This window comes from Pleuronectes platessa, chromosome 19 (genome assembly GCF_947347685.1).
Source record: "Pleuronectes platessa chromosome 19, fPlePla1.1, whole genome shotgun sequence".
Classification (NCBI taxonomy): domain Eukaryota; kingdom Metazoa; phylum Chordata; class Actinopteri; order Pleuronectiformes; family Pleuronectidae; genus Pleuronectes; species Pleuronectes platessa.
The window spans coordinates 11086920-11231098 of NC_070644.1; the positions used below are offsets into that span (position 1 = coordinate 11086920).

General features: G+C 42.2%; 3 protein-coding genes across 8 annotated transcripts; all 3 read left to right on the top strand.

The window, feature by feature from the left end:
* The first annotated feature begins 1705 nt into the window (after positions 1-1705).
* Positions 1706-25657, top strand: gpsm1b (G protein signaling modulator 1b). Of its 3 annotated transcripts, none has more exons than XM_053411301.1 (14): positions 1706-2002; positions 10855-11076; positions 11964-12099; positions 12252-12394; positions 12853-12976; positions 14558-14673; positions 14870-15025; positions 15127-15235; positions 15333-15447; positions 17192-17262; positions 17387-17557; positions 22968-23112; positions 23401-23606; positions 23801-25657. In XM_053411301.1, the coding sequence occupies exons 1-14, from the start codon at positions 1941-1943 to the stop codon at positions 23999-24001; spliced, it is 1977 nt and encodes a 658-aa protein (XP_053267276.1). In that variant the 5' UTR covers positions 1706-1940; the 3' UTR covers positions 24002-25657. The 3 variants fall into 3 exon arrangements, with proteins under 3 accessions (XP_053267276.1, XP_053267275.1, XP_053267277.1); XM_053411300.1 differs by having other exon boundaries at positions 1707-2002; positions 22965-23112; XM_053411302.1 differs by lacking the exon at positions 1706-2002 and adding an exon at positions 4629-7635 and having other exon boundaries at positions 22965-23112.
* A 2429-nt stretch (positions 25658-28086) lies between these two features.
* Positions 28087-34309, top strand: ak1 (adenylate kinase 1). 3 transcript variants are annotated; one of them, XM_053411852.1, is made up of 7 exons: positions 28087-28208; positions 32087-32124; positions 32781-32816; positions 32912-33075; positions 33178-33294; positions 33388-33579; positions 33691-34309. In XM_053411852.1, exons 2-7 carry the CDS (start codon positions 32118-32120, stop codon positions 33754-33756), a joined length of 582 nt encoding a protein of 193 aa, XP_053267827.1. In that variant the 5' UTR covers positions 28087-28208; positions 32087-32117; the 3' UTR covers positions 33757-34309. The 3 variants fall into 3 exon arrangements, with proteins under 3 accessions (XP_053267827.1, XP_053267829.1, XP_053267828.1); XM_053411854.1 differs by lacking the exon at positions 28087-28208 and adding an exon at positions 30617-30784; XM_053411853.1 differs by lacking the exon at positions 28087-28208 and adding an exon at positions 31676-31805.
* Positions 34310-41956: 7647 nt separating this feature from the next.
* Positions 41957-84946, top strand: eng (endoglin). Of its 2 annotated transcripts, none has more exons than XM_053410662.1 (14): positions 41957-42107; positions 43629-43820; positions 59104-59240; positions 65649-65762; positions 69400-69583; positions 73962-74154; positions 74249-74351; positions 74908-75112; positions 75424-75575; positions 75877-76107; positions 76266-76326; positions 80850-80960; positions 81062-81109; positions 81205-84946. In XM_053410662.1, the coding sequence occupies exons 2-14, from the start codon at positions 43763-43765 to the stop codon at positions 81324-81326; spliced, it is 1719 nt and encodes a 572-aa protein (XP_053266637.1). In that variant the 5' UTR covers positions 41957-42107; positions 43629-43762; the 3' UTR covers positions 81327-84946. The 2 variants fall into 2 exon arrangements, with proteins under 2 accessions (XP_053266637.1, XP_053266638.1); XM_053410663.1 differs by having other exon boundaries at positions 41958-42107; positions 74908-75097.
* The last annotated feature ends 59233 nt before the right edge of the window (positions 84947-144179 follow it).

A 144179-nucleotide genomic window follows, 5' to 3' on the forward strand; every position in this document is an offset into this window, starting at 1 on the left:
GTCTTCCATCTCTTTTCTTAGAGCGTATCCTTGTTCAGCTTGCAGTGACAGCAGTAGAGTAAAGATGCACTTTTCCCTCCAGTCTATTACAAAGGAAGGACCTTGTGAGGAGCCTTGTTTCTCTTTTGCTTGTTATGTAACCAACCCTCAGGTAGATGTGGGTGAGTGTCAGCTCGCTGCCTCTCAGGGGGCTGGAGGGAAACGTAACCTGAGGGTGAGATGAACTCTGATAAAACCAGACTAACAACACATTGAGAGCTAAGTGGCTGGTGGGCTGATTCTCACTGGGATGAACCGTTCTGGCAACACATTGAATTCTCGTTTTTAAAGCTCTAAACAATGGTGAACTAAACTAACATGGTCACATACAAGGTTTGTTAGATGATAGATTTATGTTATTTTACCCATAACAGAAATATTACAACTCTATCTATGAACTTGAGTTTTTTTCAGTTTTTTTCCTGAACAGCCAAGTCAGCATTAGTTGCAACAGCTGCAACCCTGGTAAAAAGAGGTATAAACATAATGCCCAAAATGTAATGGTCGTCTATGATGATGTCAAGATTATGTTAAGAACATTGTTAAAAGTGCAATACAAATAAAATATATTACGATTATTATTATAGTTATTATTAGGTTTTGTCAAAACTGAATAACCAGAATATTTTCGTTGGATCGTCCTCAGATGGGACTTCCATCAGACAGTGTGAAGCTCCGGTTAAAACTGTTTTAAAACATGCAAATATACAGAGAGTGAGACGAGATGAGACAGACAATGTGCAAATGAGAGGGAACGTGCTCATCACATATTCACCAAGTATGAAAAACATGTGTCAAACTGCTTCTGACCACATAATATGTCTCACTCAGATTTTCAATAACAACTATGTAACTGCACTAAAATGTATTCAAACCATCCGTAAAAAATAAAACTGCAAAGGCCAATGCACATCTTAAAAAATACAGTGGAAAGGTGCGGAGGAGAAAAAACAGGGTGTGTTTACCTGATAAATTTGTTTACCTGATGAATTTGTTTACCTGATGAAGGGCCACAGGACCGAAAAAAGATGTTAAAGTTTTTCTGCAAGGATAGGAAAGTGTGAAGGGCTCCTCTTCTCTTTATACTATCTGTGCATTGTCAGTATCACATATGCAAAACCTTTACACTATATATATTCTGCATGTTACTTACTATTGTGTTTTTATTGTGTTTCATGCATTTTAATGAGTTGTATATTATCACTGGGCACTTTTGCACTATTCTGATTTGCACTACGCTTCTTCATCCTATCCATCATGTGCCTTAGGGCTGCATACTATGTCGTACTTTGTACTATGTTTGAGTACTTAATATGCTGCGTACTTATATTTTTTCTGTGTACTTATATATTTACACTGGCGATCAGAGAACATTTGAATCATGTCTATGTCCTGACCTGTACATATGGCCCGAATTAACAATAAAGTTTACTTTGACTTATCTTATCCTGTCTTGTCCTATTTTATCTTATCTTAAATGATCTTTTGTTTCGGACTCACAGAGCATCAGACTTGCAGCAGCATGACACCGTGTGTGTGTACATGAAGTGAGTTGATGAAAGTGTAAACACACTTTGGCCTCGTTCGACAACACGCACACACTCCTAAGCAGCGCCCTCTGTCCGTGACGTCACGCAGAGGGGGCGGGGCCTCGTGCTTTTCTGGTGTCTTCAGCCTGACACCTCACTTCCTCACTTCCTGAGCGGCTGCCATCGCTGCTGCTGAGTGAGGGAGAGGAAGAGAGAGGGAAGGAAGGAAGAGAAAGGTGAGGAGGAGGAAGAGGAAGAGACAGAGGGAGACACGCAGCAGAGGAGAAGGAGGAAAGTGGGAGCTGCCGGTGGAGGAAGTCGCCGTGAAGAGGAGGCTCCGCAGCGGGAGCAAGGCAGCTGAGCAGCCGGGCTATGGCTCAGTCGGCTGCTAACGGTGTGGACCAGGATCTGGCCAGTAAGAGGCTGCACTCCAGGTAAGAAGCGGAGGGGGACAGGGGGACAGGGGGACAGGATGACAGGGGGTTGGGGGACAGGGGGACAGGGTGGTGGGTCTGTTAGGTGGAGACACAACAACAGGGAGCGGCTGAATGGGAGGAAAAGAGGAGGGTTAGACCAGCCTGCTCCTGTTCTCGGAAGGAGGAGTCAGGCAGGGGGGGGGGGGGCGGGGGGGTTGACCAGCTCCCTGTGATTTTTATTTTTTTAATATTATGATTAAAGCCCAGGAGCCGGTCACAGCTGCAGCCAGAGCCCGGATCCAAGCCTCATTCCTGGCCCGGGTCATAGAGCTGCTGCGGCTGGAATGTGCCAGACTGAGAGGAGCCTCATAAGATGTGCACGTAGAGGGAAGATACACTGTGTGTGTCTGTGTGTGTCTGTGTGTGTGTTTAAGTGTGTGTGCGTGCGTGTGTGTGTGTGCATGCACAGGTTGGACAACCTTTGACACTGCACATGGCTCCGATTTGATTAAACAGAGCAGTGAACTCAGGATACTCTGAGTCTAAAAGATAAGATAATAGATGAAAAGATAAGATAAGATAATCCTTTCATTAGTCCCACTATTGGGAAATTTACCAGCAGCAAAAGTGCACAGCGACAATATGCACTCATTAAGTAGTATGTACAATGTCAACAGTATATATACAGTGTAAAAGTTTTACACACGTGATACTGACATTGCACGGATTGTATAAACACATTTTATTGCAGCTTCATAGTTCTATTGAAAACCTGAATGAGGCGTATTCGATGCTTGTAGCAGTTGACACATGTTTTTCATACTCTGTGAATATGTGATGACCACGTTCCCTCTCATTTGCACATTGTCTGTCTCATCTTGTCTCACTGTCTGTATATTTGCATGTTTTAAAACAGTTTTAACCTGAGCTTCACACTGTCTGTCGATGGAAGTCCCATCTGAGGACTTATCGGCATTATGTCTACTTGTTATTACCAGGTCTACAACTATTATTATCTACATTTTGTATCATTTACAAACAAATCAAAAGTTTCCCCATAACTTCAGGAATGACAATAAAGCTCAGAATAATCATATTATTCAACCAAATCATATTAATAACCCATAAATGGCAAGTGTCAAAGTCTCACTTTTGAAATGCTAAAATTTACAAGATCAAAAAGGTAAATTTTCTGTTGAGCGACTAATCGGTTGATCGATTTAATCTCATTTAAACTCTAACTGGTTTCCCCCGTCGTTTGCTCATGGGTCACCCTACCAATCATGTCATGTGTTACCTGGCAAATGGTAAAACTTGATGCGTCACTGCTTCTCTCTCTTATCTCTTATAACACTGAGCTTATCAAGGGCATCCACTTTTAAGTTTTCGATCAAGTGTTGTTGAATGAGTCATATCACAGATGGAATATGCAAAAACATTAAGGCAATTGTGTTAAAACTGTAATGTACTTTATTGTAATGTACTTACATATTTAACTGACAAACTTTCAGACCTTACAGACTGTCACTGTCTATTGAGCGGCCCCTTAATGAGCTGCTGGGGCGGGTTTTTAACTGTTGAGCTGCACAGTGACATTCATAAGCCCTGCAAGGTTGTCACGTCCCGGACACTTGCACACAAACACTCTCTCACACAAACACACACACACACACTTGAGCACACACAAAGATAAATACAAAGAGTGCGTCACAGTGCTGCTTACGGTCAGATGGTCGGATCTACCCTGTGTGATCGCGCTCCCTCTATTTTACAAACTGATAAAGTCAATACATGACCTTTTCCACCATGAGGGTTGTGGATATACAGTGGATATAAAACGTCTACACACCCCTGTTAAAATGCAAGGTTTTTGTGATGTAAACAAATGAGACAAAGATAAATCCTGTCTGAACTTTTTCCACCTTTAATGTGACCTTTTACGTGAACAATTCAATTGAAAAAACAAACTGAAGTCTTTTAGAGGGAAAAATACAAATAAAAAACTAAAATAATGTGGTTGCATAAGTGTACACACCCTCTTATAACTGGGGATGTGGCTGTATTCAAAGTTAACCAATCAAATTCAAACTCATGTTAAATAGTAGTCTGTACACACCTACCATCATTTACAGTGATTCTGATTAATCCTAAATAAAGTTCAGCTGTTCTAGTAGGATTTTCCTGACATTCTCTTAGTTGCAACTTACAGCAAGAGCCTTGGTTCGCAGAGAGCTTCCTAAGCATTAAAGGGATCTCATTATTGAAAGGTATCGGTCAGGAGAAGGGTACACAATAATTTCCAAGGTATTAGATATACCACGAAGCTCGTAATTTGACAGATATGGAGCCCTTCTGCAAAGAAGAGTGGGAAAATATTGCCAAGTCAAGATGTGCTATGCTATTAGACTCCTACCCCAAAAGACTGAGTGCTGTAATAAAATCAAAAGGTGCCTCAACAAAGTATTAGGTTAAGGGTGTGCACACTTATGCAACCAAGTTATGGTAAGTTTTATATTTTTTATTTTTCCTCCTAAAAGATTTCAGATTGTTTTTCAACTGAATTGTTCACCTTATAGGTCACATTAAAGGTGGAAAAAGTTTGGACAGGATTTATCTTTGTCTCATTTGTTTACATCACAAAAACCTTGAAATTGAACAGGGGTGTGTAGACTTTTTATATCCACTGTACTTATTACATGTGGGGTCTTTGTCACCAAACAGCTCCTGTAGTCATGTTGGGAGGACGCAACCTATGTGTTGGTCAGGCTCAGTGTGGCTAATGGAAATATTGATCTATCTAAAATACTTTTGTTTTGAAATTTGGTATTATGATTTGGTCGCATGATAAACCCATGGAACATAAATTATATGTGTCTGGGATCATAAAGAGAATCGGGGCTAACTAAGTTCGAACTTTTCGGGGGCCATATTGTCCTTATACATTATATGTCACATTGAAATGGTTCCATATCATTTTAAAGCTCTTATCCATATTTGTCTCAGCAGTATGATATTTTAAAGATTAAAAGCATTCAGAGTGATCACAAAAGTTAAGTTAAGTTGAATTTCAAATATATATCTATATATAGATATATATTTCTAGGTCCACAGTTGATGTTACTGCTCAGTTAATATCACACACTGACAGCAAGTTTGTGAGTTCAAGGAAACAGAATGAAAAAGCAGTTTTACAGCAGAATCAGACAAAAGAAGTAAGCTGGAGAAAGCTCTGGTCGAGCTGGAAGAGACGGGATCTGCAAGAGGAAAAAAACATTCCTAGAGAGTTTCTCTTTGGTTTCTGTGACAACCAGCCGTGGCACTCTGTAATTATGGCTGGATTAGAGCGCAGAGTTTCTTAGCTAAGCCAGGACTCATGGGAACAGAATTTGCAACAGGATCTATAGATCAAATAAAAGCTGCATCAATAAAAACTTAACTGAACTTATCTTATATAGAATTCAAATTCATGTTGTGTTTTCATATATGAGAATTCGCTAGTGCACCATATATTTTAGTTGCCATTATGGATTGTTCTTCTCCATATTCGACAGTAAATGTGAGTCGACATGTACTTGTTAACTTACACTTTCTGAGGTGAATACAAAGGACTGCTTCAAAAAAACTATGCTGACGCACTTTCATTGTGACATGTCGAAACACTGTGGTTTGATGGAGGGCGTGAAAAACCCTCAATTGTCTCCCAAGTATTCAAGCTCAAGTCGCAGAGGTACCCAGTCAAGTAGGGTATTCCAGACATCCTTCTCTCCCCAGCAAGGCTTTCCTGCTCTTCATGGGTAATCTCAAGGTGTTCCCAGGCCAGACGGGATATGTAATCCCTCCAGAGATTTCTGGGTCGACCTCCTGGGTCTTCTCCCAGTTGGGTGTACCTCAACTATCCCCTTTTGCTTGGAAGGAGGAGCGGGTTGACTTTGAGATTCCCCCAAGATGTCTAAGCTCCTCACCCTATCTCTAAGATGGCGAAAACTCTGTCTGGTCCATTTGTGATGGGGTGGAATGACTAACAGTTGCAGTAAATGCATTTTTGCAGAGGCTCAACTATGAAATACAGCTGGAAACATAAACTAGAGACTTATTCTATTCTGATTTTGTGCAGTTCCGGTCATGGGCATGTTATTGCTCGCTGAGACACAGTTTTGATCCCGTATGAATGAATATAGACCTAGAAAAAGGTTGTTTTAGACTGTTTGTGCAAATGCTGATTGTTTGAATATGATTCAACGTCGTTGCACTATCACGGTAAGAAGGGGAACAGAATGGATATGCATTCACGAAGACCAAAGAAAAGGGTGATACAAGGTAGAAGGTGCATTTTGAAATATCGTTCACCTTGTTCTTTTTCCCAGTGACAGGGCTAACCTGAGACTCTGCGTAGTTTGGATCACACACAAACCTCCGTTTCACCTCCGTAACTTCCTCCCTGAAACCTGACCAATACATTACATGTGCTCTCTGCTGCCATGGCAACAGCACTGGGAGACTGAATCTCTGAGACCACAGGCAGGCTATTATGGGATGAGTGTCTCTCAAACAGACCAATTAGAGTGGTAATCAGAGGAGAGAAAAGGCAGACCACACTGCACAGATCCATTCTTCTGCCAACCACAAAGATGAAAAAAATGAAAGGCACTTTGTGAAAACCATCTCTCAAAGACAAATCCCTTGTTGCTCTTTTATTTCTTGTCCTATTTTTTTCTGACAAGTCCGTGAAGGCCTCTGTGTCAGTTTGTTATCCTCGTTCCGCCTGTCGTTTAACCGTCAGCCTAGCCATCAAGCTGTTCTTTTCATTTACCGATTTTTGACCTAGATAAGGGATGATCTATTTGCCTCTGACTTTACAACTGCACAGCTGAAGTTCTTTAACCAAGTGGCCAGGCCTTTTTAAGGCTATACCCATTTCCCACAAACCATGAAAACTCAAGGTTTTACAACTTGGTGGTAGTTAACGTCACCGTCTGCACCTGGACATCTGCTGCCCTTGGTCTGGTAACAACAGCCCCGTAGCTACTTGCCTCAACTCTACCTGAAGACACTGCATTGATATATTTTCAAAGCCTCTGTGTCTACAGTTGACTGAAGTTTTCAGGCTTGTTGTGAGTGAACTATTTCATCTGCTTTTATAGTCTACCTCCATCCTGTATTCCCCCCCCCCCCCGTTTCATTCTGGCTGAGGGTTCTCAGAGCTGTGGAGTCTCCCTCCATAAAAACCCAGACTGCTGCTGTTAAATCCATTTATTTAATACAGAGGACACGACCTTGCACATTTTTATTGACTGTGTTCTACCTTGGTAACCACCTCTGTCCGCCTTTTAAAGAGTGATGTTATTGCCAAAAGATGTTTGGAGTGCCTTTGCCCGAGGGCCTGGATTTGTTTTCCCCCACAACAGCACTCATCACATTGCATCATTTGTTATGATGAAGGCAGTTGGGACATTTCATTTCACCTTTTGGAAACAGAACTTTTTATTTAGGATGTTTATTGCCCTGAAAGAGCCACTGGTTTAAAACTGAGCTGCTGTTGTAGTAGCAGTAGTTCTAAGGCTGATTATATTGTACCAGTGACGAGTGAGAGGGTGTTGGCGTAGAGTGAAATGACGGCAGCTTCTTCTCGTATCTGACCTTTTGTCATTCAGGTATGTTTCCTTTCTAAAATGTCTGTCTTACGTCTTTGTAGGCTGTATTAAATTTTAATGATTTGAACTGTTGGTAGTGTTTCTAATTATCATAATTTATACTCTATCACAATATATTTCTATACCACCATGTAACATTTCATACACATAGGAAGAGAAGGAAGAACTCTGTGTTGGATACTCCCTAGGTGAGTTACACAGGGTCAAACTATGTTTTGAGCTCAATGAGGGTATGCATGGATACTTCCTATGGTGTCAGTCTGTGGTTTCTTGGAGGGGTCTCTGCATTACCTTTGTTTCAAGGAGACCAGAAACCAAAGCACATCAATCATAAAATTAATGATGGCTGAATTCCATTTAGCCGCTTAGTTCCAAGGTCGCGGTAATGACACGGCTCACTGGGACACATGAATAGGACAAAAGCAGTTTTTGTTGATGTTATATTTAGCATATGGGATCTTCCTGTTCATTACAAGTTGAATGTCTGACATGGAAAAAAGTCCTGTCTCTGCTCTGAAGGCTAATTTATGCTGCCATAAACGAGACACATTTGTTTTTAAAACAACATAACCGTCATTGCCCATATATTTCCATGCGTCCTGTACGTTGTGATGGTTGTTAAGCAATGCATCCACCAGAGGGAAGAACATAGTCGAGAGTTTCTAACAAAACAAACATGGTGATGGTGGAGAAGGTTGTGATTATCTCTACCTCTTAGGAATGAGGCTAAAGCGTTGTACATGGCGGTGGTCTGTGAGAAAATTAAATTCTTGTGGATGGTGTATTTCTTCCTTGTGTCTTATGGTTGTCTTGCCGGAACTATCGGCGACACTGCCCCCCACGTTTTTATTGTTGTACAACTCCATTTCTTCTCTTTGGTCCATATCTGGTAACCTTCAAAAGACGTGCACAAACATATGCGAAAACAAACGTGTACAGACAGAGGTCGCCTGTTTCCACATACTTGTCTAAGGGTGTGTCTGAGGGTACTGAGTCATGTGTTTTATTATCTTAATTATATTGTATTGAAAAGAACAGTTTTTTTTAATCTTGTGTAAGTTTTTTTTCCAAATTCAGTTTTTCAGCTGAGAAAATGTCTCAAATATGTTGATTTGAGATTTTAGTTAAAACAATTGATAAACATCAGTACAAGTATAGTGTTTTCCTTCATATCCTCGCATCCCCTTCACTCACAGTCTTATTAGCCCTGCCCGGTGACCTACTGAAGTTTCCGCCGGTGTCAGCAGAGAGTTGGATTAGACTGGGCCGCTCACTGGGCTGTGTGGTCTCCAGCAACAAGTTGCCGCTCACTGGATTAGCGATCCACTCTTTCTGTCTCTCATCCTTCCTCTCTATCTCTCATTGGGGCACTGGTCAAGCTTAGATGAATGACACTGGCTTTGTCGTCACTGGTTTCCCCCCCCTCCTGGTTTTACCCAGTATGATCCCCTATAGTATACCTTCCCTCTTTTAAAGTGGAGCAAGACGAGACCGTGGATTCTGCTGTCACAGTTCAGGGCAGGTTGACGAGGGTCAAATGAGAGAACACTTCTTCTCGGGGGATAAGAACTGAACATCTGATCCTTTTGCATGAAATCCACTTGGATATGTGAAACATGCCCTTCGTAGACTCTTGACCAACATGTTTTTGCTTTGAAAAACATTTGTAACTGGATCTGGTCTTTTGTGGAATTCTCTACAATCCCCTCCTGACTCTCTCGGCTTGTAGAGCGGAGGGTCCAACATTTGGTTTTGTGAAACTTTCTCGAGGACTGGACTTGAAAAGCAGATGTGATTCTTGGCTGTTCTCGGACTGCGTGTAGAGCTTTCAGCTGGAATGTGTCCAGGTTTGCTTCAATGCTGCTGACATTGTAGATTCTACTGGAGTTATTCAGTGGACAATACTGACTTCATATGGACCTGTTTTTGTAGCTGGAAATCCCATCTATATATATCATATCACTCAGTCTCATTGAATTTTAAGTGGTAAGTGTACTACTTGAACGGACTGCAATCTCTGTGTGGAGTTTTTGACGTAGCTCTTGCCTGTAACCCTCATGGCATTTGCGCCCTGCCCTCTGACCGGGGCAGAGATTGCGACATGTCGACTTGTCCACCGGGGACCCCGACCTCAGGCCATGCTAAAGCCTTTACACTTGGAGCTTCAGGTGTATGTGGACAGAGTCCGAACCAAGCAAAAGCCCAGGTACGGCCCAGAACTGTATTCATCTTGTCGCATGGTTTTGCAAACCAAGTGACCAATGGTTACTAATCTTGTAAAATAATAATATTCATTACAATGAATCGCTCTGGTATTAGTGACAGTCCAATTTTTGGCAAGCTGTAAGCCAGAAGTACATTTCATTTTTACATGACTATAGAAAACCAACATTGTTGAGGTGAGCATCGGCTTGCTATTCCTTTTTAATGGTGACTTTTGTAAAAACTGATTAGATCGAGGATAATCCTTGCTTAGCTATACATTCTAGTACCTTATCTGGAATTTGGAGCTGCAACCAGATTGGCTGGTCTTTAGTTTATCCTGGATTATGCAATTAATCAGGGATGTACAGTATACTTTTGGATACAACTCACGGATGAAACCCCTTATTGCACTGGTTGTTACTGCAGTCACTTTGGGACAGATACATCCAATCCAGCTAGATGCATCAATATTTAGATTCATTAATATTTTGTACATGCTACACAATACCACACTTATCTTATAATAAAAATAATTTGATTGCTATAATTTGATTGAAAAGTCCTCAAAAAACAAGGATCTTCTCAATAGACACAAATTTGACATCTCTTTTACCATGTTGGTTTTGTCTTTTATCCAAATCATAGAAGGCATTTACCATATATAGTATAAAATATGACATGACTTTTAGTCCCTTACTCTCAGAAAGTGTTGACAGGCATCATCAGCTTTATACGGAAAGAAAAAAACTGTCTTTATAAAAGCGTCCTGTAAAAGATCAGGCTCATATGAGCAGTAATGAACATTTTTCAAGGTGCTCATCTCAGAGCTTAAACTCAGTTGCTAAGGCAACAGTCCACGGATATGGCTAGACCTTGTTGTCATGGTGATACAGCCAATTTGTGCCTTGGCCTGAGAAAAAGATGAGCTGCCTCAGTACTAAGGGGCCATATCACTGACATCACTGACCACGTTTGTGTGTTAATTATAGTTATGTTTGTTTTTGCAACATTTAGGATGGAGGCCTCTTGCTTGGAGTTGGCCTTGGAAGGAGAGCGACTTTGCAAGGCTGGAGACTTTAAAGGCGGGACAGTGTTCTTCGAGGCAGCCGTTCAGGTCGGCACAGAAGACCTGAAGACCCTCAGTGCCATCTACAGCCAGCTGGGCAATGCTTACTTCTACCTCAAGGAGTATGGCAAAGCCCTGGAGTACCACAGACATGACCTGACCTTGGCCAGGTAAGCTGTGCACCCTTTAATTGAGCCTGACTGGTGTTGAATTTTGGGGGCTGCTGCCAACCCTGCTATTATTAAAGACCAACATTTCGAATACTGATGCATCAGATGAGATATATTCATAAAAAAACAACCAGAAAATCATGTGTAATAGAGGCTTGAGTTTCTATTATTTGATCACCCTCTATAATATTTATCTCTTTTAAGTCCCAGGCTTGAAGGAATGATTATACCCTGTAATATGAAAGTGCTTTTTTGACCAGATTTTATATAGAAAATTATGGATTTTCAGTTTTTGAGTCATCAGCTAAAAAATGAACAAATTTGCTTCAGCAATTAAATTAACAAAAAGTCTTAGTTGTGATCTGATACAATAATCAATGATTAATAATAAGAGATAAATAGAAAGAGAGATTTGCCTTTGCCTGAATTATGTATTTATGACTCTTCTATTTGATATATAGACGTTGTCAGACGTGGAAGAACCAGGTCAATGTCTCCAACAGATTTGATGTAAAGTCTCAAATGCAAAAGGATCATCAGCTGATTTAATTTTGTTTTGATTCAGATGATGAATATTCTAAGAAAAGTGAGGGGACTTTCATACAGTAAGAGTAAACAAGGAGCAGCTGGGTATTAAGCTCATATGAGTAATCTGCTCCCCTGCAGTGAGTGCAGCTGGTGTTTCAGCAGGGAAGTGATTAAAGACCCGGGGGAGATTTATCTTGTTAAGTTATGGTCTCACCAGGGCCACTGGGACCTGGTCCTCGGAAGTGAGCCTCCAATTAAAAATAATGCTACACAGCATCTCTTCTTAATGGCTACTGTTTAACTAAACGACTGTGGTCTTTGTTACCTAACACCCAGTGGGTCTTCGTTTGCTTTCTCAGAACAATAGGAGACAGGATCGGAGAAGGCAAAGCCAGTGGGAACCTCGGGAACACGTTGAAAGTGTTGGGGCGCTACGATGAGGCTGTTGTTTGCTGTCAGAGACATTTGGATATTTCTCAAGAGCAGGGGGATAAGGTAACATGCTGATTTTTTTATTTTGTTTCAATAGCATGTCCTTAAAAGCTCTTCGGACGCACCAATACATTGAGACCTTTTGTATGTTTATCTGCTCCGACCCGACTAACCATAATCTTTCTTTTCCTTATCTCTATATTTTCCGGCTGTAGGTTGGAGAAGCCCGAGCTCTCTACAACATAGGAAATGTGTTTCATGCAAAGGGCAAACAACAGTTATGGGGCTGCACCCAGGAACCGGGGGACCTGCCTGCTGAAGTCAGAGACACACTGCAAAGGGCCACTGGATTTTATGAGTAAGTTAAGTTGACAGTGTGGACAATATGCAGAAAACAGAAAATGGCAGTCGCAGCATAGAAAATTGAGTTTTACTGCATTTTGTGAATTATCACTTAATTAGGCGAGGGTTACTACTTTAACTCTCCTTTAGTGGTTATTCATCTGTTATTCAATACGTCTGTGACTGCCCACCACATCTGGATTTGAGTTTTTCTCTTAATTTAACTGCTGATTTGCTCATGTTTTTACTCTTATTTTGGTACAAGCTTTGGCTGCAGCATTTTCACAATTCCACAACCTAAAATGAGCCCTTCTATTCTCTAACATCTTGCATTTTATATTTGCCATTTAAATCACTTTCCAATGACGGCATGATTATCTAAAGAACAAGTACATTGACTACATATCTTTAAGATCCTAAATGTACTTATCATTTACATTCAGCTACTTAAGTGGTGTGTCCATTCCTCTGCAGGATGAACTTGTGTCTGGTGAAGGAACTTGGAGACAGAGCTGCTCAGGGGAGGGCCTACGGGAACCTGGGAAACACCCACTACCTGCTGGGGAACTTTGTCGAAGCGATCAAGTTCCATCGGCAGGTGAGAAAACCCACACAATAGTCACCAGCATCGTATTCGTGTCAATGCAGCATCCCCATGTGATATATATCTGCCTTGTTAATGAGCCAAAACAGAACGGGGGACCCTGTGTCAGCAGAACAGCACCCTAACTTTTATAGGTGACACAAGGTTGTTCATCCTGCAGCTGTTCAGTGACTTTGTAGATGCTGTGTTATTATCTGCAGCAGATTGTGTATAAAATGGACTTGATCAGAGGGGAATTGTCTTTAGTGCATAGTATTCATCAAAATATAAATAAAAGATAATTGAATCTTAAACTTAATATCACAATGCTGACCAAGTTTATATAAACCTCTTGGCCATGAATGTTTTGAGTGTCGTCCCTGCAGCCTCAGCATCACATATTAATTTGCCTTGTGTCATTCATCAACCTGTCCCCTCTCTTCTTTCACTTCTGTCATATGCAGACCAGAAGTGGTTCCCACTGAATTTAATTAGTGATAACTACCACCAAGCAACAGAAGGTTATGACTTACTCAAATCAGTTTTTGATCAAAGATGGAGGATTGCGTTTGTGATCAAAAGTTGAGTTTTATCCTTTATGACAGACCAAGTCCTAAGTGTTTATCTGATGATGAAGATGAGCAGCATCAGCATTTCATAATGATAATAAAATAACCCCTTTTTATAAAGTTGACTGCTCTCCACTTTACACAGCCCACTTGTGATGAAGCTAAAGTCATATTAAACTGAAAAGGTTTCAGTGACGCAGCAGACTGAATGTATTTGCTCCATGTTGACAAAGCTGGATAAGATTCTACATGCAACATTTTCAGTTCCCAGAGAGAAGGAGGAACTGACCTCTTGTATAGAAAGTGTTAATTCCTTTCATTTCACTGAATCCATTTTTATGCAAACTACATAAGAGAATAACTGTCCTTGTGCTCGCTGCCAGCTATGCAGCGAATGCAAGAACAGGGATAGAGTGTGAATACAACATAGTGTTTCATCAAAATATGTGTCATTTCCTAGTGCTCTGCTAATATAAGATAGCAGGCGCCGCTACCCCTACCATGATTTTCACCCCCCGGGGTTGTAAGTGGATCCTGAGCCATCTCGTGCTGTACCATCACACTGTGTGCAGAGATTGATAGCCCCTGGTAGAAAGGACAAAAAAGGAGGAAATTGGTTTCTGGTGAATCATTGGTAAGACTGACTTCAGGCTTCCCTGCATGTGTTTCCTGTCACTCTGCTTTGTAAACCACTTGTTTGCTCGTGGGAGAAGGCGCTCTCGTTGCCCCATCACAGATCTATCAGTGTGCGACAGAGGAGAGCATACTGCTTCCCTAGCAGAGGGGCTGATTTGATGCACCACTGCTGCAGCAGCACCTCTGCTGATTTAAATGATGTGCTCCGCAGAGCTCACAGCATGAACTTACATAACAGCCTGTGCTTGTACATTGAGTCTACGAATTAGTCTTAAGAAGAGTCAAATGACGTGACTTGGTCGAACTTACCGGTTTTGTTTTTTTGCAGATTTAAGAAACAGAATGGATATATTGTGGTTTGACTTGACCCTCGCTGCTGTGTCGTTCACAGCGATTATCCATTGCCAAAGAATTTGGGGACAAGGCAGCAGAGCGGCGGGCATACAGTAACCTGGGCAATGCCCTGATCTTCCTGGGCCAGTTCAACACAGCCACAGAGTACTACAGGTGAGGGAAGAGGGCAGTGTGACCTCTAGTGGAGGTTGGAGGAAATGCAAAAAAGAAAAAGGGACTGACATTATATTGAACATGAAATATAATTGATTCTGATGCGTTATTTGAACTCTTAAAACACAAGAAATAAAAAGACTTTGAAGACTTCCTTTCATTTCACTCTTTACCATAATTCTTTATTTTTCTTCAGGAAAACTTTGCAGCTGTCCAGGCAGCTGAGGGACCAGGTGATGGAGGCTCAGGCCTGCTACAGCCTGGGAAACACCTACACTCTTCTGCAGGAGTATGAGAAGGCCATAGACTACCACCTGAAACACCTGTATATCGCCCAGGAGCTGACGGACAGGTAGAGTTTGTGTAAACTACATCTAATGCACTCATACACTAACACGCATAAGCGGTGGAATAGTTTTTTGAATGTGTATATGTGTGTTTGTGGTTCAATAGGGTCGGTGAAGGCCGTGCCTGCTGGAGTCTGGGAAATGCATACGTGTCTTTAGCGAACCACAAACAAGCTCTTCACTACGCACGAAAGCACCTGGACATCTCGAAGGAGGTGCGACACAGTATTCGTTAAAAGTTCAAAGTTAAGTCTTCTTGTGTTTGAGCTAGTTAGTTTAATCCTCGTCCCCGTCTTTGTATTTCTCCCTCAGATTGGAGACAGGAATGGGGAACTGACAGCCAGGATGAACGTGGAGCAGCTGATGGAGGTTCTGGGCGTCAATGAGAGCGACCTCTCGCCCTCCAGCTCCGAGTTTGAGATGCAAGGTAACACTTCAAGTTCTTTCTATCTTATTTGTATTTTATAAGTGAGGTGCTGCCAGATCAACTCTGGACAGAGCCAAGCTTTAACTATTCACAGTCATAATGCTAAGCTAGTGGGCAGTAGCTCCATATTTTAAGGATAGCCGTAAGAGTGGTATTAATATCCTAATTGAACTCTCTGCCAAACCGAGCATCTCTCTCAAAATGTGGAACTTTTCCTTTTAAACAGGAGTGTATACATATGAATATAATAAATCACAGAGAGTTTGATTTAAGAGAAACTTAAAAAATCTTTGTCATGTACACCTAGTGAATGCTATAAATGGAATGACTTAATACCACTTATTTAGTTTGTCATTGAGACTTTGCAATACTGTTCCCACTAATTTAAGTTGTTCAGATAATGAGATAATGAGATATGCAGACGTTCAGTTTAATTTACATGTATCAGTGTGAAGGTCCCTGTTCTTAAGTTGTATTAATTATAACTATTGTACAATTGAATTAAATAAGATTAGAATTAGCAGTTTAATCATGGTACAGTACAAATTATGTTTAGACCCTTATATGGGCATAATGTAAACTTGAATCTGTTCACAATCAGCATTAAAGGTTCCAACAATTTACTTTAGATTGAATTCTGTGATGACCTTTGTGGTTGTGTTTCTCCTTGTGACTTATTCAGCTGTAGATGTTTGCCCAATGAAAAATGTTCAGTCAAACAAGGAAACAAAAGAATCACATGCCGCTCTTACTCTGAAGGTGGAATTACCCATACACTCAGCCACTGTTGTCCTCTGCGTCAGTGTTTCATGTGACTTGATTTCTTAACCCCCATGAAAGCGAGTTACTCAGTTTCCTTAATCATAACGTGTGTGTGTGTGTGTGTGTGTGTGTGTGTGTGTGTGTGTGTGTGTGTGTGTGTGTGTGTGTGTGTGTGTGTGTGTGTGTGTGTGTGTGTGTGTGTGTGTGTGTGTGTGTGTGTGTGTGTGTGTGTGTGTGTGTGAGACAAAACAATGGCCAATGGCTAAATAAACTTAAAATGATTGACAATAATTGTCATTTTAAAACTATAGAGGATAAATAGTCATTTTAGATTCTGATCTATTGAACTCTGTATTTGGTGTGTTGTCTTGATTACTGAGAATACTGTTCGTATTCATAACTATAGGTCATGGAGGGCTGACATAAAGTGAGACTGACCTTTTGACTCTGTGTCACAGTGGACTCATTCAAAACACAAGGGGTTTTCACATTTTCAAAGCAACATAGAGACACATCCTACTTTCAACTATTCATCCCCAAATAAAGCAGATTATTATAAATCTACCTCAAGCGATCCACTCACTCACATAATTGAGAGAACTTGCACAATATAAGCATGGAGGAGCTGAACGGTCTTTATCTTTGCAGTCAGCTTGGCTTTTGTGTGATGTTTGCTTTCATGAACCCTGCTCCAGGCAGAAACTCACACCCATGGCTCACATTTCCCTCCCTGGTGCAAAGCTGGCAAACAGACTCTTATTCAGATTGTTTGCTCGCTTGTCTCCCTAAACCTCACAGTCTGCGTGCACGTCACGGGACCACTACTGACATTACAGACCACTGCAGAAAAAAAGGGAACAAACAAAGAGCCCCTTGCATGCTTGAATCAGCAAGTGGAATAATTTTAGAATAAACTCTATGACAGATTCTAAAGCTGTGCGATATTAAAACGTTTAATTACCCATCTATTTTTTTTCAATAGGAGCGAGACCCAAATTCACCAAGAGAAACAGCATGGACAGTGTAGAGCTGTGGAAGTACTCGTCAGACAAGGTGATTCCTCTGCCTCACATTTCAGTCCGGAGCGAGCTGTGTTTGTGTATTGTGTGATCCCCGCACCGCTCCACCAAACCGCCCTCGACCCCTCACGGAAAACAATGTGTCCTTTTTACTGCAGAACGGTGAGAACCACGACTTGGAGGGTATACCCAGGAGATCCAAGAGTCAGCTGTCACAGCCCGGCAAAAGGAAAGGCTACCCCGACAGTCAGTCGTCGGACGAAAGGCCGTGGTTCGACTCTCCGCTAGACTCTGACGACATCACTGTGCAAGTTCCGCCTCCAGTGCCAGTGAGTGGCTGTTCATGTTTTTACTGCGATGCATTGCAACGCTCTCATTCTCCGGTTGCTCTGATTCCCCCACCCCCACACAATCTTTATGCTAAGTTAAGCTAACCCACTTCTCACTGTAACTTCATATTAATCTAATTTGGGCTTTAGCGTTGTAGTTATTACATTTTATAAGCATAGTACAAGATCCACATTAACATGGATGATCGCCTCCTTGTGGCCAGCTGCGGTATAGGTCATAAACCCTACCGGGTTAGCCGATGGGACATGGACCAAAGTCAAAGTACGCGTTGACATTTCTTTTCTCAAAGATTGTTTCTGTAAATTTTTCTGGTAAGTTTGGTTTAAATCAGTTATTCGATGCTGTAACGATGGAGTGAAACTGACTTGGTTGAGCGCATGTATCTGTGGGACCTCGCCAACGAGATGGTAGCGTTTGTGGACAGTGGGAGGAAGTGGAGACGTGTCATCCCTCTTCATATACACCCATCTAATGAGCTATTGCCTATTATTTCAGATACACGGCACAGTGTTATTTGCTTATGACTGAAAAACACTCCACAAGCTCTGATTAAATTAAATCACGGGCCTCAAATATGAAGCAGCGCACCAACATCTGCAACAATAATAATTCATTTTAAATCGAACATATTCCAGCCATTTATCCTTCTGCCATGAGAGCCCACCTGAGAAAATACAGGAGATGGTATCGAGGGGATCTGACACGCTGACTGCTGAATTCCCTTTTCCACTTTCTCTGTTCTTCGTCCCCTCTCTGACTCGTCTTCAGGGCTTCTGCATTGAAGAAATTGCGAGGAAAAAAATCTGACATTAGAGTTTAAATTGGAACCGTTTCCTTTAATTTCCCATGAGCTTGTGTAAGATGTGGGCTATGTAGGTATCTTATTAAAAGCCCAACGGTGATCCATTCGCTGTGAACTAGATTCTTAATGAAGATGTGGTTTCACAGCTGTTATATCCCTGTATTCAGCGTTGCCCACAGCATCTTATGGCTGTTTCTGTGACAAAGCTAATTGTTGTAATCAGGAGGCTGACGTCCTAGAAGAGAGAGAGAACATTACTGGGCTGCATGATGATAGTTCATCACGGGGGACACAGGGGAAATTGAAGTATACCCTTTTTTTATCTGCCAATTTTCTAAAAGCAGCTGTGGGTCTGTGAACTTTGGCTGCTCTTCCCTGAAGCTATAAGTCAGAGAAATCCACCTTGGGATGACATCAAGATTTACTGTATCCTAATATAAATAGATGTAATCAAATTATATTTTTTCAAATAAATGGTAAACCAACTTTGTGGAGCCATCAAATGAGGATTAGGTTTGATCATGATTAAGTTAGGTTCACATTCTAGCATTTTTATTTTTTATTTACTTTATGTTGTCAAGTTTTGTCAACTTAAAAGTGAAGTTAGCTTGTTTTTTCCTAAGCCTCTGTTCCATTGGTTAAAAAACCACTAACACACTAATGTCTGGCTTTTGTCTGCTGTGGGAATGGAGACAATCACCGTTCGGTCCCTGGTCAAATTAGTTTTTTATCGGCTCTGGCTTCAATCAGCAGTGATGGAAACATGACACCTGGATGAAAATGCTAATTTCTTCTTTATCTTGGCAGTCTAGACTTTGTAGAATCCAACGATCTGACTAGCCTAGATTTGAAATGTTGTTTTTTTACATCTTGAGAGGAACAAACAACAGCGATTTCTTTTTATTTTCTTTCTTCTCTCTATCGTGCAAGATGCAACACTGGCAAGACAGCGGGGTGCTTTTCAATTCCAGACACATTTGTGATGTTGAACACGGCTCACGGGGGGAAAAAAGGCAAAGTCCTCCACTGGCATTGGGAAAAGAGGGGGTTTTATAAAACCTATATTTACCCGTTTATCTTTATGTTAAAGAGGTTACAGTTTTAGATTTCAGGAAAACGAGTGACTTAGATAAATAAAGGAAGCCCTACAAAGAGTGTTTGAATCACAAGACAATTTTTTTATTTCAAGGAATTGACATTTTAAGCAAGGACAATATTGCAAATTAAATTATACAATCTAATAACTTAAAAATGATCTTTGAATAAAGCTAGAAATACACAGAGGAGGCAAAAAATGTCTTATGACTTCCGTTGTCATCCATGATGGCATCACCTCACAGGACTGTAGCTGTGAAACACATACACACACATACACCCAGCAACATTTCTTCTGTCACTGTCTTCCTGTCTCTTTTCGCTCTCTCATCATCACGTGTTCCTCTCCCCCTTGTTCTCTCCCTGTGGCCTACTTGATTAATTGGACAATGCAGAAAAAAGGGAAGTGAGTTGATCTGCATGGAGGCCGGTGGGGGGGGGGGGGGGACAAGGACACAACTGCTATAAGTCACACCTGATCCAAATAAATAAAAACCACAGCATCGCCTTTTCAATGCGGCGCCACTGTCTCTTGCCGGCGGCCGATGCTGGCGTGCAGTTCACTCATCGATGGAGCCGTCTTTTCACCCCAGTTCTCCCCTTCGCCCACCACCAGCAGCTCTCCCTCTCTCCTGATAATTTGACCTTGATCACAGAACCGCCAACCTCCCCACAGGGTCCAGCCCCCCCCCCCCACCCCCTCTCATTTGCTTCCCATAATGAGTTGTTTTCCCACAGTGAACGGGACGGGACAAAAATGGCCTGCACTAGAGCCGCAGAGAGAGAGAGAGAGAGAGAGAGAGGGGAGAGGAGGAGTGAGGGGATGGTAGAGATTAAAAAGAAGGATGAAATAGAGGGATAGACAAGGAGAGGAAATTGGAGGGAGGGAGTTGAGTACAGCAGGAGAGCAAAGAGAGAGAGAGAGAGAGAGAGAGAGAGAGAGAGAGAGAGAGAGAGAGAGAGAGAGAGAGAGAGAGGAGAGAGAGAGAGAGAGAGAGAGAGAGAGAGAGAGATGAGAGAGAGAGAGAGAGAGAGAGGAGAGAGAGAGAGAGAGAGGAGAGAGAGAGATGTAAAGTGGTGGGAGACAGTAGGGGGAGACAGGGGGAGTGTGAGGCGAGGTGTGTGTGTTTGCGGACCGAGCGAGGGGGAGAAAGAGAGCTCAGAGAGAAATGAGAGAGAGAGAGCAAGTCGGAAAGATAGAGGACAAAGACAAAGTGCCGCTGGTAAGATGATTCAATTATGTTTTACAGCTTGAATAACAAGACGGTGCAAAGGACACCGGGGGTTACCAACTTTTCTCCCGAAGACGTTTGACACTGTGGAGTAACAGTGTGTTGCGTCGAGAGGTAGCTCACTGTTTTAATAAGTAAAATATATGTTGAACCATGGTGGGATTTTTTTCGAATAGAAAGCGTAGCCGTGGAGAAGCAGAGATTCTGCTGCCTGATAACCGGAGTCTGCTGACAGATTTTGCTCCAGGCAAAGTGGTTTTCAATTTATCAACCAGTCGCCATTAAATCTTCTTTTGTTTTGGTCGTACACATTTGAACACACTTTAAGGAGTTAATATAGCCTCATTGTTATCGGGGTCAGTTTGTTGAGGCGTGGTCGGGAGGGACGGTATCGTCCGAAAGTCTTTATTAATGAGGACCAGCCTGTCACGACCTCTGCTGCTTCTGTTCAACTCTGCAAAACAGTGTCGTGGGTTTGTTTGTTATCACTGATGTTTTGTGGAATATGTGGAGCTAAAGAGTCATCTGTTTCAAAACAATGGAACTATATTCATAACATTTCACTGTCAACCATCCTGTGTTACTGGGGCATAACTAATAGTTTAAAATAATCTGGAGGGAATCTAAGAAGTTGATTCTATTGTTATTTGTTAGTTATTGATTGTAAGACTTTTCTTTTAATTCTAGCAAATTATGCATTATTGTAACTGATTGAAAAAAAAATTAAAATATTTTATGGAATATTTTTCAAATGTTCTGGCCACAGCTTTTCTTCTGTTGTCAACGGCTTATGTTCCAGATTTGAGGATATTCCAGTTTTTGCACTGCAGTTTTCCAGAGACTAAACCTGGTCCTTGGAACAGACCTCAGGGATTTTTAAGAGAAGCTTTTGACATTATAATTCAACCTGCTGTTGTATTATTGACCAGTATTTAATTCAAGATTTTTATATTGTATTGTTTTCTGATCTCTGTTGGCAGTTTTGTCCGTCGGCATCACAAGACCTGACCACCTGATTGCCAGAATACCTGGTCGAACATAATTTTTTTTTAAATAAACTTTTCTAGCTCAGTGTTTTGAATCCAAATCGTTGTTGATAAATGAATTGTCCCCTTCAGTTGCAAAGCTGCAACACAATAATTTGGACCGTGACAGTGGGTGAGAGCATCACTAACACAAAGTGGACTTTAATTACTTGGCTTGACAGTGATTGAATAATTGATCAGCTGATCATTAATTAGAGTTACACGCACATTACTGGCTCTGCCAACTTATCTGAAGACTACAGCTGGAGTTTAACAACTTCGCTGCTCATGTGTGGAAGTTAAAGCTAAAGGAAGCATTTCATGTTGTATTGTCCAAAAAAATTCCAACTAAATATAAATATTTACTATTTTATACTACTTATTATTAGTTACATAAAATTAAATGTGAAAAATGTAACTTGCAGTCAAGATAAGAACAACAAACATTATATTCACTATAAACAGAAGGTATGAGGGGTGATTTAAAAGATGACATATACTTCGTTCATTTAAGTTCCTCAGGCAGGATGCTCGACAGCTGCAGAGCTCTGACGGAAAACACACACAATGTTCAATCATATTAAGTTTTTGCTTATCAACATGCATGACCTCAAAAAGCAGCTACAGATATATCTCTTGGTATTTTCCAGGTTACCTCCACTTTTTTAACATACATGTAAATGGGTTGTGGTGATATTGTCCCAGCTTCCGTATCTAGGTCATGGTAGTCTCACCAGGAAGAACAATCCCCTCGTGAGTTAATCACCTCCACACAAGCTGGCCGTCTTCATGATCCTCATTATGCAACTCGTAATGGAATTGAGTTTAATGATTTCACCTGCGGATCATGTTTCTTGGATAAAGGCACAGTTTTGACATAACTAAGTCATCCAGGAAAAATTTGGTGAACCACATTCTTATTTTCTTATAAACCAAGTCAGTTGGGATTGGCTCCGGCTGCAGAGTGAAGCACACACAAGTGTCACTTCTTAGCTTTTCTGCACCAAATTCTTCACACTCACAGATATCAGTCAAGATCAATCTATGAGAAATCAATGGAGATGTTAAGTGTAAAGTAAGTGAAAGGAAATCCTGGATCTGGATACCAAGTTTCATGGTAATTCGTTCAGTAGTTTTTGTGCAACCTGCTAACCAACCGGAGGTGATGACAGGGTTTCAAGATGGTCGCAAAGACGGCTCTGCTCACCTGATGTTTTTGATTTCCTCCTAGAAGTTGGGCCGTGACCCCTCCGATGAAGACTGCTTCTTTGACCTCCTCAGCAAGTTCCAGAGCAGCCGCATGGACGACCAGCGCTGCCACCTTGATGAGGCACAGAACGGCGAGGATGCTGCGAACGCCGTGCTGAACGACATGATAGGTCAGTGGAGCTTTAAGTTTAGTTTAACACTTAGAATTAATTTAGAATTTTAGTTACGTGAATTGCACCATTTTGAAATTCCTGTGATCTCCGATTTAAAGCCTTGAGTTTGGAATTTTGGCCGCTCCCAATTTAGTATTTTGAAACCAGAAGTAGGTATATTGGGAGGAGCGGGGGGGGGGGGCTGACTGAGAGTTTAGGGAAACTACATGACGTCCTACATCTGCGCCCTTTACCCATTGGAATGTTCTAGCTGTCAATCACACAGTATCCTCCCTCTCCTATTAGATCCTGCATTCACCACCTCCCCCCAGACTGAGGAGCTGTTCGATTTGATCGCCAGCTCCCAGAGCCGCCGCCTCGACGACCAGCGGGTAAATGTTGGTAACCTCCCGGGCCTGAGGATTACCCACAACAACCTGGGACACCTGGTGGGCGAGGGAGACCACCAAGAGCCCAGCGACGACTTCTTCAACATGCTTATCAAGTGCCAGGTGAGAACACCACTCGCAAATGAGAAGAACTCAAGTTATTGATCCTCCTATATTCTTTATTATTAGCTATATAGACTTTGGAGAAGGTTGTAGTGGAAACAGTGGGTCTTAAGTTGAAGTCGAACATGGACTCTGTAGTGTTATGTCAAATTTTTCACTCGGCTCCCTAAATGTATTGATCTTTCTGCCCACAGTCCTCCAGGATTGATGACCAGCGATGCTCCGCGCCAGAAGCCGGCCCCCACGCACCCACGGTGCCCGACGAAGACTTCTTCAGTCTGATCCAGAGGGTGCAGGCCAAGCGGATGGACGAGCAGCGCGTCCACCTGCCCTCAGAGGACCAGGACGACCCGGAGTCCCCTGATCCGGAGCCGCCTGGCGGGTTTGCCAGCTAGGACTCGGTGAATAACACTATACAACTCTATGTCGAAGAAAGTAAAAAAATTATAAAAATAAAAGCGGAAGAAAAAACGCGAAGAAGGACAAGCCGACATTCGACACCCAAGGCTGAACTAACAAGTTTTTTTTTTTAACAACAAGACAAAATTCCATGTGCAATAGGCGGTAACCTATGAAATGTTGCTCCGTGTGTTATGCTCTAAATGTGTGTAAATATAAGCAGAGCAGAGGAAACGATGCGAGGTGGTTGAGGGATGAACACAACACAAGGTTAAGTTTGAAATGTGCAAATGTGTCTTCAATCTAATGCCTTAATCAGCATTCTTCAGACTCACGATTGTATTCACTGGTGTCAGCTGTGGTTCTTAGAAGCACATGACGGACATGCAGTATCTTATCAAGTCGTGGAAATCACACAGGTTCAGCTGAGTGGAGTTTAGGGAAATGTGAGGAAAAAATGTAGATTTGCACTGAAACATGAGGATTTCTAACAAATTGTGTCAATTCAGTCCCTCAGATCGATGCTGCTTTTATCATTTCATTTGTGCGGTTCCCAGTGCTCCCAGAGAAATAGTGTTAATTGAGCAGTAACAGTATTAAACTTGGCCTCCCAGTGTTAAAACAAACTGTTTCTGTCAGCGTGAACGGGATCGATAAGCGACATTTCACTTCCGCCAACAAAGTCAAGACGGACTCGATTAAGATCCACATCACTGTTCATGATGTGAATTCATGCATTTTTTTTTTTTTTAAATGCATCAGCCTCTTCACACAGTATGCAGTAACCAAGGTTACTGGCCAAATTATTAAAAGAAGCTGCTTATTTCATAGATTTTAAGATTTAGAGTTGTGCGATAATTCAACGTCCGGTTCGTATCTCGAAAAAAAGTCCAAACTGTTCTGAACATCTGATAACAGACTACTTACTTACTGCCATTGTTATTATTTTCATCTTTAACTAACATAGAAACAAAAGCTGATGCAAAAGGTGGGTGCTAATGCCATGAACATTATTGAGTTCTCGTTTGTGGTGCTGGCACAGTGCCCCTCTCTGGTCTGAATGTTGTATTACTTCTGTTGAGCTACAGAGTGTTGGGGAAGAAGGACATTTCCTTTCCTGAATGTTTGCAGGGCCGCACTTTAACGCAAATATTCTGCTCCAGGTACGACAACTGTGAAAACTTTCATCTGGTTTCAGCTGCAAGGTTTGTAAACTTCTACCTTGTAACTTAGTAACATAGGCAAAATGAGGTAGTCAATTTTCCTTTCTATCCATTTGTTGTTATGAAAGCAAGTGATGTAAAAACTGCATAAAATTTTTAAAAATTTATGTACAGAGCAAAACAAGTTAAATCTTTTTACCCAGAATTAGTGCTTACCTCATTTTTGTACCTCAATCCTTTTAGGGTTGCTGAGTTCTGAACCAGAATGCATCATTTGATTCACCTCTCTTTGATAAACCACACATTGGGAGATACATTTAATATGTCCTCCTTTCTGTTTTTTGTGAATTAACATTTTTAGAAAGTACTCGGTACGCTTCTGTTTGTCTCTGCCATAATTTGTATATATAAATATATTTTGTATTTATGTTCCTTTTCGAGGACGTGAATATGTCCTTTCATGCTTTTAATAAAATGTTACAGATGTTTTGTTGGTCTCTGTTTTTGTGAAGTTGGTCAAAGGTCAAGGCCACCGTGACCTCACAAATCCCATTTTTGCTTTGTGAACATGATATCTCAAGTTTGCCTCCTCAAATTTTGACCAGTTGTCACTTGCACCCTAGATTACATTTCAGTGGTTGAAGGTCATGGTGACCTAATATGAGACTGGATAAGAAATGTAAGTGGGCTGACACTGGACTGGTCAATGGAGGCGTACAACTTCTGGGCAAAGATTTGGGCCCGAGCACCTAAAAGTGTGAAGGCCCTATTGCTTTTCGTTTTATTGTCAGGAAAGTGAATCACATTTTTGACGGCTTGAACATACTCGAAAAAACTCACCAAACTCTGAATCGTCAGGCCTGATGAAAATGTACATATTCTGGGGTGATGCAAAATGACCTAACTGCACCCCCTAAAACGCAGCACTTCCGTCTGGTTAAACCGATCTTCACAACATTTGGTACACAAATATTATGATCGGACGGAAATAAATTACCGGGGCACAAATTTTATTAACGCAATTTTATTGTCGGCAATTTTAGATTTTTATCTGTTTTACACGTGTATTTTAATAAACTCCTTTAATCAGATTAACATGGATTTCGGTGAGTGTCATCTTGACTCCTTTGAGATGAAAACTAAGTCAAATTGTGAGTTTTCCTCACACTGTGTGACCGTGGCTTTGCGTCAAAGTTTGATGATTCGCCCAAAAATTGGGATTTATTATAACTCCTCTGTGCAATGTCCAATCTGCATCAAACCTCTGTCACATGATCAGTGTACTTGCCTGCACAGGTCCATATGTCAATATTATCTCAGAGTCATAGCGCCATCTACTTAGTTGTCATGAAACAGGAAGTATTTTTGAACACTGTGCATTGGCAAATAAGCACCAACATTTTCAGTCCCAGCTTATTTTTCCTATCAATCAGTCCAATAAGTATATACTATTATATTTTAAGTTTTATTTAGTTAGCAACGGGAAGCTAGCCAGAAAAGAAGCTAGCTAGCTAACAGCTAGTTAGTACTGTACATATTTCTCTTTCTCACTAGTCATGGATTGTAAATAAGACATGCATGCATCAGATGTGCAAAAGCAGCTGTGTGAAATTAATGACCGGTGTTCTGTAGTGAATACATACTGTATGGGTAATTTTTTATGTAGAAATACAAAATTTACATTTGTTTGTAAAGTAAGAAAGGAAAAGGGAATATAAAGATTTGTGATATCAAAAACAAGATGGTGATTGATGAAATTTATCAAGACAAATAAAAACCCACATTTGATCCATGTTGTGGAACAAAGGGTTAAGATGAAAGAATAAGACTGGTTTGTGACTTACTAATTAACTCCCCAGGCTTTAAATAAAAGAAAAATTCAAAGGATTCATTCAGCAAAGAATTCCTTGACCGTTTGTTTCAATGTCACAATGCCAGTGGTCATAGATTCCTTTGATCTGTTTCAAAGGTGAACAAATTATAAGATCTGAAGAGAAACAAGTGTTTTAGATCTGTTTATCTGTATGTAGTGATAGTGATAGCACCCTGTCCAAAAGAGGTAAGCTCTGTTTTACAAATTTAATTATATTTACATATAATTTTCATTGTGTAGACGGTGTAGACTGTAGTGCATGATTAGTGGGTGTGGTCCAGCGCCGCGTGACGGACACAGGAAGTGATGTGTTTATCCTTCCCGCGATGAACAAAATGCACACAAAATGGAGACCACAAGTGCTCAGATCGCAAAGCCTCTACGCATAAATTCCTCTTTTTTTTAGGTTAGGAAAATCACATGAGTAACACTGGCACAGAATTTTATCCCATTCATTGTATTAAAAAATAAGTCCTTGGTCTACTGAGAGCAACACAATCACTGGACTGGATTTCTCAAGCACAGTCTCACGTGGCACAAAGGGCCACAAAGCTTCCCGTTTACACGACCAAGAGTGAGAGGGGATGTAAAGAATTTATCAAACCACACAGATTTTTATTCCGCTTCTGTTTTTCTTTGTTGTGATTTTTTCTTCTTCCCCTATTGCACCTACTCCAAAGCTGTTGCATAATATTTCCAGTTTCAAGGGAACTCGTAGTGGTGTCTTAGCCGATTATTGTTTCCCTTAAAGATTGATTCCCAATCTATGATCCTCTCTGTTCACACAATCGAATAATAATCCAACCAAAAAAAATAACATTTCTAAAAAGGAAGCTGCTGGGGTACAGTCATGTGGACATTTATTACCTAATGACCTGAAACTAAACCCTCGACCACAGCCCCTCTCCTCTTCTCCCGCTGCTTCTTATTTCACCCTCCTGTCATTCATCCTCTCTTCCTCGTCCCTCCCTCCCTCCCTTCGCCAGTTCTTCCTCCCTCTCACCCAGAATGCAACGCAGCCTGATCAGGCTCAGCCGAGCTATAAAAAGGCATGGCTAGGGGGAGGGAGGGCTGCCGTGCAGCAGGAACTGTGCAGACACACACTCACGGGGATCCAGGGATAGCAGCCCTTTGCACTGGGATCTAGAGACACACCACAAGAGAGAGGTCAGTACAGAGGACAAAAGGCTCCACTGAGGAAGGACCGGCAGGCAAACGGCAGGGGCTTGGTGTGAACACTGTCAGAGGGAGAGGAGAGGAATGGAGAGATGTCAGGGAGAGGGAGTGAGAGTGGGCAGAGCTGTGTGATGGGACGGAGAATAACACAAGACTGTAATGGTAAACTGTCGTCTGGCTTCTCGACAAACTCTAACCAGTCACACTGTTTAAAAATGGTCGACACTGTCAGAGGATCAAATTGTTCTGTGCAGGGTAGAGCATGTAGCTCTTGTGTGGGTGTGTGTGTGTGTGTGTGTGTGTGTGTGTGTGTGTGTGAGTCATGTACAGTTATGACACTCATGACTGCTATGCAAAATACAAAACAGGATTTTCATCTCCAGACATTTGTTTATTTCGCTCCGCCTCCACCCTGATGTCATTTAAACATTCTCCTTCACCTCCACACATTAGAGGACAAGTCCACACTAGCTGCTCTCACACTCTAATTCCACTGTCATGCCGTTTAGCCTCAGTAAGGGTCATGAACAGCTGATAGGCGGCTGAGTGCTATTGATTCCTGGGAGAGGAAGTTTGCAATTTAGAAGGCACACACACAGACACACACACACAAACACACACACAATGAATTAATGTCGCTCCATCCTTTCACAAACAACATGGAATATCTCCCACTGCACTGACGTCAAAGGTTCCCCTGTTCTCTCTTAAAGAGACAGTGCGCCCAATTAATGTGCAGAGTTCCTAAGTAACTAAGCGGTGTATGGGGAGAATGTCCAAATACATGAACAGCTCAGTACATTGCTGTCGCCGTACTTCCAGGGCGCTGTGAGTGAGAGCTTCATCTCCATGCGGCCGTCTTGACACACTATCCCCGAACAGCTGCAGACTGGCAGGGTCTTTTTTTAGCCGGGCTGCATGTTTAAAAAAGTGTAATAAGACATGAGGGTGGGACGCACTTGACATGTGGGGGAATCTGGTATCTTTAGATGTAATATCAAGCGTGTGACTTTATCTTACTGTTACTGTTTCTGCAGTTGCATGGTATTGCATTATTTCTGCGGCTGTAAGATTCACAGACTTTGAAGGGAAACAATATAGAGCCAGTCCTTGTATTTATAACATTACTACATGTAATTTGGTGGAAACTCTTTTCCAAAGCGACTAACTATAGTGCATTTAACATCTATGAAGGGCCGTGTAAGGGTTCATTGTCTTGCCCAGGGACGATTTGGCATGCAGGTGGGGAAGGCTGAGGATCGAACTGCCGACCTTCTGGTTGGAGGACGGCCCCTCTAACCCCTCAGCCGCAGCCGTCTAAAATTCAAACGGCTTTGGCCACACGTCACAAAATCCCGCATCCAGCACTGATACGGCCTCAGCTGTGAAATAGATGAGGGCAATTTCACTGCATATAGTTTTCACTTCCATAATTCACAGCCCAGTATTGGGTGCAAGTGCCAAAGAAGCAGGGGAGGACTCAAAAGATGGCACCATAATAGGCCAGAGTGGGATTCCCAAACCAGCTCTGCGCTGACTCAGACGCCGGCCTCCGAGTGACCTTTACAGAACCACGGGGTTAATGGGCCCTCCCATTAAAACCGGACACCTGAGAAGTGGCAGCGGTAGAGCTGAGGAGCAGAGCGAGTGAGAACCAGAGAACAAGATGAGAGTATTTGGTGTGATGTGTCGTTACAGTTAACCAGGGAACACGTATTAGTTTGAGTTATAAGAAGATCTGTCAGCTGGACCACGTGCAATACAACAGTAATTCATATTTATGTCCTATGCTGCGGTGTAGAACCATACACGGATCATATCACCTTTCTAACACTGTTACAGCTTATTAATCAGTCTGGCACCGCCGTTACAGATTTGTTTGTATAGCAGGCAGGTGCCAGTGAGTAAACAGCCAGATTCCTGCAAGCTCAAATTCAACTCTTGTCACACAGAACCTACAAATATATTTTTGATTATGATAAGAACTTTTCTCCCTGACGACCAAATCCCAACATTTAAATAAAGAAATCACCCGTTTGCTTCTCGTTACAATTCTGGTTTCACAAAAAGTCTGAGCAGCAACTTCTCATGTTACTTGATTAGTACACACGTGTCTGTAAATGATGTAAGTAACACATCAACCAAACCTGGGGTAAGCGTGCCAGTATGGAAAGGTGAAAGTCTCTATGACAGCAGGTGGGGTGTTCGGCCTGTGGAGAAACTATTTTGGCCCAGGCAGCACCTGTCGAAGCAAGTTATTTAAAGTCAAACACACTCATTTTCAACCCCGAGCACATGACACAGGCACGGGCAGCCACTTGAAGATCCAATATCTTTTTACTCTCGGCCAAAATACTCGGCCAGCCGCCTTCCTCCTTCCTCCTTCCCCTCATTTCTGTCTCCAAGTCTGAAAGAAACGTGTAAACAGGAAGCTACAGTTTCTGTCGAAAAAGTCAGTACTAACAAATAACAATACATAACTACACTCCCATGCTGATCAAATGTTGAAGGGACTAGATCTTATTCTGGATTAGGAGCATGAAATAAACACCATTTACACCAATCAGGTAAAGACTGACATTATTTTTCAAATAGATTGGCAAGTAAATAGTATTAATAAAATGTATGTAGACATCCTGGGTAGTTGCCTTGTTTTTCCTCTTTGCCATATTACAGCTGCACAAGTAAAGGCTGTTTAGTTGTTCCACAGCAAGAGCGCCTTTGTTTGTTTTCTCTTTTATATCTAAATGTACCACCCATGTGTCTTACTCTATTCGAACATAGCTTTAATAATAGATTTTTTATTGATTCTTTTAATAGGTTTTAAACTGGCGAAGCGTGTTAAGTGTTGAGACTCTCTGTAAATGCTCCTTAGAATAGTTAGTAATGTTCATGCACTTACTGACATAACATTATCAAAATGATTAATACTGCTAGTGCTACATCATCCAGAGGGTGATAGGTCAAAGAAATGTGTTTCTTGATACATTGGATCAGTTGTAAACAACCTTTTCAAGCCCAAGATCACTTTTTAATTCCAATCGTAAGCCGAGAACTACCACCCTGATATCTTCCAAGAAATCCCATGAGGAGGGTCTATTAGTCTATTCAAGGATTTATTCGTTTTTGCAATATCTGTTAAAGGCTGAATGTACGAGCATACAAATACACAAGGAAAGCTGCACAATGTTTTTTACGTGGACACTGACTTCAATATATGGCCAGAAATGGGAATACTTCCTTGTCTGAAAGAACTCCCTTGTACTCAGATAAATACAGGTACTACACAGTATGAAGCCATACGTCTATCGCTCCTGCAAAAATTTCACAATAAAAAAAAATGTCTAAACAAAGAATGGATTCCGTCGACACAAACGTTGGAGTTATATTTGAAATGCGATAAAACATGTATATCTGTCTGTGACACAAACGTATTAACAACAAGCCCTCCAGCCTTTCACTTTCTGTTATGTCTGTTCTGACGGGACTTTGATGGTTATCAACACTCCTTGTTTTGAGAGTCATAGACAAACCAGCAGCTCCTTCGCCAGTAGCGGACACTGGTTGGCGACCACTGCATTAGATGGTGTAAGTGGTAGTATTTCTCATTTCACAATCCTCTGATTATCCGGATTTAATGGGTAACTTCCCTCGGTGGTGCGGTTTGTGTGTGTGTGTGTGTGTGTGCATGTGTGATAGAGAGTGTGTAAAGCCTCAAAATGGGGCCACTTGCTGATACCAACTGTCCACCTTTCACATAGTATACTGTATGTGTCAGTTTACTGTACAATAATGGACTAACCCCCAAAATTGTGACCAATGTTAACTACTTTGCCTCAATGAAATTAATTGTCTTTTGTGTCTTGTAGTTGAAGGAACGTCCTCTTATAACGCAACAAAATGGCAGGTAAATAATACACGCTTGATTCAAATGATTTTTCATCCATGAAGATTCACTGGTGTGGAAAATGTTTCGCTTTTTATTTTTGGCCATATGGGCTGAAGTGCTGTCGTTTCTTAGACTCTACTGCCCTCTCCTGGTAGTTTTTGAGAATACAGTGACTGTCTTCATATTACATTTAAAGATCCTGCACTTGGATATGTTATATCATTTATACTGAGAAATAAATGATGATATCACACTTCATTAGCAACATAGTTGTTTTATTATGACACAGTATTCTTTCAGAATTCTAGACTTGTAAAATACTAAGTAGGATATCGTTTTTAAAATTAATTCTGTGTTTTCATTTAAAAACAATCTAAAGATATGATATTTATCTACTATTAGCAACATTTATTTGATCTTCATGTAGCTCAGACTTTTCCTTTAGTTTCACGTCAAGCAGTTACTTAGGTGACAACAGTTGCCATGGCAACACTGTTTGAGCTATAGCACAAACCTGCAGTATAGCACAGACAGACATGGGGACTACCTGCACCACTGATTCCACGTCTCACCGTCGAGAGGGTTTGTTTCAAAAGGAACTTTCCTCATGTACTCACCCAACCTGGTTTGTTCGCAAGTTTTGACTCAACCTCTTCTGTACGTGCTCTTTTCAGACAAAATTAAAGATGCCAAGATCATCTTCGTTGTGGGTGAGTTCACGTGACATTAGCTTTGTCTCTGTTTTTTAGCAGCACAGCAATAAATCACTAAACTAACGCTTCCTGCTCTTCTTCTTCTTCTTCAGGTGGGCCTGGCTCTGGAAAGGGCACCCAGTGTGAGAAGATAGTGGCAAAGTACGGCTACACCCACCTGTCATCTGGGGACCTGCTCCGGGCTGAGGTGGCTTCCGGCTCCGAGAGGGGCAAGCAGCTCCAGGCCATCATGCAGAAGGGAGAGCTCGTGCCCCTGGTGAGAGAGGAACCAATACTTTAGTTCGATAACACTGATAAGTCAAAGGGTTGCGATACCTTTTTGTGAGGGCTGGTGATGATATTCCGGGTCTTCTTGCAGGACACAGTTTTGGACATGATCAAGGACGCCATGATCGCCAAAGCTGACGTCTCCAAGGGCTTCCTCATCGATGGCTACCCCCGTGAGGTGAAGCAGGGCGAGGAGTTCGAGAAGAAGGTAGGAGGAGGGCGTGAGGCGTTTTGTCTTTAATCAATCCCTGCACGAAGGGAAAAGAACGAGCATGATTGAGTCAACCATTTGGATTCCCAGATCGGCAAACCCTGCCTGCTGCTGTACGTCGACGCCAAAGGCGAGACGATGGTCAAGAGGCTCCTGAAGCGCGGCGAGACCAGCGGCCGCTCCGACGACAACGAGGAGACCATCAAGAAGCGTCTGGACCTGTACTACAAGGCGACAGAGCCGGTCATCTCCTTCTACGAGAGCCGTGGTATCGTGAGGAAGGTGAGTGTGGCCGCCATGCTACAGTGAAAACAAAACAAACAAAAAATGAGTTTGGTAAAATCTGACATAAACTGCTCTTTATCTTCTACATCTCTTCTTGTTTCGCCTCAGGTTGACTCTGAGCTGCCCGTGGACGAGGTCTTCAGCCAAGTGTCCAAGGCTGTTGATGCACTGTAGTAAAACAACGCGACTAGATGAGCCGTGTCTGGTTGTTGTTTTTTATTCTTTTTATTCCATCCGTGTCAATATCATGTGGACACCCCATGAAAACATGACGAAACACAACAGGAGGCCAGGACGGGTGAAAAGATGCCTTAACTTCACTTCTACTCCAGCAATAAGAATCTACAGTTTTGAGCTCACGCGACGATGATTCCGCTTAAAGCTGCATCTATAAAATCCATTTGTTTCTTCATTAGAGTCTCGCCTCCATTCTGTAACTAAGTGACGCCTCGGGCGCAGGAGGTCAGACGCCTCCTGACCTTTAAGTTGCTCACTGTGGAGCCAACGTGCACGTAACACAGTTTCTTTCCCTGGGTCTTCTCTCGTCCAGTGTCAAGAGATCATGGGAAAAGAACTGAGATCAGGCCGTTGAGCGATGGCAGCCACTATGGATTTTTTTTGTTCCGGTATTTAGAACACAGAAACATTGTAGTTCTTCATAAGGATGTACATGTGTAACTTTAAAGTGGTGAATGTAAAAGCAGAAAATTAAAGTATAGGAAAAATACTTAGAATTTGGATTTAGTAATTTATTAGTTGTGGTTTCCAGTGACGTGCAATCTACTGCATATTGCTGACAATGTGAGCAACCACGAACAAAGACATACTTAACCCTGACACACACACACACACACACACACACACACACACACACAAACAAACAGCCCTTCCAAGTTGAAAAAGGAAACGCTTTTCAGAAATCATGTAGACACAACAGGATACAGGACAGGCTGCTGCAGCCATAGTTCATCACGGTCACAGCTCCTCCAGGTCTTCCTTTACCTCTCACCTTCCACACAGACACACACGCACACACACACACACACTTCCATCTGGCCGAGCAAACGGCGCAACAGGTATCCGGACTACTCTCCAGGGGGAGCTCTGATCATGACTGTGCGCTGTCGGGACGAGGAAGAGGAAAACGGCTTCTGAAGGAGGAGGCGGGGGACAGGATGTGTCTGTCGGAAAGTCAATCAAGTGAAGGCGTCTGTAAGCACTTTCATGAAGTCATCGAGGATGCTGCCGGAATGCTGGGAATGCTGCTCTTACCTAATAAAGGTACAAAACAAAGGTGGAAGAAAGGGGGTGGCGGGTGGAGCTCAGCACGTACAGCAGAGACACGTGAAGGACACTGTGCTCTGCAGTTAGAGGATCAGAACCAAGATGATTTGAAGGGCCAGCTCTCGATGTGGCAAGTACAGAACACTGGAGCAGACAAGACAGCTGGCAATTCACTTAAAGTCGCTATGTGGAGGATTTGAACATTTTTAATTTCAGAGGCCCTCCAGTGGTAGGATTAAAAAGAATTGTACCAAAAAGGTTTGATATAAATTCTCATCTCAAACCCGAGCCAACCCAGGCAATTAATCCAAACCCTACAATACAGGAAGGAATGTGCAAGTATATATATATGTTTGGTTCCCTCAAATATAGTGCACCACTTTTAGGTAAATAGATCCCACAGGGAAAAGCCTGGTGAGGATCACTTATTCATTTACATGCAGATTGGTGTTAAGTAAATCGTTTATTTTCAACCCTCTTGCAGAAGACATGGTTTTAAGTCCTTGACAGATACTTAATGATTATTCAGAGGGGTTAATAATCAAGTTGCATATCCACAAATGTGACTGTCTGCATGACTTCCTCCCGATGAACCTTAAAAATATGTGCACTTTGTATAATAGTGGACTCTTAATGCTGCGGCTTCTGCTGCAGAGTGTGACATTATTGCAAGGAGAGCAGTTATTAATATCACATTTCAGTTTGGTATCAACAGAAATGGATGAGGTGGGAAACATACTGCAGCCTCGGCAAAAAGAAAATCAAAGGTTGCCACAGACAAACTGAATGTATGAATACTGCGAGCAAGGCTGAATAATATATAAATGCACAGACAATACTTTTGTGTCTACTGTATTAGGATAAGAAAGGTTGAAGCGCAAAAGCACACAACATGTGCAGCCATCCTTCTCCCTGTGTTATTAGTTCACAAAAACTTCACAAAACTTCACAAAAACTTTGGCCGCATAGGATTTAGGCCGCAGAAATTTCATTTAAAATAATCCTATTGATGTTTTCACTAGTGTGTGATCATTTAAATTATATGAATTGTTGTTTTCTTTACCCTAGAACGAGCCCTTCATATTTAAATACTTTATGTTTACATCAGGAGCGGCTCCTCTCTACGGAGGGGGCCATGTTTTTTATGGTCGTCCAAACTGGACAAACTAAACCTTTTGAGTTTTTATTACAACTTGAGGCCACCACAGGTTCTCCTTCATGTTTGGAATGGGAGGGTGAAGTGAGGGGTATTCAGCTGCAATATACGACTTCACCACTAGAAGTCACTGAATTCTTCACACTGAACCTTAAATCAAACCCACAAAGCTTATTTCCTCTGCAGAGGCGAATGCTCTATCTCGCCTTGTCAAAGCATTGTTTCCCATTGATTATCTAGACTGAATTATCTGGTCCACCATATTCTAACTGTTTCATAATGAAATGGTTGCGTGTGCAGCGCTATTTGCCTCATTCCACTCCGGACTATCGTCCATAAAGTTGTCGCTGTCCAAGCAGACTTTTCAACCTCATAGTTTCAGCTGCAGTTTTGTTTGTAGTTTAACTTGTTGCACGGAAGTTTGACCTTCGTGTGCATCTCCGCTACCGCCGTAGATTAAATAAATGAAAATAATCTGGATCTGGATTGCGCTGCAGAATTGAATATGTTTTTTCTTGGGCCAACCCATGCATTAAATTACATGGTATTTGGTTCTGTAGGTTATGCATTAACTTCCATCTAACGAACGCAATATAAAACATAGTTTCCCTGGTGGGGGTAAAAACCGGGATCGCTCATTTCATTAAATCCTAACTTCCTCACTCTGAGCCAAAAACCTATAATTACAGTTAAAAGTGATTTCACCAATAGAATAATAAATGTCTCTCAGTCAGCCGCCTTATGGGACCATGTATGTACATTTAACAGTTCTGTGAGGCTGACAGGACTCCGTTGGCCTCGTATCAGTCTCGGATATTACCGCCGCGAGGGCCATGCGTCAGATCCCCTTGGAGGACGATAAGGAAACAAGTGAGCCGGCGCGTATACTTTATTCTCTCTGTCTCTCCTCTGCTGCGGACTGTGGCGCGCTGGCTGGCTGGCTGGCTGGCTGGCCGGCCGGCTGGCACCACAGAGACCCAGTGGCACCGTGCGGGAACCAACGTCAACTTACGATGAAAGACGATGGCCGATTGTTTCCTGTTATTGAAACACCACTCATGGGTGGGGATGGAGAGCTGGGGTCAGGCTCCATTTAAAAAAAAAAAAAAAAAAAAAAGGGGAAAAAAAGGAAAAGGAAAGGCCATTGAAGGAGGAGAAGTGCTTCAGTGGAACCCAGCGTCCTCTGTCCAACCTGAGATGTGACGCAGCACCTAAAAATGAATGCCAACTGTGACATATGGCCATTAAGCAGAAGTGAGGATTGCTGTATTTAATTAACAAAGAAAGCAGGGAGCGTAAAACTGTCTCTATTTAGTGTTGCATCCCGGAAGCTGTTCTTTGTTCACGCTGCCTGAAGGAAGGAGGTCGAGGCGAGTTCACAGTCCCTACGCAGAATATCAACGAGTCTTAGAAAACAAGGCTTATATTTACGAGACACTTTTCATACCCTATGCAGTGGACTCGATGTATCCCTCTGCATTGCATTCAAGGTGTTGTATCGGCCTCGTCTCTCTGGGGATTCCGGTCCCTCTTTAACTTCTCAAAAACATCTGAATTATGGTGATGATAAAGACAGACAGGTTTATGTTTGCAGGCCTTTTAACAGACCTGTCTGTTTTAGCGTCTGTCCCTAATATTTTGATGGTGTATTGTATTTTTTTTTATGTCCAGCAAGAGACAGATCTGTGAGTTGTGGCGGTAAAATATGCGATTGGAGGAGAGCAGCTTATCACAGCACGAACCGCGGCACACACGTTTATTTCTACAAATAATTACATTTACATTACACACGGTCTTTGGACGTGATTTTTAAGTATTAATATTAAGTGTACAATAAACATTGGATATGGCGGACGTTGTTTTTGTGCATCATCATCCTGTGACAACGACATAACTGCTGCGCCAGAAGTGTCCGAAAGTGATTTATCTTTTTGCCAGTGAGCTCACTGTGCAGTCCTCCTCATACAAGTCCACTAGACAGTGAGTAAGTGTAAGTGAATGAGGGATTTTGGACACATACACTAACATGTCCTTTAGTCATTCAGCGCTTGTGGTCTGCAATCAAGGTTCGACCTGAGCTCAAGGCTCCACAGAGCACCTGATACTCAATTTAAAAGTAATTAACATTGGATGATGCTGCATGAGTCATATCGATCATTCCATTTCAATGTTTACTTCATTATTTTTTTAAATATCAGAATTAGGAAGAAGTTTATCTAGTTCCTCCTCCGCCAAGGACCCATAGTCACCTTGAATTCAATCCAGCTGCACCAGCATTGAATGAGGTCTTTCCTGACCCATTTAACATCCTTTCACTAAGTTCCCTGGTAATCCGTCTGGTAGTTTTAGCTTTATCTTGCTTACAAACAAACAAACCAGCAAACAAACAGACCGGGGTGAAAACATAACCTCCTTGGTAAAGGTAACAAAATGACTTATGAGGCACCAAGAGAGAGAGACACAGACACAGTTGCTGTTTGTATTTATTTTGTTTGCTATGGCCGTTCTGTAATTATCCGAAATGCTTCTGTGGCCTTTTTGAAGTCTGTACTAGATCAGTTTTTTCTCCTCTGCTGCTCCTGTGCGGAGAGTTGATTTGATGGGATCATGACTCATCTGGGTCCACTCGGTACAGAGGGATGTTGTGTCTACTCTTTCTTTCCCCTGTTTATTTTTCAATTATTAGATGGTGATGGAGCACCAGCCAGAATTAAATGCTCCTCTAAAGAAAACTAAAATATATACATCCAATATTTAATAAGTAGATACAAACGATGATAGGAAATGCATATACAAATCAAATTTGATTTCAAAACCTCCCAGTGCCTGTCAGGTTAGGCAGGTTGTGATGATCGAATCACAAATCACTGATAAAATGATTCAAATTCAAACTGAAAATGTGCCTTTTTTTTACTGCCGCCAAAGGACGTTACTGCCCCTGTCTGTTTGTTTGTTGTTTGTTGTTCTGCAGGATTACACTAAAACTACTCAGCGGATTCCCACAAAACTTGGTGGAGGAATGAGACATGGACCAAAACAAGCCAATGGAATTTTGGAGCAGATGTACACATTTTGTTTGTTTCACCTCCTTTAACATTTCAAGGTTAACTTTCTGGATCAAGAAACTTAACCTTGAAAGTGATTTTAGCACTTTCAGATGGAATCTTGGTGGAATTTTGGGAGTGGACTTTGGTTCATTATATGTATATATTTTTTTTATTGTATCTTTCTTTACACTTTGGGTTAATCAAGTCCTGTTTTTTACTTTGAAGCTTCTTTCCTCTCTCGCTTAACTTCCTGTCTTTCTCTGGTTTCCCTCCTTCATGATCTGCTCCTGCTGTCATGCGTCACACCTGAGTCCAATGATCACTGCCTCCTTTAGTCAATGTGTCCTTCTCTCTCAATGTCTCTATTAGCATCCCTCCATCTCCTCGTGGTTCCATTCTGCCGGTCTGTTCACATCACATCCTGGATTTCCTCGTCCTTTGGTTGAGTTGCCTTCCCTGGATTACTCTCTGTTTCAGGTTGTCTGGCTTGTTTCCTTTGTTTAAAAATCCACAAAGCATACCTGCCTCACCATTTTGGTCTCCTGTCTGCTGACCAGAAACTGAAAGACAGACACAATGGTTGTTCTAAATTCCACATACAAGTGTTTTTTTCAAACTTATTTTTAATCTATTGCACGTCTTCCATTGTAAAGAAAACATTCCGCCACGTCGCACTAGGAAAGGCACAGGGATATAAACAAGAAAACAAATGATGTCTGGATTCCATGCTTTCATCCGCTATACGGCTCATCCGTTTGGACATATAGACGCGAACAAGGAAGGAAATCTCACGTAGGCACAGGGAGAACATGAAAACTGCAAAGAGGCCTTATCGCTGAAAAGGGGCGGGTGAAATCCACTTTCACATCCATCTATAAACCTGTTTTACAGCAAACAGTGACATATAAAAAGGTGTAACTGCTAGTATTAAGGACTATCACCCCTCCAAGAGTCATGAAACTGGGTTCATCCTTCACTGGAAGGACTGCAGCAGCTCCTGGGCAACCGCGGTGTGGGATTCAGACTAAGTGCGGCCTGATAACTGATTAAAAGAAACAGATAAAATAAAACTGTCAGATAAAACTGTGATTATTAAGTTTTTTCAAATCTTTGTGGATCAAACCCTCATCCTCCCTCTTCCTGTGATCTGGAAAGTGCAACAACGATTAACCATTTTCAATGCATGTTCTAATGGGAAAGTAAAACCAGCCATAATAATCATCATCATTAATGTGTCAATTTGAGTCTTAATTTGAAAATCTGGACTTTTCTCCTTTTTAATGATTTGTTTCCTTGTATTAATGAACATTGCTTTTTCGTACTCATTTCAGACAATTAATAATTATTTTGATTATTTTACTGGAGATTTCCTTATAGGCATGTATGTCTGCATATGCATGTGTGTACATATATATATATATATGCGTGTATGTATATTGATTTATAGATTGTGTTCATGCATATCTATTAATATGTTTCTTTCCCCTTCTTCCCTCTACTTTTGACCGAAAAAAGACCTGCTGACTCTTTTTGTCTGAAACAAGAAGTGATGATATTAGACGTCCAGTAGCTAAATTTGTTTTGCTCAGCATCAACATGTTCTGCTTCTGCTTTTCACTGGAGAGCAAGGAGACACAGTGTATTTCCTGGACACATAATGCCAGCAGAGCATTTTTACAAAAATACACAAGAGTGATGATCGGTTAAAGGTTCAGTGTGCAGGATTTAGTGGCATCTAGTGGTGAGGTTGCAGATGGAAAGCCTGACGTTTTGTGCGCTTATGCTCCCACTAATAGCAGCTGTCAAGGACTTGTAGCTTTTGAGTTCAAACTATTTTTCGGATAAAGAAAAATAAGACGAAATGGAAACACAACAGTGTCTAGGGCTACTTTGATGCCTGATAATGATAAATCACCTGACGTCTCCAGTAAACGCCCAGTCTCAGCTCCTGGCCTCAGTTCAGCTTTGTTGCACTGATTCCCTCATGGACCGTGCAACATGTAGGTGGATGAGATTAGCATTTTCAATTAATTACATTTTTACTGAGTGTTTTAATTTAAATCTGGAAACAATGGAGATAGCAGTTGAGATAACACTTGAATGCACTCAGAGACAGTCCATTACTGGGAGGTCGCAGGTCAGGATAGCTGCAGTCTACAAATCTGTCATTTGACTCTTTCCCCTTAAAATCTGTCAATGGTCTAAATTTAAACATCAGTATTGCAGTAGTTAATTTGTCAGTCTACGCTTCGTATACTTCTACCACAATGATGTTAGCATTGTAATCAGTAGGTAATTAGCAAGGGAATGAAATGGGGGATGCCATCCTCTTTTTCACTGTCAGGATACTATCTCTAGTTAATGTTCAGGTTTTATTTGTATTTCTTTTTCCTCAAGACTGCAGAGACCTGTTCTCTCTCTCTCTCTCTCTCTCTCTCTCTCTCTCTCTCTCTCTCTCTCTCTCTCTCTCTCTCTCTCTCTCTCTCTCTCTCTCTCTCTCTCTCTCTCTCTCTCTCTTTTTACTTTTTTCCATTCGAGATGAAATCAGCTTTATCTAATCCATCTACCTAATGTTATGCATCTTCCTAATCTGATTTCCCCTCAGAGCTGTGTGTGTTTTAGGGGTTTACCAGAAAAGTTGGACGTGTTGTTCTCTCTTCTCTCTGCAGCCTGGTGCCTGGAGGTCGAGGAGCAGCTCAGTATATTTCTGACACCTCTAACTTTCAGGGATGAAAAGTGCAAATCAGTCGTTGAGTTCAAGTTGACAGAGTTACTCGCAGCCAGTGGACTCGGTGGAGCAGGCAGGACGATGCGCGACAGTGGGCAGCAAGAACCCCCCCCCCCCCCCACAGCAAGAGCAGGAGGAGGAGGCCGGTGGTGGGAGGAGTATAAAATCAAATGTGCGCCGCCCAGAGCTGCAGTGAAAAAGTTTTGCCCAAGTCCTGACACCGTGAAACCTCTGAGAGCTGTCACCTCCTCTCCTGTGGATTACTCAGGCTGACTTACTCCACAAAGACCATTTATACAAGCACGAAAAGGTGAGTGTGTGTGATTCTTCACTGTGTGTTTCACTCGTTCTGAGCCCAGAGGACGGGAGGGCTGTTGCATTTCTCTGATAGAAGAGACGACAGTGAGTAAACTCTCTGCTCGACCACTCGACTTTATTATGAGCGTCATGAAATCATCAGCACCGTTACTGATGAGGTCATAAAGTTGTAGAAAGTCCCGATTGTGGCTAAAGAGGCTGTTAATCTTATTTAAGGGATATTTCCTGTTCGTTTTAGTGGATTTCCCCCCCTCTTTGATTGAATTAGCAGTTTACTGCAAATGGACGCAAGGTCTGGTCGATTTATTTTAAAATAATACATTCCATCACTGGTCAATATCGATAATTATCACGATACATGTGAAATTATTAAGTTTACAGACTGAGTTATGCTCCTGAGTGAAAGTGTTATGTTGTCCTAACGGTGGCTAGGTTATGCATAAGCATTATTCAAATGATAATTATATTAAATAATAATAGTAACAACTTTTGTTATTTAAAGTTACATAATTGTATACAGTCAGAATGTGCTTTACAATACTAAACAGTTATAAATCAAATAATAAGAAAGAATGTAACAGCACTGTGAAGCTCGCACAGCAATTGTGCATAATAATCATAATAATCATAATAATGATAATAATCATAATAATAATGATACATTTTACTTTGATCACAGTTCTAATGATCCTCAAAGACACATATGAAACAGAAAGCAGCTAAAAGTGCTGTTTTAATATCGCCTCTGAGGAAACTAATATTATGAGAATTATAAATGTTGTTTAATCATCCAGTCCTATTGGACACAGTTGCTTTTTCACACTTTTGTTACATTTATTTCTAAAGTACTCTTTTATGAAATACACTGCAAGTTGTTGCTATTTTCTCCCACTTACAGTTTGAAGTCCAGGGAAATAACGTGATTTTTTTCATCTTTTCCCTTTGGAAGTGCATAAACAGTTTACACAGGCTCTTCCTTTCCCCTCCAGCTATATGAATCATATAACAAGAGCAGCCCTCCCTCTTATCTGATCTGGGCATTGTGATATTATTTAAAGAAAGCGATGTCGTGTAGTGCTTCCTGAAACAGAAGCTAGTGACCAGCAGATAACCCTGTGGGTTCAGACTCCTCATTGTGCTCGAGGGAAGACGCAGAGAAATATTGTGAGGTGGATTCGGCGAAGGAATTTAAGGCATTTGAGCAACATTTCGCTCGGTGTCAAATGTTTTCTTGATTATTTACTTGCATAGAATTAAAGTTAAAAGTATTGATATTTATGTAGGAGTTGTCACTAATATTAATTAATCAGCATCAGATATTTGTGTTATTTCATGATTTCAGTTAGTTTCAACACTTGTTGTGACCTTGTCCACTGAGTACAACACCAAGTCAGCCCCGTCCTTATCCACAGTCACATCACCTCATCGATCCCACGCCTCTTTTATTTTCTCCCTTTGACCTTTCGACCTTTTTTAAAAAACTGAAAAATTGTCTGCTCTTCCGCTGTCACAGTCACCGCTGCTCTGCCGCAAGACAAGGACGCTTCAGCAGCTACCCTCTGCCCCCCCCCCCCCAAGAGTACCTCCACACCCCCCAGGGACCCAGACTCAGCCCACACCAGCGCCTCAGACTTAAACTCAGCAGACATGGAGGGTCACACCGGGAGGCTGGCTCTGCTCCTCTGCATCACCGCTGCATTCTCCGGTAAGCTCACCCACCGATGTTCAGTGTTTTCAGCATCTATGAAAAATAAAAAGATCTCTGGATGCTCATGGTAAAACATGCATTTATTTATAAGTGTATAACCTAAGACGGGCCTCCTAGGGTTTATTTCAACAGTTGCAGCCCACAGTTCAAAGGCAGACGTCCATCTTGTCTTGTGTTCTCACATCGTTTGATTCTCAGGACATAAAAGAGCATTATTTGTGCTTGTGTCTCTTTTCTTTTGTGCCTTTTTTAATGTTTTTGAAAGCTATATCAGGGTTTTACAGCGGGTCTGTGGAGAGAGGTTATAATTGTTGTGGCGTCTCCGGGCTGAATGATTGTTTATGCCGACTGCGGCAGTGTACGGTATTTCATTAGAAGAGGAGATAAATATGATGAAGGGAGAAAAAGAAAATCTACCAATGACACAAGAAAACATGTGAGCAGCTAGTAGATATGATGTGGTCCTCCTCCCTGGGCCTCCTTTGAACACCTCCCTTCAATAGCTGCATGTTCATATCAAATTCAAACATGTAATCCCTACTAGGGATCTAAAACCTCTTCCCTTGCCCTCAGGCCACAATCCAGCTTCATGCTCTCACCGCTGCCCTGCACTGATGTTTGTGTTTCACATGTTTTCTGACACCACTCACAATATCTGAACTTTGCGTATCAGCCGAAAAACACATATTAATAACAATTTATAGAAAATATTTTTACATATATCATTTAGGGTACTACTCAAAACATACAAAGAATGAATGACAGAGACCTTCTTTTCTTATCTAGTTTGACAGTCGTAGTTTGATAGCTAATACAAATAACAAGATACAGATACAAATATTTGTCTCTATCTTTCATGCGATGGTTCTTTAATTGTTGATGAGACTGCTGGTGTTGTCATTGGCAACACTGGTGTCATCCCTCGAAACTGAATTCCAACGATTATAAAGTCACTGTTTTAATTTCCTGCATGAAATATTATTAATCATGCTGACATTTGCGCTACTTTTTCCAATGCTACGCCACCGGATATCCCATTTTCTTCACCCCACCAAGAACGGTACTCGCCAGTGGCAGCACGGCGCAACTGCTGTTTTTTAGAGGCAAAGAAGAAGTAATATTCTTTAAAGACGTGGTGTTGGTTCGGTGCAAAGATTTGTGTCCTCATAGATGCCCGATTTTTCGGCTGGAAGCATTTCCGATATAAGTATCAGAACATCTCTACAACCCTAAACCCTATGATCTGGAGGTTTCACTTTTATCTGTTAATGTTTTATCTATTTGCAACATATAAAAATAGAACAAATGCAAATCACAAAGCTCCCTACCATTATGTGACACAGTTTTAACGTTAACTCGCAGCGAAATAACTTGTCCGCATTAATCATTCAAGGCCATATTTGTAGGTGAAACAGACAGTTAAGCGCCAAATAGCCTTTCTCATCCTCGGGGCCTATAAACACACACACACACCAGAAAGATGAACTGGCGTTTTCATCTTGCCTTTTAAATAAGGCAAAGTAGCCCTGGCGAGCGTATACATCACCGTTAAGATTAAGTGCCAGAAAAACAGGCCTGTTCTCTGAATCTGGCTTCGCTGCTGACCCTGCTGTATGACAAATCACAATATTGCCACAAGTGCTAAACACCCTCTCAGCAGGCGGGCTGGTGGCAGGGAAACAGAAGTATTTTTTGGCCAACTGGCAGACCTGCGGAGAGTTGACCTCATGTAGCTTCCACTGCAGGGGATCAGTCTCGCTGTCGGCTGGCGGAGCCTTAATTGCCTCTGTGACACATAGTCCTGTTCTCGCTATCAATTTCTTCTTTCTTGGAAGAAGCTTGCGAGAATTTTCTTTTTCCTCTTTCTTTTTTTTTTGCATCTGCTACAGCTGCTTTATGTGGAGGCCCAGAGGGAGCTGTGGCACTGTTCTCAGACAGCCTGTGACTCTGTGCGCTGAATGTCGCAGCATTAATCAAAACAGTGGTGCATTGTTTATTTGTCTTTTTACTGTCCAGTATTGTCGTATTAATTTGTCAATTTTCTCTGAAACCGTCTCCTGGGCTCGGCGCTGCAATGTTGTCGCACAGATGAAGCACAAACATCAGCCATGACACACTAAGGCCAGCGGTACACTCTATATGAAATCAAATTGACACCTTCTAAGACTAAATAAGGCGCAGTGAAAACAAATATTTACTCTGCGATTTGAGGTCTGTTTGTTTTTAATAGCGTCGATGCCGGCTGCAAGTCACTGTGCGAAGCAGACACTGCCAAAGTTCCTCGAAAGAAGAAGTAAACACAGAAAAAGTAAAAGTAAAAATAGCCTCGAGCCTGCAACGATTCCCATGATACTCCTGGCCTATTGCAGGCAGGCATGATATAATGTGTTTTAGCTTTATATAAAATTTGTTTGTCAGTCTGACAACTCATTACAAGGATCATTAAATCACGACGTCTGAAGCATGGTTTGAATATACGGCAGCTATTAAACTAAAGAACATCATAGACTGTATTAAAATGGACGATGCGTCTCAGCTTCCTTCCCTATACAAAAATGAAGCCCAATTCACATGCATACGAGTGCCGCCATCTTGCCCTTGTGATGTCATTTGGAGCCACAGTACGGAAAGGGGGTGGACCGTCCTTTGACAACGAAAGTTTGACATGTTATTCTCACCTATCCTCTCACATGGAGGAGGTAGGGTTCATGACTTATACTGCAGACAGCCACCAGGGGGAAATCAAGATGATTTAGCTTCACTTGTAGGGAGCTGCCCTGTCGTCCATCTTTATGTACACTTTAACTTTAGATACATGGAGTGTGATGATTGGCCAAATACCAGATTAACTGGTGTTGGGTAGCTCATCAAATTATAAATGTTCCCATTGGCTCATGAGTTTGTCTAATAATAAACTTTAAAGAGTATGTGGACGATTTAAAATGCTGGCTGGTAAAAACTGTTATCTCGTTCAGCCCACTCGACTCCACTGCCTTAGTTCCAGCACTGACTCTCTGTCTGTGACTTCGTGAGCTGGAGGCAAACCAACACTGACAGGAATCTTAATCTCACCCTGACATTTGATGAAAACAGATAAATTCTGTCACGAGATTCTGTTTTCACTGGATTATTTATAGAGGGAAAAAAAACTAAATCCACCCCCTGTCCGTGTGTTTCATCATCCCTGCCTTCACCTCGCAGCCTTATTATTAAAATTTCACTACATGTTGGGATCAGTCAGGCCTGGCTTTCTTGTTTGTGGCTCATCCACAATCTCTGAACAGACCGTCCGTCAGGCTCCAACAGAACCGACGGGTTCAGCCCCGTCTTAGTTTCACTACGCTGCCTCCCTGTGTGGTTGATTGTGTTTAAAATGCTGCGGATTGTTTTGAAGGCCTTACATGGTCCAGCCTGTGAGTTTATCTCCTGAGCACCTGTGAATCCCTTTCAGTCATTTAACTGGGGGTAAATATGTTTTCGCTAAGATCACATAGACGCGGATGCCTTTGCAATGGTGGAATTTGTTCTTCCTTTATATATTGATCCTTCCGTCTTTAACAAAACATGCTGAAGACGTGTGTTTGGATTCTGTCAGTCCCTGTCGGCAGTTTGGGTTTGGACACTGCTCCTTTCTTAATCTTGTTTATTCATTTCTGGTTATGCGCTGTTAATAACCTTTAAAACGTCATGACAGCTGTGTTTGAAAGCATATAATGAAGATAAATTTGGTACCTTTCCTTATTGATGTGATGATGCAAAGGCAATGTAGCCTATGACCGACTTTTCAGGATATATCACATCCCCCTTAAAGTGGTTCTACAATGATTTTGTATTCATTTTTGATTTTGTCTAACATTAAACTGCTTCTGTCCTTCTTTAAGCTATTGTTATTTTATACAAATGCCACTCGCTGCCTACTAATGAAGTGCATTTACAAAAGTATTAAAATAATTGATTATAAGACTTGATTATTATCAGCATGTCTTAAAAAACCATCTTCTCAAAAAGGTATGCATGTCCACGTATCCGCTGCTATAAACGATTATGTTCAAATTGAGTACTTCACACAACAATTTCTGCAGGTTCAGTGCCTGTAAATGTGGGCTCAACCAAAAGGCCTGTACCGGTCAGTTTCGGTACAAATACGTGTACTACTTCGACCTTAATATATTACAATATTAGTCAATAATGAAGCAGCAGAAAGTATATCATATCTTCAATTTGTAGTTGCTGCATGATGCTCCAAAAATGCCTACATTTCTAATATTTTAGTAAAGTTTATGTGCCTGGCAAACACCTTTTGTCTTACAGACCCCCGCAACCTCAATTTGTAACACAGGCTTTCAGGTATATTTAAACATGAAGTTTATATAATATATTTATAGTTTTAGTTTCTGGGAACAAGCTGAGATAACCTGGATGGCATCAGCGGTGTTATTTCCTCTTAAGTTATGAGACACAAACATGACTTTATCTTCACAAGGTTTGACTACTTCCCCTTTAAGGCCCTTTAAATACTAGAGTTTCAGAAAATGCATTTTTTCGTATGCATACGTCTCACCAGCAGCTTACTCGTATAGTCCTTCTGGTAAGTTTTAATTTGTTTACTTTCCAGACGACTTTTTAATGGCACACACAATAACCGCCAGCACTTAAATTTGACTCTATCCCTCTGACACACAATCCTTTATCTACGCATCTGACTGAAGTCTTTCTATTTTGCGATATCCATCCACTGCGTGCGTGACATTTCCTGCCTGGGAAGTGGTGTTGAATATGCCCCCCGCTGCCACAACTTTCCCAGTGGGAGCCAGGCATCATGATGTTGTCTGCCAGACCGCCTGCTTGCATTTCTGCCTACCCCAGAGTCTCCCTCCACGGGCTGAAGGAAAAGTACAAAAGTGATTAGCGAGCCGCTAGAGGAAGGAGGGAGTGAGGCAGAGCGCGGCGGCGGGGGGGAGAGGGAGGGCCGTCTGAAAATGGATGTCAACCGGGGAAGGAGAGCGAGACAGACAGACAGACAGACGGAGATAACAGAATTCATAAAGACTGATTCATGGAGACAGCGAGGGAGTGGGAGGTCAAATTTTTTGGGACTGTCAAAGAGCAGATAAGTGGTTCAGAGGGGAGATCAGGGGAAAGAGAAGTAAATATGGGATTAAAGAAACAGAGAGATAGGAGAAAAAGGACAAGACACAGATAAAGACGGGGAGTTAAATCACAAGTCGGACAGAGAGTGGAAATACAAGACTGTGAGTCGTCGGATGAAAAAGGAATATAATACCAAGACCAAAAAGAAAGGACTTTGCCAGTTAAAAGAAATGGGCTGTCGGGGGGGGGGGGGGGGGGGGTGGGGAGAATAAGAAAAAACAAACAAAGAAAAGGAAAGAGATGACAAATATTTCTCAGAAGACATGCTGCAGTAGAATACGCCAGGGGCAAAACAAAAAGAAAGTATAGGAAAAAAAACGCTCATGTTAAAAATGGCGTCGCGAGTCAAAACAGTCCACTTCCCCTGTTTGACTGTAGTGAGCCAGCTCTGCCTGCAGTCAGACTGGGTGGCAGGGAGACGCGACCACTTGTCGCTGCCTCAGACCGATTTCAATCTCCCTCAGTGTTATGCCCCGCCCAAATAACAATCCATTTCTGACCGCCTCGCTTTTCCTCTGTTTGAATGCAGAGAGCCGGGCGAGGGAGCCTAACGCCGCGTTCCTCTCGTCCCCTCCAGCTCCCACGTGATCTCCACTGCAGCTAACACTCATTATCAAGATGGTTCGAGAAAGGAACAACTTTTTGCGTTTTAAAAACAAATCTGTGCAGCATACTCTGCATCCTCTGCATCTCTTTCAAGTCATCATTTTTTGTTTTTATTACTTTTTATTACCAGAAATATAAATCAGGCTGTTGTTGTGCACATGATGTTCAAAAAATGTGCGAATGCGGTGGACAACTATTTCAGACATAGCTCCGCCAGGGCCGAGGTCATATTACGCTCGGCTGCACATTGGTGGTAGTTTGAGGTTTCTAACTCCAGTTGTGAACACATTTTAATCCACTAGATTCAGATTTCCAGATCAAGATTCACTCAGATCAACAAAAAGGTTGAAAAACATCCTATCATAATTGACAGTGAAAAAAATAATACCCTGGATCTGCCTTCTGATGCGCATCTGCACCCAAACATTTTTTTTCCACTAAGTTTCGAAGGTAATCTATCCAGTATTTAGTATGTAAATCTGCTTTTAGTCGAAAATGTGAAATGGCTGAAAACACTCGTGTAGCTCTTTGCCTTAACCTCTATGCTTTGGTCCCTCTTGTCTTAAACCCTAAATGGCAAACCAGAATTGCCTTAATTGTAATCTCCTATGCAAAACAACCTCCCAGAGCCGTGACCAATTTAAGCCAATGAAGACTTAAGTATATCGTGAGCGTTCATCGTATAGATTCCAGATCTGCCGAGTCTAGTAGAGCCCAAAGTTTCCCTTATGCATATATTGCATGAGCGCTGAATGTCTCATTAGTCGCGGGCGAGATAAACGCCTCGTCAGCATGGCGGCCGCTTGTGCCCATGTCAACATGCCTGCAGTCTACGCAGATAAGGCATGGCATTATGTGCTCTTATCCACAGATCTGTCTGAGCATGGTCCAACATGGGATCTGCACAAGCTTAAGAAATGCAGCAGGGACCCCCAGTCGGGTTAAATAAACTCCAGATAACAGCGTTCTCCATCATATGTCTTCATTTCACTGGAACTGAAATCTCTCTGGTGGGTTTAATTGATGACAGAACTAGTTTGTAGGGCAGCATCAGTCTCTTAATCTTCTTTGGCTGAACAAAATGTTCCCGGGTAAAATGTTATAAAATGCTTTGTGACAAATGGAGGCTCTTTGCTTTGAACTTTTCTCTCGACATAAAAAGGAAATTCCAACAAATGTCATCCTTTGTTGGAATGAATATTTACCCGATATAGCATTTGAGAGAAACTTAATGTTATTGCTTTAAGCACTTGGCATTTTTCCCGAGGAGAAGATACTATCTGTCTGTGAACTGTAGACCGGCCTTCTTCCTAAAGTGGTCAGTGTTCAGCTGAGTGCTGTAAAAGAAGGCAGAGGCTCTTCATTCAAGCACATGGGTGGGTAGTTTTCCTGTTGATTCAGGTGCCACACCGGTCAATCTGTATTTACAGAGCTGAGATCTGATGTCCGACAGTGTGCGCGTACGTGGTGCACGTTTGATGGGATGGATTTGGACACCGGATTTTTCATTTCCTCCCCTTTCTGTGAAATAAGCAGAATATATGACTCAAAGACTATTTTAATCTGCTCACATCCAGTAGCTACAACAAATCCAACAGCCTAACTTGAGATACCAAATAATCTTCTCCCAGATACTCAAGGGAGTGAAGTTACACTTGTAGACTCTCCCAAATCAAGACACTTCCATAAGTTAAATGTGAAAATGAAATCATAAACGAGAAGCTGTCCGGTATCGTTCTCTCTGTGAGAGGATTCCAAAACTTTAATATTTTTAGAGACTTAGTTTCTCGTGGCCAAATTAACTCAAGTATCACTTGAAAATAAAAAAAGAATTGCCTCTCAGCTGTATATGATAGAATTAGTCTTTTATATATGTCAACAAACATTAATTGCATCATAATACAATATTTAGATGTTGGGTGCAGGGACGGATCCAGGAGCAGGGCCAGGGGGGCCCTCTCAGTTGTCTAGTTCTTTTTGAAGTACACAAAGGAAAATTATTAATTGTAAACAAAATACAACATTCAATGACTTTAATGTGGACCTGACTGAGTCAGGAGTTGTGAATGAAAGTTGGGGCCCTTTAATAGCCCCTGGTTTAGAGAAATACACCAAATAGACAGAAACTGAATAAAGAAAATAAACAAATGTAAATTTTTTCGTACATAGTTTCTTCTGTTAAAATACATTTCTACATCGGCAAACATTAACGCCAATAAAAGGCTCTTATCAGCAGACTGATTGACAAACCTCCAAATCGACCGGGCTCTACTTTTCCTTACATGCGCATCATGGTTTGTACTTTCGGCTCAATCAAATAAGTTCAAGAAAAATCTCAGAGCCTTCATTGCTATTCTACCCTCATATTTGAACACATTAATAAATACCGGCAAAAACCAGCCTAATAGAACGAGCTAATCTCTGTTGATTCTACACGAACCATATGTTGTGTGAAGCTACATCAACCCTGAGTGATTGGGAGCAGCCACTGTGCGATGAATCCCGAACGCTTCAGTCTGCTTTGGTCGCACACAGTCGGACTGAAACTTGCTAAATTAGTCTGTCCGTCCACCAATTAACTCTCAGATGATTAATTGTGTTTTGCTGGTGCTCTTTCATCATGGGGGGGGGGGGGGGGGGGGGGGGGTTGGTAGGGGTCTCACCACATACAGTAAGCGAATGGAAAGGATGCATCTGGAATATAATAGATCACCTGAGAGGATGAGGATATATTTTTCATGCCTCAAGCTGCGGATTTCTCAAAGGGAACCGCAGCCCGTTAATCTGCATCGAAATTAATACGGTACGGCTAATGACTAGCAGCCGACAAGGCGTACAGTGAGTGTGGCGGGCGACGGAGGAAGTGAGCCACCGTCCCTCTGTACGCCAGCGTCGGACTTGTTGTTCCGCCGGCTTCCGACAGCGATGAGACGGCGGGCGAATGGCTCCCAGAGGCGTAAACAGAGCGAGTGTGAAGACAGGCTGTCTCCAGACCCGCTATCGCATCCTCTGTTCCTCTCCAGTGAACACACTGCAGCACTTGGCGCACAGGCACGCAAAGAAAACTCTTTTTAATCCATGAAACAGACAAGACCAGTCAGCCATATTTTGTATTTTTTGGAACAATTTGGGAACTTCGGAAGAGGGGAGGTGAGATGGGTCAGGAAACCTGCGCGTTGGGCTGAGTGGGTAAAATGTGCAGTATGCAGGGGTGAGAGGCCAGGGGACAGTGCGGGCCCCTGCAGAGCACTGATAAGACCTTGTTTACCTTCCTGTGGATGGTCAGGCCTCAATCTGCAGTCGCGGAAACTCCGGGACAATAGGTGTGTGTATATGCGTGATGTGTGTGTACTGTATGTGGAGTCGAGAGAGAGAGAGAGAGGGGGAGAGAAAGTCGGGCCGGGCTTGAAGTTCCCCTTTCCCTCTCAGACATAACTCTGATACGGCTGCTGACCCCTCCCTCCCCCTTCCCCCACCATGACTCCGTCGCCCGACCCTGGACACAAACAGTTTACTCGACCCCGGGGGACTGAGGGAGACAGTTGGTCTTGACGTTGTCTGCGGTCGGGGTTTCCCCTCCAGTTTTTTTCCCCCTTCCCTGTCTGCCTCTCTTTGAAACGCAGCCAGTCTCTCCAGCTGCAAAGTTCTGCGAGGTTTTGCATCGAGCACTCTAGGCGAGTAGCTGATGCTCTTTGCCACAGTGACTGACAATGAGGCAGGACATGAAAGACAGGGCATGAAATCAAGCCTGCCTGCCTGCTCGCCTGAGGTGAGTGAAAAGGCAGCTAGTTATCGGCCCCCAGGCACACCGAATGCCTTGAATCCAAATCAACGTTTAGCTAAGGTCTGACAGAGATGAAAAATTCAAGGGCTCTGTGAGCGTAGCGCAGATTCTTAAAGTTAATGGAACGGTGTCGGAGACTGGTAATCAGCTCTTGAGATCTTTAATTTACTGGCAGAGGTGGATGAGTAACATGAGCAGGAGTGAGGTGTCAATATAAACTCTCAAAAAAACTCTCTGCTCACAATCTCAGCAAAAATGTGTTAGTCCAAGAAACTTTTATTTGAATTCATTAAATTTCCAAGTACTTTGACTTTTTATGAAGATTGTTGTCCTGTAGTCAGGAGATTTCCCCTTCTTCCCTCTACTTTTGACCGAAAAAAGACCTGCTGACTCTTTTTGTCTGAAACAAGAAGTGATGATATTAGACGTCCAGTAACTAAATTTGTTTTGCTCAGCATCAACATGTTCTGCTTCTGCCCTTTCACTGGACAGCAAGGAGACACAGTGCATTTCCTGGACACATAATGCCAGCAGAGCATTTTTACAAAAATACACAAGAGTGATGATCGGTTAAAGGTTCAGTGTGCAGGATTTAGTGTCATCTAGTGGTGAGGTTGCAGATGGAAAGCCTGACGTTTTGTGCGCTTATGCTCCCACTAATAGCAGCTGTCAAGGACTTGTAGCTTTTGAGTTCAAACTATTTTTCGGATAAAGAAAAATAAGACGAAATGGAAACACAACAGTGTCTAGGGCTACTTTGATGCCTGATAATGATAAATCACCTGACGTCTCCAGTAAACGCCCAGTCTCAGCTCCTGGCCTCAGTTCAGCTTTGTTGCACTGATTCCCTCATGGACCGTGCAACATGTAGGTGGATGAGATTGGCATTTTCAATTAATTACATTTTTACTGAGTGTTTTAATTTAAATCTGGAAACAATGGAGATAGCAGTTGAGATAACACTTGAATGCACTCAGAGACAGTCCATTACTGGGAGGTCGCAGGTCAGGATAGCTGCAGTCTACAAATCTGTCATTTGACTCTTTCCCCTTAAAATCTGTCAATGGTCTAAATTTAAACATCAGTATTGCAGTAGTTAATTTTTCAGTCTAAGCTTTGTATACTTCTACCACAATGATGTTAGCATTGTAATCAGTAGGTAATTAGCAAGGGAATGAAATGGGGGATGCCATCCTCTTTTTCACTCTCAGGATACTATCTCTAGTTAATGTTCAGGTTTTATTTGTATTTCTTTTTCCTCAAGACTGCAGAGACCTGTTCTCTCTCTCTCTCTCTCTCTCTCTCTCTCTCTCTCTCTCTCTCTCTCTCTCTCTCTCTCTCTCTCTCTCTCAAATAATCCCTGCTCATGCTGTAAAAACAGTTTTTCTGCACTCAGATAAACTGTTGATGCAGAATTGCTTTAGTTTGAGGCCTTCTCCTCTCCATGGTCAAGCTGTTCTCATTCCCACAACTCCTGCTCCCCGATTTTCGCTCTCTCTTTTGGATTTTTATGAAATGACCCTGTCAAAATTCTCCTTCAAACAGATTGCCACGCTTGACATTGACCAATGAAATGTTCTTTGGCTCATTGTGAGTCCTTTCACATGAAGAATGAATGTCCTCTGAATGAAATACCCTGCTCTTGATTAAAGATATGACAAAAACTCCATGGACAAGTAGAATGGCCCTCAGTAGAGCACCTACCTTTGCCAAGGCCCAACAGTTCCCTTATATCAAACCATTTTTTGATTTAAATTCACTAGATCCAGATTTTTATTTGGATATGAATCAACGTGTACACACTCATTAATATCAGTCCCTTAAATGTGCCTGATTTGAATTTTTTTTTGTTGAGATTCTCTCAAAAATGTATGAAAATGTAACTAAAGGAAAACAATTCCTGGATCTGCCTTAAATTTGCCTTTTATTAATTCTAGTTAAGAAGGTTTAGGGGGATTATAGACGATTTCCCACCCAGGTTTTTCAAAATGGTCATAAAAAAAGCTCCAACGAAACACAACTATTGAAACGTCAGCCAGCTTAAATGCAGCTAATCTGAACAAAACAGGCCGATGGACTGATGGAAGCAGAACAAAGTTGGTGTTAGGCCGACCCTGACATGTCCTAAAATGGTCACAGTAGTGGGTTCTGGCTTGATGACACGATAATAATTGAACAGATGCGGGAAAAGGATGTCTGTGATTTGGTCAAGCCCGTCTGCTATCTTCTTCAGAAATGCCCTGATGGTTCAGGGGAAAGCAGGAGCAGACAGACCCTGGACATGTGAAGGCACCAGACGGTGTTTCTCTCTCTTTTTGTTTCTTCTCCTTGTTAATTGTGGCTCCGGGGTGCTGCAGACAGCCAGGAGAACTGCCGAGGGCAATTTAAAAATGCATCAAGTTGTTCATCACGCTCCAACATTGGCACAGTCCACAAATCCCTGCTCTCTCCAATGGCGGCTTCAGTCACAGCAAATTGGCCATTATCGAGTTTGGCTGCAAACTTGCTGGTTTTAATTATAACAGCATTCAATCATTTCGGTGTAATATGTTTTGTATGTTTCTAGTTTAATAAAAGTGGCAATTAAGTGTTTTAATTTGACCATATGCTGTTTTTGAATATGGTAAATGGCAGTAGTCTATTGAGCCAATACACATTTATTATTAACCATGACATCTGTATCTGCCGACATTGATTCTGCATTAAGATTAAAGGCAAACTTTGAGTTCAAAATCTGATAATACCCACTTTTCATGGATTGAGCCCATTTTCTTGGCTCTGTAATTCCCTAATGGTCTCTATTCTCATACCTAACATCTAAATGGAGATCACCAACATTCATAAACATGTCTTCTCATGGAATGGGAAATGGAGGCGACTGATATAAGTAGATAAAGAGGACAGGGAATGGAACGGTTCTTCTATACCTCATTTACCAGCAAACCGCTTAGAGAGGCCATTGGCATTTCCGGGGTCAAGAGGGCAAAAGGAATGTTCTTCATATCCTATGGTGTCTCGTAAAAAGGAGACTAGTGACGAACGCGTGCACGCACACAAACACACACACACACACAGTCTTACACACTCAGTTGTGATTTATGCCCAGACCTCTCGGGCAGCAGTCATGGGCCGTTAACTCTGTCACAGCAGAACAGGAGAGAAATAACTTCATGGATGTGGATATTGAGCAACAGACATTAGCACAGAGGGCCAAAATAACAGGAAACCAGCCTTGACCTCCGGGGTGAGGGAGGGAATGAGAGACGGCGAAGGAGCATGGATGGCTCTCCGTCGTGATTCGCTAGAAAAGCTGTGGTCCGAAGCTGAGAGGGATAAGAAACAGAAATGACCCCCTCCCCCCATCCCCCCTCCCCCCCCACACACATCCTGTTCCAAATCAGTGCCAAATGTGTCCTTAATTTGATGGTGGAAAAATAAAGGGGGGTACGGTGGCCCTGAAGTGCAAAATACTATGGCAATCAACAAATCACAAAACACAACGATAAAAGAGCTAATGCAACGACAAATCCCAAAACGCGACAAATACTAAAACCAATCAGAAATAAGAAAGCACAGAAACAAATCACAAAACACAACGGCTTTAACATCTAACTGGGTACATAAACATGTGTGTGTTTTGTGATTTGTTGTTGTCTTTCAATGTGATCTGCACCTCAGGGCCACCGTAGTCAGGTGATAACTGGGACAAACGTTAATCAATGAGCACCACCAGACAAATGACTACGATCAAATTATATAAACACATTATGTAACATGTTCTCACGCCCTCTTCTTTACTGTTGGTCATTACATTCATCGCTTTCTACCCCAGTTTATCTGTCCGGCCCCCCCCACCACCGCCAGTGATGACATTGCTTCTACCAAGGTCTTTGATTAGTGCGGCTGCTAAATAGGGCACATCCTGTTGACCTTCCAAACTATGCAATTTCCTATTAACCCTTCCCTATCTATTCCTCTTTTCTTCTCTCATCCCACTCACTATGTTCCACAACTCTCTCTCTCTCTCTCTCTCTCTCTCTCTCTCTCTCTCTCTCTCTCGCTCTCTCTCTCTCTCTCTCTCTCTCTCTCTCTCCACCCCTGAGGGATTGATGCCTGCTGGGTAAACAGACCAAATATATCATAAAAGTCAGTGGAGCACTATGTCATGCAGCATTTCCTCACTAAATTAGATGCGTCTGTTATGGTATCACACTTGCTTTGCTCGTATGCCTCACCACTGTTGGGTGTGATTGAGGCATGCACGATGGATGCTCAGGCGTATATTGCTTGTATTCATCTTGCTGTAGATATGCTTATCTCGTGATTAGGCACAGGACGGAGTGGTTTCGACTGAGCCCACGAGGGCCCACTACATCGTGAAGATGGGTTGGCTTAAAGGTTTCTTCCTGAGGATTAAGTCAATGTTTGAGAGTGTGGCTACACACATACTACGTTTTCAAACAGTTTTAATTCCCATCCACACTTACATGCCTGAAAATGCATGTTATGTGACTATTGATGTACATTGGGAATGCGTGTGCTGAACGAAAAAAGGAATCGTCGCTTGTCACCTGTGAATGTTAACCTCGTTTAATGTCCAAACACCTGTTTGCAAAGACAACAGGGTCACCAACGCTTTTGTAATTGATTATCCATGTTGTGTACTACACTGGTAGCCAAGAGTAGTGCTGGTTGTTTTCATCTAGAAGGGAGTCATGTGATAGGAGCCTGCCAATCAGCAAAAGCTATACGTCTTTAACGAAAAGACCCCAAGAAGCAAGTGTTTGCGGTGTAAAATGGGGCCAGCAGCATCTCCAAACCTCTCAGTTTTAGCAGCTCTAAAGCTCTTCAAATGAAAATGTAGAAGTATGGAATGTTGCCTCCATCCGCCACGGTGGGTACTACAAAGCCCTCAATTCCACCGGACTTTCATAATGGCTCAGTCAGACTCTTTCGTGTTTAATCAGTAAAATATGGGAGGTGGGCCAGGAAAGAGTTCTCTGATTGAGCTGGAAAAGACATTTGACCCTCTGCATTCTGTCTCCACTGTTCTTCTCGAGAAAAGAGGAAGCATAGTTTGTCCCCCGCCAATAACCTTCGGCAGGTTAAAGTGAGCGTGGGCACACGCCTCACACACTCAGGGCAATCCAACACAATAGAACACACACACACACACACATAGCCCAGGTCAAACACCAGGCATTTATTCTCAACCTCATCCATGACCGCGCAGCCTCGCCTCGATTAATCCAGCCTCCTGAGTCACAGATCCCCAGGTTAAACAGCCGACTCGGCGCAGAAAGCGTAGTGAGCAGGCTTGATTGATGACTGCAGCACGGCGTCCTGACACGTCTGATAAACGTGAGCCAGATGATCCGGTTTTTTTTAAACAATATAGTCCTACCCACATGTTTAACATCCATCCTCCGAGACCAGGGAACAGCTTTCATGGGGACTTATAACAAACGTAGCCCCTTTTAGACATTTAATCTGTAATGTTGCTGGGTTCATCTATCCGTAAACGGATATTGGCTTTCACGCAAATAAGTCTTCATTCGTAGGCTGTTTGTGTCGAAGTATGGCAGATTGTTGTGGATAATCTGGCACAACTTGCACTATCGGACTTGATAATACAAAAGTTCTCCCCAGTTTTAAGGCTGGAGGCGCGAATTGTTATTTACTGCGACTTGAATTTATGCCGCTGACACTGCTTAACCATTTGTACTTTATTTCTTCCAGCCTCGAGTCAGACATGTGATCCGAAAGAGGTTGCCGGCAACCCATGGTTCCACATGAGGGAGATGCTAACTGGCTGCTGGACCAGCTTCGTCACAGAGAACAAGACAGAGGTCCACATCCTTAACTTTGGCGCCATGGTAAGCACGTGGCACACAAACGAGATGCAGAGGAACCTTTGCGAGAAATGTGAACATGTGAAAAATCTGCTCGACAGGCGAAAGGAAAATATCCTCACCTGAGCTCAACAGGCATTATGGAAGCAAAAAAATCCCATTCATGTTCTGATCATCAACTATTTTATTTTAACCATCCAAGGTAGAAAGAGCATGAGATAGGAAATTGTTAAAAAATATGAAATGCTCCTGCAGAAGCCACACGTCTGTATGATATCAACTGTCTTTTAAGAAAATCTTGTTTTATTCGTAATTGTGACTTTTTTTTCGTTTTGCTGCGAATCAAATGTTTTATGGTCTCGATTCATCTTGTAGCGGCTCGGCCTGGCTCAAGACATAAACCTTTTTTAGAAGGATTTTCTAAAACGTCAAGGGGGTGAAAATAAATGGTCGGCTATTGCTGAGGAGTAGAGTGGTTGCTCTCTAACCAGAAGGTCGGCAGTTTGAATCCCAGGCAATGCCGAAGTGTCCTTGGGCAAGTTTGGCACTAATTGGCAGTCGCCTTGGATAAAAGCGTCAGCTAAATGACATGAAATGAAAAACGTACTTCCTGAACCAGAGACGTTCTTAAAGTGGACAGTCACTGTTACGTAGTAATATAGCTTCTTCTAACATCTTAAGAGTGCTTATCCATCACAGTCACACCAAACAGAAGGAAGCAGTGTGTCAAGTCTATGCTTTCCACATGTGTTCACCTTGTGTGCACTTTACACCTTTCTGTCTATGAAATGCACTTTTGCAAACGTTGGGAAATCGGTCGGGAGCATTATGCCGAGTTTACTTTTACAGCAGGAGGCTCTGTCTGTTGGCAAACATTAAAATGTAGCAAACCCAACTGTGGAGGCCGACCTATGCAAAGGAGATGACACATCTCTTAAAAAATGCAGTAGGTGGTTTTTATACTTGTGCAATGTGGTCCACTAACATCAGAGATGGGCAGGATGAGATGTTAGTGTTCACATCTCACCTGAAACCGAGAAAGAGGGAAGAACGAAGCAACATTCATCCATCCATCTGTCATTGATTATCCTCTGAGGGGGGATGCTCGAGCCAATCCCAGCTGACAGGAGGGATGCACCCCGGAAAGGTCACAAATCTCAGGGCCAACATACAGAGACAGACAAAATTAACACTCACACAATCTTCAATCAACTTCACCCCAGTCTGCATGTCTTAGGATAGAAGGAGGAAGCAGGAGTACCCAGAGAAAACTCACACATGGGAATACAAGAAATCTCCACACAGAGAGGCAATGACCAAATCACGATCCCTTCTTGCTGTGAGGCCACCACTGTCTCTCAATGCAGCATTTTGGTACATTTACCTTTTAGTACCTCTGCAAAGCAGGTTATGCTTTTATTGGGTTTGTCTATTTATTTGTTATTCAGCAGGAGTACACGAAAACCACTGAACCAGTTTCCATGAAATTCTGTAGAGGGGTATGTCACAACCCAACAAAGACCCCATTACATTTTGGAGTGGATCCGGGGAAATCCCCCCCTTTCTTTAACAGGGAAAGACAGGGAGTTAGCCTTGGTGGTGGAGGTGTCCACCCTCTAAGCTCCTGTCAAGACTTATACAGTAAATTGTTTTACATTTAATCTCCAATCCTGATTCTGAAACAAATATGCTGAAAACTTATTTTCCTCCACAACAAAATTTAACCAGCTAACCATTACCAGATGCAAGTAATAACAGAAAGATGAGTTATTATTTTCTTACGCTAAAGAAGTTTTCATGTTTGTCTGTGTTTGCTGCATTCCCCTTTTAAGCTACACACACACACACACGCCATTATTGTAGATCTTGTATTTTGGCCATTTTGATTTTTTCAAACTTTTAAAGGACTGACACCCAAAAAAAAGTAGCTCCAGAAAACTTTTAATCTATATGTTGTTATTGCTGTGCCAGGATCCATTTTTCACTGTCCAGAGTTGTCGGTCAGCTCACATTAGTCATTTCTTTATCAGGGTTTGTTTGCTTCCCCTGTTTGTTAGGGTTCTTTATGCTTTGCATTCACACAACTTGTGTTAAGCAACTGCCGTATATTTGTCTTTTTATTTATTTTTGCCCCATCCGTCTTTCTTAATCATTCGGCGGCGATTATGAGGTGCAAAGCACTTGTGCTGTGTGCAATCTCTAGCTAAGGCCCCATCACACCAGTGTAACGCCTGCCAGAATCCATCACCTCTATAAAATTAATAAAATCCTGTCAGGGGTTTTTCTCTGAAGGGAAAACTTCCCCGACAAACTAAAGCTGACATATACCGCATGGATGCCAAATCACTCATCTGAATTTATCATTTTAAGACTCTAAAGATAATTTTTTATGTTGCAGATAAAATAATAACCTGCATAATACCGGACTGGGGGGAAAAAATGTCTTCTACCTCCTCAAATTAACTATAGCAGCGACTCTGCAACTTGCAGCCCATGGGCTAAAATCATTGCCAGATCGTTTGATCATTTTTATTCTACATACTGGACAGGCAGACCTTTAAAGGAGGTGTGGGGGCTGATCTCTATCATGGTAGCAACCTCTATACAACCACTTTCTCTTTAACAGGTTGTCTACGAAGTAATAGCACAACGTTTATTAAGTTGTTGCAATGCTTTAGATCAATCTGAATTATAGAGCTCTTATTTTGGAACAGTGTGAACTGGGGTCAGGAGGTTCTCGATTGCTTAACAGAACAAATTAACACCAGATCAGTGATTCATATTACTTATATGAATAGTAATGAAACTAATTCAGTTTCATTTTATGAAAAACATTGACATAACTTTGAAATCGTCATTGCAGATAAACCAGGTAGGATGGACACAGTTTTCTAACTTTACTTAGCTACACGGCGTGCGAGCTGATGATCGCTGTGGTCGCCTCAGAGAACAGGGTCTACCGACATGTTGCTGAGATCTTAAGTCTTAACTCCCATTTAATAGACTGAACTGTTCCATCATATATTTAATGGAGTGGAAATCAGAGGGAAAAACGCTATTTGATGACAAAATAGATTTAAAGCATATTACCAGGGAATTGCTCCTCTCAGTCATCTTATTACGCCTGAAGCGAAAAAGCAGGAACATTACGCTGTGTGGGAGATAAATAAATACTTCAGTGCCAGAAAAAGTTTGACACATAGTTTACGAGAAGAGTGGAGCAAGTTGTCTGACTGCAATAGTACAAATCGGTGTGGGGGTTTGGGAGAGTTCACGAAAGGAATTTGACTTTGGAGCTGCGTGATGCATTGGACATCGCACAGTTAGCATATCCTGTTCTGCTGTGGGATGATGAGTAGAGTTTTTATCAAATGAAAGAAGATAGTGGACACGAGATCTCTCAGCACAGACTCCTCTTATCTGCTCCGGACTGTTTAGAACAGATTCCTCTTATAAACGCAGAGGTAGTGAAGGAGGGGGGGGGGGGGGGGGACGACGACACATCTTTATCCCTTGCCAAAGTGCCCAGTCAGATGGGAGGTTTCCTTCCCATGTCCCATTTGTCCTTTAAATTTTCTTATCACCCTCTTTCCCCCCCCAGCAAACCCTTTGTTTTCACGCTGATTAACAACCTGCCAGTCGACTCCGTTTGAGCGTGTGGAGAATTATAGACGGACATCAAGGGGGCTGCAGGCACAGGCCGGGAGAACTCATAGGGAGGAGCCGCTGGTACGCTGGGCCATTGATGTCACACGCTGGCTTCGGGTTCGGCCGGGGCTCTTGGCGCGAGGCGGAGACTCCACCAACGGAGCCAGTTCAAGTTGAGGGGGAGAGCCAAAAGAGAATAACTGGAAACGGCCTCAGCAAAGGCCCGTCAAACAAAAAATGAAAAAAATTGCTCCCGAGGAAGAAAAATAAAAAGCTTGAAACGGAAAACAATTGTATCTTGAAAGCACAGGAACGAAAGTAGCAAAGGTGAGTGATCGGGGTCGGCCGCGGTTGCGATCCAGGGTTCAGAATGAAAGAATGAAAGTCCCAGACGAAAAACGAAAAGGGAGGGAAAGTCGAGAGGCAGACAATGAAGCTCATTAGAGGATTATATAAGGAAAACACCAGTGAGTTATCTCCCAGTGAACTCTGTAGGAACTGACATTCATTAAATTACTCTATGCAACATGATTCAAGGTGAAAAACAAAGCAGCCTTTCTGGGAAGACGTGTGTCTGAGTCTCTGCCTGTGATAATAACCCAGTCTCTTTAATGTTCCCTGTGACCTCAGGGCAATCGAGCTACAGTATATCCTTTATTTAGAATACATGTTTTGCACTCTGGATGAAAAGCGAGGGTCTTATAAAAATGTGATTATCCCCGCGGCTCCGTTCTCAGCGTCGCACACAAGTTGACATGCACAGGCTCGGACAAAAAGTGAAACATATGCACCAAGTAGCTCATTCTTTCACAGTGTCTCCACCTTTCCCCTTTTTTTTAATCACTTTTATTTGTGGACTTCTTTTTACGATCCCTCCCTCTTTTCCGAGCTGTTCTCTGGACGTTTCACTCAGACCCGGGTTGTTCTTTACGACTCTGAAAATGTTCATAGCTCCGACCAGAGCTCATCCCAATCCCCACGCATAAGGCTCCTTAAGCATCAGGTAGCGAGTCAATTAATTTAATATCAGGGATTCACACTGTTTGCCCAGCATGCTCGTTGTCTCCTCGACAGGCTCTGCTCCGAAAACAATCAATCTTCAAAAGTGAAAGGGAAAAAAATACGTGTTTGTCTTGATGGATGAAAGCAGAAATTTGTAAATATGAATGTAACATTTCCATTAGAATCTGGCTCAAATATTTCCACGCTGTTGTTCTTGTCTAATACATGCGTAAAGTGGAACTTTTGGAAGTTTTTCGGGGCTGTTATGGTAGTAAAATTAATTAGTGCGAAGATTAATTGAGTTAATTCAATCGTTAGAACACAAATATATCATACTGTGAAAAGGTTTGCTCACCACCACGTGTATGGATAGAACTCAACTTGAAACAGCTTTTCACGTGTGGAGCGTGTTAATTAGGGGCTGATTCATAGAGTGACTGCGGTGGTGATTAGTGAATCTGTTACCCTCAGCTGAAAGTATGCTTAATGAGGTATTGCATTATGTGTTAAATGATGTTAATGAGCTTTTATGTACAGTATGCACAGGACACTGGGAATACACCGGGTTGCAAATTAAGATATTGCTGTAATCGCTCTGAGTGCCACTATAGGTTTCTCCAAATTCTTCCTCCTATGGTTATTTGCGTTTATGTTTTAAATGCTTCCTTCTGTTCGCACTTCAGAGACAATTTTTTTTATGTTATTAACATCTTTAATTAAAAAGCGCGGCTCATTCGTAGCACATCAGGCTCATAATAAATTTTGATGGCTTTTGACTTGCTCTAGACTTGTTTACCTTGTTTTTTTGTTCTGGCGCGGAGGTGTAATAATAGCTCGGCGTTGCATTACCGCATTAATGTGGGTGTCAAACTGGAGACAGACGGCAGAGACGGCTCCTTCCCGCCTATCTATTTACGCAGCCTTGTCAAATGAGTGGCACTGCCTTTTTCTGGAGAGACGCATGTGTTGACGTTTCGCAGACGCAAAAACAAGGATAATTGTCACATTCCCTCAATGATTTTGTTTTGAAACCAGAAAAAAAAGAAAAAAAGAAAGGGAATCAAATTTAAATGCATTTCGGGATCTATTTTTAAACTTGGTGCTGCGAGCTAAATGTCTCTCCGTCGCATCAACTTGAGGTCTGTTCATGTGGAGGCGCTCCACGCCGGATCAAGAGGCTTTGCAGATTCAAAAATAATGTATAATAATAAATGCTAACTTTAAATCAGGATTTCCATCCCCATATGTTCAGAAAGGTCAAAAAATTCCTGTTAATTTGTAGGTGAAACATCATCATTTCCATGCACTTTATCCAAAGCTTAAAACACATATTTATGATTGTTTTTATTTTTCTAATCCTAGCAGTAAAGTATGGATCTCTGGAACATATTGCATTTTAATGGAGCCTGTCACAGAGCCTGTTTCTCTGTCTACGTTTATTGATCCCATGACGGCAATATATTATTCCAGTTTACAAGGCTGCACAGATGATACATGTTTCACTCTGATGTGTGTTGAAGTGCTCATTGTTCTGCTGAGTTTGGTTTGAAGTAGTTATTTGATATAAGATTATATTTGATAACTTGTTAGGTGTCCCGGCTCTACTGTGCAGTCTCAGCCGCCAAAAGACATTTAGTTTTTTCTAGTTGGTGGGAGAAATTGGCGACACGTCGTCCATCTTTTAAAAAAGTCTATGCTTACAATATGTCAGTTGTTACTCATGTGCTGATGTGAGATAACATTTCAAATAACAAACGTTTGTGTTTTTTTCTACACCGGCAGCATTCGACGATGTTCTCTCTGAATATGGAAGACGCCAAGCCAATGGACCTCATCCTCACGTCGGCCGTCACACTTTACGGTCTATACAACATCAACGCAGGCGTTCGCATTCATGTGAGTTAAATGTCTCTGTGTCCTCATTTTCACGTTCAGGCTAACAGACGGAGACACTGGTCCTGCAACAGACCAATATAGCTCCAGCTCATTTTTCATTACAGTGTGCTGTTACAGCGGCTAAGTACTAACCAATCATGAAAAATTAACAGGTTTTTTTTTTTGGGGGGGGGGGGGGGGGGGTTTAAGTGTTTATTTTTGTCAGTAATGTTTCAATTTCGGATTTCTCCAGATGTACTTGTCCGGGACAAATTTCTCCGGAGGGGGACGATAAAAGTTTATCTTTTCCCACTCATGTAGCTCTTGTCTGGTGCCAGCTGTTTGCATACAGTCAAACTGCCACAGCTGTGCAGCTCTCTGAGCCTGTTTACACAAACAATGAACCACGCTGCTTTTCCATAAGTACTGGCTGCTGCTGTGTATAAGCCCCGTTCTGAGTGTATGTGGGTTTTTATTATCTATACTATAAAATGGAGAAGAGTTTTAGCGTGGCCGGCGACGAGAGGGGCTGACGGCACCGAGCTGTAAAATTAATGTCCCAATGAACTTTGAGATTCTGACGTTAACACACTGTTCTCAGATTATATTTGTGAATTAAATCTGCAGGGGCCACAGAACACAAAAGTTTTATGCAGCTGCTCGAGTGTCTATTTAAATGAAGACATAATACTTCTCTGAGGATAACGGGTGGCACTTGTTATGATTGTCAAATTGTGTTTGTATGTAGGTGATGAACCTTAAAAACATTGTCTTTCAGTTTGACTTTGTTAGAACATCTTATGTGAACGTGTCAAGTTCTTTTACCATCAAAAGACCTGATGGGTCCAAATTAATGAGAAATGAATGTCTAAAACTCTACTTTCAAACTTGTTATATATATATATATATATTTATAACAACTCAATTAAACTAATGTTTAAACAAATCAAGCATCTTCAGGTGTAGGAGTTCTGTTCCAGATCTGTTTCCAATGTCAAAGGTTAAATTTATTTTTACAAATGACTGAATCCCTGAGTGTAGCACTATCAATGTTCTCAACCATTCACGCAAACATTCATACAGCTCATCACACTCAGCACTTCTTTTCTATCAGCCACCATTCATACCCTGTCGGGCCCAGCTGTCAAGTGTTCAGTATCAACTTCAGATTGGAGGAGTCAGGGATTGAACCACCGACCTTTCTTTACCATGTATTCAGTCACTGGTGTCCTTTCATACTAATGCAGAATGAACGTTATATTTAAAACTTCCCTGAGATGGAGAATTACAGTTCACATTTTACCACCTTAATTTCTTTCCACAAATTTAACCATGGTGCTTTGAAACGTGTGCATTCCTCAAATGTTTGATTGATGGCTTTAAAGGGCACTTGAGATTTGACAGTGGGCTAAATGAAAGAAAACAAAAGATCCAATGAAATACATGGGATTTCTCACTATGGTTGAGAGGGGGGTGTTCACAACCCACGTTTGAGTTCACGACAAAAATGCATCACAGTCAAGGCTGTTGACTCCAATATGTCTGAGCTTTCCCCCTGAGCCTGAATGCATCACTTGGAAAACCTTTCAGCCACTGGAGGCCCGCTATGATCAGCAGATCTAGTTTAGGGGGGAAAAAAATACATCTCAATAAAACAAATCAGGAATGTCATGAGCCGACGACACGCTGACAGCAGATGTGATACCACATCCTGCTTCGTGTCAAGGGCCTGGACAACGTTGCCTGTGACCGGAGGATGTTTTCGTGGGATGAGCGATATCACCGGGGGATAATGGTGTTTTAGTGCAGATTGCAGTCCGAGAGAGACCCAGCATCTGTTCTGCGTCTAAAGAAAGTTCGTCGCCGCCTCTGACAGCTCGGCTCGCTGTCACAGGCGCAGCTCTCGTTAGCCTCCCACAGCTGACCTCAGCACACGGGGGTTGTTCCCAAATGAAACGCACGTCGACAGCAAGATTTTTGTCTCGCTAAAGTTTTGTGAATCTTGCATCTATTTCAGAGCATTGTGCAGCACTTTGCTTGCCCGGAAAAAAGCAGCAGACGTTCGTATTGAATAGAATGAATCTAATGTTATTGATTAGGTGAGAAGATGAAGCGTGAGCGCAGCAGGGAGTCCCAGGACGGGCTGATGGGAAAGAATCAGAGCTTTGTATAACCTGCAGTGGATAGAGATGCTTGTTTCCACTCACAACATCTTCTGGGTTCCTTCAGCTTTTCCTGTGAGCCTGCAGAATATCAAAAAAAATTTCTGCAGATAGTTTAATTCAACTCTAATCGCTCAAATGATTACGATTGGTATTTCCCTTCTTCTAACCATCCTGCTGTTCAGGCCCTTACCTCCTCTTCTTCCTCCTCCTCCTCTTCCTCCTCGTCCTCCTCCTCCTCCTCCTCCTCCTCCTGTCGTGACTGGCCTTCCTTCTTTTTATTCCTCCAGTTCTCCGTCTTGCTATTTTTGAACCCGAGTCAATCAAATATTCATGTAGAAGGACCGATGACTCCCTCAGGCTTACTCGGCTTTCACCATTTTAATCACACAAAAAAACACACAAATAGTTGAACACACTCGACAGGTCGGGAGAGTGATTCTCATCATTTTAAACACACACTTGACTTGATAAAAAAATGTAGGTTCTAAAATTGCTCATCGCACTACCCGTCCTTACTTATTGCCACAGACAAAGGAGGCGGAATAGTTTGAGTCAGAATCCAGTAATTATGAATCATACTGTCTGTGTTCAGCCCATTGTGCAGCCCAAGAATAAAAAAAAAAAATGAAATAATTCAAACGGGAGCACAAAGACATAGGAAGATGAAATACAAAATGTAATTTAGCAGAACTTCTTATTGGAAGCAGGATATTTTTGGCCCGATCGTCGCATTGTTTTTGTCTATGAAAGTGGCCGCCATTAAAATGAGCTGTACAAATTCAGCCTCCGCACTGCTGCAGAAGAGAAGGCCAAACACAAGTGGCTTAAAGTCCATTGATGGTGGAGCCTCAATGGACAAACAGGAAAAAAAAGCTCTGGGTTGTTATTTGTCGAGTCTTTTTTCTTTTTAACATGGGACTAATGGTCTGGAGGCCTATTTTTCCTGCCTGCTTAATCATGTAACGCTTAATGTAAACCCCCATTATTTCCCATCGGGCCAGACGAGGAAGCAGCGGTGTCTCGTCGACGGGATAGATGTATATATTTATACCATGTATGGAGCCAGATTTCAGGCCGACAGCGGTGACGCACAAAGCTTAAAAAAGGTCCCATTTCCTGGCCCCACTCAGGAAGCAAAGGAAAGACCTTGGCTCCAGCAGGGTTGTGCAACCGGGCTCGTGGACACTTAACCATAATAAACATTTCTTTTTAACAGGACCCCGCTCGGAGAATGGAGGGAGAGTCGGGTGGAGGTTTAGGGGAAAAAAAGAGAATAAGAGGGATGGGTAAAGAAGTTTTGATGTGTCAAAATCGGCACAGACATGATTTTTATATATTAGTAAAAAAACAAAGCTGTCTCAGTCATTCCTGTGTTACCGTAGCAATGAGTGACACACACTCATGCCTTTTTATGGCCGAGGCGATTATGATTATTTCGGGGAAATTGCCTTCTCATGAAACTAACCGACAGGAAATGGCGTTCTGCTTTACAGCTGAGCAATAACTCATCGATGTTCCTGCACGCTAATCACCTTACCGGCACGACAGCTGTCCACAAGCACGACATGCCCACTCAGGATGACGAGCTGGTCAAGTGGGCAAGTAAGAAGTTTGGTGGCGTGACTTCCTTCACAACCGTCCGGAACCTGATATCCATCAAATCAACAGGAACAACAGGTGAGAATTGTTTGTGCAACCTGGCTGATGACTGCTGTTCAAAACATGTCCGTTTGGGAGGGGTTGTTTGTTTGGTCTGTGGTGAGGAAACTGTCAAGGCGACCTGCAGTAACTGAGCAGCGAGTAAAGATCTGCTGCAGGACTCAGAACCCTGAAGCTGTGTCTCCGCTGCTGCACAAAGAGCTGTTCGCCAAGTGTGAATGCTGTAAGACAAACCGGGACAATTTCAGTTGTTCAACACTCCACCTGGCATTCTATCGGAGGGGGAAGTTTGACACACGTGCTAAAAAAAAAAAGCCAAAGCAGAGGTTTCGCATTTGACGGCGAGTGCAAGTGCACAGTTTGAGCACAAGCAGAGCGAGTCCAAGCACAAGCAGGAGCTTTTCGAGTGCAAAGGCAGGGTTTCGAGTGAAAGCTTTTCAAAATCTGACCACGAGTCCGAGAAGTCCTGCTCTGAATATGAATACCACTCTCGTAAGTAAACACAGACCATATTTGAGGGAAAACAACATGTACATAGCACGTCCCCTTTTCAAACATGGAGGAGGTGGGGTTTATCAACTATACTGCAGCCAGCCACCAGGGGGCAAAGAAGAAACTTTGGCTTCACTTTTTGGGATCAGCCATGTCACTTATCTTTAAATGCAGTCTTTGGGAGGAAGTTAATTGCAAGTTAACATGCCATACATGAAATGAGGAAGCAGACCAGACAACACGATAGATTTCCATCAGATCACTGTATAGGACTTTGTCTGCCTTGAAGTGTTTCAGATTTATCAGCCCTGCCACCCGTGATGTTTATCTGGGATCCGCTATCTGCGTCTTTGTTTGGTCTCGAACCGTATTTTTCGATGCTGAAGAGAGCAAAGTAATTACAGTCGGCAAAATATTAATCTCCTCCTTACACGACTCGACGGGGAATCTGCTGTACAGCAATGTGGGATGGATGCGGTTTTGTTTCCAGGGTTCTTGATAAAATGCATCATCCGCCTTCTTTTATCTTACTTGCGCTTAAAAAAATTATCTGATGAAATCACTGAGAAAACTTTGTGGCCCTCGACTAGACCTTTTTTAGTCCCTGTATATGAAATGTAAAAGTTCGAGGACTCGGTTAATATCAAGGCAAGACTTCATTGAATATTGAGAAACATTTGAAAAGGGAAACCATGGACAAAGGGCCACTAATGTTGACCATTCAGGTCTGGACATGAAGATGTTACTGGCTGCTTTTTGCCAGCAGCAGTAGCAGCAGGATTCTCCATGAAGCACAATTATTATCAAGCAAAGCCTCCTAAAGGGGTTTGAAGCCAATGCAGAGCTCTGACATGGGTTAAGATTGATGCTGGAATAGTTTGAGCCTGCAATTGTGTGTTTCTCTTTGGTTTTAATCTCTCTCTTCATGGTTTCCTGTCCTTCTCCATGTATATTATAGGGATGCACTGTAGGTCAGAGGTTAAGAAGTTTTCAGCCTTTGACACCCACATTAAAATGCCAGAGACTTGAGACCCCCATTATCCCAGATAAAGCACATCTGTCTATTTTCCTCTGTTGCTGTAAATTGTTCTGCTCTAACTGATGTTGTAATTAATCTTTCATCATAGCTTTGACCCAGAGAGTCCTAAACCCCTAGGTTGGGAACCACTGCCTGAGGTGATGGGTTTACGTCCCTGAAGGCCATATCACTCTTTTTGCTATTTTATCTTTGTTGTTTAAATAGCATTTGTGATAAACTTTGTTGTTCTGACACTCTTAGCTTTAGCTCGTTCTATAACGGGCCCACGGTCCGCAGGGGAATTCAAACTTCTGCAGTAGAAGTTTACATCGCTGTTTCATCATGCGTCTCGGCCTGTTTTGGGGTGTTAGGTGAACTCATGTAGGATGTTGTGGGCATTTGAAAAGTGTGTGCAGTGATAACACAACTAGTGCGCAGCCAACTGGAGGATTTGCAAAGTAGGTGGGGAGAAAATACAGTATGTACATATCCCTCGTGGTTCCTTGTGATTTGGGATTCCTGACATGCTACTGCTATCATGTTATTAAGTGCAATTGAGAAATGTTAGTCCATATTTAAAGAACCATTTTCTATGTAATAGGCCGAGCTTAAAGCCAGCCTCGACCTGTGGTATTTACAGCTGGTCTTGAGGTAATACTGCGACAAATATCATCACACATAACCATAAAAAAAATAAAAAAATGTAGGTTCTAAAATTGCTCATCGCACTACCCGTCCTTACTTATTGCCACAGACAAAGGAGGCGGAATAGTTTGAGTCAGAATCCAGTAATTATGAATCATACTGTCTGTGTTCAGCCCATTGTGCAGCCCAAGAATGAAAAAAAACTCGACGGGGAATCTGCTGTACAGCAATGTGGGATGGATGCGGTTTTGTTTCCAGGGTTCTTGATAAAATGCATCATCCGCCTTCTTTTATCTTACTTGCGCTTAAAAAAATTATCTGATTAAATCACTGAGAAAACTTTGTGGCCCTCGACTAGACCTTTTTTAGTCCCTGTATATGAAATGTAAAAGTTCGAGGACTCGGTTAATATCAAGGCAAGACTTCATTGAATATTGAGAAACATTTGAAAAGGGAAACCATGGACAAAGGGCCACTAATGTTGACCATTCAGGTCTGGACATGAAGATGTTACTGGCTGCTTTTTGCCAGCAGCAGTAGCAGCAGGATTCTCCATGAAGCACAATTATTATCAAGCAAAGCCTCCTAAAGGGGTTTGAAGCCAATGCAGAGCTCTGACATGGGTTAAGATTGATGCTGGAATAGTTTGAGCCTGCAATTGTGTGTTTCTCTTTGGTTTTAATCTCTCTCTTCATGGTTTCCTGTCCTTCTCCATGTATATTATAGGGATGCACTGTAGGTCAGAGGTTAAGAAGTTTTCAGCCTTTGACACCCACATTAAAATGCCAGAGACTTGAGACCCCCATTATCCCAGATAAAGCACATCTGTCTATTTTCCTCTGTTGCTGTAAATTGTTCTGCTCTAACTGATGTTGTAATTAATCTTTCATCATAGCTTTGACCCAGAGAGTCCTAAACCCCTAGGTTGGGAACCACTGCCTGAGGTGATGGGTTTACGTCCCTGAAGGCCATATCACTCTTTTTGCTATTTTATCTTTGTTGTTTAAATAGCATTTGTGATAAACTTTGTTGTTCTGACACTCTTAGCTTTAGCTCGTTCTATAACGGGCCCACGGTCCGCAGGGGAATTCAAACTTCTGCAGTAGAAGTTTATATCGCTGTTTCATCATGCGTCTCGGCCTGTTTTGGGGTGTTAGGTGAACTCATGTAGGATGTTGTGGGCATTTGAAAAGTGTGTGCAGTGATAACACAACTAGTGCGCAGCCAACTGGAGGATTTGCAAAGTAGGTGGGGAGAAAATACAGTATGTACATATCCCTCGTGGTTCCTTGTGATTTGGGATTCCTGACATGCTACTGCTATCATGTTATTAAGTGCAATTGAGAAATGTTAGTCCATATTTAAAGAACCATTTTCTATGTAATAGGCCGAGCTTAAAGCCAGCCTCGACCTGTGGTATTTACAGCTGGTCTTGAGGTAATACTGCGACAAATATCATCACACATAACCTATATTATAAATATAAAATGTAGATAAATATCTCAGTTAAGAAATATAACTGCACATTTTTTCCACCTTGTTTTTCCTGAAAATAAAAGTTTCTACATTTGCAAACAAACACCCATAATGACATGTATGTGGAAGGGTGTATTTACTCAAACCGCTCCTACGGCATAATCCACGACTTCCCAAACTCAGTTCAAATATTCTGATGTGAAAAACCCAGCCCGCCAGAATAAGCTTCAAATATTCTGTTGGTGATGTCCCACTGCTGCGTGTGTTGCTGCCGGTGTGATGAGGTTATACGAGCTGCTGCGGGAAACTTCCATCTCCCACAACTTTCCAGCACTGCAGTTTGGGCACTGCGCCGAGTGTGTACCAGGTCAAAAGTTGAGTGCAGCACAGGGTTCTCCCATGAGACTTCTGTTCCATACACAGCGCAGCAAGGTGCTTATGTGCCTGCCCCAGCAGTTTGGTCTCCTGCAGGTCGCACCGTGACTCCTCAGCACTGACCAACAAGTGCAGCACCGTCAATTGAAATGTCAGTTGTGTAACTGGAAACGGTCTCCAGGAGCACCAGAAGTAAATCAATACAAATTACAGGCTATAATTGTTTATCAGCTATTGCAATCACTGCACCACTGCCGCAGGAAAGAGTAGTGCTGGCAAATCTGTTTTATGGAGCTGTTGTCTTCTTTTTTACCCATAATGTCATTTTCTGTTACAATCAACAAAAATAAACAACGAGACAAATTGAACTTCTCTTTTTTTTTTTTACAGGAACCAAACCTGGCTCTCGAGATTGTGTACTTAAAAATGAAGACGCGTCCGAGAAGCACTTCCTGGAGATTCAGATTGAAGATGCACCTCTTGCTTCTTCGCTCACGTCTTGCTCGCCGCCGCAGCAGCCGAAGAACCAAGTGGATGGGGCCGAGCTTCACATCATCAACATCCCAGAGAATACGAGCATTAGGTAAAAACTGTAAATTCACCACGTGCAGTGTTGTTTTGTTGCTGTTGTTCGGTTTTGTGAGCAAACATGTAATGTGTGGTTGTCTGTGTTGCAGCAATGTTTTGCTGCGTGTTGACGAAAAGAAGATCAGGGTGTTCCTCAGGGGACCTCAGGGAACGACGTGGATGGTCCTCAATGCACAGTACACCCAGTTTGGTGTAAGCACCCACACACACACACACACACACACACACACACACACACACACACACACACACACACACACACACACACACACACACACACACACACAGAGACAGTCTTATGTCCATGACTTCAGAGGACATTAGATTGACTTACATTGATTTCCTGGAGACTTAACTCAGCATAGTTACTACTATACTTAAATGTTATGATTTATATGATGAGGATTTGCTCTTTGTCCTCATTAGGAAAACAAGTCTCCATAATGTGACTGTGTAACAGAAACACACACATGCACACGCACGCGCACACACAGAGTAGTTATGGCCCATAGAGTTATCACATGTATTGTCCCACAACAGCACGTGTGAGACAGGTTTCATAAAGAGGGAAAATAATCTGCTGTCTGTGGTAAAACTGTTGTCAAAAGTGCTACATCGCTCACTTGATAACAGAGTTAACGGACTTCTTACACACGCATTAAGTTTGCCCGCCTCTGTGGAGATCATGGAGAGATGTGCTTGTGCGACACAGCCTCTGAAGCCGAGCGCGTCTTCCCTTTCTCCACAGTCCAACAATGACATCCTGCTGCCCAACATCAGAATCCCGCCCTCGCACACGCTGAACAGTGACAATGCGAGGGATGTGCAACGGAAGGCTTTAAAAGTTTTCAATGTCAGCACTTTCACCAGCTACACTGAGCTCAGACCTGCGAATTCCACAATCTTGCTGGTCCTTGTGAACAACGACGCCCCGGCAGGTGAGACAGTGAAAGGTATACATTTGTTTTTAGAGGTGTTTTAGAGCAGATGGTGAGAAGTCACGGCTCTGCATATAACACATTTGACACAATCCCTGCAGCGAGAAGAGAATCAGGAGGAAAGTGACTCCTGTAATAATAGTCAGAGTAATTTTCACCATCATCATTACTGTTATCACACTATTACTGCTATGCACTGTATTATTGTACATACCCTCTGTGTTGTGCTGCAACTCTAACTCCTTTAGGCTTTTAGCACAAAAGAGTATATGAACAAAATGGTTTATATAATATGGTTTATTTTCTTGTTTTGCTTCCTGTGTCAGTTGCAGAATCAACACTAGAGCCAATCAACCCAATCGCAACCACTGCTCCTCACCAGATGCCTCTGCTGATGCAGCTGTACACCTCCCCAGATTACCGCTCTCCCCTAGACGGAAACACCAGGGTGCAGAGCGACAAGAGAATTTACGCAGAGGTAAGAAATCATTTAACGTCTATTTATCACAAAACTATTCACTGGGGATTTGTGAAAATATTGGAAAAGCCAGAGAAGAAAGGGAAATTGAATAGTTTCCTCTCTGACTTCTACTGCATTCGACCGTCAAGTTTCTTAGAATTCCATCCAGTAGTTTTTGCATAATCTTTTTCCATGAACAAGACAAATGAACAGATGTGAACACATGGCCTCCTTGGCAGTTGTTTCTATATTCCGATACTACAGATTCTTGAATTTACATTCTGTCACAGTTTATGTCGTTGTCTCGGTCCCCCTGTAGATTTCAGGTCACACTTTTGGGACCATCGTCTGGACCATCAAGGTGATCAGCTGCTCCGTGTACTCTAAGGGTTCGTTCCCTGTAGTAAAAGAACTGCCCTTCATCCCGGAGTACTGCTCCTCGAAATCCTGCCCCAACAGCACTCGACTCAGCTTCTCATTGGATCAGCTCGAAGAGCTGACGTCCACCACGTGGGACCTGGAGTGCTCCGTCAAACTGTGCTACAGTGAGGTGGGAGTTCATCAAGATGAAAATACTTTTATTCTTAAATAAAAGGTTACATTGGAATTAGTAAAGCAATTAAAAAAAATGGCTAACCTCTGTCATTGTGATTTTTTGTTTGTATTTGTTTATAATTTGTTTTCATCTTGTTCTTACCACCTCACTAGACATGTGGAGAAGGAGGAAAAGTGAAGGTGGAGGTTCCGAAGCCGTGTCTGCAATCACCAAGTGAGTTCAGTTGAAACTCCAAAATATAAACCAGTTCATTTTTTTTCTTACTCTTTTAATTGTGCTCATGGAAGCAGATGGTACTTTGATCCACATTGGGGGCAGCGTTCTGTCTTAATTCATCTTAAGCAGTTTTATCAAATACAGTATGTTTTATAATAATCTCCTTACATCTATTATATTCTGTATGAAAACTAAACATTTCCTCTAATAGAATAGTACTTACTAAAACTGACCTTAAAGTGTTATAAATTATACATTTATTATATATATAAATAGTACTTCTCGAACAAACACTAACACAGAAACCTAATTGCTTTCAGAATAATGAAACTGCACCAAACAAATACACAAAGTTCCACTCTGTGAAATGTTGTCTCCACGTGATGTTGTCTTGATGGTGACCTTGAGTTAAATTTTCACATTTTTGGCAAATTATCCCTATGAGGATGAATATTTCATATTTTATTCTCTAACAACAAAGTCTCCCAACTCTCAAAAGAAAAAGGACACACTTTAGAATTTTCCCTTTCCTGCCTTCAGGACTTAATTGCTGAGTCCGATGCTCAGCCAGTACATTGCTGCCCGCTGCTTACATTGTCATGCATATTGTTGCTGTAGGTGCACAACAAACGCCGCGCATGGCGGTTGTCATAGCAGTGGACTCAGGATATGCGGTGAAGCCGGCGAGGGGGGGTTTCGGGGCAGAGCCTCGTCCTTTAGGAAGGTCTGCAGAATGACCTTGTGACCACAATCAGAAGTAATGGTCGTCAGGGGAGGGAGGTGAAGGCCTTTGTGTTTCCAAGTGGGGCCTGACTGCGCTGCTGTCCAAACACAGCCGGCCTGGTGCTATTGTCGGACCATTCAACACAGTCCTCTCAAACAGGGAGAGATGCTTTTGGACTGAAGACAGAAGTCTCCAGACGGGTGATTAATCTCCAGGAAAAATTCATTTCTAAGCAAAATAGCGCGAGAGAGTCGACGCCGCTCAGAAGAACACCTGGAGTTTGGTCTTTGTAAAAAATGATAAAGGGATTGTTTATTTATAAGCTTTCTTTATTCTGCACGCACAGAGGCTGGTGTGTCAGTGTTGCTGTGTGTGTGTGTTGTGAGGAAGCTGACTAAACCACTCATCCCTACCTTCCTGTGTCCTGTTGTGTTCGGTTAGAAATGTTTTTCTGGCGTGGATGAAACACAGGAATGGAATTAGCTGTGAAGGAAAAATGCTGGTCCGGTCGCTCTGCTTACGTGGCTTCATTCTTTTGCCGGTGTCAGAGATACAAGGGTTATATCAGCAGAGCGCACGGGCTGCGTTCTGCCTTCACTGGGCAGGACTGAGCGCTCCATTCAGCGATCCTTCCTGTTTGGTAGCTTCCATAAAGGGGGCTCCAGGGAGCCACGGCACAGGCCTGCTGCCTGTCTCCTCCTGTCCACCTGCACTGGAGCTTCTGCTTCCTGCTCCTGTTTATTCAGCTTTGCTGTCAAAGGCTCACTTGTACAAACTAACACAGCAACTGATTGCCTGGAGAGAAAAAGTCTCAAGAGGAAAAAATCCATCACGCATCTGTGATGTTTTATCCCAGTCAGGGTCAAGGAATGTTCCTCACTGACACGACAACAACCCGGGTTGACGGTTGGAGATGTAGTTAGTTCCAACAGCCACAAGATGTCCCTGTTTCAGTGCTCTGAGTCGTGTTTGATGCAGTTGGTATTTGCAATGGTTTTTATCAAACAAGCATATTATTGTTATTCAATTAATTCAAACAATTAAATTCTTCTTATGAGTGACATGTGCTACATTACACTTTGTACCTCCGATCTCAATGATGAATGTTCAGATATTAGCATTAAAAGATGTAATCTATAAACTTGCACAGCAGCGACAGCAGCATTACATGCATCAGTTATTTAAATGTGCATGATGCACAGCGCTGGCACGTTTCTACAAAACAAACCCTCTGTTGTTATCAGTAATGGAGAGCTGTATTGTGCGATGCTCAGTGTTGTACTTAGACTCACACTTTCCACCAGGAGGCAGGAGGCAGTAGAGGCAGGTGAGAGAAACTCATGCAAAGGTGATGATTAGTTTCTTACCAACGTTGCTGATGCTTGTGGGAGCATCTCTACAGGCACCTGGAGAGGGGGAGAGACATTTGCATTCATTTTTTTCTGTCTTAATGTGCTTTCCATGGCATGCACACGTGGATATGTTCCAGTGGGGACTGTGGACTGCTTGCTTGGGTGCTAAGAGAAAAAGTTGTGTGAGTGTAAAGCTCCTTAAGTACAGATTCAAGTCTAGAGACAATTTATCAGCCTGTTTCCATACAGGCAAAACAGATGCAGCAAAGTTGGGATCAGGTCTTAGTCAAAGTTGTTTTAAAGAAATGATTTGAAAATGATTTTTCAAGGACTTTTTCAAAGTATTTTTCTGGCGTCTGCGTATGTAATTTTTTTTTTCAGCTTTGAAATTGGAAGCAGCGATCAATAGGTGCCAAGTGAGTGGTTTGTTTGTACAATCAGATGTCGGAGCAGTTTTAGTTGATGTCTGAGTGAAGGGGAAAACTGTCAATGATCTATTGTACAGCCTTCTCGAAATGACGTGCGTCTCAAGGTGATCCGTCCACGGCCTCGCCGGACCACAGTGAGTGGAGCCGAATTGCGGGTCGGCCTTGCCGCCTAATACAGTCTGTCTGTGCCACTGTGTTGTATGTCAGAGGCTTGATCAAGTTTTAGTGTTGGTGCCCTGTTCTCTTTCTCTTTCAGAGCTGCTCCGAGGGAAAGTGATTTTTTTATGGCCCCTGGCTCTGAGTTTTATGCTTTCTATTAAGTCTGTTAGCAGAGAAGCACATTGTGCAGGGCGAGCCAGCACAGAGCTCAGCCCAAAGAACATCCCCAAATGCATAACTTGATTGTAAAGTGAAATTTGTATCATTAAATTAGAAAAGGGGAAATGATAAAGTACAAATGTACTCTTTTTTTTTTTATTTCTGTTTGGTTGAGGTCACCCTGCAAAAGTAATGACTGTTATATTGTCTACAAGGGCCTTGCTTGTGCTGTCATGGTAACGAGGAGATGGGAGGGAGGCAGTGTTAAAGGGCCACGCTTCAGCTTACAAGATACAAGATACATTTATTTATCCCAAACACATGCACAGACACACTCATGCAATTGAGGGAAATTTATCCTCTGCTTTTAACCCATCTGGTGCAGGACACACAGAGCAGTGGGCAGGCATGTACTGCGCCCGGGGAGCAGATGTTGGGGGAGTAAGGTGCCTTGCTCAGGGGCACTAGACAGTGGGGTAGGGAGAATCCTCTTGGATTTTTGGACAGATCCAAGTGTTGTCCATCCAGGTTCGTTTTTTGGTGTTACTCTGTCCAGGTACGTTTTTTTTTGTTGTTGTTACTCCGTGGAGGCGAACCAGAGACCTTCGAGTCTGATGTCTTCCCAATTTTCTGCCCATAGTCCAAGTTTTTCTGCCACTAGTCTACCGCCTCTCCAGCTTGTACACATCCTATAGTATTTGACGTAACATCATTCGCAAAATCTGTATCATGAATCTTTAAACTAACCGTGGAGGCAGCTGTTGGCCTCAGCTTGCAACAAAATCTGTCTGTGGGGGCGTGAAGCTGTGGTGTTAACCGTCCATCACAGTCCAGCATTATTTCATCAAAAGTCATTATATAGTCAGAAATAAGAACATTTTCATTTTTTTTTTTAATTCAACTTCCTTAAAGCTCATGTATGCTCAATGTTTGACAGGGAAACTGAGGGAACATTAGTTTTGTCCGCATTTGTGCACATCTTCTGAAAGCTTAAGGATATGGATGAAACTGATGAAATGGAGCAGTATGACCAGAAAGATGGGGGGGGGGGGGGGCAGTGTTCCTTATTGTTAAAGCGAGATGATCATTGACCAAAGAATTCACCGTCTAAAAGAGGCAACGCAGACCGCTGCCACAACGTGGCCACCTTCGCCTCATTCGTAAGAGATGTATTATCTCCACCTCCACTAGGTTTTCTGTTGTAAACTGTCGACTGTGCGCTGCCCTCTAGTGGAAATATTGCTTAGCAACCATGTCAACATGAAAGACGCGTGGAAGCATGTGGGCAGTGATTTGAAATGGACTTTTCTCCTTAAAACGCAGCAAATACAAGCCATAGACAGAAGTACCACTACTCTCAAGAACCGCCATAAAACGGTTGTAAGGTTTCTGCAGGAGTAAGTTCGATAATCATGAAATCTGTTATGCTAGTAATAGGGAAAAATGTCTCCAATCATATTTCTCTGGAAAGTATTTGAAAATATACCTAAACATGTCAGTGTTCCTACATTGACAAATTGCAACTGGATCACCACACAACAATACTTTAAAACACAACACAAAGGATGTGATTGACAGGCCACATCAAGATCATTTTAAGTTTCTGCAAATGTATTTTGTCGATAGCAGTAGCAACCAGTTGCGGTTGTGTCACTGAAGCTTGCATACATTGTGTTCTTTTTTATGTGTATGTTTCAGCCCCACCGTGCTTTGATTTCGGTCTACCTGGTGTCCTGGGCATTGCATTCGGAGGGTTCCTGATTGGAGTTTTACTTATTGGAGCGCTGTGGTTCATCAAAATTAAAACAGGTAAATGTACGATTCATTCCGAAGTGTCTGTGCTTGAAGATGCAGCAGGTCTCGTTTTATATTTGTCTGAATTTCCCATCTGCTGATTCCGCTTGATTCAGGATACCCAGCTGGACTAGACATGAGCACAACTGCAGCAAGTCTTTCAGGTGAGGACATTTTTTTTTTAATCTCTTTTCTTGTCTCTTCATCAGTTCTATCCTTGTTATCATGTTCTCATAGTTTTTTTGGCCTCTTTCTTCAGGATGCCGCTGCTCAGGAGCCAAACGACAACCAGTTTCGAACAACCCTTCCCCCTCTGAGAACAGCAGCGCTAACGCTAGCATCGGAAGCACCCAAAGCACGCCGACCAGCAGCATGGCATGAGATTATGCTAATCTGCACCACCACCAGGGCCGCTGTCTCCCCTCAAAGTCACCTACATGGGTTTTGTGCTTTTGTTTTCTTCAATAATGCTTGAGAAGCATTCATCCCCTTTCCTGCCCTCTCTTTAAATTCACCTAAATAAATTTAAAAAAAGCAAAAACCACAGGGCCGAGGTGACAGATAAACAGAAGTCTAATCTGTGGCTTCTGACACTCACCTCTGTAGCTTCTCTGTCAAGCTCCTGGACAGGAAGTTAAAGAGGGCAAGAGAGAGGAAAAAAGGCTCCAAGCAACAGGAAAAACAAACCACATCCCCCAAGAGCTAACAGGAAATTCACCGCATTCCTTTCAGCGAATTGTGCTTCTGTGACGGCAGCACAATAATAGTCAGACAGGAGACAAACCAGTCAAAAGAATCGACTTTGAAAAACAGATGAAAAGCTGTTTTGCATTCACATCTAAGCCACCCCCAAAAATACAAAGGGCTTCAGTTAGGTCAGTCCAAAAAGTTATCAACAACACCTCGGGGGACTGAGGAGCTCGACGTGTTCGGATCTCTTGGCCAATTAAATGCTCACTTTTAGGGGTATTTGTCCTAATTGGAGTTCGAGGTCCGGAGTTACCAGCTACCTCCTATTGCTAAGAAGTCCGGGGCTAAGTTTAAACTTACCACTGGATTTCTCTGGTGAATTGAATCTTACTCTCTGCCTTTTTCATGTTGTTTTTTATCTGTTTAACTTTACAGCAGACCCGCTGGGTCATTTGTAGCTCAAAAACAAAAAGTTATGGTGCCATTTTCATGCTATGCAATAGTGGTCTCGGGGGCCTCCATATAGAAATAGTAACTCCATAGCTTTTTGGAAAGCTGGAGGAACATTCTTGATTCTCTAATCACCCAACAAAACCAATCTAAAATCTTGTTTATGGCCAAAAGGCAGCAATAAACCATTAGGAAAAAGATCTTTGAAATAATCCCTCATGTAATGTGCAGTATGGAGATGTATGACTGTATTCAGAGCTAAGTAATGTGCCCATGAGGAGGAGTTAGCACATCAGTTTTCAGGTTTATATGTGGACTCATGCAGCTGCACCTACTGGGTGGAGTTTCCCTAAAATAGTCTGTCTGGAGGTTGAATTCCAGTACTTTTCCTCTGCACATTGTCTGGTCTCGTCAGGATCAGTCCATCACCACTTCCTGATGATTTGTTGCAACCATAAAAAAACTCAAGCCTGTGACAACACACAATACAAAAATAGATGCTTTACGTGTTGCGTTTAAGTGTTTTCAGGCCAATTTAGTCACCAGCCTGAACTGCCCTCTGAGGTGCAGCTGTTTATGCTACATAAAGCATCTCTCTTCTGCTTATCTAAAAAGGAAAGACTCTGACATTAAATGTGGTATAAACCGTCCAACCTCCTCGCTCATGTTCAATGCCGCTGTGCCACTAATTGCCGCTAATGCTCTGCTCTGTCTCGCGATCGGAGACGAGTCCGCGGAAGGGAAAAATAATTTTTAGACCTCTAATGGACGTTATTGATCACCTCGCTTTGACCAACAAGCACACGTTGAAACAGGCTGAAGAGTCGCCCCCCCGACTCCTGGAAAAGTATAGGTACAAACGAAGGGCTATGATATTCTATGATTGATTATTTAGCATTTCTTATGAATTAGGAGAATGAATCTGTGCAATTATTTTTTTCTTTCAATAAATAAATTTGCCATATTGAGTTTAACCTTCCCCCGCTTTTCTGTAAGCTGTAAGTTCGTCCCCAGCTCTGGATACAGCTCATTAGCACTTGATGGTATAATCACAAGCAACAATAGAATAAAACTCCATTTTGTTCTGTTTGCAACAATACATAAGTCAGTAAAGATAACCGCTCTAACCCAATGACAACGACTACCTTTGAAATTCCTGCTTTATCTTTCAGCTATACTGAATTTTTTGTAATTATATGGAAATAATTGAGAAAGATTAGTTTGATGTTAAACATATCGGCTTTTCTTGCTACATGTGATCGCTTACATGCATGATAGCTTGCGTGATGGGGGAATTAGAGTGACGGTTGATCCGTGAGGCCCACTGTTTCTTCCACTGTGTAAATGTATTTTTATATATTTTTACTGCCACTCTTAGAAAATATTCCCATCACATGTCAAACCTCTTGATTCAGCAGGCGTCCTTTCAAATACTATCTACAATACAAGAAGCACCAGAATTGTGATGTTAAATTTTTCTTTATATACATTTCATATACTGATATATATTCACATGCCATTATAGTTAATCACCTCCTCTCTTTTTTTTTGTTGATTTTTTGAATAATTTATTCACCTTCCAAGCTAATCTTAAAACATCTCACACAATGTCCCCTCATTGTATGTATCTGAGCTCTGTAGCTTGCCCCCCCCCCCGTATGTGCATGTGTGTACGTTTTCTCCGTACACGGCAGATTGTCTTTGTGTATCCGTGTAGAGACCGAACAAAGAGGGCCAGTACAAAATGCCACTTGAGTGTTTGTGCAATATGATGAGGTTAACTTGTATGTAGTGTCTATATGTAGTTTTAATAATGTTTTTTTGGGGTTTTGTAAGTGTTGTATGATACTCCTATTTTTCTTAACCCGCTTCCCTCTCGTATATATTTGAAGAAGTAGGACAATCTGTAAATCAAGGCACTTATCAAATGCACAAGATTGGGTTTGTATAGTTTTTTTAAATCCTCATATTGATCGGTGTTTTTTCCCAATTATACAACAGGCAGTGCGTGTCACAGACAGTAGCTTTTACCCCCTGCTTGACCTGTTATGGCCTCCCTGTCAGATCCCCCCCCCCCGTGCCCAAAGAACACAGCGTATCTCCGGTGATGCTGACATCCTGACATTGTGTTGTGTGCATTGTGGTATCCTAAGTGGAAGTAATGGAGACAGAGAATTTTGATTATTTCACCATAAAGTAGCATCTCAGTTAAATATCCTGTTGTTGTTTTTTTAACTTTAAGTGAAAATGCAGCAAGTACAGATTTTTCCATTTAAGATATAAAATGCTGCAAATTAGACCCACTCTTTATATATTTTTTCCAAAGGTCAGGTATTCGAGTAGGTATACATGAATATAAAATCAGGCTGTCAGTTAAATCAAATGTTAATCCTGCAAATCCCTTCGTTGCCTCTGACCACGGCTTCCTCCTCAGGCGATCCACACACAGTTACTGAAATATATGCGTGTGTGTTTGTGTGCATGTACATGGTATATGTAACACATTTCTATGTGCATTCTCAAGTGTGTGAGTGTCATTGTGTAGGTGTACTTTATGCCAACATTTCTGTCAGAATAATTGTCCCCTAGTCTCTTTTGCAGATGTTTGAAATCCGGAATTTTTACAACAAAAAAAACTATGAAGCCCACACAATAAGTCTCAATGTCTGATTGGATTTTATAAAGTATAAAATGCAGCGTTATTTTTCTACCAATGTGCAGCCTTTTACCATTTAAAATGGGTCCAATATGTGTTGAGATAGTATTCAACTGATGTCATGTATTTTTATATTGTCTCTGAACCAAATACTGTATTAGATTTGTCTGGAATTATCCTAATAAAGTGAATATGACAAACCTTCCTCTTTGGGTTTCCTGGTGTTGCTATTGAAATACTACAAAGTCCAGAACCCATCGATAGCAGCAGTGGATTATAGGAAGAGTGAGAATTATACTGTGTTTATTCTGTAGGTGGTTTGTCTTATGTGATTGGTGACTTCCATCTGAACCATGTCTCTGTTTCGATTTGACACTTCTACATGTGTACTGGCATTGTGAAGAGACATTTCATAATATTAGCAACATCGAGCATCGCTGATTGTGACGCTATATGTTGAAGCAAGATTAGATTTTTTGTACATTGGTGTCGTCTTGAACAATATCCGCACAACTACCTAATATATGATATTGTATTAATCCACATTTCACTCACTGTGAAAAATTCACCATTAATATACTTGCGCAGCATTTTATATTCTTGGCATATTGTATATACTATTATATTATATAGTATATACATATATAAATATACATCAATATAGTTATAGAATATAACATATACTACCAAATACTGATACATCTTCATGCAATCATCCTTTGCCACTGCACTTTACTCAGGTACATTTATATAATATTTCCATAGTGAAAGGAGAATATTATCTACACAATCTCTGGATATCTTTTTAAATAAAAAAATGATTCCTTTCCCTATGTACTTCTTTCTGAATTGATTTATCTTATCTTATCAGCTATATGCAGCTGTATATGCGCTGTATATTAGAAAATTATTTTAGGTTTGGGTATAATCGCTTCATCTGCAAAGAAACTAACAGCAGTTGGTGAATCTCGAATAATTTCCCCAAATGAGTCCCATATAAAATGAAAAATAGTATAATTACCTCGGCTATTATTTTGAGGGTATTTGTCCTTGTCATCACGCAAAGTGAAGTAGTTTAAAACTGAATGTGTCATCTGTCTTTTCAGTGAAATGCTGTTCTTCAAATGTTATAATAATGTCGAGAATTCTGTCTCCAAGTCTTGTTATGAATTCCATCTGATTCAGCAGAGCTTGACTCCTGACTAACCTGAAACAATGGGCTCGACGAGTAGAAAACATCATTATGCATTTGTGTTATGAGTCATATGTATGTAACCCTTATTGTTGGGTGCAATGATGAACGTAATGGTGTTTTCTTTCTCTAGCTGCAGCTTTTCCTCAGGTTTCAAGTCGTCTGTTTTAGATACAAAATTCAATCACATTTTCAAGACCGGAGCCAAGGCACACAATACGTGTTGGAAGCCTTTGGCCTTGAAGGATACACAATGTGACACGTCTGTATGAGTGTACAGACGTGTGACAGTGTATGACTGAGTGTGTGTGTGCGTGTGCGTGTGTGTGTGTGCGTGTGCTTGCCTGTTCAGGTTGTTTACATCTTAGGATGAGATGAGTTTTTTTTCAGCAGAACAGTAAAACCCTTGCATTCAGTCATCTAAAATGATGAGATGAGTTTAATACTTAGCACTAATGGTAATTGTAGATGGTTTCGGTTGCCCACAGTCTAACTTGGTAATAAAAAAATGTTGATCAGAAGCAGTAAACAAGTCCAGAAACTTCACAAACCAAAGCAAAATGTCTGTCCTGAGAATAAATAGCATCTCTAAAAACTTCGTATTTTTCTCTCTCCATATACGTTCTTGGAGCTTTGGAGCTTTTTCTAGTTTATACATTTCTTAGAGCCTTCATATATTATGCATATATATTGTGCATACATCCTGGAGTTCACTTTATTCGTGTCACTTTTTTTAAACATTAGTCAAAGACATTTAAAAATGGTATGAGTATGATATTTGGACAAAGCTACAGTCGTCATATGTCTTCTGCCGATTGCGTGAACAGTGTGTACCTTCACTTGCCTTGTGTTCTCACCACCAGTATTTTCATAAACTTCAACTACAGATATTTCTTCACTATATTTCATTACTTTTAAGGCTCGTTCTATTATTTGAAAGTTGGTGTCTAAATAAAGATTATTACCATTACCTCATTCTTTTTTAACAATAGTACAGCACCAATTCACAGAGCAGAGAGAACGAGACTGAGACTTGGGGATAAATGAAAGAAAGACGTTGATTTGTTCCATAACCTTTGAAAAAAACGACAACATAACAGGGAGGAAGAAGAAAAGATGACTGATGTGTCTTAAGACCATATCAAATGATCTAGTATCGTTCTCTGAAATGTGAAAAATACAGAAATAGGAAATTGAATTGTACCTCGTTTGGATTTATATTGATTTGATGGGGTTAATTGAGCCAACAACCCCATTAATTATTCAATCATTTGACACCCCCATAAAGACTGTTGGTTTCCATCTCTCACTCAAAGGTAAGACCATGGGAATGGGAGACAAGTGGCAGTTTGACAGCGACCCCTCCGGTCATGTAAAGGTCATGTGTTTAATCATGCGTCCTGAAGCACTAGATATAGTCCTCAACACAAACTGTCACTTGTGTAGAGTTGACCAATGACTGTGCTGAAATTGAAAAGATAAACTATCCTGGTACAGTTTTCATTATGGTGCTAGATATGCTGGCAACGCTGTATAATGAATGGCTGCGGGGGAAACAACCCATTACATTTAATTACTCTGATGAATGTTTTACTGCCGACGACCACCAGATGGGGCTATATTTAAAAAAAAACATTTCTCTCTCTGAATGCACAGATTTTATAGCCTATTAACAGAAGAAGACAATGAGCCCCTTTGTAAAAGCGAAGCACCGAGCCAATCTTGATTGAATGAAATCACAAGTAATGCTGTGCAGAAGCACTGAGAATATGAAATGTAATGTAATACATTTCTGCCCATCACACATGGACACTGCAACTAATACAATCTGATATGAAAATGCACAAGACTGTTTGTGCACAATGCGTATCTCACATCATCAATGCGTCTATATGGCCCCTTTAGGCGCCTTTGTGAGTATCAGGTGAACAAATCTGGGACTGATCCTGACATGAAGCCCAAAAAGCCTCGAGGGCATGTCGAATCCGGGAAGCTATATGTGAGCACAAGTGAAGCTTCTCGGTGTAAGCCTCGTCTCCCTCAGACTTTCACACCCCGAGGCGCTGTGCTGCACACAGGGTTGTTTACGCGCTCCGAGACGACGTGCAAGCCGAGCCTCGCTCACCCACACTCGCACAGTCGCTCTCTCTCGCGAGCACCTGTAAACTTTGCCAGCAGCCTCGTGGAGTGGACCAAGGTAATCCTTTAACTTATAGGCAGTGCTGTGTGCTCGCAGAAAAATCCCATCCAATTCAAACTGCAGACACCCCCGGAGCTGATGTGTGGCCCAAACACCACAGAGGTGATAAAAACCCGGCTTTCTGCTTCTTTTGCATGCAAGTGCAACAAATGTCATCAATGAAAATATCCAGGTCGTGAAAGTGGACATTCCCTGTAATGTGAATTTGTATTACTTTATGCAATCAACACATTTCGGTGAACGAGTCGTTTTTGCTTATGCAGATTTATCCATTTCCTAATTCCTCGTGCATGAAAGTGTAACCTCTCAGTGAATTTCATGAGCAGCAGGTGGACGCTTCCCCTTCTTGTCTGCTGTTTTGTGATTTGGGCCGAACATCCCCTGCATCAAAATGAACGTGGGACCGCACCAGAAGAGGAAAGGAGATGCAAACTAGAATGGCACTCGGCCGAGCACATGCCTTCACCAAGGCCAAACAACATGACATTCCAACAACACACAACAATCCTGTCCATTCCATTGAATAGCAACATAAAAATAAAATGAAGTGGTCTGCGGGTTTTATTTTTAGTTTCCTAATAAAATTTAACAAAATTGCCAGTTTCTGCAATTCTAAGTAAAGGAAAGGACAGGAAGGGAAAGGAAAAGGGACATAAGGATAGGACAGCAAAGGAATGAAGGGGAGAGGAGAGGAGAGGTAAGGAAAGGACACAACATTGCAGTAAGGAGAGGAGAGGAGAGGAGAGGAGAGGAGAGGAGAGGAGAGGAGAGGAAAATAAATGGTAGGAAAGAAAAAAGAATAGTGAATATCTGCCCCTTTAACCACAGCAAAATTTAACTGGTTCATTTTGGGCTTATGCCCAAACCACCAAGTTTAGTGCAAATAAAGTTGGGTGGGTGAAAACATGCACATTCTGCAATATAGAGTTTAGATTTTATATAGTAAGATTACACCATACAGGCAAAACCAATCCTGCGTTCGTTCCACAGCCTCATCCCACCTTTTGTTTTCAATGTTTTATAAGATTAATGCATTTCCTTTACGTATCGACTGTTGGGGCAACAAAGAAGGTGCTGAACAATTTCTCCCTGAACTTCCTGCCTGATGAACCAGCTGAAGCGTAATTGGCCGCAGCTAAATGCTTTGCAGGTATTTTTTTTCTCCGGCTTTAACTGCCACAACAGATTATAGTTTTCTCCTCCGGTAGCTCACTCCCTTAGCTGGTTCTTCATAGAGAAACTTTAGTGTTGAGATGTTGTTTTGCTCATTATGTGTAACCTAATGTAACTAATCCACTAAAACTGTCTGGTTTAACTTGTGACTCTTATGTGTTGTGTTGTGTTAGGATGGTTGACTCGGATGTAGATATACACCTCGCAAAGTAACAAAGTAACAAAGTAACAAATCCAAAACTAAAACCAACGCCCTGCGGTTTTATGCCTCCGCCAACCAGTGCAACTTGGGTCTGCATTCGTGACTGTGACCTTTGACCACTGAAATAAAATCAGTTCATCGTTGTGCCCAATTTTAAAGACATTTCCTGAAGGTAGAGTTGAGATGTTTTTAGAGGCCACTGTGACCTTGACCTTCGAGCTTTAACCATCCAAATCGAATCAGTTACTCTTTCAGGTTTCAGGCGGTTTTCTGAGACGTTGCCTTCACAAGACCAAAAACTTGTTTCGTGAGGTCACAGCAGCCTTGACCTTTGACCACCTAAATCTAATCAGCTCAGCCGGGACTACAAGTAGTTGGAATATTGGTGTCCATATAAACATAGTCATTGTCCACATCCAAGCCAAAATGAAATAGGTCCTTTCTTGGCCCTTGTCCCATCCTTCCACCAAGTTTCATGGAAATCCATTCAGTAGTAGCTCTTGTATAATTCTGCTGACAAACAAACAAATAAATAAACAAACAAACACACGAGGATACAAACCTCATTGTGTGACTTGATAGGAACAGAGTAGGAGATGGTGCTTATAGTCATACAACTGGCTCAGCTTGGTCAGTGCCAACATTTAACTCACGAAAAAATACCAATAAGTGATTTGAGCACAACAACGCACCTTTTAACCCTGGTGAATTATTCGATTTTTACACAATCTATTGAGCCCCCTAAAATGCATTACATCCACGTGTTGAACTTCAGTTACAGTCACAGTTTTCATAAGCCTTTGCAAAGTCCTCACTTAATGAAAACCTGTGGCACCGGTTGCGTTGTGCTGTGCTGTTACTGGGGTGCTACCTCTTATCAAGTCGTCAAGGGGATTTTTAGGATTTTATGATATCTTGGCAAAGCCTTTAATTTAACTGTTTTCTTGCCGCGGGGATGTTATTTTGCTCACTCTTATTAACACCTAAAATTGTTGTCGACCCTCGTCTGGCACGACCAATCAACACTCGGCCTCTCCAGTCCGAGTGCAGGCATGCGTTTTTTTGGTATGTGGTGTTGAGGGAGCCATTTTTAGCTATAGCTTAAATGTGATTGATATATTTCCTCCGTGAAGACAAAACCTAGCCCCGCGGTGGCAGATATGGAAATAAGTGCAAAGGAAAAAAAACACACAAATGTAAATTAGTGTAAGCAGTAAGTGTAGCTCCAGATAAAGCCCCTGACTGGCTGCAAAGACAAGTGCCACCGTGCACAGAATGCTGAGCACAGCGAGCCGCTTGTAAACAAAGCTTCTGCTATTTAGTTTCAGTTGGCTTAATTAGAATGAATGAGGGGGCCTTGTGCAAAGAGGACAGGTTTTTTTTTTCTTTCCTTCGGGTGGAGGGAGAGAGGGATCGGCTGCGGTGGATGGAAAGCTGGACGGAGAGATAAAGTTACCAGTGGGTTGCATGGACCAATTGGACGATGACAAACAGAGCCTGCTGCCAAAGGCCCGGACGTAATGAATTTAGGGATGCAACATACGTGTTACTGTGTGTTCAAATCAAATTTATTATGATTATATTCCACGTTTTATCTGTACACCAAAGGCAGATGAAGGGTGTGTGTGTGTGTGTGTGTGTGTGTTTGTGTTGGAGAGAGACAGAGAAATCATTTTATGTGAGTGTAGCTGTGATTTGTATTTGGAAACTAATATTTAGCATTTAGATCCTGGCGAGGAAGATCCCCATATGTGTTCCAGGCAGGGGAGCAGATTGTTGCTCATAAGTAAGTTCTACCACCGGTGTGATGCCGTTGCGATTGCAAAATAAACTCACATGAAAAGTGTCCCAGCAGGGAACTAAAGTCTCTATTAAACGTGAGCAATGTCTATTTGTCTTCACCGAAAGCAAGATCGTTCAGCTCGCATTGACGTTGATTAAGATTTTGTATTTTTAATCCCAGAAACTGAAGGAAGAAACAATGGTACCACCTCTGCACCTTTTACGTTTTATTACTTAGCTGCATTGTAGAAACCTTTGTCAATTGTCATTACACGCATGAATGTGCCTCACATTGCTCCCAGTTGGCTTCAGTTAATGTGCTCTGGGTGTGCACTGAGCTTGGTCACAGCAGTTATTTTGTTGATTCAGTTTACTTTTGTAAGGTGTGTGCAAGCTCTGCTTCAAATCTACCGGGTGCCACTCGACTGCAAACCAACTTGATGGGATTTACTAATGAGTAATGTAAATAAAAAACAATGCACAATGATGCATTACACCATTTTCCTCTTTTTGGTTCGAATCCTGGGTCACCTGCATCCTTTCTGTGTGGGGTTTGCATTTTCTCAGACAAATGGTTGTCTGTCTGTCTCTGTATGTTGGCTCAGCAATTCGCTGAAAACATGTCCAGGATGAGCCCCACCTCTCAACCCAATGTCAGCTGGGATTGGCTCCAGCTCCCCCCGAGACCCCTAAAAGTATAAGCAGTATAGATAATGGATGGAATGATTCTTTATCTTATACATCAAGTATTTCGATTTTCAGTGGCTCTTAATAATTTGTGCTCTGTCTTGACTTTTCATTTTGAAATATTTAGAATGCCAAACTATACAGCTATTTATTGTTGTCAGGTCATTGTAACTATGTTAGGAGAGACGGAGGAAGTGAGGCGATGTGGTAAAGCGACACAGTCCACGATAGGTATAACGAGGTGGATGAAGGGGTTGACAGAGCAGGAAGAAGACTGTTGTTTGTTTTCCCATTTCAAGTTGTATAATGAGACTGCAGTTTCTTCATCCATGACCGTTCCACAACCTTATCTGTGTTACTGTTGGATACGTTATGACGAAAGTCCTTGAAACTTAAGGAAAGCCTCATTTAATCCCAAACTACATTTGTTCCCCTAAACCTTACTAAATCATAACCGTTCCACAACTTTTGTTTATTGTCGTTACATAAATGACAACAATACAATACACCCAGGTAAATGGGTTGTTTATGAAGATATAGGGACAAATTTACCTTCGTAGTATCTTGGTAGACAGGTTCCCCAAATGAGTTCTTTACAGACACTGATGATTGCTACTAAAGAAGGGGCCACAGCTCAGCTACAGACCTTGCCAGCCTTTGTTATAGCTTCATGGAGCAAGTTTTTACATTTGAATCCCTCATTCTACACGTGTGCTTTCGTAAATGTTGTCTTTTGTTCTTGTTTGGCATTCAACAACTGCACCGCGCACAAATCTCTGACATAGGTGGGCTGTCAAAGCCTGCGCGGGGGGGGGCTGTAGCCGAACGCCAAAGTGTCAAAACGTTCCGATTTAGGAATTCATCAGTTGCGTGTCCGTTCTGCGACACGACACACCTAGGGTGAGAGGTCACGTCCACACAGGGGAGGTGATAATGACCAATGTTTGGGACAGAGATAGAGACTGGAACACAATCAGGTACGTGTCACAGTGAGTCTCGTCAGCCACAGAACTCTGGATGATTGAGGGGCTGTTGTTGAATTGCTCAAAACAAACCAAGCAAAAAACAAAAAAGGAAGACTGAAAATGCAACCATAAAGATTAACGGGGCAGGTGGAGACAACATGTGGCTCTTAATCATTTGACATTAATGAATACAGTTAATCTACATTTTGTTGGAAATGCACCAGGCGCTGAAAATGGTCATTAATCACCAGCTCCCACATGAGGTCGCATTTCTCCTTCCATATGTTCGCTATATAAGGAGCAATAACACAGAGGTTACGGTGAGATGCCTTTAAACACAACACGAGACGCCCATATTGACTTTGTGTCACCCGACCACTTGGCTTTTTTTGTTTTGGCGGGGACGGCCTGTCAGCGCCGACGGCAGCTGAAGGAGCGAAGATTTCTCGGAGGAGAGACGGGCGAGAGGGAAAGGTCACGGCGAATAAAAGGCTTTTAATCGGAGTACCTCGTGTCATGCGCCCGGGGAATATCAAAGACGTCCCATTTCGGGTGAGGTCAGAGCGGGTCGGCCTCCCTGTTTGCCCACTGCTCTGTTCTCTGTTTGTGATGCCTAAATACCCCGGGCTGCAGAGCCTTAAGAAAAGGTTAGACGCAGCGTGGCGTTCTGTCTGACTCTCTCTCTGCTGACGCCTGCTCCTCCACACTCTCTCTCTCTCTCTCCTTGTGTCCATGTGTGCTTGCGTAACGCTCACTGCGTGGAGTTGAGAATTTGAAATGTTGCTCTGTTTAAAGCTTACGGCTTTGCAGTGTTATACCGTCCTTAAACAAAGGCAAGACTTAATACTGGATTTGATTTTGTTCTCAAACATTAAAAATAAATAATAAAATGGTAGGAGATCCAGTCGCTTTGTCAGATTAAAACATGAATGCACCATAAAAGCTGTTACATCCCCTATATGTTTTATTGAATTTTTGTTATGCTGAGAATACTTCCCAGTCTACTCCAGCATGTCAGTGGAGATAGATGGTACAGGTTTATCTGGAAGTCAGCGGTGTTGTCAGCTTGGCCAAAGGTCTCTGCCTTTATTTAGGAGCTCTCGCAGTCAGGGGGATAGCTGGCCAGTCCATTAGGTGTGAAGAGAAATCAGGGTTTTTTTCACAACACTGGCTCCGGGCATCCATCATGTCTCACATTCGGCACTCTTCAACACCACCGCTGCGTTTACTGACTGCTTTTAAATTCACACTTCTGCGATCCAAACATAAACAAAGGATTAGATCCACCGCCGCTTTAAAACGGACTGACAACCGTGGAGGAAGAAACGCGTCGGCCCAGGACGCGGGTCAGGACATCCACGAGATAAGCAAAAGCTACAAAAATACAGCTTTCAGAGCAAAATGTATAAACGTAGGACAAAGAGAATGGGAAACGTGAGAAACAGGAGACAGGGACTGCAACTGAACCCTCCCGCTGCTTCCTCAGCAGCTATAACATCCATGGTTCTCCATTTCAGGCAGGACGTCAGAGAACTTGAAATAAAATGGAATAACAGTTATTTGTGTTCTTGCCGGGGAACAGCCACTGCTATTAGAGAGGAGAAAATATTGAAACATACCTCTTGAACTGTCAGAGGAGGATTTCACTAACAGCACCTTATGCTGTGTGCTGGGATCATAGACAGTGTATCAAGATGGACAACGTGACTGCTCCCCAGACGTGCAGCCGAAGCGCCTGGATCACTCTCTGGTCGCTGTCTGAGGTATAAGGTCATAACTCCCACCTCCTTCATGTTAGTGGATGGGAGATGGACCAAACTAAACACATAGAATAGTCATTTATGTCATTTAGTTATTTAATGCTATAAAAATGCAGATGCATCGTCCATTTTTATACCATATACAGCGTTTATGGTTAGGATCTGCTCTTGTTCTGGACTTTTGAAAGACTGTATTCTTTCTTGTCTTGCTATGTTTTGTGTTGCTTTTATCCCCATGTACTTTATTTTGAAAAGCACTCTGTAACCTTGTTGTAGAAATAAAGTCGTATTATTTACTGTTGTTTATTTATTCATTCAACAATATATTTATTCACCATTGTGAAGCCTTCATGGTGGTAGAGTTTTCAATTTTTTCTCCTCGATATTTGGACTTAATTCCTGTTTTACTTTGACATTTTCTAGCCTTGTGTCTCTTTACTTCCTGTCTCTGTCTCGTGTCCTGCTGCTGTGATTGTCTGCACCTGTGTTTAACCTTTGTGTATTCCTCAACTTCCTGTTTCGTCTCTTCACCTCCCTGGTTTTACTCATTCTCTAAGTTTTAGCTCGGTAAATTTAGCCTCGTGCTCCTGTTTTGTTTACGCAGTTTAGTTTAGCGGCCTCTGTTCTTGTCCCTATTCACCTGTTTGACTCCACCTCAGGCTTTGTTCATTTTGAGATTGGAACATTCCGTTTGCCTGAAGCCAACCTGCTGACAAAGCGTGTAAGTCTGCCTTCTTGATCAAACTCAGCTATTTCCTCGAGCTACCTAGTTTGCAGTTTGGGTCCTAGCTCGATAATGTGTTTTAAAAGGGACGAATAGGTAAATCAAAAGCAACCAGTGAACACTCTACTGACTACACATAGTTGTTGTAGAATCATAACGTAGAAAAGAAGTTTGTATTTAAGTATTGAGAACTAGTATTTTACAAATTAGAGGATTAAAAAAAATCATTAATGTGGTGCTACAGCTGGAAAACCAACCTGGTGGTGGAGCTGGTGGGCCGGTTCCGATTCTCAAGAGTTAATTCAATATTCTCAAATTTCTATTATTATATTCTAACACATCCATCTACTATATTCAAGTTTCATTCCATATCTAATACTTACTTATTTATAATTCTTATGTTTCTAATGTTCTTCTCTCTCTTCTACAAACAAACGCACAGGAGCTCCACAGTAATCTAGAAAGTAGATCATAATCTAAGTGTTATGCTGTTAAGACACAGATTAAGACGCATCCGTCTGAAAAGAGATGTACAGATAAAACTCCCCATAGACCCAGTTTATCACGGATCATAATGCTCCAAGTCTCTATAATGGGTATGTTGATGCAGATTTATTTGATTTTCATACCTAACAAAACTTTGCATTTAACGACGTGCATTTGTACTTCTGTACTTTTTACATATATCTGTACTTTACCTATATCTACTCTACTACATTCTTTACAAAGCCTTACAGTACATGTTCATGTTGTAAGTAAAGTTAGTGATATCTTACATTATTGCATTAGGGAATAAACTACTCTCATTAAGTACATTGTCATTTATTTATAATCATCTACTCATTTACTTTTCCTCAAGTAGAAACATTAGTGTGGTATTTTTACTTCTTAAGTTCAATTTTGTGTTCTGTTATTTTTCTTGAGTAAAATGTTTGAGTACTTTCTCTAACACTGCTGATCCGGATCAAGAATTTTCTTTTCCACTTAATGATATGACATGTCCTGGGCTGAGCTTCATGCAGACATTTTCAGCAGCAGTAGAATCGATGAGCGGACTTGTTGCATGAATTAATCTATGTTGGTTTCTGTTGACCACAGCACCCTGTAAGGGCTTAGCAACCCTCTGAGTTGGACTAAATGAGAGAAGTCAGGGATGGCACTCGGGTCAGAACTAGTTGATGTCTGAGTGACTGGTCCATGACTATTCATCCTGACAACGCACTCCTCCCCTCACGGTCGGCTTTCAGCTGAAGTCAGCATGGCAGATTGCCCTCTGCAGAACACTAGTGCAACAAAGCACTGGAGAAATCAAACAAAGCTACCAAAGAACCTACAGTGTCCTGGCAACTAGACAAGAGTGTTACACGTCCCAGTGGGTTTGCCACAGCCGCACCGCTTTTATGAAATCATGTGGACAGGCAGCACCTGTTGCAACAGATTCCCTGTCACTAGTTCCTCTCATCTGGCGTTCTCATTATTTCCTCTGTCACCAGCTCTTTTTCGGAGCCGCTGGCTCAGGCCCTGCATCTTAAATCAGGATACTGCGCTTGTCGCTTTAAAAGCCTATATGAACATGTATAGCTATATGAATATTCAACTTGCCATAGCTGGTGAAAAATACCTTTCTACTTATTGATATGTGGAGTATCTTGATGTGGTACCAGTATAGAGAAGATCAAAAAAACAACAACACGAGGAATTTCAATACAGTTGTGAGTGGTGGATTGTAAAGGAGAAGAATGGGGGTCTTTAATGAGATGGGGATGAGGTGTCACTATACGGAGGTCAGGGAGACGTATCGACATGCGGTGCGGCAGCCGAGGAACTCCCAGTAAAATGGAGATTTGCATCCAAGCACCTCGACGGATGAAAAAGGAATGAAATGCTTTCGGCCTGAATTTTTAAGTCCAGATTTATCCTTATGATAAGCTGGCCAATGAAGGCCGAAGCTTTATATAATAGGTTGTGTTGAATGTATTATTAGGAAGCAATGGTTCCTCCAGAAGAATGTGCATCTCGTCAGCCTGACCTTTGCTGAGCGGAGTTCAGGTCAGCTGATAGCAGTGCATTCACAGGAATTTGTTTTTTTTCTGTTGCTTTTCTGTGACTCTACAGCTGCATAGAATTATTTTGGTAGATGGCCACTGAATTAATAGTTTCTCCATTCAAACCAAATTGAATTGCAAGCGTCGCAAATTTGCCTTTTATGTAGATTAGTCGTGGAAAATATTGCAAAACATATTGCTTGTCTCTACGCAAAGGCATAGTCTACCGTGCTTGGCCTCTGCCTTATTAATGGACTTACATGCGAAGTAATTTAATGCACAAATTACTTTGCATTTCTGCCGAGTATGTCCGGAGGTAGAATGCAGAGCGGAGGTTGGTGCCTCTGAGGGATAGAAGATGGATCTGAGCCTGAGCCCGGGCTTAAGAGGATGTGTCTGCCATGTCGTGTTTGATTAATGGCACCGCAGGCCCGCTCATCAAGAGGTAATAAAATATGAGGGCATAAGTCAGGCCTCATCCCAGGGCTCTGGCAGCTGTTCAGTCCTTCGAGCACGATGCCTCTCCAAGGTAGCCAAACCCAAAAGATCTACCTCCTTCCTCCATCACCATTTTGCTGACGCCCTCACACCCGTTGATCTTTCGCAAACGGAATTTCCAGCTTTAAAAGCAAATGACACATTACATTTCTAGCCCAGGAATTATTTACAGCACCAATCTCTTTTCATGAAAAAATTCCGCTCTTTTGACCGTGCCACACTCTCATGTCAAATATCAGAGGCAATTTCAGCTGCTGTGGTGGAGAAGCGGTGTTTTTCAGCCTGTTTCACAAGGAGCCAAGTCTCTAAACTCGTGGCTTTATCTAGAATTCCCATTAAGCAGAGAAGTGTCTGCGGATGTCTTCACCGCAGATACGGTCCGGCCGAGAAATGCGCTGTCACCGAACGTCATGTCTGTCTGTCTTTTAAGAACGTCTTAAAGCCAGTATTAAAAAAATCCGGTCAGAGGAAATCTCTCTGTGGCCCCAAAACCAGCTGCCACCCACAACTTGATAGTGTGTCTGAGTATGTGATGGAAAAATAAAACGAATGTCACCCATCAGAGCTGCTGTTCAGCTGAATCACTGGTTCTCTGCAATATGGGGTTTTCATTCCATTATATGTATTTAACGTGTACAAGTCAATTTATACACGTAGGAGTTCACTTGTTGGTTATTACCTTTGACAGGGAGGTTAAGTTTTTACCCCAGTACGCTCAATTGTCTGTTTGTGAGCAGGATTACACAAAAACTACTAAACGGATATACACGAAAATTGGTGGTAGACTGTGAAATAGGCCAAGAAAGAACTGAATAAAGTTTTGCCCACGTGGACAAACGGGTAGATCAAAGAATAAATCAACACTTTATTAAACACTGAGAGATATGGTGGGTTTTTATTTTCATTTTCACAGATTTCCCCAAAAATTATTCATGGATCTCGATTAAATTAACCGTGACCATAATGAGGGAGCTGATATCCCGGACTGATTTGCAATTTAGAATTTCAGACCAGTTGGGCCTTGGTGGAGGTTTAAGGGCTCTACTGAGAGCCGTCCCAGTTTGATCTTAAAATTGTATTTAATTGAAACAATATATGAAAAAGATATTGCAGCTAATATTTTATCTTATCTAAAGTCTTCTGATGGTTGGCATATATTCGGGCTTGTATTTATGCAAGTCTTCGAGCGCTTCTTGTACTGTATGCTAGTTTTGTGGGTGCTCAGGGGTCACCAGGCACTGCAGGGCATAGACTGCACCGAAATACACGCTCACATATGCTTTACATGAGTAATATGAGAAATGGGATGTTTTAACATTGACTTGTCTGTCTTTTTGCTTTACAAATGTGTTTCTTCCCACTCCTAATGAATCTCCCGGCAGACAAGCCGCTGTATCTCACTGGCCATTCCGTCAATACCATATTTAGTTTCAAATGGAAGTGTGAAATATTGATTTGACCATCACATACATCAAGTGTTAGCCAGTCCACCAAAATAGCACGAAAGAAACCTTTGAGATCCAGGCAGTACAGAAGCAAAAGGAAATGTCTCAACAAAAATACTGCGACTGTTTGCTCCACTGGTCTTGAGCAGTGATTCCCATTACAGGCCATTATAGACTACCTTATTAAAACATATAAAATGTCCCCATCTTTGCCTAGATAGCTTTTCTCATAACAATGCACTCTTGAATATTGTTCAAATCCTTTTATTCATACCCCTTCAGCCATGTATACATAATGCCATATCTTCTTTGCAGGCATTAATATACACTCGCGTTTGCTCTGCCAGTCATACAGTTTTATTGGAAACATCGCTGTGAATCATGTTTTAAATTTCCTGTTCACAGTGGGCTTGCGATGGTAATAGTTGATAGTGTGCTGTGGCGAGATCATCCTATAAGATATTGGTGAAATTGACTCTTTGCTTGTCTTTTCTTTACACCACGGCTCAAAGCTACAGATAAAAGATGTCTTGTTTCACCGTCAAAAGGTCTTATTGTTTATATTGTGTCAAAATGCACCTTCTCAATATGCAGGAGCTGACACAGATTGACATTTTTGGCCTTTTTTTTAGTTGCAAAACCGAGTCCATTTTGATAATTTGTAGCATAAAAGTGTCAGTCATCTGAAGGTCAGAAGACATATTTAATTCTTCCAGATTGTGTAAACCTTGTAGCAGCAGTCTGTGCTTTGTCAACACGAGCTCAGTGGAAAACATGTCTGTGCTGATGTGCTTTCGAACAGAATGGATCACTTGGCTGTCATCAATCAAACTCTGATGCAGAAACGTTCAGAGGACAAAAAATGCATGGAAGCAATTTTGAAATGTAGCTTAATCACAAGCTTCAGTAAAACAATCAATTATACTGGGAGTGGGGATATTATTCTTATTTGATTTTTCAGATGCAGCAGAAAACGACAATTCACCATCTAGCATCATGGGAAGATTGGAGGATTAGAGGTGGTCAATAAGTGAAAGTCATTAAATGCTTTAAATGTGATTTTATCAACTTAGAATGAAAAATTCAGTTTTTTTTTTTAGAAACTGATTTAACCAATAGAAAAAACTGAATACTATGACTACTTTCCTCAATAAATTGAATTGTGCTAATATTGATCTTTTATCTTATTAAAAACGTTTATTTTTCTAATATTACAAACCTATTATTGTAATAAGAATTGACTCCATTGCAAGTTCATTAGTTCTTGAGTATTTTTGTAATTTTTCTTGTAATAGTTCAAATAAACGTTAATCTTAACATCTCATTGTATTCCTCCACAAAATGGCTTTAAAAATTCTTTATATCGGAGTAAGATTTTTTTTTTACATATAGTAAATATGAGGTACTTGCAATAAAGATCCTACATGATTTGTAGTGAGAGCACCCGGCTGGTCAAACGACTTGAAAGCAGACGAGCAGGATGCTGTAGATGAAGACAGCTCTGCAAATGTGTGAAAAGTTTCTTACAATATAAAATCAAGGAGGAGTGTTGGATGGATATGCTCCCTCTCACCAGACAGCGTGCGAGGGGGTGCTGTCAGGAGGGCGTCATGTCAGGCTGTCTCTCCAGCCTCTGCTCAGACACACTGAATAGGAAGTATAGAACCCATTAAGCAAGATATACATATTAAGACTTCTCATATGTTTGTCAGGTCAGGGGACCATTTACACGTTCAGCTATTTTACCAACAGGGAGAATTCGGCAGGTTGTTTACCAGTGGAGGTTGCAACAGCGATAATTTGTGTGTGTGTGTGCCATGTTCTCCGATTTACTTCTTGTTTTTTTTTTAAGACATCAGTTTTCACACTAATCCCACATTCTGTCTTTGAAATCTTCTACCTTGTGTAGACATGCTGTTTGTGCTCTTCTTTGCAAGTTATAAGTGTTTCAGTCACCAGAGATATTAACTTAAATTTGTTCTCATTATTTTTTGCTCCAGTCTATGGAAGGCCAGAGTGTAAGATCATAGCGGGATGAGTTAAGATTCAGAAAGAAAGTAATAAAAAAAAAATCATATTTCACACAAAAATTATACATCTAAGTTCTCCCACAAGTCTCCTCTCTCACGGTTCTTGGAAACCTAACCCACAAGAGCTTTACTTAATGTTTGATGGGACTGTCAAACAAATTGAAGGCTGAACCTTTCTTCAGTTTCTCCTTTTTGTATTAAAGATTCCGAATCCAAATCCTGAGCTACTATGTTATAATGCTTGGGGAGGTACTGTCTGAATGAGGGCTTTCATTTGTCTTCAAGTCTCTGTTTCTCAGAGACATGTCCAGGTCTTTGTGCCTGTGAAGAACATCAGATCAGTGGCTAATGCCGTTTCCTCAAAAAGAACTGTGGTGGTTCTCAGTAAAGACGAGTTTCCTGTTGGTTGATAAAGAACATTTCCTGAAGCTGCTTGACGCAGAGTTTTGCCGTCAGCAGACTATCCTCAGAAAAAAGTAAAGCTTGTGCTAAACACTTTACCCTGAGAGATGCTGTAGCCCCGTTGTTAGATAAGCTGCCACCGCACCAACAGATCCTGAGGTCAAAGCAGCCTTTAACCAACATTTAGGAAGCTATACCCACACATAATAAAGCACTGCCTATTTATTTTCTCCCAAAATTTGGCTTTGATAGATTTTAATTTAACATTTCATTCATTTTAAAACATACATTTGTCAAAAAGATTAGCTGGGCGATAATATACTTTGAATTCCATTTGAGTGGGGTCATCATATGTTATCAAACCGCCAAACTAAAGCTAAACTTTTCAATGCGGCAATGGAGGCACCAGTCAAACAAATTGGGTTTAAAGAAAACAAGTGCAGGGGCTTGACAAACAAATCATGTTATAGGGAAAGTATAGGAAGAAGCTGCTGGTTAAACCCGGGGTACATTCATCTGGCTGCGTTTTTCGTGTACTTCTCATTAGCACTGTATTGCTTGATAGTTATATTGTGTGTCCAAAGCATGAAACGGGGATTGTAGTCGCTACAACTGTTGTCGATCTCTGGCACATCCCCCGTCAAGTGTTATTGCAACACATTAGCTAGCTATCACAACATGATGGCATGTTAGCAGGAAAGCCGGCTATGTTGTGTGTCCAAATCATTACAAAAATGATTTTACTTGATTATCTCAGGAACGCCCAATTCAAGAGTTAACACGACACATAGGGTCCAAACCTTTGTGGCCAGACTAGCACAAAATCAAATACCCATCCATCATCTCAAGCTCTACCTGGAATGTCACACTTGCTTTTTCCTGAACCGTCAACACGTTCCCATTTACCTTAGACAGATATGTTCCGTGAAACAATTACCAAGTACCTGATGATGTTGGGATATGCCATTTTAAGGTGTAAGATACAAAATAAGTAATAGGTTAGGAACTCCCACACTATAAGGTCCAAATGCGTTTTAGGGCGACTGTTTTACACTGGGTTGTGTCTTATGATCCTAACCAGCCCCTCATGTATTATGTGAAGTGCATGACGTTCTGACTTTAGACCTATCTGTCACTATCCGCCAGCTGCTTCGGGTAAGCATAAGGCAATCAGGGAATCGCTTAAGAGATGAAGCAGAATGTGATAACTGCTGTGAAAATGAATGCAAACAATCCACCAGCTGTAATGCATCTCACTGCCTGCTCCCTAAAAGACCTCCTAAATGATGGAGCCTTTTAGTGAAATCAGATTTTGTCCTAATTGGATGACAGGCTCCGTGTGGGCTCCCTCAGGACAGCGATGCACATGCATGGGGCGGGGAGATAACAAGCGCACATTACAGTATAATGCAATGCATGCAGAGACACTACAGCAAACACGGACAGTTGTGAAACTTGAAATGTTCCAGCGTAGTGTTGTTTCGACCTGGTAAATGATGAGGCCACATTTTGTGTGAGGAAAGTACAGTACATCAGCAAGTGTCCTTCAAGCACTGCTGCTGTGTTTTCAGCATTGTTTATCTCTACCAGTGCTATGTCGCTGTGTTTGACACTTGAAACATTACATAATTTAGTAGTTGTTGCAACCATATACTGTACATGAAGATGGACGACATGACTGATCCCTAAAAGTGAAAACAAAGCATCTGGAATTTCACCTGAGGGCTGGCTGCAGCATAGGTACAGTATAAATCCTTCCACCTCCTTGTTGATGGACGGGACATGGACCAAATTAAAAACCTTGTATACATTTATTAATTTTATCTATGTTCAAATTGTTCATTTTTTCTGACAATTTGGTTTAAACGAGGTATAAGAAAGGGCTGAAACGTCCTGATTGACAGCGGAGACTGACTCCAGACTGCTTTTCATAAATCCAGCATGAAAAGCACAGATGTGGCCAATAATGTAAACATTACATCCTGTCTGTTTAATGTTATAAATGTGTAATAAACAGATTTTGACACAGGAGAGACGAGTAACTACAAATAATCACATAATACATTTTTTGTTAAAATATTCAAGGTTAAAATGGGACAATTCAGAAACTTAATAAAAAAAAGCTGTTTTCAAGACAATAGTGATCCTTTAAATAGAACATTGAATTGCCCTGAATTCAGATGGACTCTGAGTTACATTGAAACATTAATAGCTCCTTCTCTTACTCTTTGCTCTAACCACTGGAACCCTTTAAAGGGTCTCTATCTGAGGAATGTCCTGCTGGTTTCCCAGAGGGAAGATTCAGGCTACGTAGCCTGTCAGGAGCTTCAAACAGGAGCAAAGACAGAAGCCGTATAGGGCTAGTGGCTCCGAGTCATATCTCCTCTGAACACACAGCACAAGAAAATGGGTAATGCGAAGCTCCTCAGTCGGGAGCTGGGGGTGTTAGATAACACCTCACTTTTCATACAGGTACAAAACAGATGAGGCTTCGTTAAGACCTGTCGCTAATTTGTTTTTTTCTCCTGCATGGAATAAAGGTGATGTGGGGATAGCTAACTCATTTGACTGTCTGAAAAAAATGAAGGGCGAATTTATTCCGGCTCCCTTAAGCACTGCTTAGGGATTCTCGGCGATATTTGATAATGGCATAGCTGGAGTGCTTGTCAAGATATGTAATCAATTCTGAGTTCTCATCCCAGGGAAATGTTGACCCATATTTGTGCATAATTGTATGACAGAAAGCACAGAATGCAGCATTTTGAAGAAGCGTCTCTGCAGGGAAGGATAAGGGAGAAAAAAAGCAAAACAAGGAAGACACAAAAAAGATTTAGAGAGAATCCAACGCTCTCTCCGCATTACATTCTCCACAGCCTGCTTTTTCCTTAGAAAATAACGACGCACTTCAAATAGACCAAACAGCCAACTTTTAAAACCCCACAGTCAAATGAAGAAGGCTTCTGAAGTGACATTTATTTCCTTCCTCCGCTGCTTGAGCCTCTGTGAGTTTTCTAACATGGTTGACGGGGGCATATAAGGAGGAGGAGAAAGGGCATCTGACTGGGCGCTGTTGCAGTCCATCGACTGTTTTCTTCAGAGGGAAAGGTCAGAGGATACAGTACGATGGGCCACCTGCTGGACGTGATCATTAATAAGCCGGCTGTCCTGTCAGCAGCCCCTGGCTTTACCAGATGTGTTCTGCGGGAAAAGAGGGAAACGTGGCAGGAGCGACCACACATCATTATAATACAGCTGGGCTGTCCTTTAGCAGTGATTCTGAAGTGTTTAATCACACAAAATATTAGACTTGAATGCGCCAATATGGAACATTTTGAGTGTTGGTGACTCACGGGTGACCTGTGTGATTGAGGAGGTGGATGCCCCCGGAGTTTGTTTTCCTAGACTAGATATGTCTCTAATGTAAAGGTCTTTCCCACCAGGGACAACCATTAGTGTTTGAAAACAGGGTCTCTTGCAATAAAAACAGTATGGCATGTAGCTAAAGCACTAACTACTACTACCAGTTAATCATATGCTCTCAGTTTGTACCTCTGCAATATTATGCAAATTTAAAACAGTTATCCCTTGGTTATTGGCTCTGTGGCCCTGTCTCACATCCCCTCCTCTGTTCTCCCGCCTCTCCCTGAACTACACCTCAGTTGCAACTTCATGAAAATACGTCTGCTGTCCTGCGGAGGAGAAAAGGTGGGAAACCAAATTGGATCGAATGTAATTCAGTTCAACGAGCGGGGAATGAATCGATAATGCTGAGAAATGTCTTTGGAAGGACTGAGTGCACACCTCGGTTAAGAGGTTCCTTCTGTTTATCCGGTCCTTCATGCTTATGTATTTTACAACGTGCTAATCAAGAACCGCAGAGCCCACTGCTTTATTCCCGACATCTCTTGTTGCGCTGTTTGCCGCGTGGCACTTCAGAAAATGTCTTGTCTGCTTGTATTCTCAAGTGTAATAGGTCGGTATGAATGGTATTTTCATTGACTCCGGATTTGTATTATCTGCGTGTGATGCATTCACTGAATATTGCTGAGCAAACACGTTGCTTGAGTTTGTCTTTACACTCGGTCGCATCAAGCCACCTGCAAGCAACATTTGTAGACTTGGACTCATAGATGCCTCGTCCAACAGCATGCATACAGTATGTCCTCCAAATGACACTGTATAATGGGCGGCCCGTGGATGTAGAGGGGGTCATCCACTAAGGTTGAAGGTTCAGTCTGCTTTCTGGAGTGTCCTTGGGCAAGACACTGTACTCCAAAGTGCCCCTGACAACTGTGCCCAATGGTGTGCTGTATGAAACTATGTGGGATTGGGTGAATGTGACTCTTAAGCTATTGAGTGGTGGATGATACTGGAAAAACACTATATTGATACAGCCCATTTACCATAGAGACCACACTGCATACAAATGACTCGCATACATACACACACTTAGTCAATTTGAGCTTTTTTCATTTTCCTTCATTCGCACTTGAAGACTGATTTATGTAGCTCTCATTAATAATTGTGCGATCATGTGGTTCTGATATTTTGATATTGTTACAGGAATGAGTCCTAAAAACACAGATAACTTTATATCTTAATCTCCGTGGGTTTTCTGCAGTTGCGACGGGCTCCGGACATTTTCAAGTTTTATTGTAAGAATACGTTGGCTAACTAAATCACACTAAATCAAATCCAAAGTTGTAACCTTAGTAGTGGTGACGATGATGTCATGTGACCGTGGTGGTGTGTGTTTATTACCTAATCTTAGCTCTATTCCTCTGGTGATTGTCTGTCGGATTCAAAAAATCCTAATGCTGCGTATATGTGTAATTATCATTCAGCTTGTCACAGAGCTTTTTATCTGCAATATTTCAAAAGCCAACAGAAAAGTGCCATTTGCATTTTTGTCGAGGGAACCAGGGTGAAGCTAATTCCCAGGTTGGCCTACAAAAAATGCTCTCCCTGCGGTGCTCTATTATGTTGTACTTATTGGAGCAAAATTACCCCTGTTGCAACATAGGTCGACTCCAAGAACAGGCTGGAGGGATTGGAGTCATGTCAGTTGCTCTACAATTACAAGATGTTTGTTTGGGTACCTGATACGCATACATTTCTCCTCACAACATTTCCAGTAAACACAGAGTGAGCGGCCGTGCCAGTGTCGGCCAATCGTCCGCAGGGAAAAACTGCATAAGCGCTCTTTGAGATCCCAGGGTATAAGCTCGAGGAAGGAGCCACAGAAAAATATGTCTGGGTCTGTGTGGCTGCTGCTGTTCGACAAAGTAATACTTATTTGGATACTAGGCTTGAAAATGGAAAAAGCTAGATGCATGGAGCACGTTATCATGGCTGGTTCCTGGCTCAGGGAGTCATTCTTAGGGGAAATCTGAAAAAGTACAAGTTTCAAAAGTATCTTAAACTCGAGATTTCTCAAACTTGCGTAGAGTATGGTCTCTTCTTTCATTCTTTACCTCCGTAAATACACAAGGCAGTAACTTACTGACTGTGGGAAGACTCCTTGTACATATTTAATTCGATCATACCATCCAAACATCCATGACATTGCATCTTGCGTGTTTCGATTTTTGGGATAAGGAAAGGTAGAGCTTTACGATGCACTGAGATCTACAAAGATCTGGACTATTGGTGTGCAGAGCCCGGCAGAGTGATCACCAATCACATTAAGAATGAGTGGCAGAGGAGAGTGTATAATTAAAGTTCCATTAAGCGATATTAACATTAAATCAACATCTGGGTAGTTAACGTTTCTGTGCTACGCAGAAAGGTTGCTTGCAAAACCAATACACGACTCTCAGCTCTCTGTAGCTGATTCCTTTTTCTTTTTTTTCCTCATGTATACTCCGACTGCAAGGTTGGTCCCTATCGGGTCTTATCGACTCGCTATACAGGCAGCCAGTTCCAGCAAACATGCTCAGACATGCTTACTGTATGTTACCTGCCAGCGTGAAATGGCCAGACAAAAAAGCTGAGAAACACATGGATTATGTTCTTTCTTTCCTCCGTGAGACATTGGTACACGGCAATGCTGAAAGTTGAGAAAAAAAACATCGGCCAATGGTAAATAGATGAGCACAACCAAGAGATGTCCACGATGCTGCTTGTGCTGAATGTGTAATATGCGTGTGAGAGTGTTGTGCGCTATATGACCTTGAAAAGCCAAATCCATGGATCAATCTTTATTTTTCTTCTCCTGTAGAGGTAAATCATTATCACAGGAGGAAAGGTAATGTATTGACTGTAAAATAAATAAAAGGCAAATGATGAAAAAATACCTGGTATCTAATCAAATTCCAGACATCTCTGTCCGTCTGTGGCTTAAATATCTCGCGAACCGTTTAACGTGATAAATTTACACTCGGCATGTGTATTGTCAAGGTCCCATTGAATTTCGTCGATGATTACAACAACAACCGATCCGAGCTTCACTGAACTTTGAATACACAGCTCTCTGTGCGGCAGGGGCTCTGCGGGCCGAGTCCAGCAGCCAGTCGTTACTCACCACGACTCAATTACGGCAGGTCACCTCTAGAGTTTCAAAAACAAATCTGCGAGCAGCGTCACCACAGGCCAAACGAGCAGCCATCTCCAAAACAGGCAGGTTGAGGACAGACACCGCACTAGACGTGATAAATAGAAAATAGAAAAAAGAAAAAAAATCATACACAATACCCTATTGTATTAGCAGGGCCATTATCATAATTTTTTATTATTTGATTGGAATTCAGCTTTATTGTATTGGTGCACTTGACCACTAAGCTTGCATTTTTAATAACGACTTTAATTCAGTTTGAGAGCTAAACCTGATTAATCTATTGGTGTAGCCATGGGCATCTCTAATGGCTCTTGAAAGCACTTATGAAAGACATAAAGACGGATGCACCCAGCGACTCAAGTCACCATAACCGAGGAGGGCTGTGTTGCCCAGAGCAACACTGTCTGCTGTCTTCCCTGTGCCCATGAGAGAGGCACCCATGACAAACAAGCATGTCCTGCAATGTGGCCGGGGCTGGCTAGCTGCCCAGCTTTTATGTATCCAAGCTCCAAGCGGAGGCAAAAAAGAAAAAGGGGCCGGGGAAAAAGTTCGAGTGGGGAGACGGAGAGGAACAAAGGAGGGGTGAAGGGTTCGAAAACAAGCAACTCTGACGTTCAGCGGGGCTACAGGCACTCGCCGAACAATGGATTGGAATTTAATGGGTTGGTCATACACATTTAATCTGATGCAGCGCTGGCAGTGGCCACCAGAGTCTGAGCACAATTAGAGCTGGTTTTGGGGTACTGATTTTCTGATAGATGGCTACTTAGAGGCCCTATACCTCCGGAATAAGAAACCCAGGGGTAGTGTCTGGGGATGCTTCATCAATGCTACTCACGTAACGCGCAGAAAATAGAGGGAGGTGACTGGCAGCAGGGGGGGAGCTGTGCTATTTGGAGTAAATCCACTGATGTACAATGCACTGAGTACACATAAGCAGCCGTGGCACAAAGGTAGGCATACAAAGAAAGCCGACATGATACAAATTCAGATATACGCAGGAGCTCAGGAAATGAGATATCTATTTATTAAAAAAGTTTGGTCTCCTTGGACTAATGGTATGATTTGTTGATTTTGTAGATCTTCCAAGTGAGAAGTGCCCTTGAAGGGAATGGTAATTGAACACAGCATACTTAAAAAACAGTCTTGTAGTTTCTCATGTTTCTGTTGCTTCACTAGTTTTTTTTTTCTTCCATCTCCCCTTCATAATGTCTCCAGTTCAGAAATACTCCTACTTCTTTTTTTTTATGCACGGCACGTTTGAAATACATCCGAAGATATTCAGAAGTGTTAAAGTCTGGGCACTGTGACGGCCAATACAAGACCCCAATCTCTAGTTTCTGTGAGTAGTTCATGGTGGATTTTGATAGAGATCAATATTCAACCTTTTCTTCATTCATCATCCTCCGTGACTCTGGAACATTATGCTTTCCGGAGTTGTAGATATATTGTGGGACTCCAAATGGTTTTTCCAAAAACCAACACGAATACGAAGAGGAGCAAAGGAGGATGAAAGCTAAACAATCCAGTGGTGAATGGAGGGAAATGTTGAAGAGCCCAAGAAAGTCCTTTTTTAGGCACAAAACAACGTGTACAGCATGTCTGGGTCCTACTATAACAGGTGTATGATCCTAAGTGTGCAGGGCAAGTGCATTTAGGGCACGTCCAGAACCACTTTTGGCTAATTTAATGCTGGAAAAAAAAGGTATCTCCGCTGAGCAAGAAAGTTCAAAAGAGTTCTACTTAGTGTCTCTATCAATCAGGGGTGTTTTTTCTGCTTAGCATGCAATGGACTAGTCGGAGTGCCATCTCCCATTCCCTTTGAGATCCAGGTGAGCTAGCAGCTCGGCAGATTGTTGTTATAAGACCTTTTTTCCCAGGCAGTGAAAGAAAATACTTTTCTGCAAGGGAAATAGCTCTCACTTTGAGCAATGGGAGACCATCTGTGTGTGTTTGCACATTGTGGGTCCCTGCATGTAGTCGCATATTACTGTCTTGATAATGCATCCTTAAATGAACCAGTTAACTAGGGACTTCAGCACTGGTTGAAAGTGCAATTGATTTCTAATGCCTTCAGATAGTGATCGGAAATATCCACAGTGTGCATGACCACTAGGGCTGCAACTAACGACTATTCTAATAGTCGATTAGTCATCGATTATTGAAACGATTAATCGGATTATGAATGACACAAATTCTCAATTGCTCTTATTTACACAACAGCTTTTAAATTTAGCTTGAGGTTGTTAGACGCATGTGATGACTGAAAATAAAGACAATTAAGATCGATACTTCATGCAAAAAAAAGTATTTTAATAAACTTTGCTGCACATTAGTGTACTGTTGACACAAAAGCAAAGAAAAATATAGTTTTTGTCCATTTAAAACCAAGGACAGGCAAAGTGATAATAGCAACAAAAAAAATCTAATTTAAGTTTCCCTTTTTCTGTGAACCAAGAACAGGAAAAGTGCTAATACTAAAAATATATTAAATTTCAAAAATCCAATTTTCTTGCTAACAAAAAGGACAGGGAAAGTAGCATCAACAAACGAAACTACAGTCTTCTTTGGACTAAATAATTGTAATTAAAAAAGACGTTTGTCAGGCACTAGGATAACATTACGCTTTTAAACTCGTAAAAAAAAAGTTTAAACCATATTTTTTGTAATGGATTCTAGAATCCTGCGCACAGGTATATACCTTTATGTAGCAAGCTAGCTAACAGGCTATTTTACCAAGGCGAGTCTGCAACGTTTACGTTACGATGTCAAACCTCCTCCTCCTCAAATGCGCGTGTCCGCCATCCCGCTCGTCCGGCCCGGCTGTACGCGGGTCAGACGAGCTGACCAGTGTACAGCGGGTCCGCCATACACATAATGCAGGTAGTTTTTTTCGGGCCATGTTGAGGGTTCTCCCGAACTATGGACTTCCTGTTGCGCGATGCTGTTGCAGCGCACGCCGCCATTGGCCAATGTGTTGTCACTACTGCACATGCGCGACTTTCAGAGATAGGAAGGAAGCGAGATGGCTCACTCCTCAGCGGTTTCCATCAGCACCTCCGATAAAACAACGTTTAAGGCCAATGTATGCTTCTCCGTTTTGACGGACACGGACAGATAGGACCGCCCTCTCCAACGTGGAACGCCCTCTCCGTGCCTCTCCGTGCCTCTCCGCGGCTCCTCGGAGAGCTTTTCGTGCAGTTCTCATTTTTCTAACTACACGTCGAAATGGCGGAGAGCCCACGGATAGCCCTTGGCTGTGATTGGTCCGCTAACGCCAGCATTTCGGAATGGAAACTTCCTGTTCCATTCCCTACATCACAATAAACCAAAATCACAACTACGACTCTATGATTAATGTGACAGTGTGTTAAGCCAGCGGCGTTGTCCGGCTGACGGTGGCTGGTTAGAGCACTTACGGCATGTGTGTACGGTCACATACGGTTATAACGAACTTTCATAACGGGGCTAGCGGGCTAACCACCATGCTAACTGCGGTGGGAACAGCGCAAAAACCCGCTGACTTTAATCCCATGGCTGTCATGACACTGTTTCTCAAACACCGTCTGGTTAGAAGCAAACACTTGGTAGTAGTTAGTATCGGGTGTCCGTGCTGACTGTGTGTGGAAGCTGGGGGGAGCTAGCTGCCTCCGTGTAGCTTCAAGCTGTTGCAGCTGTTGAATTAGCAACGCAGTTTGGAAACATGACCGGGGAACCGCTGCGTTAAGACACGATAACGTAAGCATTATGACTCGCTGGGTGTCACTTTATTTCAGCAAAAACTGTCGCGTCATCAACATCCTTTTTCTGTTAGTTGCCATCGTTCACTGTGTGTGAGGAGCCGGGAGGACTGAAATAAACCAGCGTGGACTTCTTCTATATACCTCATGAGGTAGGCTTCTCTAAGCTCGACTTCAGTTGCGCCATCTACTGTTCTGGCGGTGAATTGTTTTCACAACAAAAAGGCTCGTAGAACTATAAATCAAAAAGGGTCCGTCCGATCCGTCCGTCCGTCAGTCCGCAACGGACTCGGAGAAGCATACTGAGGCCTTTAGTTCATCGGCACGGCACGAACAACACGCGCTATGACGTAACCAACGACTCATCGACGAGTATATCCGTCGTCGACTACTTTTGTCATTGAATTTTGTCGACGACGTCGACTAATCGTTGCACCCCTAATGACCACACCTCATTTTAAGACCAACCCACCACTGGGTTATCAGATGGGCCCACATGCTATTCTGGTGCTGGACAGGCAATGGTGTCAGTTTAAAGGTTAAAATATCTGCACCCCGCTTTGTGCAACTTTGCTCTGGGTATAAGATATGGGCTGGCTATCTGGTTTTCACTGGAAACGTGGAAATTGAACTGGGCTGATTTGATCTGGGCTGATTGAGTTTCAGAAGGCATGTCGCCCTCCTTCTGTGAACCTCCCATCCCCAACGAAGAAATAAACTAGCCGAGTGCACACTGATTAGCTGCTGTGTTTTTCTAATCCGCTGAGTTTTGAGGTCATTTCATGTCAGGGAGCACTTCATTTCCAAAAAGAACTGAAAACCAAGATCACAAGGAAGGGTCTAAGCTCCTTGTCCTTTTTCAAATAAAGTTGGTCATGTGGTCAAAGCCCTGGATTTTTCCAGGTCGTTTAGGTTGTTCTTCAAACTGAAGGGGTCGCTCATCCCAGTCCTTCCATAGGACCAGTGAGAAGCATTTCCTTAATATGTGTGTGAGTTAGATAGGTGTGCCACAGATAAACTTTGTTTCAATGTTTAAGTATAAATAATCCACTCTTTTCATGTGACATGGCCGTAGTTAGGTTTGGGGACTAACTTAAACTTGATTAGGCTTAGAGAAAGATACTGTTTTGAAGCCTTTATCAGCATAGCACCAGATTTTGTGAGCACTAAGAGCAGCTTGTGTCAGGATAGTTTGTTTCTTTACGTGAAATAGTGACAGCTTGCAATACAAGTCAGTAATCAGGATAACCCGTAATTCAATGATGTTTCCCAGGCAGGTTGTAAATACATTCACTTTGTGTATTACATTCTGCAGTGGCACAGTTTTACTTGAGTTAAACTGCCAGAGCAGGCGTTTAACATTGAAAGTGGGTTTGCACTCGATCTGGCATGTGTCTCGTGTAAGTTGCTGACAAAGGGCAGGGGTTTCATATTTGCTATCACTACAGAGGGAGAGCAGGCTCCTGTCCCAGCTTGCCTGAGTGTGGTCAGAGATGATTTAATAAATTCTCACCACATGGAATAATTTATTTGCGTAGTTTGGGTTTGCATCACTGCTTCACTCCATCTGTCGTGTTAGATTGTATTGTCAGTTTTTTTGAACAGCAAGTTGAATGCCACAGAGAGGAAAAGCAAGAATGACTGCCCCCCCCACAAAGCATTTTTTTCTCCCAACAACTTATGCTGTTTGCGAAATTCTTCAAATGTCCAGAGATAAATCCTCACACGATTGTGCCGCTGTGCTTTTACCCTGGTTTTGTGCATATCCTTAACTGTCTGCAAAGCAAAGAAAACTGCCAATTTGAATAAAAATCTTCTTCTCTCAGTCCTGGCTACCATACTGTGTGCATTACAGTGTTTGCATACCAATTGGACACGCTGAAATTCTGATGCCCCCAAATGATGTACCGTCCGTCCCCATTTCTCAGCAGCATTAGGAGAAGCTGCTGGACTGGGATAACCTAATTGAACTTTTATGACATATCTGACTTTGAAAAGTTTGAATAGTTGGCTTTTTCCTGGCTCGAACCGAAGCACCTGCCGGACTTTTCCGAGAGGCTGGCTTAGCTGACAGTCTGACGGATTGCGTGATTGGCAGAGGGATATTTAACGCTGTCATGCTGTCGGTCCACTGATCAGATAATGATCAGCGTGCCATTATTTTGACATTTGGAAAAAAAATCTGATGTTTATCATGTGAAATGGATCAGTCAGCGGGGGTGAAAGGTTGTGCAGTTATTTTTGATCCTACTGAGCTCAAACACATTTATAATTAGACTCTCCACTGGTATCTGTGCCGCTCTGTTTATCACTCTTGGCTTCAGTCTGCCACCAGTTGACTTTATGGAAACCCCTCTGCAAAACCGAAATAGGCTCTTAAGTGGATTATTGGTTGGGGTTGTCGATTTATGCAGTTTTGCACATTATTCTTGGGATGCTGACACTACTGTGCAATTTTTGTTATAATATGTCTCTAAGTGCAAATTGTGCGAAATGTGAGACATATTATTAATGTCGTATGTTTTCACCTTTGTGTGTTTGTGATTTTGTTGATATGTTTCTTTGTAAACGAGATAACACCAAACCAGCTGACACCAAACTTGGTGAAAGGATGTGATTTGGGTCAGGAAAGAGCCAATTCAGTTTTTTGGTCTGAATCCAGCTCGGGTGGGCGGATTCCATTTTTTTCCCAGTTTCTCTTCCATTCTAGTGTTGAAATGAATTTGTCTGCGACATGAATAGATACAAAAATAAATAATCACGAGGTTATAAGAAATGCTTTGTATTAGTATTTGCTGCCATCTATTGTATTTTATATTTTTGGGGATCTCTTAAGGACATACCCAGCCCCCCCTCCTCCCTTCAAATTGTTTGCCCTGCAAATACACTCTATATCTGACTGAATTTGCTTAGCGGTCTGGTGTGTAGAAAGCATAATAAATGAACCGCAGAAGAATGGATTTTGGAATGTCAAGGTCTGAGGACAAAACACTGCTATCCTTCAGAATCCTGGAAACAAATCGGAGTTTCTCAGCTGCATGACACGTCTCTATGACACTCATGTTGACATATTGACTCTTGGAATGTGGATTTTGAGGAACGTATCACCTGAACTGAAAAGCAAGGTCTTCTTACAAAATGTAGCTTGGTCTATCTTGTTAAATCGGCAGAAGTCTTGTGAAATTGAAAAAGTTCCTCTTCACAACCACCTCAGTAACTGCACTGTTCATTGATTTATCAGTTTGTGCAGAAGACATCTGGTGTTCAGTGTTGTCCAAGGCATTTTGGCAATCTCAATGGCAGAACATTTCTAGCATTTGGCTCTTGAATGGTTTCACCGGCTGGTAAAATTGGTAGCAACAATGGAAAAAGTAACACTGCCTTAACCCAGCTAAAGCAATTCATTAAAACTGAGAATAATAATAATTATAATATAGATGGTTTCTTTGTTATATAGGAATAATTATTGATAGTTTTTACAATATGATTACTGTCATTTGTCCTAATTACCAAGGTTGTCGTTAGCATGTGAACAGGTCTTTTGTGTTTGTGCAGTTTGCTTTTGCAGACAACAATATTGCAAGAGGGTATAATCAGAGAGTTTATTTTATCTGCTAGTAAAGTAAATCTTTGTAATTGGTCATTAATTACGGAGTCAGAATAAGCAGCTCGAACAATAACTCATGTATATTGTCTCTAAACACAGAGCGGGCAAACGTTCCCGCAGCGAATGCTACGGTTATGCGTTGAAAGTGCACTTCCCCTGGACCATCACGTCACACACGGACTTCCACAGAAAATTAGAAATTCAGACAACCGCGTCGAAAGCTGTCACTCTCTCAAAGATGAGCCAGATGGTGAATATCCGTCCCGATGGCCGGGCAGTGTTGTTCCTCCGCACCAGGAGCAAGGACACAGCATGAACAGCACGGAGCAAAACAAAACAAAAACAAAACCCCAATCTTGTTGCCATTGGAATAACACAGATAGCTGCCCCCTTTAAAATAAATGAGAAAATGGCGATGCTGTAAAAACACTTGAATTACATAATTGGAATGACACGGCACTGGACAGGCTAAAGGAGAAGGCCGTGGCTTTGACCACTGTGGTTCACTACTAATAGAGGTTTGCAATCACAAAAAGGTCATTCCATTGTGTCCTGGCAAAGCAGGGGCTCTTTGAAGGGAGCAATTACAGCATTCACCGCTGCCAGGGCTCTGACTTATTTCTCTTCAGAGACTGTGCTGTGCACATAGTCCATTTTGCTTTTGTCCGATTTACCATCATTCTGTCTTCGCATGCTGTTCTGAGCTCTTGTTATGACTGCTGTGACTTCCAGTACAAAGACCTAATTACAGTAATGGGAAGGGATAAACAGATAAACAAGCAGGCAGATGAACTGGAGGCCACAAAGGCAGTTTGATAATACGTAAACCTCCCACGCTGCTTGTATAAAATCCATCCCGACCACTCAGTTAGCTGCAGTCAGGAAGATCAGCTTCACCCAAGCAGATTACAAATTAGTGTATTAAGCTAGAGCTCTGTGTAATTATTTAGATGTCCAGTAGTCTCATAAAACATGTCATTAAAATCAAATCAAATTTAGCTCAGTTATATGTCTGATTTTGAATTTGGAGCATCTGCATGGGTGTGTGTGTGCGTGAGGTGTGAATATATTCCAAGCATGTGCTCTGAGAGTAGCTCCAGGCAAAAAAGCGGAATGGAGAATGGGTGACTAATGAGAACTTGCTTCGCCACTGTTGCCTCGACTCTCCGGGTGTAGTGCTTAATCGTGACCGTGCATCGTGTCCGTCATTTAGCCACGGGACCCTGTCTCCACGACAAAAGGGGGCTTGATGCAGGAGGTGGAGAGGGATGGCGGAGATCTAGGACTCTGTTGTTGTCCTTGATACCGCATAGTCCAGGATTATTGATCCGAGAAAAAACACTCAATCATGACTGTGTGCCTTCTGCAGAGCCAGCAAAAATCCTTTACCTGAAAATGCGAAGCCCCAAGGATCAGTCCCCCTCCCTGGCTTTCAAAGACAAACAGACAAATTACACATAGAAATGTGTGTGTGCATGTGTGCATGCATTTATACGGATGATATTTTTTGCACCCACAGCTCCATTTAATCCTCCAACAAGTGAGAAGGACTGTTTTAGACTTGTGGGCCTGTCCAATATACCCCGGGACAGGCTCAGACCTTCAGCTGAACAGGTACAGGAGATGAATGCATGGATAATGTGAAGAGACAGTCATTCTTTGACTGTATCATTTAGTGATAAAGTGATTGAGTGATACTGTGGCAGCGCAAAGGAAAACATAAAAAGATATTATATAAGGTCTTTAGCCGGAGCTGCAATCACGTTAGAGGAAATGCACTGTTTGGTTCAATTACTTTCCCTGACGGGTAATTGTGCGCGTGCAGCCAAGTTAAACGCGTCTGAGTCAAAGTTCTCATTCTCACTCGCAAGAGAAAGAAACTAAAGCGAGAGGACAATGGTGAGAGGAGACGGGCAATGAAGTGAAACATTGAGTTGCACAAAAGCACAAAAAGGAGTTCCGAGTGCGAATCTGTACAACTTCAATAATCAACTCCGAGTTCACGTGGTGGAAGGAGGGGTGGACATTACAGGTTTAGCAAGTGAACCCAGTGGAGTGTGTGGAATGAGAAGCCAGGCAGAGGGGAGAAGGTGTTATCAGTGAGTTCTGCAGGAACAGGCATGTCTGCTGTCGTCTGGCCGGGCACAATGATGAATGGTTCCACATCTGACTAGCAAACTGGCATGATAGTAAATTTCCTTCCCCATGGACAAGGCTCCATCACGCTGTAGTGAGAGAAATCTTTCCATATGTATCTATGCATGTATTTATGTATACGTGCATGTTATTCATCGATCTCAAGAAGCATTCAGCCCAGCCACTTGGCAGGCGTGCTCCCGGGGGCCCAAGCCAGCACAGTGACGATTGTAATTTCAACTCAACACGCTCCATATTAAAGAATATATTTAAGGTTATGACACGGAAAAAACCTTGTGACATGATGATACAACATATTTGTACGATCTACGCCTAGCGTCTGGTTTGATACGCCCCATAACAAAGCCAAGTAAAGCTTGAGAGAGGGGCTGATATTTTTCTACATGCTCTGGAAGCTGGCCAATCTGAGCGGACTGGGCTTATTTGAGAATGAAATCGGGGCAGAAACCATGCGTTTCAAAGAGAGACTGAAAACAGAAGCTGCAGCATTGGACAATATGAGGAAAGAGACATTTTCTTAACATCCTGAAATGAAATTTTTGAACTTGAATATAAATAAAATGTCTCCTTTTATGAACCTAGATCAAAAAGTGAACTTTGTGGATTATAATAACGGCATCTCTCAAAGATGGCTAAATCCAAAACAGTACATCCATGGGTCCAAGCCTGATTCCTCCGGAGACCAGGCTGCAGCTTGGAAAACCTTCCCCTCAATCATTCAAAGCAGGGGAGTATTATAGAACGAGACCCCAGATGTGGTGTGTGAGACAGGCATGTTCAGAACAGGCACTGCATTAGCTGTCATTCATTTTCAAATCCCCTCAGCTACAATGAAAGTCCCAGGTATATACTGTGCGTTTAGGTCCAGATTGATGTTATTGCATACTGGAGCATTAACACTCCAGAGAACCCACTCAATGTAAATGTCAAACAAGGTTATATCATCAGAATAAGCAAAAGTAAAAAAAGGATGGGTCATTTCATGTGATAACCGACTGTGTCAAATGTATTCATTTTGATTTGCTACATTCAACAGCAGGAGTGAATCTGAGCTGTGCAACCTGAACCATATTTGGTTACATTTGCTTGTACAAGGGAACATATGGAGAGGGCCTTTTCATCGCCCTCACGAATTAATTAACCTGATGGACTGACACGAGCAGAATTCTGATAACACGGGCAACAAATATTCAGAACTATGTCCTTCACAGCCGCCGAGCAGCAGCAGCGGTGGATAATGCCGCGGAGGCTGTGAGCATATAATGACCAAAATATGCATGAATGTTGCATCTTAATCAACACAAGCAGTGGTGCCGCTGAGCAGTTGCTTCCCGACTGCGAGGCGAAAATGAGGTCTGCTATCGATCAATCTTACTGGTGAGCAAGACCTAGAGATGCTTCAATTTCTCATGTGGGGCAAAAGCTCACACCAAGGTCGGTGACTCTGGGGCAAACCATATATGTTTACTGGTTAGAGATCACTGGGTGAATAAGTACCTGAGAAGAAATTGTAAAAAATGTGGACATGATTTAACTTAACAAGAAAGAAATTATTTAAAACACTACAATTAGTGCACATCATTTTTTTTATATAGTCAAAAAGGTTACGTGTCCGGATTGCTTCTTTTGTCAAGCAAACCAAACAGGGAAAAAAATATGTCAATTCAGCAATAACATGAAAAAGAAAGAAGGTAGAAAGTCCTCCCACCTGACGTCTCTGAAACCTGGGAACCAAATGGCTTAAACTTTTAATGAATTCATCAAAAATTTCTAAACGCTCATTTCCCGTCCACTGGCTATCTGATTGATTCACTAATCCTGCTAAACTCTAACTGAATTCAATGGCTGCTAATCGTTTCAGCATTAGTTAAATCCGCGATTCCCCGCTACTTCCCTCCGTCACTTTGTGTCCTTCTTTCATTTCCGTTGCAAAAAATCAAACGCCATAGGACACCATCGGGGACGACTGCCGTTGTGACACTCATCACTTGCACGTAAGCCCTTGTCCGACCCCAAGGACGAGTGCACTCAATAACTGTCGCTGTCCAGACGCGGTAAGCCTGTGCCACAATCCCTTAAAACCCTGAACTCTGACATGCTTCAATGAGGTACATGAAGCCTCCTCCTTTGGGAGATTAAATTTAAACTCTTTGCCGCTAAACTCCTGATTAATTTGGATTTTTTCTTTTTTCCTTTCTTACTCTGCTAATCTGCACTGTTGTGTGTTGTCCCGAAGCAGTGGTAAGTGATAAGATCAGGGCGTGGCGGTGAGACGTGACGTCTCCAGATCCGAACTTCTGTGCAGAGAAATGAAACGATAAGAAGAAGGTCTGCCATTTGCTTCTCAAAGCCGATGAGGTTTCTGTGCTGTCACATGAGAATAATCGGAGAGCAGAAAATGGAACTTTTGCCACAGCAGTGCAGAGAAGTCCGGGCCCACGCCGCTTGTTTCATTTCAGCCACAACTTTTATTCATTTGAGAGCTCAAGATAAATGTGTCAACTCTGTCTCTTTGGCAAGGCCATGATCTGTCATTTCCTCCCATCTGCCGCCGGTGTCCCACACACATTTGTGTATTTAACCTTCATACTGTCTTTATTGTGTGTGAAGCGCAGATATGAGATTGTAAGGGTGGCAATCTCCAGTCAGCCTTTTTTCAATGTTTGTTTTTAGTGCTTCCATCGTCGTACAGAAACCATCAGTAATTCATGCTATGACAACATAATTGGCGTATCCATTAATCCGTCCATCTATCCATCCATCCGACCGAACATCCATCCAACCATTCATCCATCCATGCATCCGACTGACCAATCCGTCTTTCTGTCGTCGATATCCATTGACCGACCAATCATCTTATCCAGCCATCCGGCTGATCCATTCAGCGACCCTCTGTTTATCCACCTACCCATATATCTCTGTTTATTGTGACTGCACACCGCTGTAATCCCTGATGTGAGCTGAGATGCTAGACACAAAATTCTCTCTGAAGCAGGCACTGCACAGGGAAGTTTTTTTGTGTGTGTGTAAATGTGGAGCTGTTGCTCCACTCAAGTCGAATCATGCTGCTCGACAGTGAGTGGTGCGGTCACATACTGTACATTGGTTCCACTTTATAGGTTTTTCCTGCAGTGTAATTGAATCTCTGCCACATCTGACCTTTACCACTACTTTGTACTATATACTGGGTGTTTTTTTTATCCTGAGTCTCTCACTATTCTTTGATGTATGTTATAGCCTAACTTTCAATTACATATTTGCACTGTTATTGTCATTGTCATTATTATTGTCAAAATATCTTGTCCATGTTCCATTCATTCCAGTTTTCATTACTGTTGCTTGGCACCTTTCGTCAAGGTTCACCGCCCCAGTATTGGTCCTCAAGTGTCATTTAGCTTCGACTGAGAGTGGAGCTCAGATCACAGACTGATTCCACAGAGGGCTTTGCTGCATGTGCTATTTTGCTCCAGTATCTGACTTCTTATCATTTAATACCCTTTGTGTATGTCTCTGAAAAGATATCTTGCATCCCTCCTTTGCATAGAAATCCTATTAATTCCTCCAGCCTGTTATCACTGGGTAGGTTTGGAAAGCATTTGAGTCCAGACAGATCCATGCCATAATAAGCATATGTATATTATCAATCTGCTGTTATGCATTCACAAGAAAAGTATCAGGGTAATCTGACAGGTAAAATTACATTTGCAGAATAGAAGGACATTTTTTGTTGCTTGGGAATAAAGGACAGTAGATTTTCATCTCAAAAGCAAAATATTTACTGTCAATTTTCCTAGATTGAGTTAGCAGTTATCACGACGCCACACATTAGGTGTTTTTTGGTCGTTGAGAATATATCAAAGATTTGTTGCAGTAATACAACTCTACGATCATTATTGATACCATAATTTGTGGCACTGCTGACTATCCAGTTGTATGGAAAATGTAATATAATGACAAACTCAATAATAAACATTAAGATCTTAGGGGTGATATTACTATTACTGTTATTGGTGGATTGATAACTTGGTGCAGTTAAGATGCGCATTCTAGCCAATCGTGCAAAAGATGCAGTTTCAAACTCCTTGGGTTTGGTCATTATCACGGATGACAATCATCCCCAATGTGGTCCTTTACGAATTTGTCTAGACTTTTAGAATTGGCACATTAGCTCCTGGGCCCCCATCGGTTCCTTAACATTTCATGGTCTAAGACTAGGATTACTCAAAAGATCAAAAGATAACAATACATTAGTTACAGCCCTGTAGCCTTTAAGATGATTCCTTTTGATGAAACTGAAAGAAAGACAACATTTGTGACATTAAAACGGTCACTTTGGAAATAATTGAAGTCATTGAAATTCCAAAGGTGTCAGTGTCAAGGGAGCTTCAATGCTGAGAGTCGCTAACGCTCCTCCATGTGGAGCAAGAGGTCATTATCACAGCTTTTGACTTCACCTTTGGAATTAAATAAAGAGCAGTCGCACATCAGGAGGTAGGAGCTGTGGGACCTGAGTGATGGGACTAAGTCAGACATGACAACGGATGATTGGTTTTCAAATTATTTCTTTGATTTATTCATTTATTTACTATGTAGTATTAGTATTATTCCTAAGAAACAGAAGATGTGGTGGATGGAGGGGGAAATGACAGTGATGGGGATGTCAGTAACTTTGCACATCATTCATTCATTCATCCATGCACTGACCTTTACCTGCAGGTGTGGTGCTGTTCTTTTTCCTCCCGAGACATTCCACTTCCCGCAATGTTCACCACACTGATCATACCCTACAGGTAAGAAAACGTGCACCACAAATATTTTTTGAGGAGACAGATAATATTTCTGCATTATTTTGTGCAGGTTAAAAAAAATTGAAAAAGACAAGTTGACTGATTATTTCAGAAATTCTAGTGCTGAGGATATTGTGAGTGGTTAAGTGTAAAACTGCTTTGTGAATTCCTTGTTTGAATATGAGAGTGCTTGTTGTTTGTTCATATGCGAACGAACAGCTGCTTGAAATATCAGAGTTGAAGTCTAGTTTGCATATTTCGTTTGTGCAGGGATTGCAGGATATTGAATATCTTCAAGATTGTGTTGGTTGAGTGAAATGCTGTTTTTTTTTAATCTCTGTTCCAAAGTTCAGGGATCCCCTGAGGGGGTTTGACTCTGCTGTTAACCTCACTTATTTGTCAGATGAATATCTCAGTGGCACCATGGCTTTAGATTGTCAAATCGTTATATCAACAAATCATGCGCCCTGGTGTGAACGGCTCTCTGATCCGGGCTTAAGCTTATTTAGTGATCCAGCTTTGTGTCTGTCTCTGCCAGCACAAAGAGTCTTATTAATGTTTCTGAAAAAAAAACATCCTTTTACTATCTTTAGTCTCTGGGGCTGAGTCTGTAACATTGATAAAAAAAACTATCTTAAAAGCAGTTGCGGCTTTTAATGTTGTGGCTGATCAGTGTCCGTTAAGAGTGTTTGTTGCATAGACTGTATATAAAGATGGACGACAAAGCTCGACTGCCAACTGGTGGGTGGCTGCAGTGCATCATAAATCCCACCTCCTCCATGTTAGTGGATGGACAATGGACCAAATGAAATAGTACAAATGGATCGTCATTTAAGGTTCTTCTTGACACAATTGTGTTCGTTCAACCGCTTTTAAAAAAAAAAAAAATTATGTTTCTGGTCAGTTTAGGTTTTCAATTTGTTTTGTGCGCTAAACAAACTGCGTGAAACATGATGATTGACGCGTGATACTGACTTGTGATTGGTCCGGCCCATGTATAGTCATGACTTCGCCACTGCGGCTCCATCCCCCGATCGCTACTGCACCGACTCTGGCTCCAAATGTGCAAGATAGCATCATTTCTGGAAAGCAGGACGTGGCGGAGATGCATCATTATGTAAAGTCTGCGATTTGTCGTGTTGACTGAGGAAGAGGTTCAAAGGCTAACTCTGGAGGCGTCTTCTTCCTGTCCAGGTGTCAGAATCTTTGAGCAATACACTGAACCAAATTGTTGGGCCGGCGCCCTGCATGGTCGCTCTCTGCCCTTGTTGTATGTGTGTGTGAATGAGGGAAAATTGTAAAGTGCATTGAATAAGAGCTCAATTTAGATACCGTCCATTTAGCAAACCACAGGAAAGTGTAACTTGGGTATTTGTGAACATCTTTTTTTGGGAGGAGAACCTAGATGCATTATTGGACTGCAATTATGCATTAACTATAAGACTTGATCCATCATACACGAGCTGAAAAGAGTGAAACACTTTGTTTACCGATTGAGCGATTCACATCAGGAGGTAGTTGACTTGGATAATTGGGTAATCAAGGAAAGCAGGGGCAAAATAAAGGAGCTGCTGCTGGGGTGAAGCCTGGGAAGAAATGAGAAGAGGAGGGAGTGTATTTCGTATATTGAGCTCAGAAGGAAATTAGAACATATCCTTCAGACATGGCACGTAGACGAAGGGAAGAATACAATCGACTAAAGGGACCAATTTCTATTCGAGACGCATTTACCCTCCGAGACTTCGCCAGGGTGTCACGGTGTGGGGGCCTCAAACCGCTGTATATGCCCCACACTCTCCACATGTCAACAAGCGGTACACAGCAATCACCAACACAGCCACATAAGACCTTGCTTCAGAAGTCGATATCTGTCAGCAGTAAACATCAGCAGCCTAGGATTCAGGCATACCCTGTACAGCAGACCTGTCTATATGCCTCAGGCATTGTATCATTAGTATAACCCCATGTCAGCATTCACTGATGTTGCAGCCCAATGCCCACTGTTTGGATTCACACGAAATAGCGAATGGAGTCTGTGGGCAAACTCCATCTTCATATGCATCCGCAAGTGAAAGACAGCAGTTGGAAAGTTCTCTCATATTGTGTAATATGCTAAACACACTGACACGTTTAACTTTTGTTTTCTAGTCCATGGATTTGAGATTTTAACAAATGCAAATTAGGCTTGCTCGGAATTATAAAACCGTACATACCTCAGAATCACTACTGAGAAATTATAATAACAATAATATGTCAAGTTGAAGAAAAGCTTGTTAAACACAGTGTGAAAAATCTCTGTAAGGAACAGTATAAACACACGCTGTACCAACTTATATGGATCTTGGATCTGCCAAAAACACAATTTATTAGTACAGTTTGAACAACAGACTGATTATGAAGATGGATGATATGACGGCTCATAAAAAGTGAAGCTGAGGTGCATTGATCGCCTCCTGGTGGCTGTTTGTATTATAGATCATAAGCCCTGCCTCTTCTATGTTAGTGGGTGGCTCAGTGACCAAACTAGAAGTACACGTCAAATAAATGTTTTCTCAAATATGTTTTTGGTCATTTTATGTGGTTCTTGTCACACTGATGTATGTGGAAGCGTTTAATTTCCAGGCGAGTCTAGTTTTATCTAATTTGATGCTATAAAAGTGGATTAACAGGTCATGATTGACAGCTGAGATAATCCACAGGACCTTGTTAGCTTGGGTACATCCCCCATCACTACTGCGATGACGTCATCGGCACAAGATATAGACAGTCTATGGTTTGAGCCCAATGTAGATGCAATTCTGCCAAAACAGTTTCACAATGTGTGTGCACCAAATACATAGCAATTATGTTTAGTATTGACAAGTACATACTGTAACATGGATGTAAGACTGACTTTCCCTGTATCTGTAAAGGTTCTACGGCTGCAAGAATATGCCGACTTATTTTAGTTTTATATTCGTCGACTAGTCTCTCAGTAAACTATCAAATATAGCTGTACTTCATTACTCAGGGCTGGATCGCTCTTAATGATGACACTGATTAAACAGTTTTTTTCATATTTGTTTTCTGGGGGTGGGGAGGCTGTATTGATATTGGAATGGAGCTCCTTAATTAATCAAATGAAAACCTAAATCTTTATCTTAAATGGGATAAACACGGGCGGCAGAGTGAGAGGCAAACACCGAGAAAGTCACAGAGCTACAAAGAGCTGCTGCTTAATGGAGTCTGCCTACCTCCAGTACATGGCGAAGACATACAGAGTGTCTGGGATGTGTGGAGATGATAGACTGAGGAAATTTCATTCATTTTTCATCCTGATACATGCTCGGTCTGAAGCTGAGACAACAGCCATGTGCTCTGGGGAGCCTCTGACTTCCTTTTCTGTGTCTTTACCGAGACGGAGGATGTATGGCCGTTGTCACTGATGTCAGATTCAGAGCTTGTTAGGACACATTTGTGAAAGAATACCAACAGTTCACTGCATCTGTTCTGGTTCAAACACAAGCCCCAGTTACAGAACGCTCAGAAATCCTAGACAGGAGTGTGTGTGCTCTCTCCGTTGATGTCATCGTATTACAAGTAATTGGAGTAAAACTTCGAGTAACATTGACATGAGGATAATGAGGCAGACCAACTTAAATGTAGGTGTAAGTCGTGAAAAAATTTAAACGAAACGACCGGAAACATCTGGCAACAGAACAGTAATAGCACAGCAGTCATTTTCAATTTGAGTGGTGACTGGTCGGCTTTAGAAAATAACAAAGATTTCACAGCCACAGTGACGTTGGCACCACAGCAGGTGCACCTGCAAATGAGACATAGTATAAAGCCATTAACAACAAGCATCCTGAGCAAAAATATATATATGTGTTAATAAAGATGGTGTATAGACAAAGAACCAGGCAACACAACACATAGGCATAGTTTGCAAAGTTCATTCATTATCTACTCACCAATGTGCCGACGGACGGGTGAGTGAAGGGTTTGAGTCCACAAAACACTTTTGGAGTTTCAGGTTCAAACAGTGTTGCAGCAAAATCCAACACAATTGAAGTAACTGGTGACCACATCTACAAACACAAACATAACAATAAACATCAAATGGCTCCATACTCCTCCTGTGGTGTTATCCAATTGTCCGTAAGCATTCATATTGAACTCAGCCCGGCGTCATTTACACCATGTTCTAAGCCTAAATGTCCTCTGGTATCTTCCTCCAGAGCCGCGCTCACACTCATACGCACGCACTGGATTTGGCTGCAACCCTGTTTACCCTTGAAACTCCGAAACTGCTGAAACTCCATCGGTAGCTGTGAGTAGATTCACTTTTTGGTGAACTGTCCCTTCAACTTACTCTGGACTTGTTCTTGCTCTGTACTTCAGCAACTCTTAAGGCTGCGTTGCTGGGCATTTCATCCTCCTCAAAATGTCCATTCATATTTTGGTACGTGTTTGAGTGCAAAACGAGAAGGGACCCAGTGGGTTTTAAGCCACATGTGACGCAGCGCTCCGAGCCTAATGCTTCTTGCATGTTTTCAGTGGCTGATACGTCCATCACAAAGACCAGGGCGGAAACTGGGAGTGCAGTTGAAGTGGCCTAGGCTGCACATCAGAATACATCTCAATCTTCCTTTTTTCCCCTGTAAAAATATTACTGTAAAAAACATCAGCATATGCAGATTTGAAGAGTTCATCGCCAGGTTACTTTGACAGTGAGGTTGCCTTTGATGGATCCACGGTTGTTCAGTTGCCTCTGGGTTCGATGAAGCCGGTGTGCTAATGATCCCCCGACGCATTATTCTCCACCGCACACACTCCTACCTGGACCTTGTCGATAATAATCTCCCGAGTTCCGATTCCTCAGCCGTGACACTGTTTGTTTAATAAACTATGAATTTGTGCGAAGATTTACCGCATCTCCCGGCCTCGGCAACTCGCTCCTTCCTTGCCGTCTACAGGGGAATCAGACGGGACTCCTAATATAGTCCCTGCACACTGGTTTTCAGTGCATCACATTTTATTATGCACGGTTCACAAATTCAGCTGAAGTGAACAAATCCATATTTCTTGCCCCTGGATCTGTATTTGACAGCTTCACAAATTCTATGCCATTGTTTTCTAGGGTGCTGACCTTTAAGTGGTTGGCCTTAGCCGTTGTGCTTGTTTTGTCATTTTCGTGAGGCAAGTGTCAGTAAAACAGCCTTAACGCTCCTTGACGGCTCTCCTTAAGTTTTAGGAGGCAGTTTTTTTTGTTGTATTGTTTTTTTTACAATGGCCTATGGTCTTTAATACTGTCCTTGAGTTACAGGCAAGCTCAGAGCATTCTGGATGGATTACTCAAGTGAAAAGCGCCAACCGGAACCGTGGAGACGGTGTCATCCGCCCGCCTGACAACGAAGCCAGCCTCCGCCTCGGCAAAGTCTTGATTCATTGGCTGTAGATGCCGTGAAGACATTTTTTTCTCTTCTTCTCCTCTTCAGCAGAATGACATAAGGCAGACAGATGACAAAGTCTTCTCTGCTGTGTGACATGAAGTGTTTTGACCCAAAGGCAGAGTGAATCATTATCTGTGCAATTATGCAACTTAATTACGACCGCTAAGGGCTAGCCCTGCGTCTCCACTGTCCATCTGTCAGACATCCTTGAACTCCATCCATCTCTTATGTCCCTTTTGCTTGGTTTCAAACCCAAGGATGTTGGATGAGCGGTAAGTGAAGACAGCTGAGGGCTGTCATCCTTCTGTTATCTCTTTGTCCTGGTATTACAGCGACACTGCTTGTTTTGTTTTTTTTCCTGTGTTTTGAGTTGTGATGTTGTTCTTCACTGAGGACGTACGAAAACTACGTCTTTCCAATGCCTTAAGTCTTTATCCTGTCTCAGTGACAGACTCCTGTATTTGAGGAGAAAATAGAAACTTCCCCTGCTTGCATTTGATGAGACCTGTCTCGGATGAGAGCGGTGCTATCACGGATTGGTGAAATAAAGTGGCCATATTGGTGCCATGTTAGAGTATTTCTAAATATATGAGACTTTTCCTGACTATATATTACTCTTGCAACTCAAAGTGACGGATGATACTTGAGCTTTATTTATTCAGGACTACGCATTTATTACCTGCTGCATATCTGGGCTGAATCTCTGAGATACTCCAGGGTTTATGCGCCTAGAGTTTTATTTGTCTCCACATTATGCCAGCTTTATTGTTCACTTTACTATTAACACCTGAATGTCATTCCAGTGCCAAACCTATTCATATTCTTCACTTAAAATTAATTTGAAACAAACATTTGTAGCAGTTTCGCCGCCCCATTACCCTTACATGAGTAAGGGAGGTTTCAATTTTTGGCAACAGCCGACCGGCTGTATTAATAAACGTCCAAACACATGCTCGCTTATTTCCATATCAGTGAGATGCACAGTTCAGTGCGAGTAGACATGGCATTTGGTGCAGTGAATTGATTCATTTTAATTGATTAATTTCAATTCACGATGAATAAAGATCTCTGCTGCACTGCAGTCCTACACGGCGCGACATCAAATAGATGCGTACACACTGACATTATTCATGAAGCTGAGAAATGGAACCATGATGAATGACTGGACGGCTCATTTATGCAAACACACACACACACACACACACACACACTCATACATAAAAGACAAGCAGCCGAGTGCGCGCACACACCCACGCTGCACACATGCATAAACACACTGCACACACAGGCTGCTTTGAAACCAAGTCAGAACTTCTCTGTCAGTCTAATCAGCAGTCACCACCAGCTCAAGACCCATCAAGGAAGAGACGAGAGATCAGTCATTTTTACTTACCTTTAATGTGCTGTGTTTGCTCTCGCCCCCTCGCTCTCCTCTGGGCGTTCCCATTTAATCCTGTGCAACAGGCCACATATTAATATCATGAAATACGGGAAAAGTAATAAACGAGAGAGGTTCATTATTCCTACAACTACATGCTATCTCCATGACCCTTTTTCTGCAGAGCAGTTTAAGACAGCGGAGCAGAGATGGGCTGAGGGTAAAATAAATGAAAGGGGGAATAAACAGGAGGTTTGGGGCCACAGGATGGTGAGTTAATTTTGACCTTAATGATCAGACCTGCATGGGGCAGGATGGTGGTAGCTGGTGGAAAACACACGGTCGTTCACGGGAGGCAGGCAGGCAAACTGCCAGCGCACAAACAAGGTGAGGTGTGAGCCCAAGCTAATTTGTGCGTGTGTTTTATATGTTAAGGGGCAATTTGGGCACCCATGAGTGTGCGTAGGTGCACGGCACCTGTGTGTCGTGCCATGTGTGCGCCTGGTGTTATGAGCTGCAACCTTGGCTTCGTTTTTCATTCTCCAGACATACTCCTCCACCCACGCAGCACTGCTGGTGAGGAGAGCTGGAATGAACCTTCCCAACCACCCACCAGCAGCCTTCTAACAAGTAGATGTGAAGCATGTGTATGTGTTTGTTGAAATGCAGCAATCAAAAATCTATTTGTTTACCCTAGAAGTTAAAGCACAGTCGGAGTCTCTGTGTCTTCACCTTCTGTTCTTGTGTCTCGGCTGTGCCCTCTGCGTGCACACACCCGCTTGGTAGTTCACTGTTTTGAGCTCACCTCTTTGACACAATGCTACTGCCTTGTAGGCAATGAGAATTTCAAGTTTCTCTTATTTTTTTCCACAGTAAAATAGTGTTTTGCACATAAAGAAATTCCTTGTAATATGTAAACACTGCTTTTAATACACATCTGGGATTGTTGTCAGTCGATTCATTTTCGGCTGGTGGCTGTTCAATATTAATAGTCATCTTTGTTCTATTTATTTTTTAAAGCAATGTTCTATTGAAGAGCTTTATTTTTTTTGACAGAGTGACAGCATCTTTCAAGCGAAATGGTAAACAAGTCAAGTTATCCCTTCAAGCTAATGGGTACTAACAAATGGATTGAAAATGTGCAACAATGATTTTTTGGGCTGACACTATCTGTAAAACAAAAGCCAGAGACCGTGTCGTCTTGAGTTGCAGTGAACTGTAAATTCAAAGCTTCTAAGCACGAGGCGGAAGATAATGTTATCTCAGAGCCTAACTGGGAGAGTTGGGCCTCTCCTCCAGCTGCCTCCATCTCACTCTGGGTCCACAGCTGCCTGTACCCGCCGCCGACATCTTCAGCAAGGATGACTTGATGTAGTGGAATGATTTTACCCCGGGGAGCAGTGTGAAAGAGAGGAGCGTTCCCTGTGCAGCTTTATCCACAGACCGAGAAATGAGTGTTAAGGTTAACAAAGTGAAGTAAATCACTTTAAAAAAAGAGTAATAATCATAATGTACTGTTTACAGGACATGTTTTTTTTTTCTGGATAAACTGTCCAATATGCAGTAAACTAAATGTGTACGATATACAATACGACATTACATTATAGGTCAGACATCCCAACTCCTCCATGTTAACGGATGGGAGATCCAAACTCAGAAGTCAAGAGCAAATTAAACACATTTTTTCTTAAGGATGGTCATTTAAGTTACTTCATAGTATATGACTGGAGTGTTTACTCTTATAATATGTTTTGCTTTAGTTAGTTATTTGATTGCCAAAAAAAATGCCATGATTGACAGCTGAAACCGACTCACGATTGGTCGAGCACATGAATTGTCCAGACCTCCCTACCACAGCTCCATCTCCTGATCGCTACTATACAGACTCTGTCGGCGTTTATGTTCAGCTATTTTTAGCTTCATTTCTCGATAGTGGGAGGAAGGGGAGACCTATTGTACGTCTACAGTCTATGATATATACATATATTGAAGACTCTGATTACAAGAAGTGTTTTCAAACTATTTTCATTTCTCTGTTTGCCTTATATGCACCTTTTGGTTCCAGGTAAAAATAAGGAAACTTGATAACCATCATAAAGCATTAACATCATAACTGTGTCTGCTAAAACTGTTTTTTAAAATACTCTCCCATTATAGCAATCCCTGGTTTGCCATGTCTTTACATGAACACCCTGATCACGTTCACACTGTTACATTAATACCCTGAAGATTCCCAGTACAACCCCAGTCTGATCTGCAGTCGGGGCTAGGGGACTTGCTTAAGGCACCACAGTGGTGTTGATGAGGGCTGGATAAGTGTTGCTCTTTCACTTCCTCCTCCAAGATTTAATCCCGCTAGTCTGGGCATCGAACCACTGACCTTTCAGTCATGAGATTGCTCAACTAACCTTTAGGCCGGCTTTTTGAAATTTCACAGTCATCTCAGGACATGTACCGCTTTTCTTTTATCAAGCATGACGCAAAGCAGCCTTCATTTTAGAATTTCAATATTAAATTAAGATTAAGATTAAGATGCATTTATTAGTCCCAAACACATGCACAGACATGCAAAGGCACACTCATGCAGGTAGGGAAATTTAATCTCTGCTTTTGACCCATCTGGTGCAGAACACACAGAGAGCAGTGAGCGACCATGTACGGCGCTCGGGGAGCAGATGTCGGGGGAGTAAGGTGCCTTGCTCAGGGGCACTAGACAGGGTAGGGAGAATCCTCTTGGATTTTTGGACAGATCAATCCAGGTTCGTCTTTTTGTTGTTTCTCCGTGGAGTCGAACCAGAGACGAACCAGAGACCTTCTCTGCCCATAGTCCAAGTTTCTGCCACTAGACCACCGCCATACCCATTTCCAATAAGCGCTTGAGTTGAATTTGCGAAACGTGGTTAGATTTCATGATATTAGGCACATCAATTCGCGGTAATTTCACCCATTATTCAGGCCCCTCATTCCCTTCCCCGGAGGCACGTGTCTGCATATTGAACGCTAACCGAAGAATTCACAGTGTTTGCTACAATATTTGCTGATAAACAACTCAGTCTCTGTCTGTTCCCTCCGAGGGACTGAACTAGTGAGCTGCACATGCATAGATGAATGTTGTTCCTCAGCAAACAAATCAATAAAACTCATTTCCTTTTGGTCAATTGTTAATTAAATACCAGTTTCCCCTCAATTAAAAAGTGACTGAAGTGCAGAAAAGGGCACATAATCATATTTTTCCTCCCAGCTCCCCCCCCCAGGTTTTTTTGCAAATACCCAGGGATGATTGCTAATGCATTTTCTGATTTGTATCTGCAAATTGCTGCTGCCCTTGTGGTATCATCAAAGCTAGGTAAGCTTTATCAGCCCCCCACCTGGTAAATGATTTTAATGGTGATGGGTTAGATTACCCAGAGAGCAAGGCTTGTCAGTATGCTAAAAGGTCATTCATTATTATCTAAAGGGTATACCTGACAATTATGCCGACTAGGAATGTGTTCTTAAATCTCATCGTTGAGTCATCTCTATTAGGAAATGTGAAATATAAAAATACACCAGCCGCGTTATTCTATCAAGACAAAGTGTTTTCATAACTGTGGTATTTCTCAAAGGGATAATGAAATGTCACAGTGGATCCATGGCTTGCATTACCTTTCAATCCTACAGAGCTGCTGTCTTCCATGAACAACTGCGAGGTTGTTTCATTTTCCAGAAACAGTTGTCTGACCGGCCAGCCAAAACTCCCCCGACTCTGACCCCGAGAGCGATGCATTCGATTCCGGCCAAGGCTGAAGTCGCCGTCAACCAGAATCATCCATGATTGGAGGGGCAGGTGTAGAGGAGAAATGAGGGGTGGGGTGTACAGGGAGCAGAGGGAGGGGAGGAACGACCATGGATCAAGCTGCAGTGCAGAGATGATGCTCAATGGGCCACGGCTTGCAGAGAGATATAAAGCTTATGACAGATGCTCCCCTTGAAAATGCATTACTGCGCCGGGCCTGAAAACCATCCATGTTCTCCCGAGTGTTGAAGGGAATGCCCAGCCGGAGTAGCCGGAGCTTTCACAATTGTCAAGTAGCATTCCTTCCCGCTGCCTGCACCCAGATGTTTACACCTCCATTTGCCTGTCATACTCAGAGACATATACACGTGCACACATCCACGCTGTCATGCATCCACCTAAACGCGTCCGCACACACAATAAAAACAAAGAGACTTTCCTCCCCTAAGCATTCACACTCTCATAAAAGTGCCACAGTTGGAGTCACAAATACGTCTTTTCCATTTTAGCGAAGCACCCCTGAAGGAGAGTGTGCGGGACGGATTTGCTCTTTACTGTCTAACACCAAGGCTATTTGCATTTCCACTCCCTTTTTATTTACATGTTTTTTTCCCAGACAGTGGTAAATGTTTGTGTATCGGCTCCAAACACTGCAACAGAACCTGGACATGCATTTTAAGAAGTTAAACAAATTAATACTCCAGTGCAGGATCTAGTGTCGGTAGTCAAATTCAGATGCTGCCGCTTAGTTTTATGCCTTGGTAACCACGTCTTCGGTAAAGAAAAAATGAAGCAAACAAACAAATCAATTCGTTGCCTAATGGGCTTATGCAACACAGTGGAAATAGTCTCTCAATATCAGGGAATTACTGCGTCAGTGATATTCTAATATGCTGAAGGGAAAAGGCTTCACTGTCTTTTAACACAGCAGGTAGTCGATCCCTCATTCGCCCTTTCAAATGAATCTGTACGTGAGAGAAGAACAGTTACCAGAGGCCTTATTCAAAGATAGGTTAAGGTTAGTTTAGCTTTGATCTTAAAACCGGTTTAGTCAAGAAATTGTGTTTAATGTGATCAGTGAAAAGATGCTCATGTACCGATTTTTCAGCGAATGTATCGCCTCAGAGAAATCTTCAGGGAAGACTGTGTTCTTGAGAGTTTTTTTTCTTTTTATCGGTAAAGCCTTAAAATGTTTTTTAAGATCCCTTATATCCTGCTATTAAACTTTTACTTCAACTGTGCCCACTATAAGAACATTGATCACTCTCTGTGTCCCAATTCATAGGCTGCCTCCTTCAGAGGCTGCATTTAAAGACTGTCCCATTTTGAAGGCTCTTCCATCTCTGTCCTTTCATCCCAGAGCAACAAAGGCTCCAACACGTGGATCATTCACAGGCGAACCTGTCTCGGGATTCATAGCACTTTGGCGTCAAACTGTTTTTTTAAGAGGAAATGGTTGCAGCAAGCAATGAGATGTTCGATGCTTAGACCATAATGTGTAAATTTCATTCTTCAACTCTGTCTAACTGCGGCTCTGTAGTCGCAGATCATGGAAAACCTCCACAGACCATCTGAGTTCTATGCAGCCCATTTGGGCGACGCGGTCTACACAGTCCCCTGAACTGGGAAACACCGGAAGTACTGCACTGCTGACCTCAGAGCAGGTTGTTAAAACTCAAACAAGCAATTGAATAACGCTGCCCCAAGATACCAATGTACCAACAATGAACACTCATTTAATATTCAAAGGACAAATGTCTGCTGGATGGAATAATGACCGGTTTTATCAGATTGGATTGATAGTGGCTCGCAGATGTCATCAAATTGTCCCCACGACTCCAAACAAGTGATTCAAAACAAAGACACGACAGGAAAAACACAGAACGTTATTAAATAACTCAAACTGTGACTTCTGCAGAAACTGTGTTCATAAGGGATCCATTACTCTTAGTTAGATGATTGAGATGATTGAGGAAATGGGTTTTCGGGGCGGTTGTAAATTAAAGGGGCTCTGTTGTTGGGGATGTGCCGCTTCAGTTACTGATGAGACAATTAAATATGATCCCAGAAGCGGAGTTTGAGGAATACATGAATGAGTTTGAAGGCTTATCAGGCACCAAAACAGTGCACACCAGTTTATAATGCTATGAGGAGGAATGTACGACTCTGAAAAATGACTCTGGCAGCAATCATTTTATCTTTTCCGTGGAAGTGATTGCGAGATAAGTGTCGGAAGTACATTGTTCAAACCACGACGTAAAAGTGCGTGCTCCACATGTCTGATCCACGAGTGGAGCTTTTTGCCTGAGTGTTGCAGTGTTTTTCTGGAAAAAGTTGAATTAGAAAATTAAGACGACTCTCAAGCACGAGTCTTGTATTTCAATTTTGTTTAGATTTTCTCTATTTATCAAGACAAATTTCAAGACGGACGATTTATTACACTTTGTTTTACTTTTACATTTTTCACACCTACACATAATTAAATGCTCGTTATCAATTGCTCAACTCCTCCATGTGCAGACTCGCATTAATTTGATCAACTTGACAGAAGAGACACAAAAGGTGTTCCCTTTCGGTCACGCGAAAGGGAATGAGGTAACTGTTTCCTCTTCTGAGCCTATGGAGGTCACGTAGAAAATGATCCAAAGACTCGTACCCGGCAGATGAACGAATCGTTCACCTCCCGACCGTGTCTTCAGATCAGTGTTTCGTTCTTCTGCCAACAGAGTCTTCGGATCAGTGATTCGTTCATCTGCCGGATACGAGTCTTTGGATCCTTTTTCACGTGACCTGCATCAGCCTATGCAACAGTCCCGATGCGCGGCCACGAGAAAATGAACGAATCTCTCTTTGAGAGGACTCGTTACTCCCGAGTCCTTGTAAGGATTCATTCAAAACGAACAAATCGTCACATCACTAACTCACACCGGCCTGTCCTCTGTTAACAGGCCGGCGTTAGTGTGGTCTTGTCGAAACCCCAGCGCCACCGCCGGAGTTCTGGAAATCGCCACTGGGTGCCAGGGACTCATGCTGGTCGTCCATAATGTTCGGCAGCCTGTCCTCTGCTGTGAAAATGGCATGAGCACGGCGCACATGGTCCACTGTTTTCATGCCAGATGCAACGGTGCAACTCCTGTTCTGCATTGTGGAGGCTCTAGTTGAGTTCCAGAAGAAAATTGTCCTCCAGCAGGTAAACAGACAAATCGTTATTACCTTCAAATGCTGAGTGACATTGAAATAGATGGAGGAATCACAAGAGGGGAAGGGCCCTGGCAAATTTGTTGGTGGATTTTTCCACAAACATTCACTCCACCTGCTAACAGCAGGGATATGTTGTATGTTGTCTGTAGTTTTGCCGTCTGAACAGCAGACCAGATCCTAATCCTCCAAGTATTTTACGCTGTTGCACGTCGCAGTGTGTTTTGCACACCATGCGTGAAGATGCGCCGCACAATGTCAAAGACGTTGAATTAAGAGCTGAAGATCTCCTTGGAGATGACAGTTGACAAATGACGTGGCTGACGGCCACTTCTCCTCAGTGCCCCTCAGACGCTGGGATGCCCGAGACACGGAGGACACCCACAGAGCAGGAGGAGCAAAAACCACTTTCCACAAGCAAAGCAGGTTTTGCAGCCGAAAAACGAGACGGCTCTGACGGAGACGCCTCTCTCCGTGATGCAACATGTAATTTAACTAATGCAACAACAATTGCGCTGTCTCGTAAATCACCCCCTGTAATCTTCTAATTTCAAATGGGGCTGGTGGTTATGGTGCAACGCTGCAGCAATTTCTGCGGAGGTCCTCGGCTTTTTTATCTGTCGTGCACAAACCCAAGAACATGTACCTGCGAGTGATGGAGACCGGCTCTGCAGCGAAGCCATATGAGCAGAATGGATCATATAAATCGATTGTTACCGCCACTAAAGTCAGGAGGACAGGGGAGGGGGGGTCGCTAGCACATTGTGTTCCTGTAGACAGCTGCATATATATTTGAGGGGGCACCATGTTCAGTGTCTTTGAGCAGCAGACAGGAGTACACCACATGTAGTGGTTATAAGACAAGGGTGAATAATAATGATAAAATAAATAAAACCATCATGCACTGCTGCTCGGAAGTCTCTTGTTCATTTATAAAATTAGGGACTAGATCCAAAGCCTCACCGGAGAACAATTGTGCCACCTGGCCAGACATCACGCTGTGTTGGAGGGTGATGGTGATGACAGAGTTCTAGGAAATGAAGCTAATTAGTTTTTTGGGGGGAAAGCGTCAATTTTAGACTGGTGTGAACACAGCCTTAGACATTTCATCATCACTACAGTAACAACATTGTCTTAGGAGTAATGATAAAGGGCAAACAAGGATAATGAGAGAACATGAGATGCTAGAGGGTAGCAAAGTTGCAAGGTTAACTTGGGGTTGAGACTTTACTGGAGAGGAGGAGAAATGAGGTCTAAGGGTTGAATCTCAGTGATTTAACATTTTGGAGGCTTGAGTCTGAAAAAGAATTCGATGACATCAAAAATTCCTAATTGGTCTTTATTTATAACGTCTTCAAAAGATGCAACTTTCACCATATCATTTTCTAAAGTGATTTTGGCCCACCAACATCAGTACAAATAAGTCAGGCTGTTCTCATCCAGATTTCATAGGAGAGACTAATAGAAGTAGAATGCACTGGAATTCACAGGAATTCCACGTAAAGAGTCATGAGGCTGGCGACACGTGACCTATGTGCTTCCCTCTCTCCGCGAAAACAAACATTCATTTGATCCTTTATGGGAAATTAAGTATTTTCATAATTTAAATGTGTCAAATTTGAAGCAGAAAATGTTATTTTTTAATTTCACAATCTTCCATCAGATGGTGTGTATGGTCGTTCGTTGTTAGTTTTATTCTATCGGTAGAGGTTAACGGATTGTTACCACAGCCACTGTCAGTCAGAAAAACTCCATTGTCTGCTTGTGGCCAAAACATACTCAAGTGCAACCAGAAGAAAAGGATCACGCTATCTACACCTTATTCATTATTTTGGACTGAGAGAAACTGACCACACGGTGCAGTGCTTGCAGGCCACACACACACACACACACACACACACACACACACACACACACACACACACACACACACACACACACACACACACAAACACAGCTGATAAGATTCACCCGGTGTTTCATTCCATTTTTTAGCTCAGTGGTGCATATTGTCATGTTTTTACGTTGCAGAATATCCTCCCAGTACACAAGTCAAAGTGTAACCTGCACAGACTGTGATTATTGCCTTGTGTGTAGAATTGAACAGTTTGCCAACTGATATAAGCATATACTTGATGTCAAAAGTATCGAACACAGACGATCAAACTGACCACTGGGCAGAGATGCCTTGGGCAAAAGGGGGGGGGAGTATGGATTGGACTTTTTCCAAGGCTGGATGTGAGTATTTCATGTTCCTTTGCCTTTACTCCGAGTTCCCATTCCGCACACGTTTGACTACAAACGTAGAACTTGCAAAGTTTGTAAAACAGTGTGGGAAGGACGGGATGTCTGCCCTCCTATCAGACAGGTAGCACAGAAGCTTTGAGGGATTTAGATATACAGAAGGGAAGATGAGCAGTAGAGATCTCAACGTTGGAGTTGAGGTATCAATTTGATGTATTAATGTATTAAATGTATAAATAAGATGCGTCTTTTAAGTAATGCTTCTTTTTATATAGCAAAGTTTCCATGTCTGGTGAGACTTCAACTTCTCAACTGTGTAACAGAAGGTTTGTCCCTGATCCCTCTTCATTTTCTCGGCACTGTAATGGCTGAATGAAGGTTTAACTGAAGTGGCTTTGAAAAACTAAAATAAAAAAAGACACAAGTCAACTAAGAAAAATTAAATCCAAACAGTTCTTAGATTCCAGTGAATCAGACACAGCTTCAATAAAAAGCTTCAATAAAATTTCAAACAGAAAAGCTTTTTGACCTCCCAATCCCCAGGTTTATAAAAAGTATTTTGTTCTTGACAGGTTTGCCTAAATTGTGTTGTCTACAACCCTGACAATTTCCCTTTCTTTTTGCCACCGTGCCAATCTCAGCATGAATACAGATAAGTGAATATCCATAATGGGTAGAATATTAAAAAGTGGTAATAATGCAGCGATCCCATAAATGCTAATCATGCAGCACAGTCGAGGATAAGCCCTTTCAACAGCTTAATCCTGCATAGCATTATTTCACCGGGACAGAATTGTACTATCTTGCTTGGGGATCATTGTGAGTTCACTCCTCGCGCAGTGTTTACCCTCCAACGTCACTGCCGGAGATCTGTGCAACTGCACACTCAGGTTCATCCGCCCAGGCAAATGAATCCCCAGGAGCCGCTTTTAATGTCCCGTATCCCTGTTGGATTTGGCACGTGCACATAGAAGAAATGCCAGTCAGAGCCCCGTTTGCAATCATTTACTGACAAAATATACATTAGCTGCCCGTGTGGATTTCAATAGATTTTCCTAAGCAACCATCATATCCACATGGTTTTGCATCCTATAAATCACTGTGTGGTGCGGGCCTCACAGTCGATGCCGCTGTGCAATCTGCCTCTTTCCACAATGGGGACTTGCCACGCGGTATCTGAACGTGTGCCCGCTGACCCGGGCTCTGTGTAGGGCTGTCAGTTTTTTTTTTTTAAAGAAATGTATTCCACCATCCCTTGCTTTGAGTGCTCAAAGTCAGACAAGGTGAACAATTGGCCACTCCACTCGTCTGCGGTGCCTCCTCCAGTTGAGCTCACAGATCCGCTGTGGGGGTGGTTACAGGGCACAAAGACGGCCTCACCTTTGATCGTTACTCTGCCGTCTCCGGTTTAGAGCTGGTTTCATGACCGTCTGCTCACGATGGCTTTGCCTGCTAGCGTCCTCCGTTTTTCATTGCCAAAAAACATTACTCGCCTAATTTGCTGAGAGGTCAAGAGTGCATAGGTCAAGTTGACAGTGGTCGCCCCCTGCTGGATCAGGAGAAAACACACGGTCTGATGCGCTGTAAGAATGTTTATTTTTCAATTTGATCGGCTCATTGCAGGTCGAGTAAAAAACGTTTCCCCCCCCACGTTTCAATGTTTAAATATGCTTTTCTCTCACATGTCGTGTTGAAGTCTAACATGTACGTGTAACTCCACAGGCAGGAAAGGTCCGATATACTTGATTCCAAATGTGTGTGTAATAAAGGAGAAGGCAAAGACAGACTGACACGACAGCGTGTTGATTTTTAGAGTAGATGGTGTTTTGCTTCATTGGAGGGCGCTTTTTGCAATTCCCCTCGATCAATTGCACGAGTCAATAAGGCGTGAAGAACTGTGGCCTCTCAGAAGAGGTGCGTGGAAACATAACAGGCTCTTCATTGTTGGTGAGAACAAATGACCAAGAGTCTGTTTCCGGACTCGTGTGCTAGCTTGCCACCCAACTGAGGCATTGGAGCCGCTAGAAACGACCTGTGACCTCTTTCACCCTGAAGAACAACAGAGAGCACATTCTGGACTCAGTGTCGTGTATCTGATCCTCAAACAGCAGTGACCTCATTTGTCTTACAATTACTCCGAATTTGCAGGTTATTCGTTGAGGTTCAGGGTCGTAGTTCCCATAATTAAAAAAGCAGCTCATGTTGACCAGATTTATATTTTAGGTAACCAATGGTGCCACATCATCAATAACCCTAACTTACTCCTGGAATCGGTCCCACATGATAAATGATGAACAAATTTCAAAATTGAATTAATCTGTTGTATAATCGTTATCTTCATTATATACCTTTTCACTCGCTCTAGCTTGACATCTTACACAATCGCTTTTTTAGGCCTCAAGTCTCAGTGTCCTCCAGCCTGCTGCACGTTTCAGTTGTATTTCTACTGACTGCAGGCAGCCATTAAAGCCTGATGATCCTCTTCAACAGCATTTGTATTTTTTATTGATTGGTCTTGAGTGTGGTGCCACCTAAGGGCTCATTGTGAATTCTGTAATGAGTTGATTTATCCAAACTACTTCCCGTGTGTCTGTGTGCGTGTGTGTGTGTTTTCAAATCTCATTGCTTTCCTGGTCCCCTGTTTGTATTGTATCGTTATCTCTTATACTATCAGACTCTGCATTTGCAGCATGTCCTTTTTCAGCTTTGTTTTATAGGGGATCAGTTGACCACCTTATTACTTTGAAACAGATTTCTTCTTCTGAGCTGATCTATGCCTGATTATAGCCCAAGGGCCCCCTAGTGGGTTAAACTGACCATTAGCTGATTGCGCTGTTAATTCCTGTCAAATTAAATCCTTAAGTGTTTCAAAGGGTCCTTGCAATGTTTCAACAAATCTATCTCATCTCCACCGGCTCATCCCAGTGCTGAACCTGGTATAACATTAAACACCCTTAGAAAATACTAAACATTTCATACTTAAGTCCAGGTTAACATTTGTAATGAGATATCAAGTTGACGAGAATGGGATGGACAGGCACACTGGAAATATGATTTGTCTGCCTATTGTTGCTTATGAGCTGAGCGAAGAAAACAAAGCACAAATTGAAGTTCTGCATGGAACGGCACGAGACGTTTAACATGGCACAGCAGTCCAACAATGTGCTTCAGAGATAGAGCGACTGCTGATGTTGTTTGAGGAATCAGGTGAGGAATCAAATCAGTTTTTTGCTCAAGGGTCAGAGTCCCTGTGACTTCATATCCAACAGGGCCACTCATGACTGCACAAATGTCCAATTGGACTCAAGGATTAACAGATTCAATTTTGTGGTCAAACATCTAAGGTCAGGAAACAGTGAACTCGTTCTGTTATGGCTCAATTGTAATGTTCTGTCATTTCAGTTTGAATGCAGTCTGTGTTTTCTGTTTCCTGTTTTATTTTGTAGTGTCTGTTCCTTGTGTGTTGTTGATGTCTTAACGTCCTGTTGTTGATTGTCGTCCCTATCCTAATGTGTTTCACCTGTATTTAATTGCCCCTGCCTTCCCTGTGTATTTAAGCCTCGGTGTTTCCTTGGTCCTCTGTCGGATTGTTTGTTCATCTACCCTCTGTCGTCCATGGTGCTGTTCTGTGTTCCTGTTCTGCCTTGTCCTGATCCCCTGAGCCTCTTCACTTTGAACCCCTCTCGTAAGCTTCCTTGTGTTTTTGTTTAGTTAGAGTTTAGTTTGTACTTTTTACATTAAATACGCTTTTTGTTAAACATCTCTGCATCTGGGTCCATCTCCCTCCACAAACCGTGACATCAATAATTCAAATAAAAATTAGGATAAAAAAAATGCTTTTAACTTCTTTCATCTGTTAGGACCGGCGCGGATGTAAACGGAAGTTAAGGAGCGATATTGTTGTTTGGCATTTCAGAAAAAGAATTGAAAAATGATTCACGTTTTCTTAGCAGCCATTTTAATAGATTTCAAGTGTGTGTGGTTGTGTGTGTGAGCGCAATTTGACCCATACTTCAAGGAGAATTGAGTTGAGTGCATTTTTCTGCCGCTTTGTTAATGACACCGACTTTCTTGTCGCATTTCTCAGACTGGTGCCTTCGCTTACTGATGCACATTTCATCTAATTACATTTATCAAACAACAAAAGGCCAGAGCAGGCAGAGAAGATCCACACTAATTACATTAGAGCCAGAGGTAGATTGGCACTCGTGATGAAGTGATTCGGCCACTCGCGGCCCCACCGACAGTGTTGAATAACTTCAAGCCCATCCCAGTTGTTTATGAGATTGAGCTGTCAGCCGGACATCACTCACCTTTAAGATGTCGCCTTAATCTCCCGTAGCAACACAAGTAAGATGAGCTCGACGCTGTCGAGGGAGTGAATCAAAGGATCGGGTGAAAAATCATTGCGGGCGTCCGTGTCTCTGGATAACAAACTTTCTCCAAAGAAACGTATAGAAATGCATTGTTGTCCACATACACTGCTGATATCACCTCACTCCAGTGCTGTTGAAACATCTTTTCAACATTCTCTCTAGCTGTGTGACACGCTGAGCCACAGGAGCGCCAGGAGGGTCAATCCAGGTCCCGGAAAACAAATCCAGCCTCTTTGTGGCAGTCGTTTTTTTCTTCCCTGGAAGACAGTCCCCTGTGTCAACAGAAGATCCTGAGTTGTGTCGAAAGCTCTCGCTACTGTACGAGCTTTCAACACAACTCAGGATCTGTTGACACAAAAGGCTGTGTCTGTGTGTGTGTGTGCGTGTGTGCGCTGGCGTGCTTGTCTTTGTGTCTCTGTTTGCTGAGGGGGGTACACACAGGAACTTAGGAATTTGCAGCTGTCACAATGAGATGTCAATATTTATGACACGTTGTTTGCTATCTGGTACGTGTGAACTCTTTCTCCTTCAGACATCTGCTTGAGATATTTGCACATTCGTGCAGCCTTACGGAGGATTGCGAAATGAAACTGGAAAAGCCTGTGAAATTTAATTAACTGCGGGTAATTATTCTATTTTCCTTCCAGGGTGTTAAGGACGACCCTTTTCGCATTTCACATGAGGAGAGGCGGTGCACTAGTGGCAGAATCTTGGACTATGGGCAGAAAAGGTCTCTGGTTCGACTCCACAGAGAAACAACAAAAAGACGAACCTGGATTGATCTGTCCAAAAAAATCCAAGAGGATTCTCCCTACCCTGTGTAGTGCCCCTGAGCAAGGCACCTTACTCCCCCAACATCTGCTCCCCGGTTCGTACACTCGCTCACTGCTCTGTGTGTCCTGCACCAGATGGGTCAAAAGCAGAGGTTAAATTTCCCTACCTGCATGAGTGTGCCTGTGCACGTCTGTGCATGTGTTTGGGACAAATAAATGCATCTTAATCTTAATTTACCATACGCCTATTCTCACCTAGATGCCATAGAGTACGGAGTTGCAGTGGATGATGACTTGCTACTGCTAT

Excerpts from the sequence above, each read along its gene's own strand:
- gpsm1b (XM_053411300.1), top strand. The coding sequence starts at position 1,941 with ATGGCTCAGTCGGCTGCTAACGGTGTGGACCAGGATCTGGCCAGTAAG. Across the intron at positions 14,674-14,869 it reads ACAGCCACAGAGTACTACAG|GAAAACTTTGCAGCTGTCCA; the intron begins GTGAGGGAAGAG and ends ATTTTTCTTCAG. Across the intron at positions 15,236-15,332 it reads ACCTGGACATCTCGAAGGAG|ATTGGAGACAGGAATGGGGA; the intron begins GTGCGACACAGT and ends TTTCTCCCTCAG.
- ak1 (XM_053411852.1), top strand. Across the intron at positions 33,076-33,177 it reads AGGGAGAGCTCGTGCCCCTG|GACACAGTTTTGGACATGAT; the intron begins GTGAGAGAGGAA and ends GTCTTCTTGCAG. Across the intron at positions 33,580-33,690 it reads GCCGTGGTATCGTGAGGAAG|GTTGACTCTGAGCTGCCCGT; the intron begins GTGAGTGTGGCC and ends GTTTCGCCTCAG.
- eng (XM_053410662.1), top strand. The coding sequence starts at position 43,763 with ATGGAGGGTCACACCGGGAGGCTGGCTCTGCTCCTCTGCATCACCGCT. Across the intron at positions 43,821-59,103 it reads CATCACCGCTGCATTCTCCG|CCTCGAGTCAGACATGTGAT; the intron begins GTAAGCTCACCC and ends TATTTCTTCCAG. Across the intron at positions 76,108-76,265 it reads TCAAACTGTGCTACAGTGAG|ACATGTGGAGAAGGAGGAAA; the intron begins GTGGGAGTTCAT and ends CCACCTCACTAG.